At 41.0% G+C, this 120,467-nt stretch overlaps 5 protein-coding genes across 15 annotated transcripts; 4 read left to right on the plus strand and 1 right to left on the minus strand.

Moving 5' to 3' along the window:
* The first annotated feature begins 251 nt into the window (after positions 1 to 251).
* LOC148048323 (lysozyme C-1-like) lies at positions 252 to 2,384 on the plus strand. The gene is made up of 4 exons (XM_087708273.1): positions 252 to 384; positions 1,118 to 1,237; positions 1,922 to 2,003; positions 2,288 to 2,384. The coding sequence occupies exons 1-4, from the start codon at positions 252 to 254 to the stop codon at positions 2,382 to 2,384; spliced, it is 432 nt and encodes a 143-aa protein (XP_087564399.1).
* A 3,804-nt stretch (positions 2,385 to 6,188) lies between these two features.
* Positions 6,189 to 12,940, plus strand: LOC148048324 (lysozyme C, milk isozyme-like). The gene is made up of 4 exons (XM_087710707.1): positions 6,189 to 6,323; positions 6,885 to 7,040; positions 10,690 to 10,768; positions 12,748 to 12,940. The coding sequence occupies exons 1-4, from the start codon at positions 6,290 to 6,292 to the stop codon at positions 12,914 to 12,916; spliced, it is 438 nt and encodes a 145-aa protein (XP_087566833.1). The 5' UTR covers positions 6,189 to 6,289; the 3' UTR covers positions 12,917 to 12,940.
* Positions 12,941 to 17,716: 4,776 nt separating this feature from the next.
* LOC148048325 (lysozyme C, milk isozyme-like) lies at positions 17,717 to 22,237 on the plus strand. Its single transcript, XM_087708274.1, has 4 exons — positions 17,717 to 17,852; positions 18,947 to 19,102; positions 19,665 to 19,743; positions 22,174 to 22,237. Exons 1-4 carry the CDS (start codon positions 17,717 to 17,719, stop codon positions 22,235 to 22,237), a joined length of 435 nt encoding a protein of 144 aa, XP_087564400.1.
* A 17,667-nt stretch (positions 22,238 to 39,904) lies between these two features.
* Positions 39,905 to 44,256, plus strand: LOC106544846 (uncharacterized). Its single transcript, XM_014061242.2, has 4 exons — positions 39,905 to 40,060; positions 40,609 to 40,767; positions 41,961 to 42,039; positions 43,233 to 44,256. Exons 1-4 carry the CDS (start codon positions 39,919 to 39,921, stop codon positions 43,759 to 43,761), a joined length of 909 nt encoding a protein of 302 aa, XP_013916717.2. The 5' UTR covers positions 39,905 to 39,918; the 3' UTR covers positions 43,762 to 44,256.
* Positions 44,257 to 48,434: 4,178 nt separating this feature from the next.
* LOC106544851 (methyl-CpG-binding domain protein 1) lies at positions 48,435 to 116,564 on the minus strand. 11 transcript variants are annotated; one of them, XM_087710693.1, is made up of 18 exons: positions 116,427 to 116,564; positions 103,019 to 103,164; positions 99,957 to 100,071; positions 96,451 to 96,498; positions 94,580 to 94,905; positions 91,969 to 92,054; positions 88,562 to 88,602; positions 86,078 to 86,212; positions 77,037 to 77,087; positions 76,554 to 76,619; positions 75,656 to 75,721; positions 75,086 to 75,142; positions 70,164 to 70,247; positions 68,809 to 68,973; positions 61,729 to 61,965; positions 60,503 to 60,613; positions 59,108 to 59,227; positions 48,435 to 49,934 (listed from the first exon to the last, which is right to left on the minus strand). In XM_087710693.1, the coding sequence occupies exons 2-18, from the start codon at positions 103,126 to 103,128 to the stop codon at positions 49,473 to 49,475; spliced, it is 2,280 nt and encodes a 759-aa protein (XP_087566819.1). In that variant the 5' UTR covers positions 103,129 to 103,164; positions 116,427 to 116,564; the 3' UTR covers positions 48,435 to 49,472. The 11 variants fall into 11 exon arrangements, with proteins under 11 accessions (XP_087566819.1, XP_087566820.1, XP_087566821.1 ...); XM_087710694.1 differs by having other exon boundaries at positions 116,431 to 116,561; XM_087710695.1 differs by lacking the exon at positions 116,427 to 116,564 and adding an exon at positions 116,071 to 116,313.
* Positions 116,565 to 120,467: the final 3,903 nt, after the last annotated feature.

The raw sequence follows: 120,467 nt of genomic DNA on the forward strand, positions 1-120,467 counted from the left end.
GTCTTAAAATGTACTTCCCGTCCACTATTAGTTGCGTTTGGCTTCTTCTGAAATTGAAAATGGTAATTATTTCCTTCTCTTCAATCTGTGCCTTAGCACTCCCTGCTTCTTAGCCCAAATGAACTTCAGATAGGGGAATAATTGCTTTGTTTGCCAGCTCCCCAGAGGTGCCAAGTTTCTCAAGCTCTGACTATAAAACCAAGTAGCCTTCCCGGAGAAGTCAGACATTGTCCTCCAAGGAGCCGACAACAATGAAGGCATTAGTGCTCACCCTCCTCTTCCTCTGCATTGCAGCCAATGAAGCCAAACAATACACCAGATGTGAACTGGCTTCAATTATGAGAAAAAATGGCATGGATGACAAAGAGGGCGAGTTGGACAGCTGTAAGTTGACTCTCTCTTTCTCTCCATCTGAGCACCATCCAGCTTTGCAAGAAGATGCAAAATGGGGCAGATCTCTCCAAGAATGAGTTCAACCAGCCCACCCAATGAATTAAATGCTGTTTATAATGTTCTCAGAATGAGGAGATATGCTTTCTTCTCAACTTAAATGGCAGGGAGACCTCAGACTTCACCTGCACTAACACACTTATTTTTATGAGGGTGAGGATTTTTATGCTGATTGAGACAATTGCAGAACTGGAATATGGTTGCACCACCTCGGTCTCTGCATTGTCTTTTTACAATGATAGCTTAGCCGATATTTCATTTACTCTCTCAAGGATAATGGATTATCCCTGCCAGAATAAGCATCCTCTCACGGGTTAGATCTTTCAAATTCCACCAAATCATTTCAATTCAGTATGCAATTGAAGGGGCCATCACAGAAAATTGCCTATGTGTGCAGATTGGTAAAAGATGCACAATGAACAGGTATCTCCTTGCTGGAAGCCATTAAGAACTCCAGGAATATCTTGGAGACAAGAATCAGATTTATTCCAAATTTCCCTGGAGATTTCCAAAATGTTCCGGAGTTCTTCAGACCTTCTTTGTTGGGGGAAGAATGAGAAGATGGCTAAGCATTGTGTTATAAATGTTCTATTTAAAAATATCAGGAGAGCTGTTTCATTTATGAGACCAGTCCTTTATAACCCATTGACCATTTGCTTTCTTCCAGGGATATGCCTAGCTTATCATTCAAGCAACTACAATACCCAACCTGTGGGTGACAATGACCGTTATGGGATTCTCCAGATTCCTAGTAGTTTTTGCTGGCACTGTAATAAACCTTGCAGTGGTAAGTCACATCTGTCAAATCTTTAACAGTCTTCAAAATTATCTTGTTATAATGCTCTACAATACAAAGCGGTAGCACAATCCTTCTGGTGTTTATTTCCAGACCCAATTTACTACCAAGGCTCACACCTACTTCATTAGAAAAGCAAAAAAAATGAAATATGTCAAATTAAAATTTTGTAGGGAGATTATTGTCGTCCTTCTTCTCTTTTATTGCTCTCTATAAGGGATTGCTCTCTATAATTAGTCAATACCTTGCTTGAGGGACAAGTTATTTCAGGTTCTGAACCCCACCCAGTTAAGGAACCTGATCCTTTATTTTCTGCCCTTCGTGGGACAAATCTTGTTCTTGGCTACAGATAAGAGATTTCTTCTCTGGATCCTTTCCAGGAGTGCAATGAAATGGTTGGGAAGTCTGCATATCCCGCATATTCAGCTCTAGAGGGGAAACTGATTACTGGGCCAGCACATTTTCCAGAGTTGTTACTCTGCATGGTTTAGAACATGAGAAGAGGAAATTCATGGTCTACACCAGCTTTACAAAAAGTCCCGATATCACTAAGGACATTAATATATCACAAAATGTAGACAACTAGTGAAATTAAATAATAATTTTACACAAAACTTTGGAAATACCAATGAAACATCTGGATTTGGACAAATTCCAGTTTGCTTCTTTCCACAGCTTTCACAGATGATGACATCAAAGATGATATTGCTTGTGCTAAGAGACTTCACACTGTACTTCACTGGGCAGCAACCACAACGTGAGTCAATCTCTCATTAATATCTTCCACTTGTAACATTGGGTAGCAACTGAATTTGTAGTCATAGAAGTTAATAGTATTTCTTTAGACTATTGTTCAACTTTTAGCATTGGTGGTAAAACATGCTGTCTGCATATGATAAGGTAGATTAACTACTATACTTGCATTCTTGTTGCTTTAAAATATGGCTTTGTCTTTTGAACTCAGGATAGACTAAGACACAAGACGAAGATTGGTGGAGAGGGGCTGCTGATGCTGATTTTAGCTGTATTATTCCTTCCCAGGGATTTCACGTACATTATGGACTTCTGTGCTTTAAAATCCGAAAGTTTTACATCCAGTAGGGACACGTTGCAGAAGAATTTGGCAGACAGCCTTTAAACTCCAGGATTTTGATCCCTTGCACAAGCTCCCTAGGATCAGACAACTGGATCTGTAAACATCATAGTAGTGAGAGAAGCAGAGAGAGTCATAGGATGGGTAGGACTTTATTGTCAGAAATAAAAAGTCAGAAAGAACAATTTTAGCTGTAACAAGTAGTTAAAAGGAGGGGGAAAGGAGATTCATTTTAAAAATGAAAAATAATATGTCAATGAAGCAGAAAGATGAATGAATGACAGTTGCTACTACTCAACTTGGTAAATTCCTCAATCTCTCCCATTAGACTGAGATCTTCAAATAAAAAGGCATACATTGTGGTCTAAAAGTACATGCATTGTGCTTATTTTTATTCTTGTTCCTTTTTTTAAGTTGGCCCTTGCTCCTCAAGTGCTACGGACCAAATATGTCAAAATGGAGCCGTGGTTGCCTACGCTGAGACTGATGCTCCGGCATATCTCTCCTTCCTCCTGTGATGAAAATGATCTTATTCCTTATATAAAGACATTGAACAATTTGATTCTATGCTTGTCCTTCACACGTTGGGAAGAATGAATGGATGGGACAGAGGGAAAGACTTTGCTTTTTAAAATCTTCAATAATTGCTTCAATAAAACGAGTATTGTGCATTAAGCCCTTCTCTGTGTAATGTTTTATTCCCTTTCAGTGGGGTCTTCTCTCTACCCCTCAGAGTGACTGTGGTGCTCCTCAACAAAATATCCATCACATTGTGTCCGAACGTCCATCAAGACCTTACAGCAGCCCAAGATCTGAATTTTCAAAACAGAAAACCCTGTTCTTTAATGGCTGGGTGAACTGGACCACTCCGGCATTTGAACTACTATAAGTCGATTTATTTGCCATACGCTAAATAAATAAATAAATAAATCCTGCCATCCTTCATTATTCCAACATATGGTCATCGTACCAGCTACAATCATTCTTGTTTCCTGTTGCAGTTAAGCAGAACGGCCCATGTGGGCAGTGCACTTTGTTCTGTAAGGATAGATACAGAATTTCTAATGGGCAGATCAATCTCGATGTTTTTGCCTGATTGGGATGATGGCAGAACTGGGTTATTTCAATATGTTGCATTGCTCCACAAACATCATCACAAATGAAAAAATATACCCTGAAACCAAAGAATTTTCTGTAGGGCTCCTCAAGATTTTTTAAAAACCAGCACCCTGAACTCCCCAAGAAACCAAGGGGCAACTACTGATAACTGACTTACACCCAGCCCTGCCTCTCATGTCCACTTCTGGAATACATGTAGATTCTGAGTAGTTTTCCAGGGCCGCCTATGTAGAGTTCACGACACTGATCCATACTGTGAATAATTTACAGAATCCAGTTGTAGGATTCAGCAATTTCAGATCAGATGGATACAATCCATCTACATGGTCAGGGAGACTGGATGAAGAATAGATGACTCATGGGAGAAGAGTAAAACAGTAATAAAACTAAGAAATAAAATACAATTCACTGTGTTGTTTCAATATATTGCATTACTCCACAAACATCATCACAAACAAAAAAATATAAACCCTGAAAACAAAATATAAAATAACATACACTAAATAAGCTACTGTACTATCATTACTGATGTTAGCATTCCAAATACCATGCAGAATTAAATCAGAGTCGAAAGCAAAACTATGCTTAAAGTTCCAATTTAATAAGACAGGCATGTTGGCACATAGCTGTGGGATTCTGACTCTGGAAGTCACATCAGAATCCCATCCAGTTAAAAGTTTATGATCTTGTCCCAACACCCACAGTCCATCACATGGTCCAATCTCCTTCTCCCATGTTGGCGTCCATGCCCAGCTTCTTCCGGTCAGGTGTACTAGTGTGGAGAATTCTAGTAAAGAATTAAAAACAATACATTCCAAAATCCTACTCCTTCTATTCCCCCCTCCCATCGACTACACTTAAAGAAACAGCATAATGAAATAAGAGAAAGTGTGGAAGGCCAAAATTCTAAAAGGAATATAAATGCAGGCCTGACAACTACCATCACAGAATATAAGGTAAAGGTAAAGGCTCCCCTTGCACATATGTGTCAGTCATTCCCAATTCTATGGGGCATCGCTCATCTTCATTTCAAAGCCAAAGAGCCAGCACTGTCCAAAGACATTCTCCGTGGTCATGTGGCCAGCATGACTAAATCCTGAAGGCGCACGGAACCCTGTTACCTTCCCACCAAAGGTGGCTCCTATTTTTCTTCTTGCATTTTTACATGCTTTTGAACTGCTAGGTTGGCAGAAGCTGGGACAAGTAATGGGAGCTCATTCAGTTACGGGGCACTAGGGATTCGAATCGTAAAACTGCTGACATTTCTGATTGACAACCTCAGCATCTGAGTCACTGAGCCACCATGTCCGATACCATCACAGAGTAGTAAAACATAAATAGTAAAACAGAATAGTAAAGCATTATACAAATATTACAAGTCACAAGGATCACTGACTTAAACAGAGCTATTACTATAGCATTGAAATGATGCACTTATTTATTTTTTATATTCCATTGCATTTTGTACTATTCATGGTAGTTTGATAACATGCCAGTTGTCAATAATATTAGTCAAAGATATGTAGATCTACAAATAGGTACCATGTTTCCCATCTCTACTGTACTGTTCTACTTGTGAGGAACCTGCTGGAGTAGTGTTTCCCAACGTAGCAACTTTTAGATGTGTGGCTTTCAACTCCCAGTTTGGAGTTTAAAGTTTAGCAACTTTAAAGATGTCCGGACTTCAACTTTAAGATGAATGGATTCAACTCCCCAGGAGTTCTGGGAGTTAAAGTCCACACACCTTAAAGTTTGCCAAAGTTGAGAAATACTGGGTATTGCTGAGGGACCTTCAGGCAAAAAGAAAAGTCACTGAGAACTTACTAACAACAAGAAGGAGTTCAAACTTAAAAAAAGAAACAAAAAGAAATGTACATGGATTATCTACTCTTCACCATGGACATGTTCAAGTAAGCTTTGGCATTAACTCAAAAAGAACTCCCAATTGGCCTATTGGTTCTCCTTTAGCGGGTCTTTAAGGTCACCTGGAGGTTTATCTGTGTCATCGAGGTCCCTGAGTGGTGCAAACTGGAACCAAGGCATAAACAACCACTTCATAAATGCACGGCACAACATAGGAGAACTAACAATCAGGACTAGATTCAGCAGTCCATCTGCATTTAAAAGACACCAGCCACTCTTTTGAAGACAACAAAGTCCATATTTTGGACAGAGGGGATCGCTGGTTTGAAAGAGGGGTTAAAGAGGACATCTAAGTCAAAACTGAACAGCCCTCTCAAGAGAGGGGGAGGGATATGACATTATCTATCTCCAATCTACCACACAGTCCTTTCAACAGTTCCAAGAAGGCTCCACACTCATTTGCGCCACTCAGGGGACCCTAAGGACAGAGATAAACCTCCAGGTGGCCTTAAAGACCCACTAAAAGATTGCAAATGTCCAACTGTCTTCAAGGAATATAAATCCTTCTACTCCCCACCATCCAGTCAGAGCTGAAGAAGCTTCTTGGATGCGTAGCGAAATGTCTTCAAAGAAAAACCAGAAAGTCCAGTTGCGTCTTGAAAAAAAGCACCTTTGGGACAATTGAAAAAGCTATATTCACTTTGTTCCTAACTCAGCCTTTCAGGGAAGGAAATCCCTTGCACCAAAGTGTTTTGAATGAGAGTTTGAATAACCAATAGTTGCAAGGCCAGCCTACAGTTGTAACTTCCATGAGCTATAAATGTGTTCAGTGTTCTGAACACAGCAGTTTTCCAAGGCTTGCAGCAATGAAGGTGATTTTTCTCATTTTATTCTGCTTGCTCATAGCAAGACAAAAGGCAAAAGTATTTGATGTTTGTGACTTATATTACATCCTGAAGTTTTTTCGGATGGATCCATTCAAAGGCATTTACTCGGAGCAGTGTGAGTTCTATTTCAGATCCTCATAACTCATTTCATTAGGATTGATCAGATATAATTATCATGTAGTATATTTTCCCAATCTCTCTCTGTCTCTGTCTCTCTCTCTCTCTCTGCCTCCCTCCCTCCCTCCCTCCCTCCCTCCCTCCCTCCCTTCCTTTGCTTCTTGCAAATGTTTCCTTTAAAGCCAGGAAGTTTCACTTGGCCAATATTTTCAAATAAAAGGGTAAACATGGAACATTAGAAGGAAGAATGCAAAAAGCAAAACACATCAAGTTACTATGAAAGAAAAGATAAGCCCAAAACGTTGGAGAGGTTTGCCAGTTTCTTAGTAATGTCTGATTGCTTTCGTTGCTATTTTACAAGATCCTAGTGGGTAAAACTAAAGTTTGAAAAGTCAATATTAAAACATCAGCGTCTTGAAAATGCCAACCGGTGAATTGAGTTGGCAAAGACAACAAGCACTTTTCTTGCTTTCTTGTTTTGCATTTTGTATCTGATTTTTTTTTTGCGGGGGGGGGGGGGGGGAACCAAAAAATATTTCTTTCCTTCTTCTCTCACTAGTTCTCTGTGCAGCTGATTACTCAAGCAGGCTGGATACTTTGTACTATGAGAACATTCATGGTATTCCCCGTTATGGAATATTCCAACTCAGCGGCCTCGAATGGTGTGATAATGGGAGACACCCCACTCAAAATAGATGCAACATTAGCTGTGATTGTGAGTGATTTCCTTTTGGGTTTCTTTTTCCTTTGCCTTTGCTTTTCCTATATTGCTCAAAAAGGAAATGCCAACCAGAAAGTTGCCAAACAAAATGTTCTATAAACTATTCTTCAAAATGCTAAATATAAATGATCTAGTTACATTCTGTTGTGGCTTTTCCCTACTTGCCTCTGTCATACAATCATGTCCTAGCAACCTCTTTTTTCCATTTCGTTTTTTACTGTACAACCTTAAGAGCCAAGGTGGCGCAGTGGTTAAATGCAGCACTGCAGGCTACTGCTAGATCAGCAGTTCAGCGGTTCAAATCTCACCGGCTCAGGGTTGACTCAGCCTTCCATCCTTCCGAGGTGGGTAAAATGAGGACCCAGATTGTTGGGGGCAATATGCTGACTCTCTGTAAACCGCTTAGAGAGGCCTGAAAGGCCTATGAAGCGGTATATAAGTCTACTGCTATTGCTATTGCTATTAAGAAAATAAAGCTTCTTCTTCTTCTTCTTTTTTTTGCAATGTCCTCATGATGCTGTTTTCCTCTTGTCCCCAACCCATAAGTTAGGTAGACTTAAGTCTTCCTAAACTTTTCTGACCTCCCCCCCCCCGGCCCGGTGAGTAACACAGACACAGGCGTGGCTATTTGCCACTCTTTAATCACAGGAATTACAACTCTGTTGCCTGAAAGCCAAGACAACACTGTGTCTTGCAAAAGGACCCCTCCCAATTTCTCACTTATATACTCTCTTGGAAGGGGCCAAGCCACAACCACCTGGGCTTGATTATCTCTTATGAGTCTGCCTCCGGAGCTGCTGCTTCGGTTTCTTCTTAACCATGCATCAAGGACAAACTGCCTTTGATCTTCCACACTGCTCCATGCCTCAGGTGCCTCCTGGTGGCCAATCAGCCTCTCTGGTCCCTGCTCTGAGTCTGAACCCTGCCCAGGGTCCTCCACATCTTCCATAGCAGACTCATAGGGTTCCTCGCTATCCGAGTCCATCAGCAGCTCAAACGGATCCTGCTGGGCCACAACACTAAACTGTACAAGTAGTCCTCAACATGCAACCATAATTGAGCCCATAATTACTGTCATAAGTCGTGCCAGTCACTGTGGTCCATCACATGATTGCACCTGATTTTACCAACTTTTTATGCAGTGCTTGTTAAGCAAATGTGCTAAGTGAATGCTGAATCATTAAATGAATGCTATGGTTATTAGACAAAGCCATTGTTCACTATGAGCATTTTTTGCTGGAAACTGGAAGAGATACTTCGCTTCTGGCAAAACCCAGCATAAATTGTGGCCATGTGACTGCAGGGTGCTGTAAATATGGCTGTTTGTCAATCACCCAAAATGTGGTCACATGATCGCTGGAGGGGGCAGCCATTGGAGCTTTGAATCCGGGTCATAAGTACCTTTTGGAGGTTCATCATACTTGGAACATTGGAACTTCAGATCAGATTATAACTGGAGATTACCTGTTCTGATATTAATATAGTGATCTCCCCCTCCCTTTATCCAATACAATTCAAGGGCAGCATCAAGATACGTTAGACTTTCTCACCTATTAGTTTGTATGGAAATCAGGTGGGTGCAGGGACAAAGGCAAGAGAAATAGATAACAATGGGAACACTCTATTTCACGCCAGTATAGTTTTCTGACAATCTAAGAAATGGGAAAGGCTCTTGATGGTGGCAGCAGTCATATTGGTGATGGAACCTCCTGGTTGCTCAAAGGCCATTTCTCCACTAATGGTTATAGCAATTTCTGGAGTCATCCTTATGACAACACAACAGTAATGAGCACAGGGTTTCTATCACTTCAGTGATCTAGGTGATCTATGAAGAGATTGTATTGAGATTAATCCCAAAGGCATTCCTCCCATATTTACCAAATATGTGCCAAATATATACCATATATAGCAAAGCTCAAAAATGCCTGAAATCAAAGACTTTAGGAACTACTGCTGTCAGTGTATAAGAATTTATGAACTGGAATAGTCAGGGCAATAAGTCAGCCAATGGGAACTGTTTGGTAACTGAAACACAAGATTTGTTGTGTGAGTCATTTAGAGCCGAGGTGGCGCAGTGGTTAGGGTGCAGTACTGCAGGCCACTTCTGCTGATTGTTATCTGCAGTTCAGCGGTTCTAATCTCACCGGCTCAGGGTTGACTCAGCCTTCCATCCTTCCGAGGTGGGTAAAATGAGGACCCGGATTGTTGTTGGGGGCAAATGCTGACTCTGTAAACCGCTTAGAGAGGGCTGAAAGCCCTATGAAGCGGTATATAAGTCTAACTGCTATTGCTATGTCCTAGTTGTTTATTACTCTTTCACCAGTTATTCTATGCAGTATAATGAGTGCCGAGATAGAATTAGGAATATCATAGACAAAGCTGCCCAAGACAAAACAAGATTAAAAGTATCTCTGTGTTATTTATAAACTTACTATTTACTAGTCAAATCCTTTCTAATCAAACCCAAATAATATTATTTAAGTCAAGGTCTAAGTAAAATTTGAGTGCCAGGTGCTATTTTGGTATGCTTGAGGATACCAGAAGCCACAAACATACACAGGATCTAAAAACAAAAAATGCCTAATATAATTTAAAGCTGATTTGTTTATTTGCTTGTTTGTTTGTTTAGTTGTTTAGTTGGTTGGTTGGTGGTTAGTTAGTTATAATATTTTATGCCACCCATCTCCCCTATAAGGTGACTCTTGGCAGCTTATAAGTTATAAAACAAGTAGAAAAAATAAAAATATTAAAATTCTAAAACTACACAAGTTAAAATTACCCAAACTATCCTGAAACCAGAACTGAGGGAGGCACAGGATGGGGATGAGGTCTTCTTACCCTGTCATCCATCTCGAGCAGTGAGTGCCTCCACCGGGGCTCCAGGCCAACCCGCAAAGCCATGTTTTAACACCCTTCCCATAGACCAAAAAGGTGGGAGCAGTTCTCGCCTCCAGTGACAGACTGTTCCATAGGGATGGAACCAAAGCAGAAAGCGCTCTGCTGGGTATGTTAATTGTGATTCGTTTTGAACACAGAGATTCTGTACTTTTGAACATAGGACATAAAGATGTGACGTTGGTTGATTCCCTGGTGAAAAATTGTGCTTCCCAGCTACCTTAGCTTATTTATTTTAAGATTAGTTATTAAAGTACTGTGGATTAAAAACATTTTAAGATCAGTTATTAAAGTACTGCAGATTAAAACATTTTAACAAATGCTAAAATAATTGATTACAAAGATTTCCTTAGTGTCTTTTCATGTCTACAACCCCTATCTAGGACAGAGGGCTATATTGATCTTTATTGGCATGCCATCGAGGAGTTAAGTCAGAATAAGACCCATTTTCTGTCCCCTCATGATTATTGACTGGCCCATGGACTTATCATCGTCAGTATATTACTTGATGACATTCTTAGGCTAAGGAACCCAATCTTATTCTCTCGCACCTGAATTAACTCACAAGACTGTTAACTGAATGTAGAAATACTTGTAGACGAAAAAAGTAGATATGAGTAAGGTATAGATTAGAAAGAGCATAGCCTCTATATGTCCCACTTCAAGATGAAGTCCCGACATCTTGGAGAATCGGCTGGCATATCACACTTTTAGATTTAACATTCTTCATTTGAAATTATCTTCACAGTGTTCTTAGATGACGACATCCAAGATGACACTTCGTGTGTTAAAAAAATAGTGCAAAGAACAAAGGATATGAGAGCTTGGTGAGTGTCAGTGGTGCTTTCCTCCCCTTTCAGTTGTTTTCAAGGGCTTTTCTGCATTGCAGCTTTCACCAGTTTCTCTCTTCTGAAGAAACTGGTGGGAAATGAAATCTGTACATTGCCCATTGGGTTGGTCAAGTGTTGTATACGGATGGCAGGTGGATCTGATTAGTGAATTTATCTACTTCTCTTCCTTCCTGCCAATGCTAGGAAAGCAAACAGCAACACACACACACACACACATTTTTAGACAGAGTTTTTGAGGACTGCACGAAAAACTTCCAAATTTCCTCTTCTGTTTGGCCTCAAGTGGAAATTTGGCAATTCTCAGCAATTTCATTCTTGCATTACCAAACTTGTAAAAAAAAAAAAAAGGAGGAGGAGGAAAAAGTTCAGCCTTTCACTGTAGGAAGCCCAGGAACTCAGTATGAAATGCCCAGTAGAGAAGAGGAGAGGGAGCAAAGGGGAGGCATCAGATGACATACAAGCCAATTAGACCAGAAGTCTTTGTGTAGGGCAGAGGTTCCCAAACTTGGCAACTTTAAGACTTGTGGACTTCAACTCCCAGAATTCTCCAGCCAGCTCTGGCTGGAGAATTCTGGGAGTTGAAGTCCACAAGTCTTAAAGTTGCCAAGTTTGGGAAACACTGGTGGAGGGTAGAATGAATCGCAACAGGTATAATTCCTGCTTGAACCCGCAAAAGTGAGGAAACTATTTTTGATGCAAACCCAGAAAGTTTAGATGGAGATCATCTTTCCAGCAGGATGAGAACAAATTGAGGACTTTTTCTATTCCTGCCCTTCTAAAATGGAATTGGGCTAACCTTGTGCTGGGGCCAGTGGTGGGTTTCAAAAATTGTTCGAACCTACTCTGTGGGTGTGGCCTCCTTTGTGGGAGTGGCTTGCCACCCATGTGACTGGATGGGAGTGGCTTGCCGCCCATGTGACCAGATATGAAGATGCTGACGACACTTGTCAGAACCACTTTAAATTACCTCACACACAGCACTGGCATGCATATATGATATGATGTAAACTTGTTTTTTAAAAGGCATCTTTGGTTTGTGTTAAAATAACTTCAGCACACGCAATGTTCTGATTGCACCACAAACGCAGTAGTCATCCTTACCTTTCACAGAGGCACTGAGTTTTATAAATATGAGCATGATAGTGTAGAATAATCATATCCAAGGACCAGTGGTGGGTTTCCAAAAATTTTGGAACCTCTTCTGTAGGTGTGGTCTGCTTTCCGGGTCCACTGGTGGAACCTCTTCTAACCGGTTCGGTAGATTTGACGAACCGGTTCTATCGAATAGATGCGAACTGGTGGGAACTCACACCTGGCTGGGGCAGATAGGAAGTCTGGATAAGCACCAATCAGATGAATTTTATTCCGGGAGCAACTTTTCCAAAATGGTGCCCCAGATTAGATTTCACTTCTTCTCCAAAATGCAATTGTTTTTAGGACTTTCTATGGCCATGGAGAAGAGTAATAATTGAACCAATTTGGGGGGATGCTATCAAAAAGGGGCCTATGTGAAAATTATAGTCAAGAGTTCATGTGTTTGGAAAAACATCTGTTTCGTTCATTCAGTGACACTTTTGAAAACAATTTCAACAATTTTGAATATATGTGAACATCATTTTTAATCCATTTGCTTACATTTTCCCATTTTGAGGTGAGAATATAGAATGAGGAGCTAATTGGAGAGAAAGGATGGGATGGTTACTAACAGAAGGCAGTGGCTGTCTAAAACTTTCTGAATTTTCATGAATTTTGTAATAAAATCCTTATTGAAGAATATCACTAATGTCAAAACAAAATAAGCTATTCTTTATGCTGGAAAAATAAGCTATTACTCTATTTATTTCTCCTTTTGTTTGAAAGATGTTTCTTAGTTGGATGAGGCATCAATCTTTCAGAACTATTTTCTTCTCACTAATTATAATAACTAATTGAACTTTTCCCCTTTACTTTTTCAGGCCACTTTATCTGAAATACTGCAACAAGAAGACCATCACCCATTATTACATAAAATGCCTTTTTGGTAAGAATCATGGTACACCCCAAAAGAGAATTCGACAGAAGACAAGGATACTTAGCTCGGTGACGGCTTTAAAACAGCTTCAAAACTTCAAAAAGAACCTTTAAGGAAGTAGATTGATAGATGACAGACAGACAGATGTTATAGATGAGGATGATAGATAGATAGATAGATAGATAGATAGATAGATAGATAGATAGATAGATAGATAGATAGATAGATGATGGATGGATAGATGATAGATAGATAGATAGATAGATAGATAGATAGATAGATAGATAGATAGATAGATAGAAGATAGATAGATAGATAGATAGATAGATAGATAGATAGATAGATAGATAGATAGATAGATAGATATAGATAGATAGACAGACGGGTGGGTGGGTGGGAAGGGTAGGGTAGAATAGGATAGGATAGAATAGGATAGGATAGATGAGTGTGCGTCCGTGCAGGTAGAGAGAGAGAGAGGGACAGAGATTGTATTTCTTTTTTTAATATATTTTAGAATTCTTTCTGAATGAAAGTTTCCAAGGGAAAAGCTCTTGATATCTTTCTCCTTAAGCTCTTTATCAATTATCCTTGGTGTGCAATGGTTAGAGTTCACTGCCTGCAGGCTACTTCTGCTGCCTACAATTTGTTAGTTCGAATCTCACCAGGCTCAAGGTTGACTCAGCCTTCCATCCTTCCGAGGTAGGTAAAATGAGGACCCAGATTGTTGAGGGCAATATGCTGACTCTGTAAACTGCTTAGAGAGGGCTGTACAGCACTGTGAAGCGGTATATAAGTCTAAGTGCTATTGCTATCAATTAAATCAGGCCCTAAACATGTACCCAATAATTTTCAGGAACAGGTGGATCTTGTTTGAATCTGCTATTCTTCATTTCATCATAAGTATATGGCAAGCAATTGTTTGAGTATTTTATTTGAAAGGATATCTTAGGTTGTTCTACAGTTATTTTTGTGCTTCTTTTATTTTTTTGACTCTTTTTTTCAAATCCAACAAGGTGCAGAAAACTTATTTCATTACTTATTTATTACATCTATTATTATTTATTAAATTTGTTTGCCACCCAACTCAACATGAAGAGATTCTGGAATGCTTAAAATATTAAAAAGAATAAAACTATACAAAAACATGTGTATAATAAGAATAAAATACTACAAAAATGCAAATTATCAGCTATAACTAAAAGACAAGGAGGGAGAGAGTAGGCTGAGCAGGGAGGAAGTGGGATCTATTGTTGATCCATCAATCATCTCCAACATGACACTTTCCCATTCGAACTCCAGGCCTACTGGCAGAGATAGGTCTTTAAATGCTTGTGGGAGGTCAGGGGAGTAGGAGCTGACTTCACTCTGGGGGGCAAGATGTTCCAAAGGGCCCAAGCGATGGCAGAATTCCCTGGCTGACGGAGTCTACAACCTGCCTCATCTTCCAGCATGGGTGGGCAGGCCGATCCCACTGGAATGAGTTAGTTCCTCAAGTAACCTGGATCCTTGCCATAAAGGTGATAACCAACACCTCGTGACCTCAAGACTGGACTACTGTAACGTGCTCTACATGGGGCTGCCCTTGAAGAGTATTCGGAGACTTTAGCTTGTCCAGAATGCAGCCGCGTGAGCGATTGTGGGTACACCTCGGTACACCCACGTCACACCTATCCTCCGCGAGCTGCACCGGCTGCCCATTGGTCTTCGGACACGCTTCAAGGTGCTAGTCGTTACTTTTAAAACCCTACATGGTATCAGACCTGGGTACTTGAGAGACTGCCTCCTGCCAATTACCTCCCATAGACCTATTAGATCCCACAGACTAGACCTCCTCCGAATTCCATCTGCCAGCCAGTGTCGGCTGGCAACTCCCTGGGGGAGGGCCTTCTCTGTGGCTGCTCAGGCCCTCTGGAACGATCTCCCCGTTGAGATCCGGACCCTCACCAACCTTCCGTCTTTCCGCAAAGCCATTAAGACCTGGCTGTTCCGGCAGGCCTGGGGCTGCTGAATCTCTCAGCCCCACTCGAGGGTATGACTGTTGTTGTTTTTAAAAATGTGTTTGTCTTTTTATCTTTATTTTGTACCCCCTTCCCTCTTCGATTGTTAGCCGCTCTGAGTCTCTCGGGAATAGGGCGGCATACAAACTGAATAAATCCAAATCCAAATCCAATTGCACCAGAAATGAACCAGCAATCAGTGCAACTTGTGAAAAAGTGGTGTAACATGAGCTACTATGGAGGCCCCAAAAGGTGCCTGTGCCACCACACTCTACATCAGCTGTAGTTTCCAAATGCTGTTCAAGCGTAGCCCCATGTGGAGTGCATTGCAACAAAATGTGAGATGACTAGGGCTTGAATGACTGAGCACATTGAATCCTGATCCAGGAGAGGTCATGACTGGTGCACAATCCAAAGTTGTACAAAGGCTCTCCTAGCTGTGACTGCCACCTGCTCATTGAGAAGGAGTCACAAGTCCAGGAGAACTCCCAAGTTGCAGACTAAATCTGTCTGGGATAGTGCCACCCCATCCAGAAGTAAAACTATCAAACTCCCGTATCTTGGGGTTCCATGATCCCAAAGCCATTAGGTCTGGCCAAGGTTCAGCTGAAGCTGATTGTCTCCCATCCCACAACCTGCAGCACCACAAGAGGTCAGCAATGGCTTCACTTGGGTCACCATGGGTAGAGATATAGAGCTAAATATCATGAGCATGCTGGCGATGCCCACAGTGATGGATGAGCTCACCCAGAAGCTTCACGTAGATGTTAAAAAAGAGTGGAGAGAGTACCAGGTCCTGAAGCATTCCACAAGAGAGTGGCTTTGAACTGGATCTCTCATTCCCTATTGACATTGAGTGGGACCGGCCTTGGAGAAAGGAACTGAACCAGCACAAGACTGTGCCACCCAGTCCCTGTGGTCATAGCTGGTCAATGGTATCGAAGGCCACTGAAAGATCAAACATAGCAAGGATGGTTGCACTACCCCCATCCTGCTCTCACCAGAAATTATTAACAGGTGAAACCAATACTCTTTATTATGTTCCATAACTAGGCCTAAATTCTGACTGAAAGGAATTCAGATAATTCATTTCATCCAGGACCCTCTAAAACTGCCACGCAACTATCCTTTTCACTACCTTCCTTAAAAAAAAAAGATGGGAAATAGGACAAAAATTGTCTAGGCAGAGGGCATCAAGTATAGCTTTCTAAGGATGGGTGAACTAGGACTCCTCAAAAGGCCCAGAAATGTCCTCTCATGTAGTGACAAAGTAATCACTGCCTGAACCAGGGGTGGGTTTCAGGCGGTTCGCAGCGGTCCCCGCGAACCGATTGGTCGGTGAACCCGGAAGTAAGTAACTTCCGGGAACGCCGAAGGATCCACCCACCCGGTTTTGACGAGTTCTGCGCTTCCAGACATGTGCAGAACGCATACAGCGCCTGCGCGATCCTCCAGGAGCAGCTGGAGCATCGCACAGGCGCTAGTACGCATGCGTGCACTGCACGCGTGCACGAGGACGCCGCGGGCCCCGTTCCAACCGAACCAGTTGGAACGGGGCGAGAAACCCACCCCTGGCCTGAACCCACTGCTAGTCACCTTCCTGGAGGCTTTTATCATCCACAAGGAGTACGGATCTAACTGACACATGATAGCATTGACAGCATCAAGGAGCAATATTCCAGCACTGGGGGGGGGGTTAATTGGGAGTCAGCAACAGCTGTCCGCTCCCATCCACCATCTTCCATGTGATCTTTGCTTATTTTCCCAATATGATCCAAAATGTTCAAAGAAGACACTCTTAGTTTGAATCTATTCCCAATAAAATTAAGGGTAACACATGAATAACAGGAATAAGAGAATTAATATTATCCTCCACTTCTACTACTAAGTGCAAGTACATTCAGTCCTTTTCAATCAGACTACAACCTGTACATTTGGCCTTGTTCTCATCGCAAATTTCTTCTGCCCACTGTTCATCCAGAACAAAATCACCTTTGGATGCAGTTTAAAGGGCTCCTTTTAACTGAGCCTGATTTCCCGATGAGGATCAGTGTATTTTGTTCCTATTTAAAGAGGACAAGCCGTGCTCCAACCCACAGATACATTGTAGGATGTGATGAAAGCAAATTCTTGAAAGATCATCTTTGGTGTATTTGTCATCTTTTGCAATTATCAAGAACACCAATGTCAATTTGCTTAAGAAATTTAATTGTCAAGGTTTAGAGTCATCTATTCTTTTTGAGAAACTGTTGAAAGAAATGTCCTTCTGGGTTTGGCACCAAGTGGGGAAAAAGACACTGGAGACATGGAGGCTGCTTGGAAAGATGAATGCAGGAATGAACTAATTGTCTCCTGCAAACACCCTTCCCCTTTCACTCCTCTTTTATTCCCTATGGGAGGGGTCATTCACTGTCCACTTGTGGCTTTACTCCCAAGTCGACCCTTGTTCCTTAGCTGTTCCCTTCATCTGGCAACTCTGCATGCATACACTGGGAACAGGCTCCAGCTGTTTGTCTGCCACATTGATGTCTGACTCCAAAGACCGCTGATAACTCAGACGGCCCGGGCCTCGTCTCTGCCTCCGACACAGAGCACTTGTCTGAGCTTTCCCCAGACTCCAAGACTGGTCCATGTTCCTCCCTAACTTCCTCACTGTCCGAATCTGCTGCCAGTTCTGCTGACCGCTGGTGGGCACAACAGGTATTAACATTACTATTTTTATTTGAGGCATGCATCTATCCAAGATCTTTATGAATGCCAACCTGTGACTGCAGGAACATAATGATCTAAACTTTATCTGACTGCTATAAAAATAACATTGGTAGAGAGAAGAGGCAGCCCCCAACTAAAACAAATAAAGCAAGGCTATAAAAACTTTGTAAGTCAGAGCACATCATTTTGTAGGCTTCTGCAGCGATGAAATGCCTGTGGTTTGCCTTCCTTTGCCTGTTCGCTCAAGCAAGTAAAGCCAGAGTATACTCCAAGTGTGAACTGTATAAAGAATTGAAAAGATATGGAATGGAGGATTACTATAAAATTAACCTAGGCCACTGTAAGTTTTCTTCTTTGAGTGCATCATGTCTTTCCCTTTTGGGGGCTTTTATTTAAGTCCACTATGACTGTATATCTTTTCAGTTCTCTTCTGGAGGAAGTTTCTTTTTTCTTTAATGTCTAGATTTTTAAAAGGACATTCATATTAAGGCCAATAGTTAAGTAATATGAGTATTTCATTTTTTTCATTTTCACTTTATTTGTATGCCGCCCTTTTCCCTGGGGGGACTAAGGGCGGCCCACAATTCAAAAGGGGGGGGAGGACAAACAATTTACAACATGGAGACACTACATCATTTAAGAACACAACAGTCATACAATTCGAGTGGGGTTAGAATCGTTAACCCCAGGCCAGCCGGGACAGCCAGATTTTAAGGGTGGCGCGGAAGGACTGGAGGGTGGTGAGGGTCCGAATCTCCACAGGGAGTTCGTTCCAGAGGGTCGGAGCAGCCACCGAGAAGGCTCTCCTCCGGGTAGTTGCCAGTCGACACTGGCTGGCTGATGGAATTCGGAGGAGGCCTAATCTATGCGATCTTATCGGTCTAGTGGAGGTAATTGGCAGTAGGTGGTCTCTCAAGTACCCAGTATGCAAGTTCCAGGGTTAAAGCAAAATCATCTGGGGAGCAGCAGCAGGAGGGCCATTCATAACTTTCTCCCACCCCTTTATACCAGTGGTGGGATTCAAAAATTTTTACTACCATTCTGTGGATGTGGCTTGGTGGGCATGGCCTGATGGGCTTGGCAAGGGAAGGATACTGTAAAATCTCCATTCCCTCCCCACTGCAGAGGAAGGTTACTGCAAAATCCCCATTTCCTCCTGATCATCTGGGGATCGGGAGGCAGAGAATAGATGGGGGTGTGGCCAGTTAGAGGTGATATTTACCGGTTCTCCAAACTATTCAAAATATCCGCTATTGGTTCTCCAGAGCTGGTCAGAATCTGCTGAATACCACCTCTGCTTTATACATGTATCATGCACCCGAGACTTTAAAGATGAGTAGGTTTCAATTGCATTGTCACAAACACTCCTACTTCAAAGTTTTTCTTTGATGGTGCCTCAATTGTTAATCTTTAATTGCTATGGTTTCCTGCCAGGGTTATGTTTGACTCTATTTAGCAGCGGGTTCAACACTGAACATTACATCTATACTGAAGGACAGCCATATTATGGTTTATTTCACCTGAGTGGCCTAATATGGTGCACAGACGGGAGGCATAACAGCCAGAACATTTGCCGAATAGATTGTGAGAGTGAGTGACTTCTTTGTACTTTTGCATTAATTGATCCCAGCAACCTGGTTCCATTATCAAATGAATCGAAGTAAAGATTACCCTGGAAATAAAGCCCTACACCCTTCGAACTTTCTTTTATTAAGCTATATAATGATCTGTACACAACAATCTAAGGTCTTCTTCCAAAGATCACATTCCCAGGTTGATGCATTTTGGACATCCTTAATAAATAAAAATATGAGAGCCTGTGTGGGATAGTGATTGAAATGGCAGACTGGCTCATCTTAACACAGATAACCAGATCACAATTGAGATCTCCTTGAATTAGCACACTGGAAACTATTTGCCATGAAATTCTAAATCTCTTGCAAGATCATCTTAAACCTGGGAGATTCCAGCAGGGGGTTGGACTAGATTACCTCCACGGTCCCTTCCAACTCTGTTACTGTTTATTTATTGCCATCACTAGAAAGCCAAAGATCAACATAGAAAGGCTATTGGCGTTCCGGTACTTAAAATCCCAGTTTTATCATGCAAGCAACATTGATTTCATGAAAGCTTTCCTTCTCTTCCTCCACAGAATTCCTTGATGACAATCTTGCAGATGACATCAAGTGTGCTAAGATAGTTGCCAGGACTAGGAGAGGAATGTTGTATTGGTAAGTTGCATCTACTGTGTTAATTCTAGGAAAGAAAGAAAAAAAAAGTGGTAGAAAGTATTATTGCATCTTACAAAACCTTGGTAGAAGTCCCTTATTATTAGGTTTTTTTTTAGTATCTTTGTGTATGAAATGCAACCCTTGAGTCTTCTGTATTTTGCTGTGGGCCATTCTTGTTTTGAAAATAAGTTGGGGGAAAGAAATAGAAGAATGCAATGGTGGAGGCTACTAGATAACAAGGATGTGACGAGCCAGTTTGGTCTAGTGCAGTGGTTCCCAAACTTGGCAACTTTAAGACTTGTGGACTTCAACTCCCAGAATTCTCCAGCTGGAGAATTCTGGGAGTTGAAGTCCACAAGTCTTAAAGTTGCCAAGTTTGGGAACCACTGGTCTAGTGGTTAAGGTGCTGGCCTAAGAACCTTAGACTGTTCCAGTCCCACTTTAGGCCTTAAAAAAAACAGCTGGGGGACATTCCGCCAGTCACTCTATCTCTCTCTCGGTCTAACCCACCACACAGAATTGTTGCTCTGTGGGACACAGGAAGAAGTAGTAGTATTAGGTATGTTCACCGCCTTATTTATAAGCAATAATAAAGGTGGGATTTTTTTAAAAAAATCAAATAAATAAATAATGCAAGATTTCTCACTTTGGGGATGTAACATTCTAGAGGACTCTGGAATGTTCCATTCCGCTTCCCCTCCACCCCTCCACCCTTCACCAGGCCATATGAAACTTCAGTTTCTGACCATGCCATTCCAGGGACCGATTGGCATTTTCTAGGAAGAAAACCTCTAAAAGAGAAGTGGTTTGAAATTTTTCTGGACAGTATGTGCTGAACAATACAAGCCTGTTTCCAGGCCAGATCAGAAGAGAACACTTCAAATGGCTTCTGCTTTGGTGGATTAATTAATTAATTAATTAATTGGAGTGTGATGGCTCACGTGGTTGGAGGTTAGCAAGCCCATATTCGAGACCCGAGTGTTGCTGCGTGGCGGGGTGAGCTCCTATCATTCGCTCCAGCTCCTTGACTGGGACATGAAAGGCGCCTCCATGGGCATCCTCCCAGCAATTGTGATGTCACCAGCTGATGCTTTTAATCCAGAAATAAGCAGTGCCTCCAACATGAAGGGATGGAATGGATTTATTTCCAAAATATGCCAACCCACTGCCACAATGACAGAGGAAATAGAATGTGCGTTCCAAATTTCTTCAGAACATTCTGTTCCCAGATTAATGAATTTTGCTCATCGATACAACTTCGATGGAATGTGAGGTCCACTGTGGGATAATTAAAAGCACTGAAGTTAGAGCCGGGAGATTCAGAGTTCAAGTCTTTTCTGAGCCATGGCAGCTGACATTGCCCCAACTATGAATACTCTAAAACAGTCCAAACTACTGTTGAAAGAAATGTCCTTCTGGGTTCAGCTCCAAGTGGGGAAAAAGACACTGGAGACATGGAGGCTGCTTGAAAAGATGGTTTATTGTTGGACGGCCACATGGCTTGAGCCCTGAACAGAAAAGGTGATCATATGCTTCAATGTTGGTGGAGAAGAAGAGAAGGGCTGAAGGAGGGGCTTGCTAGGCTTTTTATAACCTGTTCAGTCCCACCTCTCTGTTTCCTGTTCCTGTGTAAGAAATGTATTCTGATTGGTTGTCAGACTCCCATTGGGCCATGCAGGGACAACTCTCTAGGCTGCGTTTTGAATCCAGGTATGGATGAGTTCTCAGATGCCATGTGGTCAGTTGAGTAAAGGGCCAATATTATCATGCCTTTACTCCCATCCCCCCTGGGGCTGCAGTGGAGAAGTCTTTATTATGTAAAAGTGGACTAGCTTGGCCTTAATGGCCCATTAACAGTGGGGATGGGCAGGAAGCTACAGGCAACTATTCTGTCTCTTAAAACATGTTTCTTTCTTTTCACATCCAGAGAAATATTCTGCCTTTTCAATATTTCCTAGGATATTTCATTTTTCTGGGAGAGGGCTGGATGATAACTTCCCACACTACTTACAGGATTGCTGTAAGGGGACCATTAACAGATGGGAGCACTATGTATGCAACCTGAAGCTTTTGGAGAAAAGATTGGATATACATCTAAATGAACAAATAAGTCCCCAATAATGAATAATATATGAATAATAATGAAAGACGTGTCCAATCTAAATATTAAGGTCCGGACCAAGCACTTGCCTTACCCATGCAGACTTTTGTCATTCCCTCACAATATTGAACGTTTTGACCTGAGAGTCTTCTTTTATATTTCTGTTGCTCCTTGCATGGGCTGTGAAAGGGAATTGTTTGCACACGGTAGGTGCAATGCAAAAGCACATTTTGGAATGTACTTGTTGAATCATTGCTCCATCCTTTTAAAACAATGACAATTTATGTTATGTACTTAATCTACTTTGCTCTCCTCCCCTATTTCTTTAGGATGCACTTCCAGGAATACTGCACTCACCCTATGCCCCAAATATTATATTGGGAATGTATATGAAATACAAGAATCAATGTGGCCTTTTATTTCCTTTCTGCTTTGGGATGATTCTATCCAGTCCAAACAGCTTCTGGAACGACTGTACCTGTTGCCTGGAAATCGGCTTCCCATCTGAACCTCGGTCAGTCAGAATCACAAGTTGCTTGCTTTCTAAACCAAGGAGGAAATCTAACCCATTTTCAGGAAACCATTTTTGTATCCCTCAAATTTTATGAGTTTTGGGATAGTATGTTTAGAACCATCACCTGAACTCTTAAGAACAAAATTAAAATAAATAGTATAAAATCTACTTAAAAGTACATGGAACAGCCAACTGGTAGGAATATTTATGTTTCCATTGTATGACTTGCAAAAATACAAAATGGAAGGACAGAGTAAAAAAAACAATATTGTTTAAATGCTGACATATCCAGAGGTGGGTTCCAGCAGTCACTACTACCAGTTCGCTCATGGCTGTGAGTGCAGCACATTATGTGCAGTGCAATAAAAGTTGCTCTGCTCATGCGCAGAAACAAAAAACAAGATGGCAGCGCCTATGGCGCCTCCCGGAAAACCAGTTCGGGGGCGTGGCAGGCCTGGGTCACTGCCGGTTCCAATGACCCAGGCCGCCAAACTACTACCGGTTCAGCCGAACCAATCCGAACCGGTAGGAACCCACCTCTAGACATATCGTATTCTTTGGATGCAAAATCAGAATAGATTACAACTTTTAAAATTCACCTTGGTTTCATTCAATCAGTCACATATCTGGTCAATTACTGAATTGAATGCTAGAGATCTTGCTGGCCTTGTTTTGGTTGAACTTGTGCTCAACAACCATCTGTCGACAGTTGCATCCTTAAGGTTCTAGTATGCCAGTACTAGAAAAAATGTATCTACACACACAGAGACACACAAGATCGCATATATGTATGCCTGTGCATACCAAGCAAAAATTTGACCAGAATTTATCATCAGTACCTTAGGTCTTATATGCCAGATATAATATTTAAAAATATTAGAAAAATGAATTCAGCATCTGGTAAAAAGCAACTGTATTTTATGGGACAAGAGATTTCATAAATTGTGTTCAATTACTAGAAAGATCCACTTTTTGGGCCTTTCAAGATGCTTCCACCTAAACAAGACGCAAAGGAAGATCTCCTTCTGATCTTACAGAGCAAGTAAATGCAATGAAAGAATTGGTTCATAACTGGGAATGGGGGTGAGGAGGAAGAGGCTGGGTCTGTACTGACATGTCTGCTCTAATGAAGTAGGATCCTAGATCTTTGGGACTATAGGGACTATACTCCCCCATCTTTACAGTCTTGGTACCGTATGTATTTTTATAATTAAGCTTTTTGATTATAATAGTAAAAACTACTGCAAATTAAACTGAAAGGAAGACAATGAAATAAAAAGAAGAAAAAGCCCAAACAAAGAAAAAAAGAAAAGAAAGAATATGACAAAAAGAACAAAAATATATAAAGAAGTGACTTTCAGCCTTCCTTACCAGCATAGACAAATATAGTAACTTTTCACACCCTATAAGGTCACAAACAGATATCTCTTCATACCGTATCTCCTGTCTCTACATTTTTTGGTGGTGCAGTTTACATTGCTTTGTTTTGTCTTTTTAATCCATATTATCTGGGTCTTTTGTCCGGGATTACGACTTGCCTCGTGGACGTCTGCATTAGTAGGATGTTGGAGAATAAGTATACATCCATTGTTCTGGGCTTCCCATATTTTTTCCGTGACAGGAGAGTCCTAGATGGAAATCAGCTGGGAATGGAAGGTGCTGCACTGTAAGAAATGTGGCTTGGGGAGGGGACATGCTCATAGAAATTTCTGCTATGGAACACCATGTTAAAATGATAAACAGCGGCTACTGGACAAGCATTGTAAATTACAGCCCTTAACTTTCAAGGAAGAGTCGTCCTTCACTATATCCAAGTTAAAATAATGGTTTCCCTCTTATACCAACATTGACCAAAGGCAACTTCAAACTGTATAAAATCAGGCTTTGTCACCCATTATGTTGGAAGGACAATGGGTGACTGTTCAGACAAGAACAGATGAAGCAAAGGCAGAATGGAGAGAGCAAGTTTCTTGACTGTATGGTGTGTGTGTGTGTGTGTGTGTGTGTGTGTGTGTGTGTGTGTGTGTGTTTTTATTGCGTGGAGTAATAGAATTCAATTCAATATTCAATTCAGCAATGGGCAAAGGCCCCAAGACCTTATTTAGAAAAATGTCTATACAGTTTACATGAAGAAACTGGTGAAGTGCAGTTATACATGACAAAAAAAAACAGAACATAATTGTTTAAATTAGTAAAGGCAATTATTTATAATCAAGAGCTTCAGATTTTATTTATGAATTATTTATAATCCAGTTTCAGATTTGATTGGATTTGATTTAGGAAGAACTATTTTTGAACTATCAGAACATACAGCATCTGTCAAGATCACTGCAAACGGTAAACACAATTCTCATTAATCAACTTTACTCAAAAGCGACTACATGTCTCTGACATGTAACAATTGTTAGATAACATATCCAATTTGAGGACAACTGAACCAATGCTCACATCTGTTTCCTCTGCGTGTATTCAGATCAACAAGACCAAATCCTTGATTGAGCTCTTGAACTACAGTAAATAGAATGTTAGCCAGAATCTTCTAACCATAGCATTTGCCTGAAAATTGAAAACCCCACTCACTTAGTGGATTTTTCTGCTTTCATGATTTGAAGATTCTCAATGCAAAACGAAACAAAGAAATTTTAGTGTCTGGAATCTGTGTCACCATACCTCTGGGGTTCTGGTTTTTTTTTAATGTTTAAAAAAGCAAACTGTATTTAGTGCATTCTGTTTTCTTGCTGTTCAACAAAATTTTTTTTTAAAACAGCTAGCAAAACTAATTTTAAAATGATAAAAACCCATTTTGTTGTTAAAAAGCTCAATCAAGATGCAACTTTGAGTCCCTGCTACAGTATCATTTGCTTATTTAATTATTATTCATGTATTCCATTTCTGTCCAATTGTCACACCACCCGATATAGTTTACAAAAGACAAGTGCAATAAAGGAGCATGCATGTTTTCCTCTCTACCATAAGATGGCATTGTTTTACTGATGAAATCCAGAGCAAGCCAATTCTGTCTAATCTTATAGCACAAGCAGAAATAATTGGAGACAGGCATGCCAGGCCCTGAGCCACGAAGCCTTTAAATATAACAAGTTTGTTTGTTTGTTTGTTAGCATATGGCATTTACAGAAGACATGCAAGACTAATCAAATGCATTATACATACAAACCAGGGGTGGGTTTCAACCGGTTTGCGGCGGTCCCTGCGAACCGGTTGGTTGGCGAACCCGGAAGTAAGTAACTTCCGGGAACGGTGACTGGCCCACCCGCCCGCCCGCGCTCCTTACCCGGTTTTGATGAGTTCTGCGCTTCCACGCATGCACAGGACGCATACAGCGCCTGCGCAATCCTCCAGGAGCAGCTGGAGCATCGCACAGGCGCTAGTACACATGCGTGCACCGCGCGCGTGCACGAGGACGCCGCCGGCCCCGTTCCAACCGAACCGGTTGGAACGGGGCGAGAAACCCACCCCTGATACAAACACAAATATAAATTTAAATAAAACATCGGCAAATAGATATAATAGGTAAGCAATACAAAATGCAAGATTAGAATGGAAAACTATAAAGGCTAAACATGAAAGCTGATACAGAAGGCTATATAATTACTTTATATTGTTATGTATGTTTTGGAGTTTTTTTTGTTTTTTTTTCTTGTGTTTTTCTTTCTGTTTTTGAAGATTAAAATATTTAATAAAAACTATTTTTTAAAAAAACAAAACAAAATGCAAGATTAAATACTGAATTAAGGTAAAAACATAATAAAATCACCATAATATGGTTCCGTCAACTTGCAATAGGATAGATGTTTTGATTTGATATATAAAGAGGTTAACCATTTAACTGCTTGTGGTGTGGCTGCAATGAGATCATCCCCAGTGCCTTGAAATTAGAGGACAATCAATTCAAGGCAATCAATTTACCTTGAATTGCACAGGGGAGCCAACTACAAACCAATACAGTTCACAAAGTAAAGGTGTCACATACACATCCCTAGTTGCACCTATAATTTCTACCATCCCGTTCTCAATCAGATGTTTCTTTGGAGAGGTCTTCAAGGGTAGCTCCTCATAGAGCCCACAGAGGTAGTCCCAGGTATTGCTAAAGTCTGGAGTGGGACCTTTCCAATTTATTATCTGGCAATCCCTTAGATTCCTGGGTAATCCACCCTTAATCCATCCATGTTATTCTTCTCCCATTCTGTTCTTTCGCTCTTCCCAATCACCCATCTACCCACATACATACACATACCTATACTTGCTTCCCACAGTCCTCCCATACTATTTCTCGCTCTTTTCGTTCACCCTTTTTTCACCAAGCCACAGCATAGGAATGTTTTCTTTCTTCTTACTTTCACAAGACTGCAGAAGAGAACTCCAGGCCTCCAGCTTCTGCAGAAGGCTTCTAGGGAGACAGAGAGCAGGCTGAGGAAGAGACAAGATAGTTGCACCATTGAAAGTAGTGACCCTTCAAACTATGGGGGGGATCACATTGGGTTTGGTCCAGTTTTGTTTTTTTAATCAAAAAATAAAACAAAACATCAGACTAGAGCTGGAAGGGACCTTAAAGGTCTTCTAGTCCAATCCTCTGCTCAAGCAGGAGATCCTAGACCTTTTCAGATAGGTGGCTGTACAGTCTCTTCTTAAAAACCATCAGGCAAGAGAGGGGGGAGGGAATGGGACTTTGCTGGCGGTTGCAAAGCAGCCTTCCCCTGATTGCCTTCCCCCAACGCCCCCCAACCCTTTCAAAAGCCACCCCCATCACCAGCCTCTCCCAACCAGATCCCAGCCTGCCTCCTCCCCTCGGCTCACCCGGAGGCTGAGCTGCTTGGCCCGGGACTGAGCCTCCTCCTTGCCTTGCCATGCTGCTGCCGGCGGAAAGCCATCGCTCTACCTGCAGAAAAACGGTGCGCGAAACAGCGCAGGATGGGAGGGAGGGAAACCACTGCCCTCTAAAGGCCACATTGGGAACGACAAATCAGAGAAATAAAAACTTTTTTTTTTAACGGCGTCCTTTTTAAAATTGATTTTCTTTTGGAAAATCGGGACTTTTTGAATACACCACAGGACACGGGACAAATTATTAAAAATCGTGACTGTCCTGCCAAAAGCAGGACGTCTAGTCACCTTACATATGCATGTATGTAAAATAAAATCCAAATGGTGGCCAATTGAAATCCTACACTTTTTGTGTGTTGCAGCACATAGATCAATCTAATCCTGTCTTGCGTTTGTTATTCCTTTGTCCTAAAGGTAAACACCGTGGGTTGGGGATAAACCCTAGGGCCTTCTGATGTGTTAGTTATGTGTCTGATGTTTTCCCTGTTAACTGTTTTATGATTAAATCTTCATATCTCGCCCTTAGCTAATCAGTTCTTTGTTTCGTTACCTTTAAAAGTAGCTTAATAGCTTTTCTTTCTGCAAGCCATGGGTCTTTGTATTATTTTGCAGCTGTTTCTAATGGTTCTGATACCCTTGTAATTATTATCAGAAGGTTCTTTTAAAATGAGCATAGTTTCTATTTCTCTGGCTTGGGTATTTGTGAGTCAACATTTGTATTGTTATTCTAGTGGTCTCTAGTTTGGTTTTCGTGGCAACACTGTTTAGAGATTTCTGGCCTGATTTTTCTAATACAATACTGTCTCAGTGTAGTTCCTTTCCTACAATTCTCTTGTGGTTCCAAGACATGTGCCTCCCGCTTGAACTTTTAATAAAGAGTGTTTCCACATATTTTCACCACTCTGAATCAAATTTACATTACAATTCCTTGTAATCCCCAACTATGTTTGTAAACTGCGACAATCCTTTTTTTGCAATCCATTGTTTTCTAGGTTCAACAGAAAAGTTTTAGACTTTTTTATTTTAATTTTTTATTCAAAATACAAACTCCAAAAAAGAAAAGCAAAGAAATGCAAAAACAAAACTAGACAAAAAAGAAAAATAAAGTGTGCATAAAAACAGGTATATACATAAGTTGTCTCCCCTAGTTGAATACTGATGTATTTAAAAAAATAATAGTTTCCTGCCATTGTGAAGCAGACACAATTTATGAACTTCTACAACTCTGTTTAACCATTTAATCTGACATATATCTACTATATAGAAGAAGAAGAAAAAAAACAACAGTTAAAAGGTAAAACTAACAGCACCACAATCATTGTCTCTGGTTCCTTCAAAGTCAAATTTCCCCTACCGGTTCGCCCGAACAGGTGTCAACCAGCTGAATACCACCTTTGAAGCAGTAAAAGAAAGCACAAAAAGCCACTTCAAAAGCTAGCAAATGGGTAGAATAAATCTGCATTCACTAATCGATTCACATTTAAAAGGAAAAGATAAATCAAATGTCAAAATGTGCTAAAACCAAGGTATCATTAAAAAATCAAACAGCTGAAAGGGGATCCAAACCTCTGGACTCTCATATCAAAAATTGCAATCTTCAAGATTCCTCTTCTCAGCTACGTCCAAAGTTGTCCAAGGGTCCTCAGTTATTCCTAATTGGTATTATTCAAATCTCAAGAATGCAGCAGAAGCAATTCCAGCTATGATGTTAAGTAAGGGGGCCCCCGATTGCCTGGAGAGGATACCAGAGCAAGAATGGTTAACTAATTAGGAAGAAAAGAAAATGGACCTTGAAGTCAACAAAACATACAGGCTAAACTCCAGATTTGCCACCTTGAGAAAATTACCAAGAGATGTTTTAATCCATTTTGTAAGAACGAGAGGCTACATTTTGGATTATCACTTCAAATATAAATTGAGAATGGAAAATATGGATATAATTGTATTGAAGAAAATCCCTGTCAGAATTTTGAGAAAAAGAGAAGGTTACTCCTTCCTAACAGATATTCTGAAGAAGATAATGCCATTTCACTGGGACAAACTTGAAGGTGTGTTATTTTCTTATCAAGAACAAAGATGTAGATTATGGAGAACCCCAAGGATTTTTTTGATAAAAATGAATTAATACTGTACCCAACTGAAGAAATAGGCACATCAAGCAATAGGAGGTATATCAATTTCAGAAACTTGATTATGAAATATTGACTCAAAAGTTGAGTTTTAAAGTGGGAAAAAAGGTGAAACACTTAAAGTCAACTCGCACAGCATCCCTGGCCTGCTCTCAAGTTGCCATAGGCAAGGGGGGTGGGGGAACTGATGGAGTAACACAACAGCCACAACCCATGTATACCTTTCTTGAGGCCAGTGACCTGCAGTGAGGTTTATGGCTGGTGAGGCACTGACATCATCACCAAAAATTCTGAGTAACAGAAACATTTTACATTTACAAAATATAACAAAGACATTTCAGTACTTCCACAGCATACCGGTAGTCCTCAACTTACAACTGTTCATTTAGTGTGACTATTCAAAGTTACACCACTGAAAAAAGTGACTTAAGACCGTTTTTCACTTATGACCTTTGCAGCATCCCCATGGTCACATGATCAAAATTCAGATGCTTGGCAACTGGTTCATATTTATGATGGCTGCAGTGTCCTGGAGTCATGTGATCACTTCGTGCAGCCATCTGACATTTTGCAACCTTCTGACAGTAGACAAGCAAAGTCAATGGAGGAAGCCAGATTCACTTAACAACTGTGTTACTAACTTAACACCTGCAGTGATTCACTTAACAACTGCAACAAGAAAAGTCGTAGAGTGGGGCAAAATTCACTTAACTGTCTTACTGTGCAAAATAGAATTTTAGGTTCAATTGTGGTCATAGGTTCAGGACTAACTGTCTCCTATTAAACCACGACAAATGATCATCATGAAGGGAGGACTGAGAGATCTTTGATCTTTGATCTCTTTTGCAATTGCATAGAAAATGGTGAGAATTAATATTCTACTTCAGTTCTACTTGAAAATGAACAGCTATCAGTTATAAATTTTAGCAGTATTGAAAACATATTGTCCCCTACAACCCTGGGTAGAAGTTTTGGAATATATTTAAGGCAAGTTAAATATTAATAATTAATTTAATATATGTTGCCTGCACTGGATGTTTGCATAATGGAATGGAGGAGGAGGAGAGATGAAAGGCAAGGGGAGAGGAGGAATTCCTATTCTTTCCCCCTCAGCAGTATGTTTAAAGCCCTCAATGGCAGGTAACTGTAATTCACATCCAGGTTTGCTCAACCACTCCACTTTGCACCACAGGTATTATTTAGCTAGGGGTGGGTAGAAAACAATGAAGAATTTGAGATTTGAGATTTGAGAAGTTTATTTATATGCCACCCTTTCCCTGGGGGGACTCAGGGCGGCTTACAACTCGAAAAAAGAGGGGGAAAACAAACATTTAACACGTAGGACAATACGTCATTAAAAAACACAACATTCATACCATTCGGGTGGGTTACAGTCTTTAGCCCCAAGCCTGACGGGATAGCCAGATTTTGAGGGCTGTGCAGAAGGTCTGGAGGGTGGTGAGGGTACGAATCTCCACGGGGAGATCGTTCCATAGGGTCGGAGCTGCCACCGAGAAGGCTCTCCTCCGCGTGGTTGCCAGTTGACATTGACCGGCAGATGGGACTCGGAGGAGGCCTAATCTATGGGATCTAATAGGTCGAGTGGAGGTGATTGGCAGTAGGTGGTCTCTCAAGAATAAATGTGTACCTTCTGGAGCTTGGGGGGGGGGCGGGTAGCAGCCATCCCTGTCTGTCACCAAAGGAACCTCAGGCGGTTAAAAGGGAATAAGCGTGGCCTTAGCTCAGCAGAAATAACTGTATTCTATTATTAGCCCACCTCGGATAATAAAGTGCTATTGCCATTGACGCTCTGGCAGGCTGGGGGGCAACTTCCAACAAAATGCAGCAACTGGAGAAAAGCAGTGAGGGGCAAGGAAGCTCGTCTGGGGAGAGCCACGTGCTGCTTTCGCCTTAGATTCCTCTCCTCCGCGCGTATACTTTTCCTCCTGGGCTCTCTCCCGGCTAGCTTGCCAGCAGCTTCTTTTGCCATGCCATTTCCCGGCAAAAGACTTTATTTTCCCTTCGCCTTCCAGCCCGCCAAGAAGCGCCAGATCTGAGCCTATCCACCATTTGCAGCTTGGGCCCGGGCATTATTTTAAATAATTTAAAAAAAACAACTGCAGTAATTCACTTGATTGTGGCAACAAAGTCATATAATGAGGCAAAACTCAGCTAAATACTGCTCGCCTAGAAATTTTGGGTTTAATTGTGATCATATGTTGAGGATTACGGTACCTGCATTCTCAGATTCATTCGGTCCTGGTCTGGGACTTGAGACAATAGTTTATCAGTATTGCTATAGTAATAAATAACAACAAGACTAATCCAGCCACCTGAAAGAGGTAAAAAGAAAGGATTTATTAACAATATCACTCTGGTAATATATTCCAGAATTTGAAAGCAAAAGCAACCCTGTCTTTGATATCCCAGGTGCCCAATATTCACAGTTAATTTAATTTAATTATTTCAGTTTATTTATGAATTGAGGTCACCAAGAAAGCTACAGTTTTCCTAAAAATGTGTGCAACAATAAATGTTATAGAGATCATTTATTTCAACAGGCTGTTTTTAGTATACATTTGGGAAGCAGTTTTTCATACCAGACTTTCAAAACAAAAAACAAATCATCACAAAGAATCTAACGAAAATCAGACTATTTCACAAGTTGTTTGCAGAAATTGCTGCTTGTATCATAATTATTGAAGTTCCATAAGAACTAAATTGTAACATATGATTCAGTGGACTACAAACTACTTTGTGACAAATACATCATGGACTAATCTGAAGAAGTCTGTTCGTTGTGTGAAACAGCTAAAAGTAAAAAAAAAGTTGAATAGAGTTCCAATTCCTTTATTAACTTAATGTGCTTCTCCTCCACACCTCCATATTTACCCATTTGAATAAATTAATGTTTCCTACTTTCCAATTACAGCAGAGTGGGAAAGCAACTAGAAGAGAAAGGATTAAATTTTTCTCTTTCTCTCTCAAATCTAAAATACCCCCCAAACCCAGCTTCTTTTTCCGATATCAAGCATCTATTAGGAGTTCAATATGAGCCCCACAGTGTAGCTTAGCCTTTCTTTACTAATGAGCAAACAACCCAAACAAACATTATATGTTCAAATCAAATTTCAAATTTACTTTTACCAGGATTTTATGGCAAGTGTCAGATGAAATATAAAACAAAACAACAGCTTACCTTAGATATTGTTGACATTTCAACATTGGTTGGCTTATTTGTTGCATTATGATTTGTACTCATTGCACACTGAAGATACCTTCCGTCCAAAAGCACAATCACAAACCACATCCAGGAAGGGAAGGAAGTCTGCCATAGCATACAGTACCACTTGTCATTATTAACATCGAATGAGTTTAAAACATACCCTTGAATAATAAAATTCAGGAAGAAGAAAATGCCAGCTGGGACTACAAGAAAAACCACAAAATAAATTAGGCCAAATGGCTGTGGTGCGCAGGTAAATTCAACTTCCATAATGTCTTCAATCACTGCCAGGATAATTGTGGCTAAGAAATTCAGTAATAATCCGTTCTGTAAAAGGCTCCCAACATACTTTTGAAACTTCATTTTGAATTATTTGCTCCAGCTGCTTGAAGGTTTCTGAGAAGTTCTCACAAGAATATCAAGCACAATAGAAAATGAAAGAGAAACATAGCCTTTGCTTCATACATTATGTCATGGGGGAGAAACCTTTATAGAACTCCCAGATTGAACAGATTATCACAAAGTGCTTGACTCTTTCAGCAGCCACTTTCTGATGCTCAGGTTCTTGCAGTCCTTCTCCATCAAAAAGTTACATCTCTTATGTCCTGCTTTTCCTTCAGGAGTTCAGGGCAGGACACATAGTGCTCCCTCTTTCCAATTTTTCTTGCAGTGAAAGAGGACAAGTGTAATTCACTCCTTCTAACCACCAGGGATGTGGTGGCTCAGTGGCTAAGATGCTAAGCCTATTGATCAGAAAGGTTGGCAGTTCAGCGGTTCAAATCCCTAGTGCTCCATAACGGAGTGAGCTCCCATTATTTCTCCCAGCTTCTGCCAACCTACCAGTTTGAAAGCATGTAAAAATGCAATTAGAAAAATAGGGACCACCTTTGGTGGAAAGGTAACAGCACTCTGTGTGCCTTCGGCATTTAATAATGCTGGCCACATGACCATGGAGACATCTTCGGACACTGCTGGCTGTTTGGCTTTGAAATGGAGATGAGCACCACCCCCTAGAGTCAGGAACGACTAGTACAGATGTGCGAGGGGAACCTTTACTTTTACCTATCCACCAGAGACAATAGGTCACCGAAACTAACCTTCCATGTAACTTGTATGGAGGTAGTAAAGGAAATTACAAAGGTAGAACAATTATGGGACATGATTCTAAGTTCTGATTGGCATAACATATATTAAAACACATTCCTTACTATCAATTCTCTAAATGTCTGGAGTGAAAAGCATGTAATGCTTTCACGAAGGCCTCAGACTGGTGAGCGACTTAGGCTATTGAAACTTTAACTGCGGCATGGAGAAGATTTGTGCAGGGCTCTGGTGAGAATAATTAGTCCTGCATGGTAAGGAAAATACAACTCATGCACAATGTGTGTGGCTAGCCTTGGATGTCAAGGTGGTGCAGTGGTTAAATGCAGCACTGCAGGCTACTGCTAGATCAGCAGTTCAGCGGTTCAAATCTCACCGGCTCAGGGTTGACTCAGCCTTCCATCCTTCCAAGGTGGGTAAAATGAGGACCCAGATTGTTGGGGGCAATATGCTGACTCTCTGTAAACCGCTTAGAGAGGGCTGAAAGCCCTATGAAGCGGTATATAAGTCTACTGCTATTGCTATTGCACACAGCTGCTTTGCTGTCTCTCCTCCCATTTCAGAGCCAGCAGGAAATGAAGCTTTATGCTTTCATGAGGACAGAAAGGGAAGGAATTTCCTGCCAGGCAGACTACAGAAACAGAAGACAAAAATATTTTCCATTACGCTTCCAATGAAGTATGTTAAAAGGCACAGGCTAGTCAATTCCAGGGGGTTCCTCGTTCACCAGGCCAGTTTGTCAGACAACTATCAACTTAAAAATCCATTTAAAAAGAGGCTGAAGAAGCACTTTTCTAGTGCCCCTGATAGTCAAAAGATGACTATGGGGTGGGAGAACTGATCAGAAGGGTGAATTCCAGATGGAACCTGCAAAAGCAAAAGCCACCAAGGACCATAAGTTGGTAGTGCAGACAATTCACACCATCTTGCCCAGACTTCTCAGCCCCCATGTGGAGTCTGTTGGTGGGATAAGAGGGAAAACAATGCTTCCGGAGCAGCAGATGACACCACCCATGAACGGCCTCAAGCTGTAGGCAGACTACAAAGTACAGACGGTGGCATTTGGAAGCTGCTAGGAGGCCATCCTCATGCTGAGTCAAAGAGGTTGCAGAACATGCCCTTCATCAATGCAGTTTCTCCAAAACTATAGACTGTAGAGAAGACCTGCAAATATAGAAATATTTAGAAATACCCACATGTATACAAACCACATCACATCATTATAGATTAACTGACATGAATTAGATGTCTGTTTCACAGGACAGAATAATCACCGAAATGAGAATCTTCCCCATGTTTTGGACAGGGGAGGGTTTCAAAAATTTTAGCAAGGGCATGGCCATGGTGGGTATGGCCTATTCGGCCACCTGCACCATGGCAGCGGCAGGCATTTTTGCCCTCCCCTGTCTCTGGAGGCTTTCCTTGAGCCTTCAGGAAGGCGAAAACAGCCTCCCCAGGCTCTGGAGGCCCTCTGGAGGTCAGAAATGGGCCCGTTTCCGGCCTTCCCAAACTTCCAGTAGGCCTGTTTTTTGCCCACCCTGAGTCTCCACTTGCACCCTGCACTTACCTGCATCCAAAATGGGCTGCATGGTGACTCCTGGGAGGGGAGGGGGGTGGGGCCAGGCATGAGTGGGATTTGGGGGGTTCTCTGAACTGCACAGAATCTTAGCTGCAGGTTCTCCCAAACCCCTGCAATTTTAATAGCAATAGCAATAGCAGTGGACTTATATACCGCTTCATAGGCCTTTCAGGCCTCTCTAAGCGGTTTACAGAGAGTCAGCATATTGCCCCCAACAATCTGGGTCCTCATTTTACCCACCTCGGAAGGATGGAAGGCTGAGTCAACCCTGAGCCGGTGAGATTTGAACCGCTGAACTGCTGATCTAGCAGTAGCCTGCAGTGCTGCATTTAACCACTGCGCCACCTTGGCTCAATTAGCTTTAGGTGATCCCAAAACACCTAGATACCTGCTTGCTCTCAGCGCTCTCAATCACATTTTGACCATTGAGTTTGGCCTTCTCCACAAGCCTATTATATACATTGCTTTGTTCACAACTGCAAGTCAAATCATGTTTTTCTAAAAGGAGATTTTTTCTCTTTTGCTGCCTCAGGAACTACCCTGTGACTCAGCGATGAGAAAGATCCTCAAGATAACATTTTATCTGCTCCATTCACTCTAGAAAGCATGTCTATGCCTCATCAACACTGCCAATCATAGTAAACAATGGACCACAACGGTTCATGTACGGCAAGTGCACATTTTGCATTGGTCTCTCACCTCAAGACTCATGTAATATGATTCCCTCTAATCAGATCAGGCAACATAGGGCTGTCAAACTCGATTTCAATTAGGGACACATCAGGATTGTGTTTGACCTGGGGGGGGGGCATGGCGAGGTGGCGTGACCACTTCACATCACTCATATTGGGAATGCCTGTGGTGGCCCAAGCGCTCTGCCAGTGAAAACAGGCTCCCGAGCTCCGTTTTCAGCTGCAACGGCCTCCTGCAACACACTGCCAGCAAAAACAGAGCTTCATTTTCACGTGCAGAAGCACCATGGTCTGGTCCTTCGCTGTTTCCAGGGTGGCCTCGTGGGCCAGATCTAAGCACCCCATGAGCCAGATCCGGCCCATGGGCCTTGAGTTTAACACCCCTGCGCTAGCTAAAGGTCCTTCAAGACCATCAGAAGGAAGGCCATGGTCTTGAAGGACCTTTAGGCATTCTGACTAATGCCTAAACCTCTCAAGGCTCTTCTAACTAGATGAGAATAAAAATGGAATCTATTGAATGTTTGTGGTGTTCTTTAGGAAGCCGCATTCACTGAGCTGGAATTACAATATCACAATACAATATTCCCAGAATCTGTGTTGGCAGGATGGTGAAGGAGAAGAAATTGCAGAAGGGGATTCCTTTATTTCTCAGTAGATAAGGAGCAAAGAAGTCAGGTGTAAAATTGCTGGAAGGAAGTTACAGGAACCCAAAGAAAGTTCAGGAAAAACTGGGACAGATGGAAAAGGCTGAATTGGAGGGGAAAGGAACCAAGAAAGGGAATAGGGAGGGTTGCTGGATGAGGAGGAAATATAAACAAGGCAGTATGATTACTGGAAGTCAGAACAGCTGCTGGAAGCAAACGATCAGGCAACAAAAATAAAATCAGGTTGTGTTCACCCATTGTAGAGGATGCGGTTTACTTAAGCATGATTTAATATTGATCAGATCCACATGTCCCTACATCCTATTGTTATCCATCACAAAAATGCTTGACAAAAATAAACAAATGCATTCTGGTTTAGCACAGACTGACTCCAACAGTAACTTAACAAGAAGGTGGAAGAATTGAAGGAAAAACAGAACTACTGTGTACCCCAAAGTTTCCAGAGTGTGGAAGACTTCCAATGAATGTATTCAGGGGCTAGTTGGCTGAGAAGTCAAAATGTAAAGCTCCCCCCTAGAGCTCAGGATTTGTTTTCTTAGCAACTGAACACAATTTAGTCCAGGTTGCCAGAGAGGAAAGCACTACATATCTGCAAATGCATATTTCCCAGCCCAGCCCTGCAGAATTTGTTGTTCTTAGGATAGGCAGGAAAATGAAAGTTTGTCTTGAGTCCCCCAGAGCTATTGTTTGTGTCAATGAATTGGTTCGCTTCCCAGCAGAGTTGGCTGAAATATGAGATTTAATGTTCTTTTAACACTAGAATGCTTGAAGTTCCTGTAATACTCAAAACTCAATGCCCACATCTCCAATGCCTGCAAGTTACATGTTATGACAGGTCCTTCTTTTTATTTCCTAACAATGCCATCAATAGACCAGGTACCAGAGGTGGGTTCCTATCGCTTTGGACCGGTTCAGCCGAATAGGTAGTAACTCACCAGACCACGCCGTCGAACCACTTCTATCGCCGGCACCTTAAGCACCGCCATCTTGGATTTTTTACTACTGTGCATGCACGCATTGCAAGCATCAAGCACGAGCGCAAAGCGCGTCCCTGAGGGAACCAGCAGTAACCGAAGCCAGAACCCACCCCTGCCAGGTGCCTCTTTTGTCAGTTTCTCCCAATGCATGCCTCCTCTGTACTTTGCTCAGGTTGCATTTTTTTTATTTTTTTTTATTCAAAATGTTAAAATACAAACTGCAAAAAGAGAGGAGAAAAATACAAAATGAAGCAAATTTAAACAAAACAAAGGAAGAAAATAAATGTGCATAAAAAGAAGAAAACATACATAAATACTCCCCCCTCCCCTTTGAACACAAACATAAGTAACTTTTGAAATAAATATATTTCAAAAATAATAGTTTCCTCTTCTCAGGTAAGTTCATAGTTCTCTGAAGGTTGTCTTGGGTCGTTCCTAAAAGCTCCTGTTCAAATTTGGGGAACATGTTGCTAAAGAGCCAGCTTTTTATCAACAGGAGAGAAAAATTGTCTGGTCATTTAGTGTGCCATCTTCAAAGGACCTATTTGCCTTTTCTACAATATATATTTACACTTGAATGTTCCAATATCCTCCTCTGTCTTGTTGATAATTCCCCAGTTTATAATGTTTATGCTCCTTCCGAGCAGCCAATGTCTACTTTTAACCACGTTAAAGACATCCGGGCAGTTTTTGCCTTAATAAATCACATATAATTCTGTTGAATAACTTTATTATATAAATATCACTTTGCTTGTTCAGCCATTCAGTCATTTCCAATTTTTTTGACTGTTTGTCTTGGGACTGCCATATAACATGGGCGAAATAAAAAATTCCGTTGACCTTTCTGAAAATCAAGGGAGGATATTTGAAAAGGTATTTAATATAATTATATTATTTACAGCACCAGGCACAGCAAATCAAACATAGTTTTAGAAGCCCGAATAAAGTAATCTCTACATCAGGAAATCTGATGAAAGACTGTAGGCAGCTTGGTGAATACAATTCTGACTTCTCGGGTTTATGTCCATGGCATTGTTCTTCTTCAGCTCATTATTGAAATCGATAAAAATAAATAAATCAACCATTAAAAAGCTGCATAATATCTTATCATAGAAAACCATGCCCTATCTTCACATTGTATTGAAATCTGCCCCTTAATGAGTGTTTTTTTAAACATTACTTTTGCAATAGTAGTTACAAAGAGGTCATTCTTTAAATTTAAAGCTGAAAAAGTCACACATCCCAAAGCAGAACCTAAATGTTTGTGCTGTCAATGGAAAATGAGCTGCCAGAAAACTGTCTATTCTAAAGTTCATCCCTCTATCTACAGACCAAAGGGGGGAGAGGGGGAAAAGTGAATCACCCTTTACAATCCCTTCCCTCCTGTATACAAATAGCAATAGCAATAGCAGTTAGACTTATATACCGCTTCATAGGGCTTTCAGCCCTCTCTAAGCGGTTTACAGAGTCAGCATATCGCCCCCAACAATCCGGGTCCTCATTTTACCCACCTCGGAAGGATGGAAGGCTGAGTCAACCCTGAGCCGGCGAGATTTGAACCACTGAACTGCTGAACTAGCAGTCAGCTGAAGTGGCCTGCAGTACTGCACTCTACCCACTGCGCCACCTCGGCTCTTTAAAAAAAATTTTTTTTTTGCAATTTCATAGATATTTATTTAGTGCAAAAACATTTTTATGAGTAAACACATACCAAAATAAATTATGTCCGAGCATAACATATTTCCAGTGGCTACCATCACCCTATTGCAACAATTATTTGAAATTCTGGGACAAAGTCATATTCATCAAATACAAGAGAATGATTCTCACAATTTTTTAGGGGAGGTTTGTTTCCTTGTTTGCTTTGTTTTAAAGGATTTACCAAAATCCTTTTTTTTTTTTTGTACTGCACATGGGCAATTGCCCTGGATCCACCTTAAGATATGGACTCCTTCAGCAACTCAAAAGCATTGACCATTCATTTTAGCAGGGCCACCTTTAAGTCTGTTGTATCCTTAATAGCTGGTCAGGTGTCAGGTTTTTAAGCCCCAGTGGCGCTGTGAGTGATGCCACAATCAGCACCTGCCACAATCCCTTCTTCTCCACAATTCTTGTAGTTGGGAGGGTTAGTCAGCATTGTGAACAGAGACCCAGGGAGGCAATAGATTACATTGTTTTGAAGGATGTGTAGGATGTTTGAGCATTCAGTGGGGGGAGCCATCCTTTCCTGGGGGTAGAGGGACCCTGGGACATAACCCTACTATGTAGGGCAGCTGGGCAACTCCATCTCCTCCCTGCAGTATATAAAGAACCATGTTAGGTTCCCCCAATCATCATTACAGTATTGAAATGAAGACTCCCAACTTAGTTCTTTTTTTCCTCATTGCTGCAGTGGCCAGGAGCAATGCTATCGTCTTTGACATATGCAGCTTCTCAGCCATCCTGAAGGAAAATGGATTGGAGGGATTTTCAGGCACCACCATTGCAGAATGTGAGTGTGCTTTGTTTTGTTCTGCTTACAGTCTCCTCAATTATTCTAAAATATCCTGATTCCCAGCGGGAGTCAGAATATTTAATACCCTTGGTGTATTTGTAATACTATGGTACTTGCCTGTTTTCAAAACACCATCTGTTAATATTCCGTGATCCTGAAATAATGCTTTTTAGGAAATGTCTTTAATGCAGCTATGTAGCTCCTTTCAACCCAACTAGTCTTGATAGTAGATAATCGCATTTCAGCAGTGGAATTCTGAAGGCTCTGGAGCAGTGTTTCTCAACCTTGACAACTTGAAGATGTCCGGACTTCAACTCCCAGAATTCCCCAGCCAGCGAATGCTGGCTGGGGAATTCTGGGAGTTGAAGTCCGGACATCTTCAAGTTGCCAAGGTTGAGAAACACTGCTCTAGAGAGCTCCTTCATTCTTTGGGCTATAATTTGCTCTTCCTTTCTGTAACTAGTGCTTGCTATAGCCCTTTGATAGGAAATGGTAACTCAAACCATCCTTATGATTTTTTAAAGCCTGTTTTCCTTCCCCTCTAGGGATTTGTTTGGTGTTCCACATCAGTGGCTTTGATACCTCAGCCCTCAATGTGGGACCAAGGGCCACCAATTACGGGATCTTCTTGCTAAGCGCAAAGTGGTGGTGTGATGATTTCAAGACACTATATGCACCCAACTATTGCAACTTGAGTTGTGAAGGTAAGAAATCATGACCTTCCATTGGTAATAACATTTGGCAAAAAAATCAAAAAATGAATGCCATCATTCCTAAAATTACCTGTTATATTATAAAGGAGATGAAACACCTTGTTAACTATCCTTCCCAAATTCTTCCATTTCATCTATGAACTGGTCAGCTATTTCTTAAAGTCAGCACCATAACTCGTGGTAGCAAATTCTATGCTGCTACATGAAAAATATTTCCTTTGTCTGTCCTGATTTTTCCAGGATTCAATTTCATAGACAGCATCTGGACCTTGTGTTTTGGGAAGAGAAAAGTAGCTCCCCCTTTCCTACTTTATTCATATCTTGCGTAACTTTATACATCTCAATCATGTCCTTTCTCATTCACCTCATTTTTAGATGAAAGAGGCCCAAATCTCACACAACCATTTCTAATAAGTAAGTTGTGCTAGTCCCTTGGTCACCTCAATTTCCCTCTTCTCAAACTTCTTTAGTTCCACTGTATCCTCTTCAAAGTTGACAATGACCACACAAAATCTATATAAGATGCCCCTTTGATTAATATAAGAGTATTGAGTATATTGGTATCTCTTTTCCTTCATTTTCTTTAGTTTTCCTGTATTCTTTCAAAGGCTACCTCCTCCAAAATATTCACTCTGAAGCACTCTTCTTGTTTTCAACTCTTATCTTCCTCTCAAAACTAACAATATCCAGAGCTGACAGAGTCAAATGCATTGCGTTTCATGGTGCTCTAGCAGTCAACAAGGACTGGATAGGCGTTCAAAAGGAGAATATACCTCACTGCAAGTCTGAAGACATTAGGATACTCTAGTATGAGGATTATCATACTTTGGCAACAGTCCAAGATTGTAAACCAATTTTGAGTTGGGTTTACACGTTGATGGGTTTACACAATGAGTTTATACATTGATCTAACTCAGGTTTGTTATAACCATATTTGCTCAGTAAGTCATTGGCTAGGTTCATACTACAATAGGTTAGAAACTTTGATTGCCAAACCACAATGGCTGGATGCGGAGTCATTCAACAGCCTACATTAAGCAACTAGATTAACTACATATTGACATTGACAAAGTATGAACATTTACAAGAATCAACTTGCTTTACTTTTCTCTGCTTACCTCCTCGGACGTTAATGATAATTACGGTCAAGTAAACTTCAATTCTCCCATCCTTTTCTTCTTCAGCCCTACGGGATGATAACATTACTGATGATATCCAATGTGCCAAGAGAGTTGTCCAAAGAAGCAATGGCTTTGGAGCATGGTAAATGAATTGTTATATTCTTATTTACTCTGTTATCAATCCCATATACCGGGAAGAAAAGTAAGGTACCTCTGGTAGAAAACTGCCATGAATCTTTATTCACTGGAAAGGTATATATGTTGCCTGGATAGTTCCATAAAAGGTTAACGTTTGGGGTGATTATTTGCGGTGGTTGCCATTGGTCTTATTCTCCCCAAAAAGGCAGGAAATCAAAAATGGAACTAACTTCTAAAACCAGGAATTGTGCTTGCCTCTCCTCTAAATGTTGCATTCTTGAATGTTTGTCTACGCATAAAGTAAAATAAAGCAAGAAGGCCAAATTCAGTTCAAGAAAACTCACTAGAGGAGAAGGAAAGTACTGCCATCAGATTGATAGCTAGAACATTATTAGTTTTGATTAGATGGCTAGAACTTTATTGTAGTTTTTCTAGCCTGGTATTCTCCAGAAACGTTTGGGATGCAACTCCCAGAACTCTGGAAGTCGTCCAACATATTTGGATCTGAGACTAGTGTCATTTGTTCACCTGCCCAGTAGGCAAAATGTCATCAGTGAATAAAACTTAAGGGAAAGAAGTCCTGTCCTCTGTGTGAAGGCCTTTTTCTTGGTAGTATCCATTTCCCTGTGCAGAATCCAGGAAATCTTTACATTTTTTTTCTCTTGTGATGAACAAAGCAATCTATGCAGGACAACAGAGGACCATTACTTTGTCCAGAATCACACACTCTTCTCAGTGGAGCAAGAAAGGACACTTTTGGCTGTTAACATAAACATCTCAAGGGGATTTTTAAAAAAAGTCTATTAATATGCTGGTTTTAGGACTTACACTGCAATTATCAGGTGCTTCTCACCTCAGAACAGGAAGTTGTGCTATCAGTTTTCAGCAGTTGTGACCATGGGGACTGTAAAGACCTCAAAAAGGGGATTGAGAGATTGTTTGAGACCCTGGAACTATAAGCTGGCCACCCCTTCTGCATATCCTATTCAGTGATGATGGAACAGGAACATTTGTTAAGGGAATGATGTGGATTATGGAGGGATGAAACACGATGCCTTGATTACTAGTACAATTTGGCAGTTATTTGGGGGCTCAAGCTTCCATAAGGCAACATTCATATTTTTGTCTTCCCAAGTACAGTACATGTCTAGTCAACTGAATGGCAACAATATTCTGACCTTGGGGATTTCATTATAGGACTGCCTGGAGGAAACACTGTAAAGGAGAAGATCTGAAGAAATATATTGTAGGCTGTGACCTGGAAGAAGTCACCTCTTCACCGCCAGTCCCAGAAAAAATATTTACTAGTGACCAGAGGCCAAAGACTATACATCCTGGAGTAGATCTTCTGACTACTCCTTTCCGAGACATGTACCCCAAAGAACCTACTATCCCACTTAAAAAGGGGCCTAAGTCTGAGCTTCCAGCCATGGTTTCTTCAAAGCCTACAGCTTCTATAAGGGAGTTCCCAAATACCACCTTCCTATCTGAGAATCTTCTAAAATCTAACATTTCGGTCAAAGAGCCTCCAAGATTCACCCTCTCGACACATAGTCCCTTAAAACACTCTGTTGCATTAGGGGAAGCCCTAAATTCCATCCCACCCAAGATTCCTCCAAAACCTACGGCCTCCATCAATGAGACTTCAAACTCCACCCTCCAAGCAGTTGATCCCAGAAAATATCCAATCCCATCGCATAATAATACAGAACCCAGCATTTTTTAACCACGCATACAAGAACAAATAGTAAGATTAATAGTAAAACTGGATTTTTTTTAAAAAAAATATCCTATTGTATCAAAGCTGCCATGAATGTGTAATGAAATTGCGCAATCTTTTGCTAGTGTGGAGCCATAGTACTATTATTTGGGGATAGTGGTGTCATTTATTTATTATACTCTTCATTTATAAGTGATGCTCTATACATGAACATAATGTTCTCCATAGAATTAAATAAACTGGTATGGTTAAAAAACGTAATGGCTGTGTATAATAGGAAACATATGACATTGCTTTAAATTTAAAAAAAAGCAAAATTCTGAATATTGTTGAATCATCAGTGATCTAATATGACGATTAAATTTTCAATTCTCCCAACATTGACATTTCTTGGTGATGTGCACATATAAACAAATAATTATACCAATTAAAATTATTTCTTGTTTATGTCTTATACATACGAAATAATTTTAATAGGTATAATTATGTTGTGGCTAAAATTCATTCAAAAACAGAAGAGATGTGTTCTATTAATGGCATCTGGCCACCTTAAAAAATAGGAAGTGTTAATGCTGTAAAACAAATGAAATTCGTTCTGGAAACAGTTAACCTTTGATAGCAGGGCAGTTAAGGCCAATTTTAGAGGACTTGAAAATCTCTTTGCTTGTCTACTTGGAGCTGACTCACTTGATTTGTTACTGGTTTGTCTTTGGTTTGAAGGCTACTTCAGCTGACTGCAGTTCTGCAGTTCGGCTGTTCAAATCTCACCAGCTCAAGGTTGACTCAGCCTTCCATCCTTCCGAGGTGGGTAAAATGAGGACCCGGATTGTTGGGGGCAATATGCTGACTCTGTAAACCGCTTAGAGAGGGCTGAAAGCCCTATGAAGTGGTATACAAGTCTAACTGCTATTGCTATTGCTATAAAAAAATAATTGGCTGAGTACACACTCCGTAAAGGCAGTTTTCCTCATGGGAAATTTTCAGAAAATACTTTCTTCACATTCTTTTCTGAACAGTCATACGAGTGTTCTGATTGCAAAGCAATGGGACACTTCCAGAAATCCAGATGAAGCTTCAGCTGTCTTTAACAGAAGTATTTCCCTTTAGAAGGAGAAGAAATCACGGTGGGAGATTATGCAGTTTCCATGCAAAGGGACTTTCTCTGTATAGAGAGCTATGACAGCAGGGAATAGAAAGAAGGTAGGTTGCGATAGTACCAGTAATCTTAAAGTAACTTTGCCCACACTAAAATTCTGAAAAAAAAAAATTTCCAGGTTTTCATCATGGTAAAATGTTGCCACAGTTTAGTGATTTTGCTAAAGGCCATTTGCAATCCGGGAGAAAAAGTATGGCACCCATCAGCACAGGGAAGGATAGAAACAAAATCATTGTATAAATGAGGTTTGTCTGTGAAACTGACATTGGAAACAACACGTTCCATGGAATTAGTGGAAAAACTAAAAGCGTGCAAGGCTGCCCTCCATTTTAGAATGGTGAGTAGTGGAGAAAGTCATCCCTTGAGATGCAAATAGGTATTTTCTGGTAGCATCATAATCTAGTGGAGCAGGTGAAGATTTGGATTACCAGTTGTCAGTTTCCTCCGTGACCACATCACATTCCAGAGTTGCTTTGTGAGGGCAATGGATGGTTGGTCTTTGATCTTAAATAAATGACTAGTTTTTTTCATCATTTAACATGTTTCTGTAGTTTCCTTCTCTAGCTCTGTTCCACCTTTCTTCAAACAAGAATGTAGAACCAACCAAAGTATCTAGATGAGGTTTAAATCATACAGAAAAAAGTGGTTCCTTCCAGCAGCTTGGAAGCAATGGATCCGTAAATGCAGCTTAAAACTCCCTTAGCACCCCAACTTTTTCCTTTGCTATCTGTACTATACTTCTGTCCTATATTCAGACAGGAATCAATGCTTAAATTATCCTCCCATGCAATTTTCACAATCCTTCGTCCCATACCTGTGCAAATTTTTTGCATTAAATAAATGAAAATAAGTCTCACTTAACCTTTTGAATTATTTCAATTCATTTTAAGATCTGTTCCTGAATTTTCCATGGTATTAGTATCAGAGGAACTTGTCTATAATTTTCTGGATCCTCTACATGGCAGTATTTGAACATCTCCAATCTTACACTGGATGTCTCCAATAATTACAACAGTTGCACTTCTGTTCAAACAGATTTCCCAAATAGGTTGGATACTTTACATTTTCTGTGAGAATAAAAGGCCAATACCATTTAGTATCACCAAGATTAAACAAAAATGTGAATTAACCTAAGAGTGTTAGATATTTCTGGTCATATCCTGATCTTTCACTATTCAAATTACTTCTGTAGTAATTCCCTTCCCTTTTAAGAGAAAAATGGGAGAAATCTAATTGGCTGTCATTATCTGTTAATATTTTACTGTACTTAGTGAGGAAGGAGCCAGAGTTGATAAACTTTCTAAGTCCCAAGAATGAAAATGAAAAATGATAGCTATCTCACAGGACTTCCAAATCTGAAAAACCTCAGCACTCCCACCTGAAATTCCATAAACAAACATCAATTTAACAACATTTTTTGTTACAAGGGATAGTGGATGCTGACTAGGAATAGTGTGGGTACCATAATATCTGGTTCTGACTTACACCATCATTTCATCCTCTTCAACTTCGTACTCATACATAATTATTTTTGCCTCAGGATCAGCTCACGCAAAGATATCCACTCATATAAACATTCATGTTCGAATGAATCTATGCAGCTACTTGTTTAAACAATACTGCCTTCTCAACAGTAGTTATGTGTATCAACATGGCATCTAAGTTTGTGATACCTGAAACCTACGTATTTTTAACCTGTAAAACTTGGAAATGCAGCATATCATAATGAGGTTAAGAATGTTAAGGGAGGGGTTACTAGGAAACTTATAGAACCTAGAGGTTGCCATGGAAGATGCGTGTTATCAGAACAAGACATCAGAGGACAAAAGGCTTTGTGTATAGACTTTTCTGTTTCTGGGAAAGGCATAGACTGGATGTCATCGGAAATCTGGGAACAAAACCAGCATTGAACCTCAGGCCAGGTACAGTTGAGAGAAAAGTCCTGAGAAAACCCACAAAGTTTTCTAGAAGAAAAAATGAAACTATGTAATACATATTCTTGTATTAGATTTGGGGAGAAAAGAATCAAACCTGGAATGGCACAAAAATAGCATTGGTTGTATTGTTGGATGGATGTGTATTCATTCATAGCAATATAGCAATAGCAGTAGACTTATATACCGCTTCATAGGGCTTTCAGCCCTCTCTAAGCGGTTTACAGAGAGTCAGCATATTGCCCCCAACAATCTGGGTCCTCATTTTACCCACCTCGGAAGGATGGAAGGCTGAGTCAACCCTGAGCCGGTGAGATTTGAACCGCTGAACTGCTGATCTAGCAGTAGCCTGCAGTGCTGCATTTAACCACTGCGCCACCTTGGCTCATCCCTTATTTGACTTCCCAGTTGCTTTCAATACCATCAATCATGAAATCCTTCCAGATCAAGATTGGGTTGAACAGTACAATGTTGTGCTGGTTCATCCCCTTCCTCCGAGGAATCCCATCCGCAGCTCCTACTATGTGGAGTGCCACAGGAACTACGTGTATTGGACCTTCCTGTTGTGGTATTGCATTGCATGGCATTGTGGAATCTCTTTTCCTTCCTCCTGCCACTTGAGATGAGGCTGGCTCCATTACTGCTGACCTTCCAAAGGTCCCTCAAGACCACCTGATTGTGCCCCATCAGGCCTGAGGACCCCAAGGGCCTGAGGTGGCTCCATTATTATTAACATCGTTTTGCCCACTACTTGTTTCATCTTGGCTTTTACAATTTTAAATGTTTTTAATCAAAATAATTGTTTTGAAGCATTTATTAACTGTTCTAGTGATCATTATGTGCTCCCCAGAGTCACTTGTTTTGTGAAGTGGGTAACTATATAAATTTGACTAATTCGCAAGACAAGCAAAGAAGATCCGTATATGAAAAAACCGAGGACTGTATTCAGTCATGAAAACATGATCTTGTGAGACCATATAGCCGTGATGGTAAACCCATAGCATGCATGCCACAGGTGGCATACGGAGGCCTCTCCGCAGGCACGCGAGTTGTCACCCAGCTCAGTCCAACCGCTCATGAATGCGCACCTCCCGCTGGCAAGACACCTCCCCCCCATGCCCTGTCTTTGGTCCCAGGAGACTTCAGGGCAATGTGGGGGGTGCATGCACAGGGGGAGGAGTGTGGAGGGTCATGCACGCATGCACAGGGGGGCAGGGGGCATTGTACTATGGGTATGGGCACACGTGCATGTGCTGTCACATGTATGCGCACGATTTTGGCAAGCGTGGACAAAAAGGTTAGCCATCACTGCCCTATAGTTTGATTTAGCAGAGGTGCCACCACTTTATGTAAGCTAAAAAAATCTCCCACTACAATTCTGAGCCCATGGGCATTCAGCGGGGAATTTGTGAGTTGATGGTCAGTGAGTCACCCTTGCATACATAATGAACAGTCCTAAAATAATAAAGGTGTCAAGACTTAAAAGAAATTTACATAAGTCTTAGCTACTCTTTCCCCCCCCCCCCAAGTTCTCACAAACCAGTCGGAGGATTCTCACCTTGAACAGAAACAAGAACAGCCAAAGACCATTTGCTCTTTCAAATTTTTAATATGTTAAAAAAAATAGAAGCCAGTTCTGATTTGTTATTTCTTTGAGGATAGTTTCATTCTTTTCTTCGGAAAGAAAAATATCGCACATCATGAAAGTCAGACAGACTGTAAAAGGCATAGGGGAGGGCAGATAGAGGTTGCTGCTACCACTGCCACCAACTACACTGAAGGAAGACATGAAACAAAACCACAAATTAGCAAGTGACATACAGCTATGGCTTCTGTAGAACTTCCCTGAACAGAACATGCTGGAATCTCTCAGCATATAGAATGGCAGCTCACCAACTTCTTCTCAGGCACCATTTGCGGGGCCTTTCCGGCTCCCCAGAGCAAAATCTCGCAGATCCTCAAAACAGAATTCCCCATCCAAACCCCACAGCACGAAGCAAAGGAAAACATGTTTGAGGCAACAGTTCAAGTTCTAAACAAATCTGGGAAAACGTGTAGACCATAAGGATTTGTTTGAAGAAGGAAATTATATTATAAAACCCCATTCTTCCTGGGTCTGGTGAAGATCATACTGTAGATGTAAAATTCTCCAGGAGAGTGGAGAATCCCAAATGGATGCATTGCCCATCTCCACATGCCCGTTGTATCAACCTATAATACTATAATACTACATGGCCAAACACATAAAAAGTTTTAAAAGTGCACAGAACTGGTGGTCAGCCCAAGTTGCCGTGATACACACTGTCCACCCAGTACTTCTCTAGCAGGAAATGAGTAAATGACTAAAGCAAGACTGGAGTTTAGTCATCAAAAGAAACCTCTCTGAACAGAAGCAGAAGCAAGTTGCCAGGGAAAAAAATCAGAAAGAAGACAAGAAGGGGGAATATATCTTTTTGTGCCAAGCTATTCAACATGTGGGGGGCGGGAATAAAGCTATTTATGGCAAGGAATTATCCATTTAGAAATCCAAGCCATGTCCAGTGTCAAAATTAAACTTCAATTAACTGCCCATTGTCAGGCCAGTAGGGCTGTGAATCTGTCTCCAAATTCCTTGCCCAGCTCGGTTCTCAGTGAGTGCCGCTTCCTGATGGCCAGGGGTTGAGCCGGCACTGTGGGCAGCAGCCTGAATGAACAAGAATATCACAAGTCTCAGAGCGTTGTCTAGCATGCCACCCTGCAGGCCAACCCAAACAAAGTTGGTAGGCTTCCAGATCGCAGATCAGTTCCACCACCTCATCAACCGTGGTCAGGCGGGCCGGGTGGCTGGCATAAAGTTTATGTTCCTGAGGCACCAACAGATCTTGCACTACCACGTGGAAAAAAAGGCCCGGGCGGATGTGAATGACTGCAGCAGACATGGTGGAATGTTTCGAGCGCTGGACGAGACGCAGGTCTGGGCTGCCAAGCAGAGGCAGCACCTCCCAATGAGCAGGGAGAGGGATCTCATTCAGCTCAGCCAAGAATTCTCGCAAGACGCTGTCCAACTGAGAGAGGGGCTGCACACCACCCAGGCTGTAGACCTCCATAATCTAGAGAAAGAGCCAAAAAAAAAGAGAGACCAATTTAGAATCCTTTAGTACAGGTAGTCCTCAACGTATGACCACAATTGAGCCCAAAGTTTCTGTTGCTAAGTGAGACATTCGTTAAGTGAGTTTTGTCCTGTTTAACAGCAGTTAAGTTAGTAACATGGTTAAGTGAATCTGGCTTCTTCATTAATTTTGCCTGCCAAAAGGCAATTACATGGCACCCGAGACATTGCAACCTATAACTATGAGTCAGTTGCCAAGCTTCTGAATCTTGATTACATGATTATGGAGATGCTGTGATGGTTTGGATTAAATAGGGCACAAGGCCCTCTGTTTCAAAGCCATTCCTTGCCATGATTAGGGCATTGACTCAAGATGTCAACTAATGTAGCAGTTCAATAGCAATAGCAATAGCAGTTAGATTTATATACCGCTTCATAGGGCTTTCAGCCCTCTCTAAGCGGTTTACAGAGTCAGCATATTGCCCCCAACAACAATCCGGGTCCTCATTTTACCCACCTCGGAAGGATGAAAGGCTGAGTCAACCCTGAGCCGGTGAGATTTGAACAGCTGAACTGCAGAACTGCAGTCAGCTGAAGTAGCCTGCAGTGCTGCATTTAACCACTGCACCACCTCGGCTCAGCCTCATATATATATATAAGCTACAATTAATCTTGGGTCTGAAATAAACTAATTTAAGAATGCCATTCATCTGTCCCAGAAAATCACATTTTACGTATTCTGAAAACACTTGCACTAAAGAACCAGTTTTGCCCTCTGGGGATTCATCCTGTCTCAGTTTGGCTTCTGGGCATTCACATGGCAGGAAATGCCAGCTATAACTCCATCTTGATCGAGCGAGTCAAGGTCCTAGTAATCTCCACAATAGATCACTACAAGGCCCCACATCAGACACATTGTTTGAAAACTGCTCCAAATCTAGCACAGGTAGTCCTTGGTTAACAATGGTAATTGGGACCAGCAACTCCACTGCTAAGTGGCACCACCATATAAAGCATGATATCCCATGACCGGCTCAACTTACAGTGACAGTTAGGGCAATTTCTGGTGTCGTCATTAGATGAATTCTGTGTGAACCCAGCATCCCATAATCACACGATCCATTTGAGACCTCCAGTTCATTTCCCTATTTACTTTGCTTGCTGGAAGTCAGTAGTGGTTGCCTAGAGCAATGTTCACTCAAATGGTGAGCCTCAAATGGCAAAACTAATGCCAACAAGGTTCAATTGATTTGACTGAGAAGTAAAGAGCTCACAGAAGAAGCTAATATTTTGAGAACTTACCTGTGACAAACTCATCATCAAATAAAAATCGATGGACTGTTTTTTATTAAAGAAAACTGTAGGTACAGGTAATCTTTGACTTACAACCACAATTGGGGCCACAATTTCCATTGTAGGTCAGTGTGGTCATAAAGTGAATCTAGCTTCCCCAAGTGACTTGCCAAAAACCAGCTGGGAAGGTCACAAATTGTGGTCATGTGACCCACAAGACCATCGCAAAGAAAAGCCAGTTGCAAAGTGTCTGGATTGCAATCACATGGTTGTGGGGGTGGTAGGACAGTCCGTAAGTTACTTTTTCCAAGACTATCAATAACTTAGAGCTGTCATTAAACAAACAACTGTTAAGTCAACTGGACTAGAAGACCTCCAAGGTCCCTTCCAACTCTATTATTCTGTATTCAAGGATTACCTGTAATTTAAATCCTCCTCTAGCTTGGACAGATTCGTAGAAAACAGAGAATTATTTTCCATGACAAATTTCTTTTGTATTTAAAGAAGAACTAGTCAAAAAATATATATGAGGGAACAGTTGATGTAGCTTAAGAGAACCTCTGTCTGTGAGCTGGGGTCAGGAAGAAATGCTCCCCAAAAAGGTTTTAGCATATTTATCGCTATAAGTGTCTCTTCACATTGAGACACTAATTGCTTTTTGATCAATCCATGGCACTCAGCAAAATATGTGAATTAATTAAAAGATATCCATTGCATTGTCCGACAGAAATACTGAAGACCTCCTCTATAAAGGTAGAGCCTTTGGGCTGATACTAGCCAACCTTGAGATGAGCTAGATAACAGATTCAGATTGTGCCTAAGCAGGAATCAAATTTAAAAAAAAACACCTGGGCAAGAGAAAGGTTAATCACTCATTAAGATGTAACCAGATTATAATTCTGGTTACGCTCAAAAGAGTTAATAAAGGACATAGTTCTAGAAGGACAATTGCATATTCACTGAATCAACTTTTCCATGAACATTTTGACCACTGTGGCCTGATTCTAGTGGTGTGTTTGCAAAGCTCAACAAGAAAGAAGAGAATTTTGTTAATAACTAATCATAGTACTTACCCAGCAACTCCACTACTGCTGTTAAAAGTTGAAAACAGGTTCATTTGCCTTTCAGATTTATTGTTTGCCTTTCAAATTTTTCTAATATGGTGTTCAGGAAAAGGAAACTCAGCTATTAACTAGTGACAAAATGGGCATAATGCTATCCAACAATGTTTCAAATCCTTCCCTCAAAACAATTCCTTCAAATCTTTTACAATAATGACTGTATCTGAGTCCTTGTCACGGTAAAACTTAAGTAAATGTGCGGTGCCTCCTCTATTGAAAGAAGCAGCAAAGGCGTTAAAAGCTCAGTCCCCAGGCTGATGAAGTAGGGATGGCTCCAAAACAGAAGGAAATGGAAGACAAAGTGTTTACAGCTAGTGAGGAATTTTTACCCGTTTTAAAAGAGCCTGCCTATAAAAAACTTAAAGCTAATTTAAATGTAAGAATAAAAGAAATAAGCGGTGGAATTAAGCTTTGGATGGTTTTGGTCAGTGTGTTATCTTAATTTTTAAATGTTATTTTCAGGGATTGAATTTATGCAAACCGTTTGAAATGAATGGATCAAGTTTTCTTCTTCTAAAATTTTTACTATTATTTTCACAACCTACGGACTAAACTTCTCCTTATTCGTCACTACATGTGTCTTTTACTCTTTCTTCTCTATTTCATGTAAGAATTTGACTTTTTTTAAAAACTTGAAATATTAAAAGATACAAAAAAACAAAGAATTCAAACAATTGTAACAACAAAGGGAGAGATAACTGCTACTCGAAGACTGGAGACTTGAGTATTGAAAACAAATACTTTTACTTTCACTACTGATTATTCTGGTCTGGAACTTTAAAGTCTCACAGTTTGTTTATAGAAAGTGATAAGAAGTAAAGCACTATTATTAACAAAATTAAATTTTACAGTCCCCTTTGCTTCTGGAATCCTCAAACCAGGGAGGCCAGCAAGAATCTGTTCTAAGAAACTATACAATTCCTAGGTAGCTCAAGAAAGATTTATGCAAACTTCCTGACATATAGAAACTAACATAGTGAATAAAAGAAAATGAGTTTCTGCAGAACCACAGTATACTGAAGTGAATCGACTTGTTCTCTCTGGATGGAACTGAAAAAGGGCTGAAAAGTGAGGCCTCTTTTATATTTATAGATTTAATTTTCAATTCAATCCTCATTTTACATTCTCTGTGGTATAACTTTAATTCTGGTATATGTTTAAATCCTGAAGTGACTTGAATATTAATATTTATTTTCTCCAGCAATGACTGCAGAACGGAGAGAATCTAGGGCAAACTGGAGAGGTATTATTGTTTTGCCTCAATGAATAGTTCTCTAATTTTAGCTGAGATTTTTAACAGCAACATCAGCCCAACAGATGTTTACAGTCACATTTTAATAGTCACCCTAAAAGTGATGGGTTTAATTTTATCCTTATGTGACAATCTAAAGATAGATGTGTTGATTTGCAGCGTTTTGTTGTGGTTTTTTTTTTTGGTTTGGCCCAAATATCTTAAAGACAGATTTATTTTTATTTGAAAATGGATGATCCCAGTAATAGGGAATAACATCAACTATGGTCTAGCAATTGAGGCAGTGTAAATAATTAAGAAGCTCCACTGCCATCACTCTGCTAAACAACTAATTCCCACAACACTGTCAAACTATTTACTAAGACTGTATTATTATTATTCTCATCCTTCCTATTACCTAGCTCCTTTTCTACTTATGACTATAACTTTGTTGCTAGTATCCTTACAATTTATATTGTTTTATTTAGTTTCCTACTATGATTTTTGTTGATTGCTTATTCAGTATCCTATGACTATCACTAACTGTTGTATCTTATGATTCATGATGAATATATTTATTACTATGATCATGATTTATCACTTATATCTTTTATGTACACTGAGAGCATACATACCAAAGACAAATTCCTTTTGTGTGTCCAATATCAAATGGCCAATAAAGAATTCTATTCTACTCTACTCTTCATATTTACAGCCTTTCCTATATAAATATGGAAAGGAATTAAATGTTGATAATATCTGTCTCTATTTTTTTTGTTAATTCTACAGTTGAAAGGTTGATTACTACAAACTAGTAGTAACTTTCGCCCACCCAATCTGGCTACAAGACGCAAATGTATTTTAAAACATTAATTACCAAGAGATAAAGATGGTGAACGTCACAAAAAGATCAACCTAACATAGATGGCATTTATTTATTTATCATACATGGACTAGCAATATAAATTAACATTTCAACTAGATTAGTAGAACCCAATAAAATATAAATGATAAAAAGATCTATGTTCAGATATCAATGTCTAGTCCAGGGGTGTCAAACTGGTGGCCAAGGAGCTAGATGCGGCATACACAGGCCACGCCAACCCCAGCTCTGTGAAGGGAAAACACACCATGATACATCACGTAATGGCAACATGACACCCATGGTCTAGGTCATCTAACCATTAAAGCACAGCATCATTTATATTTTAAAAAATCAGCTAGTTCACCTCCTCATGATATACACTGGCTAGCATGTAAACAAACTAGCAACTTCTGGCAGCCAGAAGCTACTCTGTAGATTCTTCTGGGTTTCCAAATACATAAATGGCAAATAAATGGGAACAGAACTGAAAAGGGTTTTGCTGTTTAAATGGGGGAGGGAGAAGAGAACAGTATTTTAGATAATAGAAGTGAGTCAGGTTGATCTTTTTGTGACTATCACCATCTTTGTCCCTTGGTAATTAATATTTTAAAATACCTTAGCATCTTACGGCAATTGTAAACTAATCTACAGTTGAGATATTCCTAGCTTGTCATACTAGTAGTGATCATCATATACCATCTACAATTGTGATATTTGAAGCCAGAGTAGTAGCTCAATCAAAATTCCTAGACATTATCATCTCAATTGATTTTGAGAATATTGAATGAAAACCTATTTATAGTTTGCAACCCAATGTAGGCATGGGCCCATTTATTTAATTATAGGCTATATATTCCTTGTCACAGATTAACAGCTCTATTTTTCATTAATTTTGATTCTTCTTAGAAGAAGTGCAGGGGCGTCTTACAGAATTACCTTTGGTTTTAATATCTCTATGTTCTAGATAGCACTAAATTGGCTTTTAAATATCAAATGTGGGATTCTGAATTCTAGAGAAATCATATATGATATATGTTATCTTCAAAAAGACAAAGAGCTTCCGTGCTATTGCTCTTATAGAAATTTGCATTTAGTTGAGTATACACAAGCAAGAAGCTGGAGAAAAATGCAAGTGTCTCTCAAATGAAACAGGAAAGCTAAGCAAAGAGAAGCAGCCAAAGCAGCAGGCAAATGGGAGAAAGCAAGGAAATTAAAAGCAAATTTCCAAAGCGCATCAAGGAAAGGCAACAAAGTTTCACTTCCAAGCAAGTGTAAGATGATTGCTCGAAAGGCTACACCAGGAAAGCATTTCCACAAGGATTTGAACATCATTTACTGCTCATAAAAACGTCTTCAAAAACTAGCAAGAGTAAGAACTGTCTGAGCACTAAGGTGTTAAGATGGTGAGGATAAACAGAAGAGCTGTATACTAGCAACAAAGAGGCTCAACTTGCTCAGAATGATGAGGAAAGGGAAGCAGAAATAGAATTGGTCATCCTTCAGGAAGATGTTGTGTAGGCAATGAACCAACTGGCCCAAAAATCCCAAGGCTGTAGTATTTCTTAGGCCTGCTTCACACATAACCATCACAGCTTTGTACCGGAAAATTTTGGGAACATATACAAAGCCTCAGAATTGGAAATGAGCAGTGTTTGTTGACTCCAAGGATTTTCTGCAATTATTTCACAACTGCCATCATCCTTCATTCTAGCAAGTTTCTCCTTAAGATTGTAGAGTTTATTCTGAAACACCACCACCCCCAAACAAGTTAGATCCCATTGAAAAATTCCCTAAGTGAGAAGAAATCTATGGGAAAATACCTGTCTCTCCCTTTTCCTTTAAACCACTCACTGCCAACTGCCAGAAATGCTTATTGCTGGAGAGACCTTGCCTCCATTCATAAGATATGTTGTTTCATTGATCAATTAAGGCAGAGATACCACGTGACCTCAAAAAGCCAGAGAATGGCAATAAAACTCAAAGTGCTGGGATTCCTCAAAGCACTGAGATCGTAGGCAGCCAGAGACTGATTACAGAAAACGAACTAGATTAAAAGGCATGGGAATTTCACACCTATGCCCAAATTCCTTACACCCAAGGAGGACCGTGATAAGAACCATATGCCCCAGAGAAAAACCTCTTACTGATAAGGAAGATAACAAGCAAGATATTTCTCCTCATTCCTCTGGTCATAAAATCATACATCACACTCACATTTCCTTCACAAACATAACACAAAGGGCCTCAAATCCCATAAAAATCTCACTAATATACCAGTCAATGGCCAGCTACTCCCAAAACAAACTGTTATTGTTTCTGGAATAAAAAAAAAAGAGACCTCCTTACCAGCAATTCATCTGGCATCTTGATCACTTGCACTCTTTTCCCAGTTTGAAAGAAAAGGGAAATTCTCCCAACAAGATCATACAATAGTGTCTGGTGCCATCCATCAAAAAAGGAATTATTAGATATTCAAGCTGGTTTCAGAAGGGACAATGGCACTGGCAATTATATTACAAATTACTCTGGATCATGAAAAAATCTCAAGAATATCAAAGGAACATCTACATCTGCTTTATTTACTACAAGAAAACCTTCAATTATATCAATCATGATGTGCTTTAGAGTCCTAGAACAGGGGTCCCTAACCCGCAGTCCGTGGACCGGTACTGGTCTATGGCATGCCAGAAACTGGGTCATGCAAACAAGCGAAGCCCCATCACGGGAGGCAGGCAGCACGTGAAACCACACTGCCTCTGGTCCACAGAAAAACCTCTCTCCATGGAACCAGTCCCTGGTGCCCAAAAGGTTGGGGGTCGCTGTCCTCGAAGACTGGGGGATGCCAACACATCTGGTCAAATTGATGTAGTCCCTTGTCCACAGATCCGGAAACCATTGTGTGAACACCATATAAAGACATTGATTGGTTCAAGATAGAGAAAGAAGTGTAGCAAGGTTGCATTCCTTCACTTTTGGTATTCAATCTGTATGCCAAAATGATCATAAGGAATCTGGAGTTTGAAGAATCAAAAATCAGGGTAAAGATTGGAGGAAGAAATATCAACAATCTCTGAAATGCCAACCACACAACTCTACTTTCAGAAACCAAAGAGAGCTTGAAAGAAAGTCCAAAGGATTAAAAAAGAGGGCAAGAAATTTGACCTCTCCCTGAACATTAAAAAGACTAAGCTAATGACCACTGTGGGGAACGAACATGTCAAAATAACAATTGACAATGAAGAGATTAAAAGTGTGCAAGTACACTTCTCTAGGATCGCACGTTGATCAAAGCAGTGAGCGCAGACATAGGAAGAGTTAAATTGTACTGGATCACACAGCAATGATGAGCATGAATTGTCTGGCAACTAAATGCAGATTAGACTGCACCATCAGGTTTCCCACAGCTACTTACGATTGTGAAAGTTGGACTATTAAAAAAAAAACTAGGCAGGAAGAAAATTAGTCTGTTTGAGATGTGGTGCTGGAGAAGGCTCCTCACACTCCTTGGTCAGCAAAAGTGACAACAAGCATGTACTGTGGAGTGTATAAAACCAGACATATTGCTGAAAGGCAAAATCTCAAAATTCCACCTTACTTATTTCAGCCATGTCATGCAATCAAACTCATTGGAAAAGGCAGTTTTGCTCAGAATGGTCAGTGATAAAAGGAAATAGGACCACCCAAAAAACACAGTTGCTAGGCATAATCAAAGCCAATGCCAGCCAGAGCATAAAAGAAATGAAAGAAGCTGTAAAAGACTGGAAAATGTGGAGACAGGTGGTCCACAGAATCACAGAGAACTGGATATGATTGGATAGCAATAGCAGTTAGACTTATATACCGCTTCATAGGGCTTTCAGCCCTCTCTAAGCGGTTTACAGAGTCAGCATATTGCCCCCAACAATCCGGGTCCTCATTTTACCCACCTCGGAAGGATGGAAGGCTGAGTCAACCTTGAGCCGGTGAGATTTGAACAGCCGAACTGCAGAACTGCAGTCAGCTGAAGTAGCCTGTAGTGCTGCACTCTAACCACTGCGCCACCTCGGCTCTAATGGATGGATAGCATCATTGTTTAACAATGATGGCTGGCAAGCTGGAAGAACAATATGTATCCTATCTCTTTTTTTTTCTTTTCTTTTAATGACACCGTAATCCCTTGCATCAGGGTGGAGTCTGGGCAACTGAATGGAGCTGAGTGTTTACTGGCCAGATGCCCTTCCTGTCGCCAATGCAGAGTTCGCAGATGATATTTACTCATTGTGCCCAGAGAGAAGTATCTGTCGTTACCTAGGAGCGAACTCACAGTCTCCTGCTTGTGAGGTGAGAACTCCACCTCTACGCCTCTCCACCACTCATGTATCCTTTGTCTTATCAGGCATTTATTATTATGGTTGGTCAAGGACCATAATAATTTTTTTTTAAACAAGGTTTCCATGCTATTATCCCACGATCCACCTCTCCCCAAATCTCTTATTGTTGAGGGAAAAAAACCTACAAACGGTCCACAACATCTCCTTCACCTCAATGAACTCAATATATGTTGTTGCGTATCCGTGACCTTCTGCTGGCCATATATATTATGACTCTCACCCCAGGATCAACAACCAGAAAAGGAAACTCTAAAGAGTTATTATCACAGTGCCCCAAATTATCCCATTACTCACTACTGGAGGCTGGATTTGCTGCAATAGTTCCATTTCATCGTCTTCTGGATCGTCAAGAACTACCACTTCTGTGCTTGGTGTTCCTGATTGTTTCTTAAACTGGGGGAATCTTGCTGATACCTGCAGCAACAAGAATAGGCACAAAGTTCAATTTGAAAAGGCCAATGAATAGGCCTTTCTCAGTGCTGAAAGCCTACTTCAGACAACAAATCTGACATCAGAAGGGAATTGTACATACAAAGATACGCAGAAATGACATTTCAAAGGAAGCTGAAGCACAGATTATACAGAGAAATATAAATACATGGGATTACAAAGCAGACTACAAGACATCTCCTTGAAACATCTCTTTAAATGCACAGGCCTAGAAATCTTTCTTGTATGGTTGAAATCCATGAAAATAAAGCCATAAGAACATAACATAAATAGTTCCCTGATGGATGGCATCCTTCGTCCATCTAATCCAGTAATCTGTTCTTCACAGTGGCCAAAAAATTGCACACATACAAAAAATCCTAGGAGATTGCCTTCAAAAGCAGTCACACTGCCATCAAGTCTAATAGTCGCTGACCTCTAAGAATTGGTCCAAGTGTTTTTTGAAACCAGCCAAACCTGGGTGGAATAATACAAAAGCAAAGGATTGAGAAATTAAATTTCTTCCCAGGTCAAAACTTGGCAAGCATCAAATTGTAATTTAAATTTGTTTGGTTCTGAATTGGAAGAACTGCTAAGTCTGTACAAAGTCTATTATTTCAATTAAGTGGGTGACATCCTTTCCTTTTGTTCTATACTACCATATTCACTCTAGCAGGGAGCAGAAGGACTTGAATTATAACTGAAAAACATTTCACCAAGCCACCACGTTCCAGTAGGACTTAATGATGCTGGAACTGCTGGCCAAAAATGGCTTGCACTCTAACGGTTTGAGTCTGGCTCTGTGAGACGGAGTTAACTCCCATTTGTTGATCCCTAGCTCCTACCCACTCAGCTGTTCAAAAGCATGCAACATTGCAAGTAGACAAATGAGTACCACTTCAAGGGGGGGGGGAACTAGCTGCTTTCATGTGTGCAGAGAGCAGAAGCTGGCAATGAACCTGGTCAGACACGAGGCATCAAAACACAAGGCGAGGTGAGACTGGTAGAGAAGACTGTAAGAGCCAGCAACCTGAGGGCTGCTACTTAATAGGTGTAAAGCTAATTCACCCCCAATGGTGTACCAAGGATAGCCACGCAAGCACCAAACAGAATGATCTAGCAATCTAGACTGTCAGGGCTGCATTGTGTGATTTCCCTGACATTGTATGCCATATGCAAAATAAAGAAATAAATAATACAACAAGCAACCAGAACACTAAGGTGATTTGACAAGGAAAGACACCTTAAACTACAGCTTACCAGAGAGTCACTGGATGCCTGAAAATTCCCACCTGGTTCTGCATATTCTTGCTTGTTTTTGGGAGAGGTGGCAATAAGGAGATTGATTACAGGCAGTTTGGTATCTGGATCCTATGAGATACAAAATATTAGAGCCTATAAATGGAGGTTTTAAATCTATGTTTCGAGCTGCAATACAAAGTGCCGTTTTTTAAAAAAAGAGATACAAGCAGACTCTACCACTGGCAGTATATCACTGCTGCTCTTTCTCAAGTCTAATCATGTCATGTTAGCATGTCCATTCAATAATTAATTACTCTTGGGGGGGGGGAATCATGTTCAGGATAACATACACACACGCACACACACACACACACATCTGTGAGATCACTCTCTGCTTGACTTTTGAAAACTAGGTGTCCCATACAAACAGAATAAAAAAAGAGAAAGCATATTTTAAATAAGCTACCAAGTGCGGTTAGTCAACAAAGGCAGTTTCAAAGGAATACATGCATGGCAAAATCTACAATTTTTCTTTCGGTATATTACAAAAAAGAGAGAGAGATACTTGAAAAATGCAAGTTTGTTTGCAATTTAAAACCAGTTTTGGTACAATCAACAGATTTAGGATGGGAATAAATGTGTGGCTCCTGCATGTCCCTCTTCTATTTTAAAGGAAGCAAATTAGTAAATCCTAATGTACTAGAAAGCATTTGTAATGCAGTGTTTTCAACACCAAAGCAAAAACAGCTTTTGGAAATGATATGAACAAAAACGCCAGGTCTCAATCCCTGTCTTAGTCAAATAAACACTGTTAAAGATGAAAAGCTAGTGCATCCAGAAATGCCTGTGTTGTTTAAGTCAAACAACAACGATCTTCTAAAAATCTGCAAAGCATTAGACTTTCAGGATATTGCCGTCTAACTTTTCCAATGATCTCCTCCCACATACAGACACTTTCCCAAATCTACAAATCAGTGATCTTTCTCGGTGATCAGATATTCAGTTTTGTTTTAACATCTATTACTGATACTTTTATCTTTTTCAGCAGCTATCTGTAAAGTAACATTCTGTTTTCATTTCATTGTTACTCTATTTTTCAGGCAAGTGAAAACAAGGTCCAACAAACATAGCAACTCCTCCCGCTCTAAGCATGCAGCTCCAACATTTGACATTGGCGAAACAGGAGAAACAGGTTAGGGTAGGAACAGTCGTACGTGTCTTAAAAGGTACCAGTTTTCACCCACCTTTCCTAAGATCGAGGAGGGTAGGATGGGGCGGTGAAGTATAGCTTGCTCTTGCTGGATATATGCTGGCACAACGGAACACTCCTTTGTCGGTTGGTGGGAGGCAGAGGACATGGTTTCCTTCTTCAGCTTCACTGGCGGGGGTGGCTGTGGCTGCAGATGAAGCTTCTCCTGCTTGGGCATCTCTGAGCCCAGGGATTTGGGCACTTCAGGCCATTCACTGATCAAAGAAGATTCCTTCAGTGCCACAGGGAAGGAAAAGAAGAGACATAAGCCACCTTATACAGGCTCAGTTGATTTGTCTATCGAATTCAGAATCATAAGGGACAATTACTGTGACTAATTCCACCACAGTCGTAGTAATGGTGGGACTTTTCCTATTCTGACATCAACTGGGAAACGAATTCTGCAACAAGCTCCCAAGGATAGGACAAGAAGCAATGATGGAAGTTTATCAAGAGAGCCAACCTGAAAATAAGGGGGAATTTCCGGACAGTGAAAACTATTAAGCAGTGGAATAACTTTATTTTGTTTTATTATTTATCTATTCGCTTATTTATCTTTCAAGTTTCTTAACAGTCCATCACTCTCATAAAAGGGCTCTTGCCTTCTGGAATTGTGGGTGCTCCATCGATGGAGGTTTTTAAGGGGGGAAAAAGGATAACGATTTCTCCAAGATGGTAATGAGGATTCCTACCTTGGACAGGGGGATTGATTAGAAGACTTCCAAAGGCCTATGATTCTATGAATCTATGAATTCCAGATTAGGAAGAAATCATCCCAGTTAAGTGTTGAAAAATGCCAAAGGCTGAACCTAGAACTGTTCCACAAGCAAATGTACACTGGTCCTCCCTGGACTTTTTTTTATAAGCAAGGTGGTCCTCGCTTATCAACGGTAATTAGGACTGGGATCTCCATAGCTAACAATACGGTTATGACAGTGTGTCACGTGACCATGCCAATTTATGACAGTAATTCTGGCAGTCGCTGTCAACAGACAAATTCCACACAGTCACAACATTGTGCAATTGATAGGTCCTTGCTGTCTTAAAAACTCAGAAAATATTATCAGTTAAGGACAGCGGTTAAGGCTTATTTACTGATGAGAAACATATCTCTGCTGATATTTATTTGTTTAGCCCATCTCACGGAAAAGAGACACTAAATTTTGCACAATAAAAAGAAAAAAATCAAAATATTAAAAATAACTATGATTAAAAGATGACGACAGTAATTTACTAGCCAAGAAAAATGTTAAAAGCAATGCAACTATCTGATTAGATTGCCATTCCCTTGAGATCCCCAAGCCCAATTTTACCTAATTTTTAAATTAATTGATCTCCATCTGTATGTACCAGATATTCTAACATATATCCCCACCTATCCTTCTGGCAGAATAGAATGGGAACTGAAAAGTGAACTGGATGGATGGATGGATGGATGGATGGATGGATGGATGGATGGATGGATGGGACGGGATGGAGGGATGGGACGGGATGGAGGGAGGACGGGAGGATCAAAATTCAGATGGATGCCAACAGACTTATATTTATGGCGGTTGCAGTGTCTTGGGTCATGCGATCACCTTTTGCGATCTTTTGGCAAGCAAAATCAATGGGGAAGCCAAATTCACTTAATAACCATATCACTAACTTAACAATTTAAATGATTTGCTTAACTACTGTGGCATCGTAAAATGGGGCAAAACTCACTTAACAAATGTTTCATTAAACAACATAAATTTTAAGCGCAATTGTGGTTGTAAGTTGAGGATTACCTGTAGTAAATTTAAGATACTCCCTCCTAAAAAGGGGAAGAATTGATTTTTTAAAAACCATGTAAACAAAATTCCTAAAAAGTTTCCAACTCCCATGCCTGGTTACCTACGATTGCCCAACGCCAACTGAAACCACTCCTTGAGATTTCCTCCTTGCCTGTAACTGTGACACATTTACAGAATCCACACACAATAAAAAGGGAAAGGGATCCAGACCATCACTTCCTCCCATTCAGCCCTGGGGAAACTGTAGCTCAAATGACAAAATGGAAAGTTTATTATCTGAGGGTCTTAGTTGCCCCTTTGGAACAACGACAAAGTAACAACAGGTCTTTACACAGATGAAAAATGTGTAATAGTTTATAAGTGCCAGCTTGGAGGAGAGGAGGAGGAGAAAAGAAATGCTAATAAAAATACGAAAAGGAGACAATGGGGAGGAAGGAGAGAAAAACAAGGTACAGATGAAATCAGCTCATTCTTTTATTGTTCATGGAAACTTGAGAATGAAGGCATTAGCCCACCAGTCCTTACATCCCCTCCAGGTAAAGCTTAGTTAAAGATTTAAGTTTGAGGGGGGGAAACTCCTCTGTGTTATTTTTAACCTTATTCTTAAGACCTTGCCGGATTGTTATTTTTTGTGTGAATCATCACAATCACCGCCATTGTTTTCCTTTCAGGATACTGGTTGAAATGAACCATGGGGAAATTCCTATAACAAGCCAAGCAGGCAAAAGGCCTGGCATCTCTTCAACAGCTCTTGTTCTTAAATTTATCTTTCTGCTATTCCCAAGCACACGGATTTCCTTTCCCCACCCATTCATCTCTGCTTATAGGCCCTTTGAGGTCCCCCTAACATTGGAAATTCCAATATAAAAAAGTCAGCCTTGCCTACCAGAGCCCAGGGAAGAATAAGGCCCTAGTTACCACTCTAAACTCAAAGGGTAAAAGCCAAAGGAGCCTATTGGCTGGGATGCTATCCTAAGCAGCATGTAACAGGTTATTTCTTCATGATTTCAAGTCCCAGGAAATAATACATCCCCTCACAATTACATAATCAATTAAGATACACTGAAATATACCTTTACAAATTGTCTCAATGTCCATTAAAATATATATTAAGATGAATGTCATTTTCAGTCCTTGGCCTCATTTTCTTGTCTATACACCCATAGGAAAGAGTGTTGTTTTGTGTGTCTTTTGCCTGAAAACCACTGCTTTTTTCTCTTTTTAAAAAGTCAAAAATGCTGACCTGCAAACTATATTATTTACATACATACCTGACCATTCCAAATTGCCTGCAAGAAAAACTATACATTTCAAGTTAAAAAGCAGGATTCAGATTGGTAATTTGGATTAGAATTCACAAATAGTTCAGACTAGTAAAGCATCCCTTATGTCTCTTCTCTAGATGGGCAATCAAGATCCTAATCTTACAATAAAGGCAGTAAATGCCCTAGAGTGAACAGAAAACTGAAATCCATAAATCAATATTCCTCTGCTCTCCATAGAATTACCACAAAATTTCTTAAGATAAAACCTCAATTTCTAGAAGAAAATATTTCCAAAGACTCACAACACACTCTGTGAAGGAACTTTTACGCAAGCTCTTTAATTTGCAAGGTTTATGCCACTCTTAGAACAAAGTTGTGGAATAGAAGGTCTCAATTTCTGTTGCTAAAGGTAAGAATGGTAGAAGACTAGTTTTCTAAGAATAGTAGAAATAAGAATAGTAAAAGACTAGTTTTGTTTTTAAACAAAAGCCAGAAGTAGTCTTCCAAGGTATTTTTCTTTTACGATTCTTAGTCTTTTTCTGTAAATACTTAGATAGCATGTCCATTTTCTTTCTTCCAATTCATCTTCCAACTTATTTTTACTATGGACTGGAGCAGATCTCTTGTCCAGATAGGATAGCAAATGAGTGAGACAATAAAGTCAGGATTAGTGATCAAAGACAGGTCAACGCAAAACCACCCAAGGCAAACTTTATGGTATATCATATACAACTAGAGTGGTAAATCAACAGATTATTTAGAAATATATGTCCTTGCTCAAGTACTTTTCTGGATTTCCCCACCTCTACGGCTGAAGAAAAAGATGACAGTATCCAACTCATCTTAACAGATACATAAGAGCCCATGTATCTCTTTTTGCATTCCCTCTATTTGCCTCTATATTCCCTCTATGTTTCATTTATAACTATAGGTGTAGCTTATACAATGCTTTGCCTTGCATGCAAACAGCTGTTCTAAAGTCATGCCAAGTGCAGATGTTTCATAATTTAAAGAATTCATCATTTTGAGAATCTAGGCCTTCTATTCTCAGATGATTAAAACTGCTTAGCACATGTGCATAAGGAAACATTTCCATGTAGCCAACCCAAGTTATAACCCAAGCCACTAACACTTATATGATCAGTATATGGTCTAAGTTAGGTCAACACAAAATCAAGAGAGCAAATTCTTTCCTGCTGGCTCTTCCTTAGGTCCTACAACTTTCAAACTCTACAGCTATTTAGCTCAGAGTTAAAAAGTCCACCATTGCAGTTAAATAAATGGGTGCTGAATTCATTTCTCCATAAGGAAGTAAAGAAACTATAGTTTTTTTTGTTTGAAAAAAAGAAAATTCCAACTTTCTCCAAATCTAAATGTTGGCTACATTCAGGAAAAAGAACTGAGCTGAAACAACTGGTCAAGCTGGTTTCTTTATAATATTTATGCCACTTAAAATAATGTTCTTTGATTAATCTTGTTAACATTTGACTGTATTATGGTATTGTTCCAGAGCGAGGTATTTATCCTGATCTGGTTAATCCGAATACAGATTAAAATACAGGAAGAAATCATCGATATGGTAAAATGTGGGGGGAAAGATAATATAAGGTTTATTAAACAAACAAGAGAAATATTTTATTGTCTGTCCAATGTCAGATTTAAGACTCTACCTTAACTTGTGCTAAGTAGAATCAAAACATGCAAAAGTAAGTAGGCTTTATACAACAGCAGGCAAATCTGCACAAAACCATCTAGAGAAATCACATATGGCTGGGTTCATACAGCAACAGATTATTAAAAACCCAAATGTTGGCACAGCACAATCTGTCAATCCCCTCAATTGTGTTTGATAAAGGCAATTCATTGATATCTATGGCACTGATAATAGCTAACTGAAAAGACTTTAAAGATCACTTGGCCCTATAGTTCCTTATTCTGTTTTATTGAAAACAAACCTAACTTCCAAAAGAAATAAAACTCTGTGGTTCCTTCTTCTGTTTTTCTGATAACAAACAACTTCCAAAACAAACATAACCCTTTGAGCTGTCCATTTATATCCTTCAGCTGAAGAATGAAGCTTTGTCCATCGAAGTGAAAACTCTGAATAGAAGCTGGAATGATTGGTTGCAACAAAAACATCTCATTTTCCTCGTTTACTGAGCCAAATCTTATTAGTCAGACAACTTATAAAAAAAATGGTTTCTAATTTAATTTGTTTTAAGTTTGTGTTCCTATAACTGAATTAGGGAATAAAGTGTAAAAAAGATATCAAGAATATAAATCATAGCTCCTTATTAATTATGAAGCTGGTACCCTACTTGGCCATAATATATATCTGAACATCAAATTTGAATGTCAAGCATAATTCCTGCTCTTTGAAACACACTGAACTAGGCAGTGCTTGCTGACTGCTGCAGAAACTATTAATTTCAATCTTTCAATAGTTAGTATCAATAAAAGGAAAAGTGGACTCTTTTTGAAAGTCATTTTATGTATTCATTTAATCCTACCATGCCAAATCAGCAGGGACTGCTTCATAGCAAGAAGTCCTGGTTGTTATATCAAAAAGAAAAATCCTACAAATCAAATCCAGAGAAGTGTGACCAATCTCAGAGAGAAAGTCCCCATCAGTGCAGGACACAGAGTGAAGCTGGAAGTAAAAAAACAGTACAATATTTCTTTTGTATATCCAGTGCAAAATCTTTTTCCATATCATTCTTGTAGCCTTCATATCAATCTCAAATCTTGCCAGGTAAAATTTGTTCTTCTCCTACAGTAGCTTTTAGACACAGAAAGGCACACACTCTTAAATGCTGTAAAACGTATTGATCCAAAGAACTCCACTGGTGCCAGTTTGCTTCTATAAGTGACGATAAGTGTCGATTGTGACCTATAAAGCCCTATATGGCATGGGGTCAGGCTACATATGGAACCATCTTTGTCCCATTATGGTTGGTGCCGAGAGCCCTCTCTTTGTCTTTTGAATTAATTTCTAACAGATTTTAATAATCTTTGACTCCTTTTAAATGCTACATTTTCTAAATTTGTAATTGTCAGACGGTGTTTTTATATTTTGACAATTTATTGTACACTGCCCAGAGGCTGTCCCCAAAAGAGATGGGTGATTAAAAAATGTGAAGAAAATAAAATAAATAAATAAATCCCCATTTCCTTTAAATTCGTGAGATCAATCTACATAAACCACAGGAAGTGCACACAGTGGCAGTACCGGTTGAAGTTAATGAGTCCACCACTGTTACTCAATGTACATATTATTCCTTTGTGCATGTGATCAGAGATAGTCTGTTTGGGCTAAAACAGGAGGACGTACATAATTTGTTCTATAACTTTGGTTGCAACCCATTTGGTCTTGACCCAAACCGAATTTTGGAAATTTGGCAGTTACAAAAAAAAAAAATTGGCATGGAAGGAGAAATTGGCTGCAAAATATATTTTTTTAGTCGGAGCCCAATTTGGTCATGGTCAGAATCGTTTATGACCAGAGGTACTACTGTATAGTGGAGTTACTGACTGCATTCCCTATAACACACTGAATATTGTCTGGGAATTTTAATGCAGGAATTGATCTAAGGGAGAAGAGAAAACGAATTATTATGGCTTTTTCCTGTCGTGTTATTTTGTCACTGCTACCAAATCAACCTTAAAACAAAAGATTTCAAACACAAATCAATTAGAATCTACTATGCTCCTCCAGGAGGTATTTATAAACAATCGATTTCAGGCTACCCATCACTGGAATAAAGAAACCTGAGCTGATCAATTCTGACAATATATAGACATTAGATCTGACAATTAGACAACATGCTTTGGAACAAAATGCACATACTGCAACAAGACCTACAACATTCAAAGCTTTGTTAGTAGGAGCTCTTAATACCCACACTTAGCATAGAGAAGTATGAAATGGCTTACAACATATCAGTACTACATGACGAAAAGAAAGCTCTATTAATAGCAAGTAGCAAAGTGATGATAGAGAATACAATAAAACAAATGAGAGGGTGCACCAACCATGGGAAACTGCAGGCATTGTCTCCACCGGCACTTCTGCTGCTTGAGGTTCTGCCCTCCAAATTTGGGCTTGTCAGAGCAGAAATCACAGCGGCCACAGTCTGTTTTCAGCAGGCAGGCTTCACATTCACCACACTTCCGTTTTTGCCGATTTTTGGAGGAATGCTACAAGGAGATAAAGGGAGCTATCAAGCCAGGAAGAATATGTTGCAAAGCCCACTACATTTCGTATCTAAATAATCCAGTTATTTCTAAAAGGCGCAAAGTTTATAAACTCTATACTATGTGAGAATTAGAAAATAAATCAATCTCAAATGCAATTAAAGCATAAACAATTCAACCAACGTGCACAACTAAATGTCTATGGAGATTCTCATCCAGGTCCCGAAGGTGCTTTTTCAAGAGGCCTGAACTTTGTTTTCCCTTGAAGACATTTTGCTTCTCATTCAAGAAGCCCAGAACTGAAGAAGCTTCATGGATGAGGAGTGAAATGTCTTCAAGGAAAAATAAGCACAGTTGCCTCTTTTAAAAAAATCATCTTTGGGAAACCATGACCCGGGTGACTGAAAATCTCCGTAAACAATTCAACCCACTCTATTCTTTTTCAGAAATCTTAAAACCATTGTGTATTGCAGGAATTTTTTAAAATATAAAGCCAGTTGTTATAGTAAATTTTAGAAAATAAAGAAAATGAAAATTGTTCCCTGGACCTAGAATGACCAACATAGCTCTTACAGTCTAACAAGAAACAGATTCAAAACTGTACTTCTGAAGAAGATTGCAATATTCCTTACTTGCTATAGCTATACCAGTGATCAGTGAGATAAGGACACAGAGCTTCATATCAAGTTTTAGCTGCTCAGAAGTTATGTGAATTCAACTTGTTCAACATGCTAGTTTGATCTGCTAGAACCATAGGGTGCTACTTGGAAGAATCACCTAAGTATTAAGACGAAAACTGACAACCTCCAAGGACTATACACTCAAATCTTCCTTTTCTTTCTTATGTTATGTATTTATCAAGAATTACTGTTCTAAGATTATTGAAATTAGATCAGATATTTTATTGCTGTCTCTGCCTCTTTGGAGAGTGACAGAGTTACAAAACTCTACAAAGCAAGTTCTATAGCTACCCACTTTCCTTCCTCCCACTTTGGCTACTCATAGCCCATTGGATCCCAATAAAGAATCTGTTTTGCACTTCACCTGGGAGTGTGGAATCCGCTTTGTAGTGGATTCACCTAGTACTCATCAACTGATGAGTTCACCTATTTAACCAATTTGCCCAACCTGTTAACTCAACATTGGCCATGTTCCAGATAAATCTGAAAACCAAAAAAAGAAACACATTTTACCACACTCTTCTTGAGTTTAGCCACAGGATGCTTGGGAGGACGGCCCACTTTCTTCCTCTCTTTCGCCACTCCCAATTGCTTCTTCTGTTGGGAGGAACCCAACATAAGTTAGTGTTGGGAGGACTTGAAATTCTTACTTGTTCCCCAAGACATTTTTAGTTCAGAAAGTTGGAAAACATTGCGGCGTTCTTCTTCCACTGAAAGACTCTCTCTGCGGTTTGTGTGGTGTACTTTGAAGTACAAAAAAGACCCAGCATTACATGCCTTCTGTCATAGCATAGCCAAATGAAATGAGTAAAGGACTTATTAGAGAAGAGGAATCCAAGAAGCATTATGGAGCAGCACAGTGATTTTGATGCCTTTTATTAATACCATCTACATTTTAATCATGTACAGTTAATCCTCGACTCATGACCACAACGGAGCCCCAAATTTCTGTTAAGTGAGACCACTGAGTGTATTTATCCCCATTTTATGACCTTTCTTGCCACAGTTGTTAAATAAACCATTGTGGTTGTTAGGTTAGTAATTTGACTTACTAACTTAAGTTGTCGTGTTAGTTGTTAAGTTGATAAGCAAATCTGGCTTCGCCATTGAATTTGCTTGTCAGAAGGTCACAAAAGGTGATCCCATGACCCTGGGACACCGCAACCATTATAAATACATGCCAGTTGCCAAGCATCCAAATTTTGATCACTTGACCATGGGATGCTGCAATGGTCAAAAGTTTGAAAAACGGTCACAAATCACTTTGTTCAGTGCTGTTGTAACTTTGGTCACTAAATGAATGGTTTTAAGTTGAGGACTACCTGTATAAGGTAACTGATTTGGAAGAATGATAAGTTTCCTCTCCCCCTTTAATATACATTTTAAACAGAAGGGCTGTTTTAGATTCAGGTACAGCACACTGGGATGCCTCTTCCTCTTACTGCTGCAAAGTCCACCCTGGCTACTCTTAGCAGTTCCTAGCACCATTGTTCCTAAAATGTATTGGAGTTACACTCTCCCAGCTTAGGAGTCACCGTCCCAAGTATGCCTAACACCACTGGGACCAATTTGGCCTTTATTTTTCCAAATCCTAGTTCCTCTAATTCCTCCTTCAGGCCCATGTACGTCTCCAGCTTATTCATGTTCTTTCTTCCTGATGTCGCTGTCACTTGGTACTGCTATATCTCTCACCATCACTGTTTTCTACTATCACAATGTCTGGTTGCCTGGCCAGTAGCTGCCTATGTATCTGAATCTGAAAATCGCACAGGATCTTAGCCCTGTTATTCTCCATGACTTTTTGTGGAATGGCTTTCTTCCGTCAGGCTTGGGAGGGTGTAGCCCATACACTGTGCAGGTGTTCCTGTATACAATGCCAACTACCTGGTGGTGCTGTTTAGTACCAGTAGATACAGAGTCTGTACCTTGGGTCCTTAGTGTAGTAGGCCCCTGCTTCTCTGGATATGATGTTTTAGTGCCTGTTCTTCTGCTGCTAATATCAGTGTCTCACTGCTGTCTTTCACTCCAGCCTTTTCCAGCCTCTGGTAGAATTTCCCAATGTTGGCCATCACACTATCTGTAAATGATACATCCCATCCATGATCTCGTCTTGCCCTGATGCTTCCTCTGTTTGATCTTTCTCCCATGTCTGCTTCTGCCTCAGACATTCTCTCAGCAGCTTATCTTTGGTGCAATATTATGCAGGTATTCCTGGATGCTCTGGGTTTCATCCAAGATTGTGGACTACTAGACCCAACCCACCTTCCTTCCATCTGATGTAGTCTCTGGGTTGGGATGCAAATCTCCATAAAGAGCATCCAGGTCTCAACATGGCCAGCTACCATACTCTCCTTTGGCCAATTCACTATATTGGCAGAATATCTGATTACCAGCAGAGTATACGTGTTGATGAGGTGGATCTTGTTCTTCACATTGAGCTGGCTCTTCATAACCTGTCTTATCTTTGATGGGACCTGGATGTTGCTATTTTCCTTGCCTCCTCGTTGTGATATCACTATAGGATACCAATGTATATGTAGCTAGTCTAATGCTTGCTATGTGGCCCACTTAAGTAGCCCCACTACAGTCTTAACTATCTTCCCTCTCTTTCCTATGATCCAGCCACTTCTCCCAATGTCCTCCCTATAGCTCAAAGTCAGGTGAATCTGTTAGTTGATGTCTTATTCATTCTTAGCACAAAGCTTTATATCATCCATATAGAGGAAGTAGCCAATGATAGTTCCATTCTTGAACTTGTATCCATATCCAATCATTGTGATTATTTGGCTAAGGGTGGTGTTCAAGCCTGTGCAGAACAGCAGCAGGGACAGGGCATCACCTTAGTATACTTAATCACTTGTGCAAACTTTCTCAAATTGACTTTCAATGTTGTCTTCAACAGCCCAACTGAGTTCTTGAGGATGGTCCTTAATGTTATGTTGACTTTACATAGTACCTAGAATTCCCAGAATCATGTGTACAACACAAAGTCCAAAGCTTTCTGGTAGTCAATCCAGGTTGCTCTCAGATTGGTCTCTCTAGACCTTGAGTTTGGACGATTGTTCTATCTATGAGCAACTGGTGTTTTGAACTTCTAGTATTGTTTTCAATGCCCTTCTGAGCTGTGCTCATGTACTGGCCCATATAGTCCTGTAACTTGACAACTATAATGCATGATAGGATTTTCCATGGGAGGGGGGGCTGGTTATTGTTTGGCAGTTAGGTGGTACTGTTTCCTTGGGCGAGGGGGTATTTCATGATCAGCATTGTCCTTTCTTATGTTAGCCAAGTTGGATAAGAACTTCTTGCTCATTTGTGCTGCTAGGCGTTCAGGACCCGATGTTACATTTTTTTTAGCCAGTAGGTGTGGATCATCTGAGGCAGGTGCTGTCAAATTCTTCATGCTCGCTACTGAATGTCTGCTACTGTGACAGCAACTTGTTCCAATTTTGGGGAAATAATTATGATCTGTTCTTAGATCCTGCAGCCACTTTGCATTGGTGTTCTGTCTTTTCTTTCTCTCATATGTTCTTCCATTACTGTTTACTGTGTTGTTGCACTGCAATTGGGAGTACACCTTGGACAGTTCTTTGGGGAATAGAGTCTTCTATCTTCTTGGCTTTGCTTCTCTAGTATATTTCCTTAGCCTATCAGTCAGTGCTTTGAGTCTTTGTTTAGCAGTCTATAGGGCTTGGGAGTTAGGTCCTTGTATTTTTTTTAGTAGCTGAGTCTTATTCACACACTTCTGTAATTCAACCAGCTGGCTAACCTCTGAGTTGATATTATTTGAGCCATTAATCTCATTTTAAGGGGAGAGGTGTGTCTATGGTAGTGGTCATATACTGCTGTTCTTGGTCATGTAGACAAGCATCCCCAGGATTACAATGGCTGTAAGGTATGCCAGCTCACTGGTTTGAGTTCTTGTGATCCTCTTGAGGGCTCTATCGGCATCTTCTAGCCTACTATTTGATGTTACTTATCCACTGAGCCTTGATAATTGGCCCCTAGAACTGATTCTAGCTAGTTTATCCATGATCCTGTGCCTCATATTACTTACTGTGAGTCATGATGGCTCAGTGGTTAGAATGCCATATTGCAGGCTAACTCTGCCCACAGCCAGGAGCTTGATCTTGACCAGCTCAAGAACCAGCAAAAAGTGCTCTTGCTTTGCTCTTGCTACTGAGTTTTGTAATGGCGGGGACGACAGTGACATTCCAGTTACAGTGTTGGTTCCACATCCAATTGTTCTTCAAGGTATTCTTGAGTCTGGGATGCAATGTGTAGTTGGTCTACTTCAAATTGTGAGAGCAGTTTCCTCTTCACTATGTTGAAGCACTGGGTAACTAACTGTTTCTCAGTTAGTGTGGATACAGGTCTTTTATCTATAGTTCCCACATAGGTTTCATATATCCTCTCTAATTAGATCTTCTGTGGTAGTAGCATTCCATCAGTTTCTGGTTCTTATGTCTCACCCTAGGGTGGTTTGTTCCAGAAACCCACTTAATTATCAGATTGCCCTGGTTCTTCAGCATTTGACACAGATTGTATTAATCCAGACAACATCTGAGTCAGTGTGAGTGTTCCAATTCTCATATATGAGGTAGGAAGATGAAGTGTTAGGGGTCTTTTTCCAGAGATTACCAGTAATGTGGGTATCAACCAGTATTCAAACCCCAGGCAGCACTCTAACCACATTGTCCAGTCACTCTAGAGATATCTTAAGTCCCACCAATTACTACCTGGATCCTACTACAATACTAACTTTTGTCAGTTTCAGCCAGAATACAAATACATCCAAATGAGTGAGAGTTAGTTGGAACTGAAGCAACACTTGTCATGCAAGAGTAGGCTTTCCTTAAACCTGAATCAAATATACATCTAAATAATGAGAGCTAACCAGATCAAATGTTATTTCAAGTTTCATATGAATGTCATATTACTTTCCCTCCAAACCTGTCAAAAAAATAATTCAGTCTCAGATAGATCCCAGATTATGCTGTACTGAAATGCTCTTAGCTCCAGAATTCTCCATTGAAGACCAATGACACTTTTCTATCTTTCTTTTTCTCTTTCCTATTTTGGGGAAACAAGTTATGTTCTGGTATTATTGGTTCAGAAGTTCCAATATCTCCCATATTTTCTAAGGGGCCAGTCTGATATATACCTTCAACATTTTGAAGTGAAATAACTTCAATCTTCGCCAAACTAGAAAAGGCCAGAAAATTTTATCACTGTTCAAAGGAGCAGAAATCTATAGTACAAGTAGGATAAATGTGGATGGCTCTATTTTATCATTCCTTCATTAGAAAACATTCAAGATTCCTGTGTCCAAGTGGATCTGGGTATCCCTAAGCACTATGCCACAGGAATATTTACTATTCAATTTGCAGAGACCAGCCTATTTGCTATATAATTTCCCCCTATTGCATACATACCGTATGCCTTACAAGAGGATTGCCTTCAGGATCCCTTTGTATGGTAGGTTTCCATTTCTAGAATAAGAAGCAAGACAGAACAAGTGATGGAATTAGCAAATGGAAATTACAATCTAAATGGAAACATATGAGACTGAAGTAAGGCTAAGCTGCCTTCCCTAACGCCTGTAAGTTAACCAAATGCATTTTCTTTTAACATTAATCAAAGAGAGTTTTTCAAAATTTTATCCACGAGTAAAGGAAGAAAATCAATTTCTAAATAAGAAGGAATGAAAATAAGAAAAAAATGCTTTATAATTATATAAAAAATACTTAATCTACTGAATTTAGTTCAGGGAAAATAGAAAGCATTTTCAATTGCTCTTCCACCCATTTTTGTTCCATCCAATTTTCAGTTTTAACAATTGAACATTTTGAAGAACAGATTCTCAATTATTTTTTCTTTGGGAATGAGTACAGCGTATGTTGTGATTCAATTCTGCTCAACCCACATACATAAATTATAGATTTTATGTCATGCAATTTATATTATAGTATTAGCCTAATAGAACAGGTATGCAGACCACTTACTGGGGTAGCAGACTGCCTCCGGTGGGGGTGGCCTGGGGCCAACTGAGCCTTTGGAAATTGCCCACCCTGACAGCCGAAGAAATGAAGACAGCAAAGAAAATGAGAGTGAAGATAGTCAGCGTGCTCAAAGATATTGGAAAGACCCTTGCCTGAAACATCTGCATAAGAAAGCTCTTCAATCTTTTCATTTTCATTCATTAGGTTAATAGTATGCTGATGGGAATGTTCTATAAATCTCTCTCACACACACACACACACACACACAGACACACATAATGTTGCATTCCATACTGACCTAGAAGATTGACAATGTGAGACTCATTGTCCTAATTCTAGCAGCCTTATAAACAGAGTTTATAAAGAACTAGAAACCCATATTGTTTGGGTCATTATTTCAGAGATATTTCCTTACCTAAACAAACAAGCAAACAAACAAAAAACAGAATGACCAAGGGCAGGCAAAAAACCAGCAGGGACAGGATCAACTTACTTACTTACTTACTCTCTTCCCTTCCTATTCTGACAAGACAGAGGAGGAATAGATAGACACACAAAGCTGAAGGAGCAACAAGAACGTCTAGCTCCAAGTTCCTTATTAGTCAGATTCAATATAATTGTTTCCCAAGAACCTTGTCGTATCCAATGTTAGCCTAAGGAAGTGTGCCTGGCCTGAGGCAGAGAAGAATATGGAAACCAAGCTCCTGTGGGTCCAAATATTACATTACAGTGTTGCACAAGCTTCCAGCATGTATCATCCTTGAAATTAATTCCACCTCATAAACTGGTCTGCTTCCAGTATCAACATACATCAATAAGGGCAGGGCTGGGAGTGGAGACTCAGATCCCTGTGGAACATTAACTGTCATTTTTATTTGCACAAAGAACTAATGCCACTCACTGAGGTCAAAGTTGGCTTTTTCTGCCCACATTGTTTTGGAGTGAAGACATTCTTTGCTGAAGTTTCCTGGGAGCGAGAAACATAGGGCAAAGTTGTAGCAAGTTAAAGAGAAATGCTATGCATAGATGAGCACACTGCACGGGCTTCTCCCTAAAAACAAATGTGTCAAGCCATGCACAAAGCCACTTTCTGACACGCTACATGGCATATTCCAATATGCACAGGCACTATGAACCAAGAAGCATTTCACAATGAAAAGGGATGTGGTTGCTTGGGAGAAAAAGAGTTCCCTAGGATGTAGCATCGTTCCTGCTTTGCTACTCTCTTACTGCTCATTCATTTAAGAAGAAAAAAACATGCTGGAGGACGCAGAGAGAGAAAACCATGCAAGCAGGTCAGAGGAGCAAAAGAGAGAAATGAAATGAAGTGGAATGAAAGTGAGATAAATTCCAACTGCAGGAAGATCACGCAGCAGCTACTTACTGCTATAACTTTCCTCGAGCTGCAGCTGTCCTTCTTGGGCGATATTTTTTTCTGGAGGGATCAAGAGCCATTTAGTGCTAGAGTGACAGGGTTAACATACATCTCAGATACATTTAATTTTTAGAGATCATTCATGTGGAATCTGTATTCATTGGGGTCTTTAATCAGGGATCTCAGGTTCAGGATAAAATCATGCATTTGCTAGCTGTGAGCATTTCCAGTTAATGCAGCCACGTATTATTAAATTAAATTTTTACATTTCCTGATCATTTCCACAGAGATTTTTACAGACTCAAGAGAAAGACATTAGAGCACACAAAATAATGGTTAGATTGGAATCCATAGGCGCCCTCAGATTTTGAAAATCATATCAAATGTACCAACAATTCAAAATGATCTTTATATATCCTAAGGGAATTCCTTATATAACTCTTCCTTAAGGATTATCTAGCCCAAGATTCCTTTCATGCCTGCATGTTTCAGAGGGAAGGGAATCAGCCAGCATGCAGAAATTTTAACTTCATCTTGATATACTTCACAAGTAATTTTAATTTCCCTTTGGATGTCCACAAAAGAGAACATGTAGCTTTGGATCATTTTGCTCAATACATAAATGGATAAGTGTACTGTTTTTGATTCATCTGTTTAATTGAGTTCTCTTTATTTAATTTTAAGACACATAGAGAACAGATCGCATTTTAGGTCTTATTTATGCAGAAATATTGGAAATTCAAAAGGGCACATAAACACTTAAGTTTCACCTTATTTACAATATTCTAGTTACTAAAAAAAAAGATACACCAGGCATCAACAGTTTATCCTCAGCCTCTACAAATCATAACTGAGGTTGCAATTATATTGCCACATACTTGAAAATCAAGTATTAAGTCAAATAGGCCTTGTGTAGAAAATGTTCTTGACTTTGTGCTTTTCAATATAAGTTAGGCTAGAAGCTCATATCTTTATAAATAAAAACAAAGTTTCAGGAGGCTAACTCTATTTTAGCCCCACACATTTTTATTTCCCTTCAGAATTGCAATACACCGGTAATATACTTGAGCATTCCCCATCTGGTTTATACTAAATAGTATTCTTAGACTAGAGGTCCCAATAATGGTTCATCCCAAACTAAACAAAAAGTCACAATTAGGAATACCACTACGTGCAACAATATTGAAAGAAAATGCCTCAGTGCCTAAGTAGTCCAGAAATACCCTGGAAAGAACAGCAGAAATTCTGAAAGGCAAAAAGCATAGAATCATATCAGTCATAATAAAGATAAACTAAAATGTTTTTTAAAAATGTCCTTATGTCTCCTGGCCCTCTCGCAACTGTCTTCTATTTACAAAAACGCCAGCTACAAGGATTTGAGGCATGGCTGGATTCTGTCATATCTGGAATCACAACTTTCAGCTCTTTGCTAAGCTCCTCTAAGCAAGCTACTAAAGGGTCTGATAGGGAACTCTTTGAATGGATGTGGGCCAACATCACAAAGTACTTGTTCATCGGGCATTCCCAATGTTATTTAGCTGTTTACATTGTATGTGTCTGAAAACAAAGGAAAGACCATTGACTTAGCTGAACAGTCCTCCTATGTGCGTTGCGAGGGGAGTCCAAGTATGGGTTAACTTTGTCCATTAGCCTTGAGACTGAGTTATGCAAATTGCTGGCCATGCCTCCTCTGACTGGACTGGTTCAGTTTTGCACGAAGGATCAATCGGCTTAAGAGAAGCAAAATAAGTCTAGAAGTCAAGGTAAGTCAGAATGTCATAGGAAAAAAGGACGTCCATGCCCAGAACAGCCAAACTCAAGGGCGGGTTTGGATTCCCCTCACAGCGCACATAGTTCAGGTAAGTCAACGGTTGTCCTCTTGTGTGCTGCTTGAGGAATCTAAGCATGGGACATGCCAAAGCAATAGACTTCAGGGGCGGGAGCAAGGATGGTCTGGTGCCGTAGCCGAAGAAGCTACCCTTTGCAGCATGCATCATCCAAAGGATGCCTCAGCTGAGGCATAAACATCCACCTTGTAGTGACAGATAAAGGGTGATGGCGATGACCAGGTCGCTGTCCTGAATATGTCCTCCACCGAGGCCTGTGTTGCCCAGGCCGCCGTCATGGCCACACTCCTTGTAGAATGGGGAGTGATGAGACTGGAAACTGGTCGGGACTGACAGTCGTAGGCTAGGGCAATACATGCCTTCAACCAGCGGCCGATGGTATGCGATGATGCCTTTTGGCCCAGGGTGGCAGGTTGGAAAGACACGAAAAGACCTCCGTCCTTCTGAACGACGCAGTGCGTAGCACATAGCGGCGAAGTGAACAATGAACATCGAGGTGATGCCAACGCCGTTCTTGGGGGTGAGATGGCTGTGGACAGAAATCCGGGAGAGTGATCTCTTGTGACCTGTGGAACCACAAGTTGACTTTTGGAAGAAAGGTTGAGTCGAAACGTAGTACGACCCTGCTCGTATGGAAATGCAGAAGTCATCCCGGATGGAGAGCGCCATCAACTCGGACACACGCCTGGCCGATGTGATGCCTACTAAAAAAATAGTCTTCAGAGTCAGTAACCTGATGGAGATGGTCTGAATAGACTCGAATGGAGCCGCTGTAAGGACATTGAGTACTAGGGAGAAGTCCCACAAAGGGTAGAGATGAACGATAGGCGAACTAAGGTTCGCCGCTTTCTTCAGGAAGGCCTGCACCCACGGCTGTTGAGATAGGGCGTGGCCCCGCCCACCGCCAATCACGGTAGACAGAGCCGCAATTTTACAGCGAAGGGTGTTAGGTGTCAGCCCTTTGTCCATGCCCATCTGTAGGAAGTCCAATACCTGCGGTATGGTTGCCCCGGTTGGGTCCGCACCTGTTGCTCGACACCATCTGCAGAAGGCGCACCAGGTAGCCTCGTAGATGCGGGTTGTTGATGGGCGGCGAGCCACCTGAATCGTGGAAATGACCTTATCAGAGAAATGCTGCTGACTCAGGATCGCCCGCTCACATGCCACACAGCTAACTGTTAACAGCTGTGGATTTGGGTGGACGAGGGCTCCTTGCAAGAGGGATATCTGGTCGTCCGGAATTCTCCATGGGCATGAGATGGACAGATGGACGAGGTCCGCATACCAGGTGCCCCATGGCCACATCGGCACCAGCAGCACCTCCGCCCGTTCCGCCAGAATCTTCTGAATGACCAGTGGTACAATTGGCAGAGGCGGAAAGGCATAAAGGAGGCCCTTTGGCCAAGGACTGCAGAGGGCGTCGGTGCCTTCCGCCCCTGATACTTGGAACCTGGTGTAAAATCATGGCAGGTGTGTGTTGTTGGGTTGAGTGAACAGGTCCATCTGCAGGTGACCGAAGCGGCGGGACAGTTCTCGGAACAGGGCTGGGTGCAAGCGCCACTTCGCCTGATCCACTGTGGCCCTGCTCAACCAGTCTGCTTGGATGTTCGCAGTGCCCGATATGTGTTTCACTCGGACTGACAACAGATGGTTCTCCGCCCAGTGGTGCAGACGTTCTGCTTCCATCATCAGGGATTTGGACCTCGTGACCCCTTGGTGGTTGACATGCGCCTTGGAGGCGACGTTGTCGGTGAGTATCAGTACATGGTTGGATGTGACCAGGTCTCGAAACTCTCAGAGGGCTAGGCGGATAACCCATAGCTCCAGCCAATTGATGCTGTTGCTCAGCTCCTGGACAGTCCAACGACCCTGCACCACTTGATCCAGGGCATGCCCCCCCCCCAAATTGGCTCACATCCGTTGTAACTACAATCCACTCCAGTTCCTAGAAGAGGCATCCCTTGAGGATGCGGGATGACATCCACCAACGGAGCGACAGGGACACCTTGGTCGGTAAGCAAACCCTGGCCTGAGAGTGACTTTTGTGAGCCCTTTGGAGTGCGAGGAGATACCACTGCAGTGGTCGTGCGTGGAACCTTGCCCAAGGAACAACATCTATGCAAGATATCATCTTCCCTAGTTGGGACAATACTGCGAGAAAGGTGACCTCTGATTGAGCACTTGACTCACCAGGGACCGCAGGCTCCGTCCCGAGATGCAGAAAAGACGTGGTCGGGTGCAGGTGGCTCTTTGAAAAGTTCAGTACAAATCCTTGATCCTGCATGATGTTGATTGTCATCAGTAGGTCGCGACAAGCCTGGGCCTGGGAAGACGATAAAACTAAGATGTCATCTAGATAACAATTGACTCTTCTGGGAACTGACCTCAGCGAGGCTGCGATCACTGCTAGCAGTTTGGTGAAGGTCCACGGGGCCGATGATAGGCCAAATGGTAAGGCGCGATATTGGAAATTATGCCCCGTGAAGTGGAAGCGCATAAACCTTCAATGGGTCAGATGTATTGGCATGTGTAAGTATGCCTCCTTGATGTTGATGGAGGTGAGGAGATTGTCTTGGCGAATGCTCGCCAGAATACTTTTGAGTGATTGCATTTTGAATTTTTGGTACTTTAGGTAGAAATTGAGCTGTTTCAAGTCTAGGATGGCCCGCCATCCTCCTGATGTCTTGGGAACTAGGAAGAGTATGGAATAGAAACCTAGACCCTTCTGCCCCCTTGGCACCTGTTCTATTGCTCTGATGGAAATGAGATGCTGGATTTCCGTGTCCATCAGGCACCGCTTTACCTGGTACCTGGGCACCGGGCATTTGATGAAACATCTCGGGGGAATGGCCAGGAACTCCAGAGTGAGGCCCAGCCTCACAGTCTGAAGAGCCCAGGCATCTGAGGTTGTGGTTTCCCATTGGCGGACAAAAGTGGTTAAGCGCCTGCCAATAGGGCCATCCTCTAGCGAGTCACTGGTACCTACGAAAAGTCCAGTTGTTGGTGGCACAAAAGGGTCGTGGGCCTGGGCCTGCTGTTGGTACTGGTTTCTACCTCTGTCCCTAGTATTGGTTCTGTCCTGAAACCTCTCCTGGGACTGAGAAAAGGATCTATTAGATATAGGGAAGTAAGGGAGGGAGGAGTACTCCCCAATACGAAAGGGCTGCCTTTGAGGATATGGTTGTTGCCTTGTAGCGGACGAAGGAAGTACCTTTCGCTTGTCCCTTGTTTCAATAAGTATAGGATCCAGCGCTGCTCCGAATAGGGAACCACCCTTGAAGGGGGTGGAGACAAGGCACCATTTGGATCATACGTCCGCCTGCCATTGGTGCAGCCATAACAGGCGACGAGATGCTATGTTGGATGCCACAGCTCGGCACACGAACTTGGCCGCATTGAGCGTGGCATCCGAAGAGAATTCTAAGGCCGCCACCAGTTTGATCACATCTTAATGAAGGCGCAAATCCTCTGGACCTCTCCTGTAGTTGTCTTAACCAAACTAAGGAAGTTCTATTGAAGGAGGCCGCCGTAGCAGCACGCAATGCCCAGGCAGCCGCCTGGTGCATTTTGCAAATAACGAGTTCCGCCGTGTGGTCCTCAGCCTTCAATCCCTCCAAAATCTCGGATGGAATGAGGGCTGGGGAAGACAAGGCCGTTATTGGCGGATCAACAGTGGGAAACTGCAAAATGGTGTCCAATTCCGGAGTGGAAGAATAAAGCTTTCTATCACCATTGCTAGGGGCCGAGACTGTGGTGGGCTGGGACCATTGTTTTTAGATTACGTCCAGAAACAATTTGGGTGATGGAATAGCCTCTTGTTCTTGTACTTGTTCAGCAAACAAGCATTCCGTGGGATCAAGGCCCACATCCATACTGGCCTAGGTGGTTGCTCCCCCCAAATTGGAGGTGGCCTTGGCTTTATAAAGTAGAGATTTAAATAGGGCTGGTCTGAAGAGGCCCGAAAAAAAACCTTTATCCTGAATCAGATCTTCATCATCTGATAACTCTAAATCCAAAATCTCACCTTCCTCCCCTAAAACAGACCCCTCGCTGTAAATGGAAGGCAAGGGAGAAGGGGGATCAGCTGAGAGGTGGCTACATCTCTAGCAGAAATCAAATTTCTAGAGCGTTGACTCCTATGCTGTAATTCTGCATCCACTCCCCTAGATATGGCAGTGGCAATCATGTCCCTGAGCCCAGGGGAGAGGTCAAATTCTGAAGTATCCTCCGATCTGCTACCAGCAGCCGTGGGAGTAAAGGTGGCTGAGGCCCCTGAACGGGAGGGGACTGGGCCTGGGCTGGGCTCAGAAGGATCAGACGAGCCCTGAAGGCCTGAGTCGGGTCCTGCAGTTGTGAGATCCTGAGGGAGAGGGAGGTCTGGGGACCAACCTGAATTCCAGTTAAGCCGGAGGTAGAAGGCCCTTCAGGCAGCAGGATGGGAGGTGGCCTGGGGACTGAGGGATCCCTAGACCCGTTCTTGGTCTTACTGGTGCACTTAGCGGCCCTGGCAGGAGCCACTGAAGTGGCACGGGTTCTGTGGCTGGTGACCCTGGTGATGGTCCTACCCACTCTAGATGAGACCCCAGTGGCATCAGAGGACAACTGAGGAGAGGTGGAAGCCCCAGCGCTGCCCCCGGTAATAGAACGATCCGCCATGTAAGCTAGGTTGAAAAGGCTCAAGCTCACGTTCACTGAAATACCAAACGCCGATCGCAATCGAAGCAGGAGGCTGTGAGAGATCAAACTCGTGCTCCAGTAGAATGGTGGCGAACCGATCTCCGTGGAACAATGAATCTGGTGATTTTACATCACTGCGGGCGAGATAATGAAGCCACACCCAGCCAGACTGTTTGTCGGCGTGAAAAGGGCTCCAAAATGGCCCACGCGACCAACAGTGGAGGTGGGAGATTCAAATCGGTGAGGTATAAAGACTGCCGCCAGAATGGAGAAAGCCTACCTTGTATCTTGCCAGTGACCGCAGCCGTGGCTTCCAGTGGCTCTCGAGGTCAAGGTAATACAGGGAGCCCAGCCATATGGCGATGGGGGCATCCAGGCTCCACACATCACCAGGCAACCTCGGGGGGAAGGAGGGGGTGACGGACAGCGGCTAGAGCGGGTGGCGCGGGGCGGCGAACCGATCCCCAGCCACGGCAAGCCAAAACGAAGGTGACGAACCGACCTTCCCACAACAAACAACAGCACGCCCTCGCCTCCAAGGAAGAGGTTCCCTGGCCCTGAAGGGAACAGACCCTGCCAGTTATATTGCCAGTTATTAAACTGATTGAATAAAATGGCATGAGGCCTTTGGGAAGACCACCGATCTCCGCCCCCCTATTTTATGCAATTTCATAGGCACTATATGGGTGTTGTTGCATATGAAAATATAGATGTTGAAAACCACAGCCCACTGAGCTGCTCATATCACACTTGGTGGCTTTGATATGGTAAGTTTGCTTATAAATATTTTGTCAACTTCCTGGTCTGAAATTTGCACAGTGGGCATGGTTATCCCCTCCGCCCGAGTAATATACCAGTGGAACCACTGGATCTGCAATAAGCACACCTTGGTGCAGGATTCAGTTCAGGGAAACCTTTTCAACGATAAAACACATCATACTGGAACCAAGGACTTAGTTATGGATTTATTGTACAACTGGGCAGAGAGTACGTTTAATTGGACCATAAAGAGTACGTCCCAACTGAATAAAGAATAAGATGAGATTAGGGAGGTTGTTCTCCAGAACCAGCATGCTCTAGACCAGTGGTAGTCAACCAGGTCCCTACCACCCACTAGTGGGCGTTCTAGCTTTCATGGCAGGCGGTAGGGGATTGTTGTAACTCTGCTTTATAAATTTTATAAAGTAAAGTTATTTCCCTACCTTATAAATCACCATTACTGTGGAACCGGTGGGCGGTTAGAAAATTTTACTACTAACAGATACAAAAGTGGGCGGTAGGAATAAAAAGGTTGACTACCCCTGCTGTAGACATTGAGTTAGCAGTGGGGGGGGGGGAATTGTGCACTTATACATGCTTACTGTTGTTATTATATTTTTAATTATCATGTAGATATTAATCATACTATTCACCTCATGGAAAATATTGCAAATAGATCCACAGATGTTGACATCCTAGGAGTGTTCTTGGGCATATTTTCTTGGCTCACAGATTGGCTGTCTGGTTGGGATGGCCTAAGGAATATTCTTATCTTTGTTCTTCATAATCTTCTGGATTCTTTTTGTTCTTCTTGTTGTTGTATACATCTTAAACCAGTATACATGCAGGCTTGTCCTAGGAAATGTTATATGGCGACTGAACTTCAAATTTTCTAAGGTGATACCTCTCTGTATTTGCTCAAAGTATCAAAAAGGGGGATTATGATGGTCAAGATTCTTCCATTGAAATGGCTGAATTAAAGAGAATAAATGAGTTGTAATAACATCTCCTTGTCCATAGCTCAGGGAGGCATGATAGGAAACCAGATAGGGCATAATGGACTTGCTAAGTACGCTTCTTTATAAATGTACTTGGTGAGCAATGACATTGTAGCAACTGTTTTTTATCTACTTTTATGCAAACAACTGCATTTCCTACTTGTGTACTCAAGTAAACATAAAGGCATGCTGAATAAATCATTTGGGGTTCTGAATAATCATGTGACTTAGAAAGAACTGGACTCTTTGTTTGTGCCAGGCCAGACCTAGGACTCCCGCATAACAAAAACTAAACACCAAATGTGTCATTCCCATTTGGCTTTCTTGCTTTAAGCCAAACCTCTATGGTCCATTTGAAGTACAAACATTGAAACTTTCCTCTAAAATATGCCTTTAGTCATATCTTGATATATTTTTTTGCTTCAATTTGCAAAGGACTTCTCCCTAAATGAAATAGGCTGGTGATGCTTTCTCTTTCTTTTATATCCATTTTAGAAGCCGTGGTGGCGCACGATGGTTAAAAATGCAGTATTTGCAGGCTAATTCAGCTCACTGCCAGGAGTTTGATCCTGACCGGCTCAAGATTGATTCAGCCTTCCATCCTTCCAAGGTTGGTAAAACGAGGAGCCAGATTGTTGGGGGCAATATGCATACTTTCTAAACTGCTTACTCTGCAAAGCACCCTAAAGCGGTATAGAAGTCTAAGTGCTATTGCTACGTCAACCACTCCCTTTAAAAAAATTCAAAACTAATTGGATCAAGCACACACCTTGCGTTCCAGACAACGGCGCTTCACACATTTCCACTGACGTTTCATGCCAGGTCTTTGCCTCCGCAAACAGATTGCACAGGTCCCACAGTCCTCAGTTATCTCGCAGGCCTGACATATGCCACAATCAAGGCCCTGCAAACCAGAATGAGAGTGTTGGAGAGGTAACTGTTAAAGCGTAAGACCATGTGTAAGCCTACCTGAAGCTGGAGAGAATCAGCAGAAAACACGGAAAACCACAAACCATGGAAAAAGGAAGGGAAGGGTAGGAAAAGCAGGAAGCAGCCTATGGTACCTTGACAATCTTCAAGCATCGGCGCAGCAAGCATTTGATGTCAATGTGGAACTTGGGGCTTTGGGCTCGCAGAACACATACACTGCAGATGCCGCAGTCCTGAGACATCTGGCAGGCCTGGCACACACCACAGCCAATTTGCTGCAAGGGCAGAGGGGTAGGGATAAACAAGGTTCCAGGGAAAGCAATCACCGCAGTGGCCCATCACCTCAAAAGCACCACACTTCATCTATCTGGCTGACCATCTCACCGAAGTACACATCAAGCCATCAACTGTAATTTGTCAGACTGCTAAACAGAAAAAGCTCACCAACTCTCTAAACTAAAGACACCAGGTGCTTTAAACTATCATGAACTACTCAGTGTCGCTACAAGACAGGTGGCATGTAAGTGTAATAAATTATTACTATACACACAAAACATTAAGGCACAGTTGTCAGTTCTTCAACTGATATTGGCCTTTATTGGCATCAAGTCATTCCCAAGAGCCTAGGCTGTTGTAATGTATCAGTGTAATCTATGCGTGTATCCAAGCTGTATAGCCTTTTATAACTGACAGATGGAAATGTTGTCAGTACGTAAGATTTTCTAAGTGCTGGCCAAAGTTTTTTAGTATGGCACCCAGTATGCCAATAACCACTGGGACCACCACAACTGATCTTTCAATTTTGATTTTCGGATCTTGATACTTTGTGATCTTCTCCAATTTTTAGTCTTCTATTGTACTAACCCCTGGTATTGCCACATCAATTATCCACATTTTCTTCTTTTCAACCACAGTTGTTGTCATTAACCCACGGTCCTCTACTATCTTGGGCCATGAATCTCTGCAAAACACACTACTTAGGACAATTTGGCTGGAGATGGGAGCAACCATAATGCCCGACCTGCCAGATAGACAATTTTGTTTTATAGCTCTATCTTATATTCCGTCATAGTCCTAGGAGGTTTCTTCCTCCAAGAGGCAAACAAAACCTTTATCTTTTCATCTTAAATTCAATCTTCAACCCTGCTGCTATCGATAAAGTATATGCTTCTGTACCTCCGCAATATTCTAATACAGGCAGTCCTTGACTTAGAACAGTTCATTTAGTGACTGTTCAAAGTTACAATGGCATTGGAAAAAAGTGATTTGCGAATGCTTTTCACATTTACAACCATTGAAGCTTCCAATTGGTCACGGGATTAAAATTCGGATCCTTGACAACTGGTTCATATTTATGATGTTTGCAGTGTGTCCGGGGTCATGTGATCACCTCTTGTGACCTTTTGACAAGCAAAACCAATGAGGAAGCCAGATTCACTTAATAACTGTGTTACTAACTGAACAACTGCAATGATTCACTTATCAATTGGGGCAAGGAAGGTCGTAAAATGGGGCAAAACTCACTTAGCAACATAAATTTTGGGGTTAATTGTGGCCGTACGTCAAGGACTACCTGTATTCTAAATCCAAAACAGAGCACCTCCTAGTTGGGCTCAACATGCTGGCTACAGATTATAGGAAATGAAGAGCAAAAGCATCTAAGAGTCTCTCATTGGGAAAACCTCTTCTAATATATTCCAACATATAACCAAGTTGGGTTTCAATTACAAACAACTTTCAAATTTGAGATAGAATCACAGCTTTTCAGCTCTTCCATTTTCCAGCTCTATACTTCTCTCTGTCTGCAGTAAAACCATTCTTTCATCGGTTGCAAAGCGGAGAGCAAACACAGAGGTGCAATCATAAAAAATGCAGACTAATAATAACATGCATACTTGTATCTTACAATGTCGCAGTAGCATTTTGATATGATGCAAACTTATATCTAAGCACAGTACCTTTTATACTCACATACCTCAATAAACTTTCTAAATAAAACAGAAAGTGTCACTGTGCCTTAGATCAGAGTTCCCCAACCTTTCCAGCTTGGTGGTAATGGCTGGGGGAGGGGGAGATGGTTCCACATGAGTGGTGGGCAAGCATGTGCATGTGCAGTGCACAGCTCCATTTGTGCAAGTGACGAGCACGCCTGCATGCTGCTCGCACAAATGGAGCACACTTGCCCGTGCTTGTGTGCTGCTCACGCAAGTGGGGATACGTGCACACACATTCACCCACCACTTCCGTGGCCCAGTTCCAAAGGGCTCGAGGCCCGGTTGTGGGCAGCAGCCCAGGAGTTGGGGACCCCTGTCTTAGATCTTACCTTGTAATATCTTTGCTCCCTGTTAAAAGCTCTTCTCTGAGCTGAAAGAAACAAAACAAGTAAGTAAGTAAAGCTGGCACACAAAAACATTGTCTTAGTGTCTACTAACAAATTCAGTAGCGTAAAAAAGAAGGCAATCAATCAAAAGGTTACTAGGCACAATAATAAGTGAATCAGACATCTGACAGATTGCCCTGCTTCTCAGGCAGAACACAAGATGAGTAATTATTTGGATTGGAAGAAAACAAAGGAAGGTTTCCAGCAGTCTTTCTGGTTGACAGAATTATTATCTCTGAAGCAGACTTAGATATGTTCAAATAGAGAAAGCAAGGGAAATGGATACTCTGGCACACTTATGCAATAGATCTTTCTGGTCAAAGAAAGGCCTTGCAGATTCATACCTTGCCTTCAAATATAAAGCTAGCAATATTTTATTGAAGAAGGAAAGGAAAATAATGTATCTTTCCTACTGACATTTAATTATTTCGATGGCTTGACAAGCGGGGCAAATTGATAAGTCTTGAAAACCCTGTTCCCTAAAACCAAGAGGCTCAAGCCCCTCAGAAGGAATTCCATTGGACTTGACTTTACTCAAAGTCCAACTCAGAGCATCTTTGGTTAGATTCACTCTTTTTCCTCCAGCAAAAGAGAAAGAGGGACTCTCCAGGTAGCACAAGTTTGGAGAGGTCTCCAAGTCACAATCAGGTCTAAGGTCATAATCACTCGTTCCAAGTAATGACTAAAGCCTAAGTTAAACAATTTCCCCAAGCCTCCAAGACAACCCCAAGTTCCCTCTGGAACCTAACAGGGCCCCTGTGGCTGGAAGCACAGGGAAACTCTAAAGCAGTGGTTCCCAACCTTTTTTGGCCATGTCCCACCTAAGCATCTCTAAAATCCTGATGCCCATCCCCTTATGACATATAATTCATACTTCACTCAAAAAGTGAACTCTACGCATGCGTAGCCTAAAGACCATTAACTTGGTTTAAACAAGGTTCAAATTGCCCCATTAAAAATCAATTGCCACCCTGTGGGGTGTGGGCCCCACGTTGGGAGCCATTGGTCTAAAGCAATCAAGGGGTCAACTGATCATGACAAAAGACCAATGTCAATTATTCTCATATCCAACTCTTGCCACTATTCTCCTGAGACAAAAAACAGATCTGACATAACCTCCTATGTGCATCAAGGTCATCAATGATTTGAGTAAGATCATAGAGCCCGTGAGCCATCTCCATTTCCACCTCCAGGGGGAAAAAAACAGGTTGAAGGAAATTCCACCACTAACTCAGAGCTGAATAACTCTGAATAGGAGCAGCAAAGTTCCTATTCTGCAGGAAAGCTAATTTAGGAATAGCAACCCCAACTGATCCCTGGTGCCCAAATTTAGAAATTGGGCCTCATATCCAGTAATCTGTGGCACAGTGCACCTAAACCACATCATTGTTGATAATATAAAAGCAAAGCATCCATTCTTACAAAAGCTTTCAAGATGTGGCTTTGCAATTTTTGTCTACAAAGATTTACATCATTCATTGTCAAGGATAGCATTTTCACCTTTGTCATAGCAGTATAACTAGCCCTTGACTTACAACCCTTTGTTTAACAGTGGTTGAAAGTTACAACAGTGTTGGAAAATGTGATTTACAATCTGTAACTTGCACTTACAACTGTCACACTTCCCCCATGTCCATAGGATTGGAGTTTGGGTGCTTGCCACTGGCTCGTATTTATGACCATTTGCAGCATCACATGATCATGATTTGCAATCTTTTATGCTCATTTCAGCAAAACAAACAGCAAAAATGCTCTTTGAGAAATTTAACAACCGTGTGACTCGCTTAACGACTGCCATCAAAAATTGTCATAAAATTGGGTCTGACTTGACTTACACCTGCACCAACTTACAACAGAAATTCCAATCCCAACTGTGGCTGTTGAGAACAATCTGTATCAGTCCTTTCCTTCTAGATATTAATGAGCAGTCCGACACACATTCAGTCACATGAAAAAAAGAAGGGCTTGCAAAGAAGCGAGGGCACAGGGAGACATCACATAAGAGCAATGAAGTCCAAACACTCTACCACCTGCCTTCTCCAAGCAGTGACTAGAGCTTTGATCAACCAGCCATCAGATCCTCACAGAAAATGCTTTTCTGGAAATCTATAGGGTCCATCAGTCACCTGGAGCAGGCTGATCAAGTAGTTCCTGTCCCCTTGACAGGAAGGGTGACAAAGGCAAGCCTGAAAGCAATCAGAGTAAGTTCTCCATGACAACGGATTGATGTCAAAATCCTTCAATACTAGATCATGTCACAATTGCCCTGAGACAATTGCCCCAGATCATTTAGTCACCAGTGTGTATCAGATCAGTGGAAACTTGGGACAAGTTTATGGAGGCCATCAATTCCTAAAATGCTCTGGACACAACATTACAGATGGCAAATTGAAATCCCCAAGAACCAGTAACCATAGGGACTTCAACATCAGCCCAGTGATAGAATCCCATTGCTCCAAAATGGAAGCAGCTCAGCAGCAGAGAGGCTGCAGAGAGGCAGCTATTCCCTAGAGGCCAACATAGCAATAGCAATAGCAGTTAGACTTATATACCGCTTCATAGGGCTTTCAGCCCTCTCTAAGCGGTTTACAGAGTCAGCATATTGCCCCCACAGTCTGGGTCCTCATTTTACCCACCTTGGAAGGATGGAAGGCTGAGTCAACCCAGAGCCGGTGAGATTTGAACCGCCGAACTGCAGCTTAGCAGTCAGCTGAAGTGGCTGCAGTACTGCACTCTAACCACTGCGCCACCTCGGCTCTTCATCAACCACAGCATCTTATATTCAATTATCTGTAGAGAACAGCCTCTGAGAGCTTTCAAAAACTCAGACAACAGCCCTGTATCCATCCTCTTCTGGGTCTTGGTTAATGCAAAACCCAAAACCAGGTGAGCATAATTTCAAGAGAGGAACACATTCCTCTAAGCCCACCTGCACATCTCAGACATGCCAGGTTGACACTCTTACCCTTGGTAAGATCGTGAATAAGGGCAGCCTTTTCACATACTGATCAGGGGGTTTGACAGCAGTAGCCAGAGCAGAGAGCTATTGAGGATCCGATGACCAGGCCTCAAGAGTAGAAGCCAAAGGCCAGACATTGAATATTCTTTCAAATATTGGATCTGGTATCCCCAGGTCTTCAGATTCCTACCATACCTTCTTCTACCTGTTACCACTGTGATGTTCCTACCCACCTTCTCAACTCTCCAACTTTTTCCCCCTCCACACTTCCTACTGAGGGAATGGACAGTTAATCCTTTAATTGCTTTAGATAAGTAAATAATCTACCATTCTAGCACAGCATCAATAAAACAAATCCTTGTATTGTCACCTTATCACTTGAAATACCAACCTCTGCAGTCTGGGCAGAGCCACCGACAACGTCTCTGAGATGGTAGCATTATTTCTGGAAACTGTCCCTGACAGCTGGCACAGCAACTGGAAGAAGAGATGGACAGGATCATTCCTTTTCACCCACATCATAATTCTTTCTTACTCTGTTGCTTATTGCAATAGCAATAGCAGTAGACTTATATACCGCTTCATAGGCCTTTCAGGCCTCTCTAAGCGGTTTACAGAGAGTCAGCATATTGCCCCCAACAATCTGGGTCCTCATTTTACCCACCTCGGAAGGATGGAAGGCTGAGTCAACCCTGAGCCGGTGAGATTTGAACCGCTGACCTGCTGATCTAGCAGTAGCCTGCAGTGCTGCATTTAACCACTGCGCCACCTTGGCTCTTGCAACCTGCTTTATCATTCCAAGAGATTTTCAAAACTGCTTTCCAAAGTTTTCCACTATACGACCATATCCAGCTGTATTATCAGGAACAGTAATAACATAGTGATCATATGGTGCCAATGATTAACTTGGCAACATTTTTATCCAATATTTGATTTGCTTTGTCATAATTCTTTGGGTATTACTGGCTAAACAGCACAATTCACTGAAGATGTCCAGGTCAGCGGAACATGGCTTAGCTTAGGATGAGGGTATCTTCCTGAGTATCTGCAGTAACACCATGTTATGAACATTGCATGCTATCAAAAAATATTACACGCTAAACCTTGAACACTGAGATTTATGTTCAGAATTTATTCAAAAGTGTGCATATTCATACACATAACAAAAGAATGTGACAGGCTGCTGAAATAAGATTCAAAGTATCAGCTAGAAACCCAGTTTCTAGCTGAAAAAAGCTTCCAAACCTCGGTGTCCTATCTGAGTGAAAAGCAAGTTGTCTGTTTTTAAAACTTACATATCTACAGAACTGACTATTTATTGGAGATTATCTGATCTTCTCTTAGCAACAACATTCCTTGCCTAAACTGTTTTCTTTCTGCCTTCACCCTATTCAAATGTATGAGAGAATTTAGTCTTAATATAACTTCCTATATTCTATTACTTAATGTCTGGAGTTACTGCCACGGTTAGGAAAGACCATTAAAGTTATCAATTTGTAATTTGTTTCCTAAATAGCAGCCCTACAAAAAGCAACCAAAATCATTTAAAAATGATGAGAAACAAGGTACAAAAATCTCAGTGCAGGGAATATGCTTTTGCCAATATTAATCTAACTCAAGAATGATTTGTTCTAACTCAAAAATTGAACTTTTTTAAAGTCACAAAAATCTTGCACTATTTGGGAAAGAAGGCATATCACTTTATCTGTCCCACGCAGGGAATTATGACTAATTTGATGAGAAAAAATATGAAATTTATGCAGAACCCACTTGAGCTATTTGAAATAAGGCAGCTTATGCCTTCTTGCCTCAGGCTTTTATCTCTTGTTTAGCTATTGTTCAAAGTTACGATGGCACTGAACAAAGGGGAACTCATCACCTGTCTGCAAAGTTCCAGCCATCGCAGCACATCCATGGTCAAAGGGCTGCAATTCAGGCATTTAGCAAGAAGCTCACAATTACAATGGTTGCAGCAGCAGCAGCAGCATCCCGTAATCCCATGAATGCCAGTTGTTTCCTTCTCTGCCAGCTTCCCACGAGCAAAGTCAATGGGGAAGCCAGGGGGACATTGTAAATAATTCCTGCTACTTTTTCACCTACCTGCCTGCTCATGGCACCTATCCCTTGCCAGCACACCCTAGCACTGACTCACAACAACTGCCATGCTCCATAGCACTTGCCTGTGCCACCCATACACCCATCCCCACTCCATAGTGCTTGCCAACAGCAATTGCCCACCCGTTCTTACACAGCAGCTGCTGCTGGCACCCACCTGCCGTACCCCATTGTGCCTGCTTGGAGCATCCATCCAACTGCCTGTGGCTGTCACCCGCAACTCTTGCCCATTGGCCTGTTTGCCTGGGATTCCTCCCTTTTCACATATCATGGTCTCATGAGAGCCTCGGTTAATGAACTATGTGGTCCGAAAACCACAATGGCAACTGAGACTTTAGAACTGCTGTTACCAAGTGATGTGGTCATGTGACAATGTGCTTTATGACTCTATTGCAGAATGATGGAAATTCCAATCCTATGGTAACCCAAAGGCTACCTTTCATATAAACCTGGTAAGAATGGTTTTTTTTAAAGCCCTGATGTAGAAATGTCCATCGTGATCAAATTATTGGCTTTCCGAATATGATTTCATAATTGTTTAAATTCAATTTTAGTCTGTTTTAACCTGTAACAGAATTACCTTTTGGTAAAAAGAGAGAAGGAGACCTCTTTCCCTTAGAATATGATTTAAACATACCGTACATTTAAAACCCAACGGATACTTATTCCAGAGAAGTTTGAGAATGCATTTCAGAAACTTGAGTTTCGCATTTGGCTAGTAAATGGCTTAGCTAGAATGCAGTCTAATTAATAGATTTTGGAACAGAGCAACAAAATCTCTATCAAAATTTGTATCTGAATCTATGATTTTGTGTCTATAAATTTAAGGGAAAAAATACAATAAAATGGCAACGATCTGCTGGTAATGGGACAAGGGAACTGCTCACGCCATAGCTTCTTTTGGGTTGCTCTCCTGCAATGTCACATCTTCTATTGTTCCTGGAGAAGGAATGAGTGGCAGGGGATGCTGATGTCGTTTGCCTGGCTTTGGTGCCGGTTGATCCTGAGTAACAGGAAGTGCTGACTGTTGACTCTGCATATTGGCTTGGTTCTCTCCCAGAAACTCTAATTCCGGCTCTGAAGGTTTCTGCTCCAGAAGCCCCTGTCCTGGAGAAGGCTGAGGCTCTAGAAACACCTGCAAACAAGGTCGTTTCTTGGATGGTAAGGTGGTTGCTGCCAGATGCAGTAGGTGCTTTTTGCTACTCTTTTTGACCTATTGGAGGAAGAAACAGAATGTGGTCTCAGGCCTATGACAGATAAGACTCTTGTCTGCAAATAAAAGCTTACTTCAAGGTTAATGGCTATATAAGATCCATACTTCACGTTCACCCAAGTGCCATTTCTGAACCAAAAAGACAGGATTCGTTCGTGTGTGTGTGTGTGTGTGTGTGTGTGTGTGTGTGTGTGTTAGTAACCAAACACTTCGATCCATGAAAATGTTTTACCAAGGACCAAAAACTAGGGAAATTAATTAATTGTACAAGCCAATCCATGATTTCTACAGTTCATTCGCTTTTTACATTGCTTCACTCAGGCAAAGGACACCTGTTAGGTACTTTCTCATTCAAACACTCAAATAAAACAATGTAGGATACAACTTGAAAAACCATGGATTAGAATCTTCCCTTTCCAGGGAAAGAGTGGTAAACAATTATCCTTATGGTAGTTTTAATTACATGGATTTCCATTTGTAACAGTATGTGGGAATGACCTTGGGAGACAGGAGGAAGAGCCACAGCCTAGACCTGGGGGGGGGTGTCAAACTGGTGGCCCAGGGGACAGATGCGTCACATGCAGGTCACGCCCACTCCAGCTCTGTGAAGGGAAAAAACATCGTGATACATCACGTAATGTGACACTGCGAGTTTGACACCCATGGCCTGGACAATGGCCTGATAACCGAAATTTGAGTTGGAAGGAAGAAGAGTGGTGAAAGCATCTCAGAAAGGATCTTCCCTAGTTTTTGGGGAGAGTAAAAGTGAGGGATAGGAGGAGTACTTTCAGACTTACAAGAATGTAAGCCTGCTACATACAGCTAATACTCCTGTTATAGTTCTTCTCTGGCTAACACAGGTAGGCCTCAACTTACAACCACAACTGGGCCCAACATTTATGTTGCTAAGTGAGAAATTTGTTTTGCGAGTTTTGCCCCATTTTACGACTTTTCTTGCCATATTTGTTAAGCGAATCACTGCAGCTGTTAAATTAGCAACACGGTTGCTAAGTGAATCTGTTTCTCCCATTGACTTTGCTTGTCAGAAGGTCGCAAAGGGAATCACATGACCCTGGGACACTGCAACCGTCGTAAATATGAGTCAGTTGCCAAGCATCCGAATATAAAATCACGTGGCCATGGGGATGCAACAGTCGTTAAGTGTGAAAAATGGTAATTGTCCTTTTTTCAGTGCCGTTGTAACTTTGAACAGTCACTAAGTGAACTGATGTAAGTCCAGGACTACCTGTATCACACTGACTAATATCCATGGTGAATTGGAGGCTACTAAAATTGTTAATGATCCAGAGAGCACAACTAATTTACCACTTGAACAGGACATCTTTGGCATGTACTTTTTGGAATACTTTTCATCAAATAGCTTTCCAAATTGCTCATTAGTTAATTTCTATTCAGCCAAACAAGTAAACCAATCATGCTGATGACTTTCCACCTCTTCTGCCTTATCATATTTTGCCAGCTGGCAACCAAACTACTATTCTACATATCACAATGCTCTGGCTTGTGAAGATTGTATACACTCACCCTCTGAGGACTTCCTTCAGTAGGTGAGAAGAGTGCTGAGGACAGTGGCTGCAAGAGGAGATAAGAGGCAGAGGAGACAGTTGAACTTACAGTAATATACTACTAGTACTGCTACTACATAATATAATAAATAAATAAATAAATAAATAAATAAATAAATAGATTATATAAATATAATCTATTTATTTATTCTTAGTTTAGGAAGTTAACTAATAAATAAAATAGAAAATCCTGCATCCTTAGAATCACCTCAACTATAGATTTTCCAACAAAACTTATTAAGCACGATGTGGGCTCAGCTTCCCCCATAAGAAGACAAGGATAACAGATGATCACAGAAAAGGATCATCTTGTACAAGTGGAGAAAGCTCACCAGTAATCACAGATCAACTACAGGTAGTCCTTGACTTACAACCATTCATTTAAAAGCTACTTACAATGGAAATTCTGGTCCAAATGTAATCATAAATCAAGGATTATCTGTATATCTCAGATTATATTGTCTCACAAAGCAATGTTCCCTCTAATTTTTTTTCAGTGTGAGCGGAAAAGTATAGTGTTTGAGCGGCACATTTTCATGCCTGAGCACCTGAATTTTTTTCACAGATGTCACCTAAGACAACAACGAAATCAGTGTTATTTGAAACTCAAAGTTATGTTTATTCAAAGTACCCGCTTAATTAAAAGTGTTATATAATATCAGTATCACTTAACAACGGTCCTGCTTAGCAACCAAAATGTTGGCTCAGAAACTCTGGCATTGAAGCACGCAAGTCTTAAAGCTGTCAAGTTACAAGACCTTTGCACCCCTAACCCTTTAGGAAAAAAAAACCCAGGGGTCTTCAAACCTGACAGCTTTAAGCCTTGCTGACTTCAACTCCCAGAATTCCTCCTCCAGTCATGTTGCAGCAACGTCATCTGCGTGGATCTGCTCCATCTTCGGTTTTTTTCACAGGAGGCAGGGCTGCTGCTGAAGATGCCAACGAGCCCCCACCGCCACTAGAATATGCATTTGTTTAGCATGACATAGAATAGTCTTTCAACCAGAAGTATGGAATAAAAGAGAGACTGATAAATATTAAAAAAAATAAAACCAAAAAGCAGCTATTTATTTGAGTTCTAGATAAACATTTAGTTCAGATTTAATAGTGTTTCAGAGATGTGGCTGTCAGCTATTTGTGTATGTATGTTATTATTATGGAAGGTTAGATGAGATTTCACCAACATTATTCACCCGATTAATGCATTCATTCTAATAATCGAGTCTGACTCTGAATTACAAATCTATGTCTGAAGAATCTGGGTTAAGTTTTGGATTGGAAATTTGGGGAACATGAAAGTTTATGCATAATTTTAGTAATTTTTTCATTGGGTCTTAATAATGATTTTATTCATTTGGGATTTTTTTCATAGGCTTAACACAGCTCTAATTTTGTCATTAGGAGCAATGTAACATTGGCCACTAATGTATTGTATACAGGTTGCCTTAGAAGGTAATACCTTTTGTATAGTAGGAACTTAAGATAGGCAGACTTCATATGGATAAACAATTGAGAAATATTGTTCTTTTTAAAAAGCAGTGTTAATTGCTGCACCTTTCTCATATTAAGTACCGTATTTATCGGCGTATAACACGCACCGGCGTATAACACGCATTCCCCATTTTAACACAAAAATTTGAGTAAAATTTTTTTTCATTAAAAATAAATGACTTGGAAGCTCGGAACTTAATGTTGGATTAAAATTTATAACATTAGAACATGAATTACTTCCCCACCCTCTTCTGTCACATCATTTTCCCCCCTCTGATCCCCCTGTACCACCTAATCCCCCCCCCAGATCCACCTGTACAACCTAATCCCCCTGTACCACATAGTCCTGATACCACCTGTACCATATAACCCCACCCCCCATATCACATACTCTTTCCCCCTGCGCCACATAACAAGCCCCCCCCACATAAACCCCTATTTCTATATGTTTTTGTTTTCACCACAGTACCTGGCCTGTGTCGCTAGCAGACTCAGGTTACTCTTTAATTGCACTGACGAGTAACGTCCTCAGCGTAACGTCAGGGACGTCACTCGTCAGAAGTACGGTGGCCTCGGAGGGTCCTGAGGAGCAGCCTTTAAAACAGCAGCGCGGGCGGCTGCGGACTCACAGCTGATTGGGAGAATGCCGGCGCGTACACTTGGGACCAGAGAGCAGGCGGGCGGGAAGGTAAGCACCCGCAATGATGGAGAAAAAATACAGGCAGCGGGCGGCTCTCTGGCCGCTGCGAGCCGCTGCTGCTAGGATGGGGTTAAATCAGGCAGCGGGCGGCTCTCCAGCCGCCGCTTGTTCAATGATGGGGTTAAAGCGAACAGCAGGTGGCTGGAGAGCTGCCGCCACTGCTGCAAGGTAGGGGTTATATCAGGCAGGGTAGCTGGAGAGCCGCCGACGCTGCCATGAAATGGATGCTGCACTTCTATGAGTATCATGGGCGCCGGTGAATCAGCTGGAGCAGGCAGTTTGGGACCCGGCGTATAACACGCAGTATCGGCGTATAACACGCAGGCAGGGTTTAAGCTTGCAATTTTAGTTTTAAAACTGCGTGTTATACGCCGATAAATACGGTATATTAGCTCAAGTTCATGTAAGGAAAAACTTTCAGTCTTAAAGGTTTGGTGAGGAGAAATCCAAAAATTCTTTTAAAGAATTTAAATTAAATTTGAGGCTACCTCTGCTTTCGCTCTCCCTCCCTCAGTTGTGCAGCAGCGGCAGCAGCAGCTCTCAGCCTACGGCGGCAGCGTCACGCAGGCTGTGGAAGGAGGAGGAGGAGGAGGAGGAGGAGGAGGAGGAGGAGGGAACCAAAGAGAGGCTTTTACCGAGTCTGCGCCCCACAGCCAGGACCGTCCTTGCGCCTCAAGCCGCGTTTCTTCCTGCAAAGCCCTTCGGGCAACCCGAGAGTTCCGCTTGACGCCAGAAGGGCTTTGCAGGAAGAAACGCAGCTTGAGGCGCAAGGACGGTCCTGGCTGTGGGGCGCAGACTCGGCAAAAGCCTCTCTTTGGTTCCCTCCTCTTCCCGCTCCTTCCACAGCCTGCGTGACGCTGCTGCCGTAGGCTGAGAGCTGCCGCTGAAGCAAGTTTGGGGAGGTCCTTTGCGGGCGGCCAGTTCTAGCCACCCGCAAAGGACTTCCCCACGTTTGCTTTGAAAGAAACCTCTGCGCGGCAGTTAGAAACCTCTGCGCGGGGATTTCTTGCCATGTGCGCGGCCCGCGCAGCCGCGCACCTTAGAGGGAACAGTGTCACAAAGTAATTATGAGGATAAAATAAAAGAAGGGCCAGGAATAAACAAAATAAGCATAAATAAAGAAATCTACTTTGGAAAAATAAACAACAAAAAATACTTTAAAACTTGGGATTAATTGGAAGGTGGCAGCAAGACAAAACCTTTGCAATATGACTTGGAACAAAATTCACAGCAACCAATCAGGCTATCACAGCCAGTGTTACCTATAATAATACCTCTGTGTTTGGCTCAACAAAGATTCCTCTCCTGTAATCAAAATCAGTCAGATCCCGTGAGCATCCCAGCAACCTTAACAGCTCCACTCTGCTGCGGATCTTCTCTCCTCTGGGGCTGTAAGAGAAAGTGAAGCTATTATTAGAAACTTTCAGGAAAAAAATTCAATGAAAATAAAAGCACCACCTTATATCAAATTTCCATTTTCTGCTGCTGCCTCCTTATTCTATTACAAGACCAGCGTGGATGTTAAAAATAAATCATGTTCTTTGTTAGTATGTGTAATTTCAGGCTGTATGGGAAGCAGGCCACATTGTATATTAGCAACAGTAACCAAGAGTTCCGTCTTATTGTTCCCAGAGAAATAATATTAGTAACCATCTGATAACTTAACCTATTTTCAAAATTCATTTGATCTTCAAAAAACATCTCCTATCCTCACAGCCTCTAAGAATCTTTAGTTGCTCAAGAGGACAGGAGATATAGTGGAAAAAAAACCTCAAAATTATAGACTATTTCTCTATGCCCACCTCTTCTGCTCCCCGCCAATCCCTGGCTGGAAATCACTTATTTGGTCTTCGTATCCAATTATATCTAGTTAACCGCGTTTGGAAACAGAAGCTGAGTTGGGTTGGTTGATTGGTACATGGATGGGGGATCAAGAAGTGCAATGGATGGGGATTAGATTGGGAGATTAGAAGGTATCCTCATACTGTTTCTAGAGCGCTCGACATGTTCATAAAGTGTTTAGGAGACAGGATAAACTTAAAGGAATGCATAGCTTTAATGTAATGGATAAATATTTCCCCCTTGGGTCTATCTTTATATGGTTATTTTTCTCAGTAGTGATAATGGAATAAAAGTAGAAGAGAGTTGATTTCTAAGTTAGTTGGGATTTTTACCAACATTTTGACTCTGTAGTACAGGAGTGTCAAACTGGTGGCCCACTGGCTGGATGTGTCACATGCAGGCCACACCCACCCCAGCTCTGCAAAGGGGAAAATGTCATGATGCGTCACGTTACAACAACATGACACCACCCGTGCTTTAGTAGGAGAAGATGATTCTTAGGCTGTATCACTGAATGCCAAGAACCAGGATAAATTAATCATTAGGTTTTGAGCATTGAGAAATGAGGGAATATCCATTTTGCTCAAACCCTGGTCAGCACTTTTAAAAGGAGGCTAAGTTTGCATAATTCTTTTTCTAATCACACTCAGAAATAGCTTTTTATCTATTTTTCTCCTATTAGAAACCTCTGGATTGAAATCTGAAAACACCAAGTGAATCTGCCTTTAATCTTTAATGTGTATTAAAAGTAAATGTATACTTACTTGCATATTTGCATTAGATAAGTATGTATAAAATCAAAACTGATTACCATTATAACAATATATTATATTTTGTTTCCTTTTCTGTTATATTTTTTTCACCTTTAAAAGCACTGTTTATTTTGAAATTTTTCTAAGATAAATAGTTTTAAAACTTGGACACTAGAATGAAAGAATACATAAATCTGATAAATAGCTACTGAAAGATGCAAAATATTATAATATTGGAAATACTGAAAGATATTTTTTTAAAATGAGATCAGAAGTTAATATCAACAATATCAAAAACTATGTTGGGTTCTATGGATAAACTATTGTATGTCAAAAAGATGTTTGGGGAAAAAAGTTTTATCTGACAAGACAGTGAAAGGTGATCTACAAATGACAGGCTACATCAGTGGAAGTCAACCTGGTCCCTACCGCCCACTAGTGGGCATTCCAGCTTTCATGGTAGGCGGTAGGGGTTTGATGTAACTCTGGTTTATAAATTTTATAAAGTTACTTCCCTACTTTATAAATCACCATTACTGTGGAACCGGTGGGCGGTTAGAAAATTTTACTACTAACAGAGATACAAAGTGGGCGGTAGGTATAAAAAGGTTGACTACCCCTGGGCTACATGAATGACCTGGAAAAGAGTGTTTGTTTGGAGATACAAAAGAAATCAGTTGATTTTTTTAAATCAAAAGGCAATTATAAAAAACTAAGTGAATGATCTGGATAATTATTTTACATTGTTTTTTCAAAAAAGGGTTTGTTAAAGCTGGAGTGAATCTTGGGGTAAAAATAATCAAAAGAAATCAAGTGATATACTTTGAATGGACTAAAGATTATCATTGTTAGAAATACGAAGAAATATAAAGTTTCTTTATTTGATTAAAATTAACATAGACATGTTATTTTTGGCAATATTCAATGAACTGTTGCTGACAGCAAAACTGACAAGACAATGCTTTCTTTGTTTACAGATTTTTATACTTGAGATAAAAGTTGGATGTGACTTCTGCATACAGTTATTTTTTTCTTCACTATGTTCTTACTTTTCTTTTTTCTTTCTATTCTTTACTTTTTTCTTTACTTTTTACTTTTTACACTTTTTTCTACTCTTCTTTTAGTTTGCATTAACCTTTATTATTGCAATTATATCCTTTAATAAAAATATTTTTAAAAATTGTGCTATACTTTTGCCTTTAACATGCCTGGCGTTCTTTGCAGATATGGCATATAATAATTATAATGGAACTTCTGTAGAATACATGCAATCTCTCAATAATCATTACAACAATTCTATAGGTAAGCGTATCTGTCATACAGAGTAGGGAAACAAGGTAGAATAATAATTATCAAGAGGCAATCTAGTACATTCTAAGTCAAAAAAGTAGAGGAGTTTAAGCTTGCTGACGCAATATTGTTCGTACCAGTTAACTGCTTATAGAATTTCTGGAAATCTCACATATATGACATCCTTAGATGAAGTAGAAAAAACAAGCAAGATCAACAATTCATAGCAACAACTGACAATGGTATTTCATTGAATGAAGTAAACAAAAGTTTGGAAACAGACAAAATGACAATTGTTGCCCTGAATACATTGAGCAACCATGAAACTCCAGAATGTTTCTTACTCTCAAAGGTTTCCAAATAAATGTTTTGGAAATGATTGAACGCTTTTGCCTATGGATAAGAAACTGATACCAGCATCCTTTTCCCAATATGCTCCCAAACAGAATTACCTTATATAATAAGTATCGGAATGGCCACTCCTTGTTCCACCTTTGCGCAAGACTTCACGACGCTTCCAGCCAGGTCCCAAGGAGGGACAATCCACCCAGCCGTCTGTCATGTTTTCTGCTGGGATGGAAATACCATTGAAAAGGCCCTAAAAAGACAGAGAAATGGAAGGGTCATAATAATGGCATTGAAGGGGAAATACACAATAAACATTTATGGGTATGCAAATTATAGAGGGGGGGGAGAGGTGGAGCAGCAGCACCAAGAAGGAGAACAAGAAGAAAAAGGAGAAAGCGGAGGAGGAGGGAGGGGAGGAGGAGGAGAAGGAGGAGATTAATATTAATTAATTTTGTAATATTAATATTAATGCAATATCAGGGATTTTCAATTCAATTGTATAGAATGCAAAAGATGTGTGTTTGTGTTTTATTTTTATACTTATAATGTACACTGAAGATGGCATTTAATTTCATTGTATGAAGTGCAATGACAATAAAGTAACCTAAACTAAACTAGTTGAAGAAGTTTTTGTTCTTCTGTGGATACCACTTTGTTGTAGGGGGTTGACCCTTCTGGTAGAATATATTACATAACATTCATCAGAGCATCCCGAGTCTGGAAGCTGCAATTGTATGTAAAAAACTGAATAAGTGTTTTCACCAAACACAGCCTTTTTCTAGACTGTTCCCTGAAGTCTTGATCTAGCTTTCCCTCACAAGTTCAGATCCAACCTGTAACCATATCTGCTACCTTTTGTATTCCTCCTCCTTGGTGTTCCTGTTATTGTTCAAATGATTTACAATTGCAGATTTACCATAACACTGGTCTTGTTGATTCTAGATCTTGATTATCTCCAGCTCCCACCACATCTAACATTTAACATGACTTTTCTTGGAATCCATAAAAAGGGGCAAAATCACTGCATGTGAGGGAATTGAAATGCCCAATGGCCAACTAATTAAATGCAACGAAAATGAAGCCTACAAATACTTAGGCATTCTACAGTTGGATAACATCAAGCATGGAGAAGTACACCAACAGAGTTAGGAAAATTTTGAAATCTAAATTGAATGGTGGAAATACAATCAAGGCCATAAATACCTGGGCAATACCAGTTATAAGATACACAGCTGGTATAGTTAACTGGACACAAGCTGATTTGGACATTTTGGACCGAAAAACCAGGAAACTAATGACAATGCACTACAGTTTACATCCACGTGGTGATACTGATAGACTATACCTGCCACGAAAATCAGGTGGCAGAGGATTATTACAAGTGAAGCAAACAGTTGAAGAAGAAAAACATGCACTGGCTGATTATTTAAAAGAAAGTCAAGAACATCTATTAATCGAAGTAAAGAACAAAAAACTACTGAAGGCCCAACAGACAAAACAAGAATACAGAAAAGAAGTGATAAAATCAAGAATGGAGAGTTGACAGAACAAAGCACTGCATGGCCAATTTCTGGAAAAAATAAAAGATAAAGTGGACAGTGAACAAACTTGGTTATGGTTAACAACAGGTATATTAAAGAAAGAAACAGAGTCACTAATCGTGGCTGCGCAAGAACAAGCTATCCGCACAAATGCCATTAAGGCCAAAATCGAAAAATCCTCTGATGATGCCAAATGCAGACTTTGCAAAGAAGCTGATGAAACTGTTGATCACATACTCAGCTGCTGTAAAAAAAATCGCGCAGACTGATTATAAATTGCGGCACAATTCAGTAGCACAAATGATCCATTGGAATTTGTGCAAAAATTATAATATGAAAACAGCAACAAACTGGTGGGAACATCAGCCTGAAAAAGTCACCGAAAATCAGATGGTCAAGATCTTGTGGGATTTTCGCATACAAACAGACAAAATACTGGCGCATAATACACCAGACATCACATTGGTTGAGAAAAATAAGGTCACAATCATAGACATCGCAATACCAGGTGATAGCAGGGTCGCTGAGAAGGAACATGAAAAAATCGCAAATTACCAGGACTTAAAAATCGAAATTCAACGACTATGGCACAAACCAGCAGTGATAATTCCAGTGGTAATTGGCACACTGGGTGCTATTCCAAAAGCACTGGAATTACATTTAAAACAGTTAAAAATTGACAAAATCACCATCAGTCAAATGCAAAAAGCCGCACTGCTTGGATCTGCACACATATTACGAAAATACGTTATGATGTCCTAGGCCCCTGGGTGGGGCCCGACTAGTAACCAATGCCAAATCCGGCGAAACAACTGGCCGCTGTGATACAATTGTATAATAATAATAATGAGGAGGAGGAGGAGGAGGAGAAAAAAAATCTCCAAGTAATAATAACAACAACAATAATAATAAATTAACAGTGACATTTCATCTTTCAGTTCTTTAAAACAATTCCATTTTTTAAACTTACAAAAAGCAAATAATATGGCGGCCAATCTGTTTTAAAGTGGGGTCTGCTCTATACCAGAGCTGCCCTGATTGAAAAGCAAATGCTTCTGAGTTCAGCCCTTCTCATCTTGTATAGTACAAGATAAATAATCTACACAAGCTGCCCCCATATAACACTATAGCCATCCATATTTTAGCACAGTACACTGCATGATAAGTTTATGCCTCAGTAAGAAACGCAAACAACCAGCTTGGATGACATTACCATGGGTGTTAATCATAAAAAGTCAAAGGGCCACTACCCTTCAGCCACCACCTAGTTAATATTAAACATAGCATTAGGAACATACATTGTACAATCAATACAGAAATATAACTCATATTCTTTCCAATCCAACAGAAATTTGGAAAGAAATTATGTAGAATGGCTTGGGATTCTTTCAATCGGTCTCTTTCTGTTCAGCACAACTCCAAAAACAAAACAAAGCAAATGTGGTGTTGGGAGGGAGCACTGAAAGAGTTTTTAAAAATCACAAAATTCAGCTAGTGGCTGTGGGGAAAAAAATCCAAACCCCGGGGGGGGGGGGGGGGAATCCAATGCATCCCAAAGGCATAGGCAGTTGGGAATGGTTTAGCATGTTACTTACTTCTCTATTTTAAACCCACACACTCCTATTTTCTTTCCTGGTCATGTGACCTAGAAAACTATTTTTACAGAATAAGAAAAAAATCCAGAAGCCCTGCTTCCCATACCCTCTTTTTAGTAGTAATGGAAATAGCAATGTTTTGCCTTCTCAAGCTATGTCCCTTTACCACATAACCTTCCAAAACCCAAGTAGTTTGAAAAAGTCACAATCTTCCCAATTTTAAGCTGATTATACTTGCTGTAAAAATCAAATCAAGGAACTTGCCTGTTTGAAAGAAGATGCATTGTGCTTCAAGGACTCTCTTAAGAGTATTGAAACATCAACAAAAATAAGAACTGAATAATGTGTGGTTTCATTTTTTTACTCTCTACAATCCAAGAAGATACTATCAGCATACACACATATTCTGTGAAAACATGAAAAACAAATTACAAAAAAAGATAGGGGAAAAAATAGTTATGTGACCCAACACTATTATTTTAGGCAAAAATTGAAAGTGAAGGAAACCAAACCGGAAATGCCTTATCTTGTATTTCAGGCAAGCAATCACCCCTGAAGAGCAGGTTTAGCAAATGAGCCAGGGACACGTTATCACTCCTTTCAGCTTTTTCAGAATGATGAAATGCTAGATGCCAATTTTAAACGTCATAAAACAGAATGAAATAAGATTTAATATATTAATTTCCTTAGAATTCATTATGAGTTATTATGAATAACCACTCTGCTTTGATTGCACTATTGAAGTTAAGCTTTTAATTGGAAAAACTATCCAGATTCAAATCCCTGTATAGCAGTGGCATGATTAGCTCTGAGAATTCCAGTCTCTAGCTCATAAGCCACTTACACAGCCATTACACAACTAATAGGCAGCTTCTTACATAATAGATGTAAAAACAAATAGTACCATAAACATGACTCAAGAAGCTTGGAAAATTTTGAAAAATGAGATTAACAAACCCCAGTCTAGCACAATACCAATGAAGAAGAAAAGTAACAGCTCCCAAAAGAAACCAGCATGGCTACATAAAGAACTCTCTGACAAATGGAAAGACAAAAAAGATAAGTATAAAAAGTGGAAAGTGGGGACATAATTAAGGCAGAATATTGTCAAATAGCCCGAGCCTGTAAAGATGAAGTGAGGAAAGCTAAGACTCACAATGAAAGAAAGGCTTGCCACAAAAGTAAAAAATAACAAAAAAAAGCTTCTTCCAACATGTTAAACATAAGAAAAATGTGAAGGAAACAATTGGTCCATTGCTGGGAGAAAGTGGCAAGAAGGTGACAAGCAACTGGGAGAAAGCAGAACTATTTAACTCATGTTTTGCATCTGTCTTTACACAAAGGGATAAAACAGTCCAACCTATCAAAAAAAGCACCACAAAAATCAGATTAGAAACACAAGTTGAAATAGGGAAAAAAATGGTAAGTGAGCACCTGTCTACCCTAGACTGTTGGAATCCATCACCTGGGTGTGTGTGCAGGGCAGTGTTGGCTGCCTGAAACACACACATACACACAAGGATGGAGAAAGCATCGTACCAGGAGATGCTGCCACATTCCTTTTAGCAACATGTATAAACATTCCTTTTAATTAACATGCAGTGCCGTACCAGCCTACGTGTGAAGGGTCCAGGACGGGCTGCACTGGCATCTGGCATATATCAATTAGCAAGTACCTGAAACGGACACAGGAATGTGGGCCGTGCGTATATTCCTCACCTCTCCCCCCACCCTTCACCCCACCTTTTTCCCTGCCTAGAGATGAGGTTTATGCTACGCTGCAACATTATTATTGGACTTCGTTAATCATGTGTCTCTTGCTGTAATTGTATACACCTTCCCTTTGTTTGCACCTAATAAAAGAGGCCTCCAAAGGATATTCGAAGCCCTCATCCCGAGAAAGCATTTGTCCAGTGTTTTTCTTCTCATTCGGCCAAGAGCATGAGCGGCCCATCGGAAGCGCAAAGCCGCACTAGACGAGTGCAAATCACCAGGCCCAGATGGATTACACCCCAGGGTTCTGAAGGAACTGGCAGACGAGATCTCAGAACCACTGAACTATATCTTTCAGAGATTCTGGAGTACCGAGGAACTACCAGAGGACTGGAAAAGAGTTGATGTAGTTCCCATCTTCAAAAAAGGGGGGGAAAGAGATCCAGGAAACTACAGACCTATCAGTCTGACCTCAATACCAGGAAAGATTCTGGAAAAGATAATCAAGCAACGAATTAGCGAACATCTAGAAGCAAACAAAGTAATAGCCAAAAGCCAACATGGGTTTGTCAAAAACAGATCATGCCAGACTAATCTTATTGCATTCTTTAATAACGTGACAAAATTAGTGGACCAGAGGAATGCCAGTCGATATAGTTTACTTAGACTTCAGTAAAGCATTTGATAAGGTAGACCATAACCTACTACTAGATAAAGTAGAAGAATGTGGGTTAGACAGCATCACCACCAGATGGATTTGTAACTGGCTGACCAACCGCACTCAACGGATAGTCCTCAATGGAACTGCATCTTCATGGAGGGAAGTATGCAATGGAGTACCCCAAGACTCTGTTTTGGCACAGTACTCTTCAACATCTTCATCAATAAGTTAGATGAGGGAATAAATGGGGAACTCATCAAATTTGCAGATGACACCAAGCTGGCAGGAATAGCCAACACTCCAGAAGATAGGCTAAAGATACAGAAGGATCTTGACAAATTTGAACATTGGGCACAAAGAAGAGGGAGCAAACTATTTTCCAAGGCACCTGAGGGTAGAACAAGAAGCAATGGGTGGAAACTAATCAAGGAGAGAAGCAACTTAGAACTGAGGACAAATTTCCTGACAGTTAGAACAATTAATCAGTGGAACAGCTTGCCTCCAGAAGTTGTGAATGCCCCAACACTGGAAGTCTTTAAGAAGATGTTGGATAGCCATCTGTCTGAAACGGTATAGGGTTTCCTGCCTAGGCAGGGGGTTGGACTAGAAGACCTCCAAGGTCCCTTCCAACTCTGCTATTGCACATTGCATGATCATTGATTAGAAATGCCTCTCAGATGTCACATATTATAGGGCACATATCCAATTACCTGCTTTGCACTATAAGCTAGTGATGATATACAAATCTAGTCATGATGGTTGTATAGTATACCTTTGGATTATAATTTACAAATTATGTTTGTGGTACAAGATTTAGTGAATCCAACAATGGTTTCATTTAATTTGAACCAGGATAGTATTTTTACTAAAAGCTTTTAACTTGACTAGATATTTGAGATAGAATCGTTTCAGGATATATTACATCAGAGGTTATTTTGTATAAACCATCTGGTACCATCCAGCCCACAGGCCACAAGTTTGACACCCCTGTTCTAGTGCAACCCTTTATTGAAGAAGGAAGTCTATACCATTTCAGACAAATGGTTGTCCAATCTCTTAGTTCTAAGTTGCTTCTCTCCTTGATTAGTTTCCATCCATTACTTCTTGTCATGCCTTCAGGTGTTTAGAAAACATTTTGTCCCCTCTTCCTTGTGGCAGCTCCTTAGATATTGGAACACTGCTATCATGTCATCCCTGTCCTTCTTTTCATTCGTGACCCGTCAAAAGCACGTTCCACAAAAGCGCGGTCGACGAAATCGCGTATGTGACGTCATCACAACGCGACGAAAAAGATCAAAAAATTGACGAAAAAGATCAAAAAATTGAAATAAAAATTAAATTACAGCAAGCCGATTCACATAAAGGTAAGGGTTAGGTTAAGGGTTAGGGTTAGGGTTAGGTTAAGGGTTAGGGTTAGGGTTAGAGCGTTAGCGTTACGCTTAGCGTTAGGTTAAGGGTTTGCGATAGGTTTTTCGTTACGTTAACGGTTAGGTTTAGGTTTAGGGTTAGGGTTAGGGTTAGGTTAAGGGTTAGGTTTAGGGTTAGGTTTAGGGTTAGGTTTGGGGGGGTTAGGGTAAGGTTTTCGCTTTATTCTTACATTTTTCGATCTTTTCCGTCGCGCTGTGATGACGTCACATACGCGCTTTCGTCGTCCGCGATTTTGTCGTCCGCGGTTTTGTGGTGGAACCCTTTTCATTAAACTAGACATACTGTCAGGTCCCCAAAGATCCCTATTGGGACACTGCCATTCTGGTGGGGAGGGCCAGGATGCTTCTTTACAACCTTTTCCTGTTTCTGGTCTTTCTGTCACTTCGCCACTACTTGGAAAAGGTAGGGGGAGGTATAGGCCTGAGGCCATCTGTTCTGTCTCTGCTCCAAAGGAACAGACGAAGTGGCGCCAGAGAACAATTTTTATCACCTTCTCAGCTCGAGTTCTCACAACAATTTAGTACCTGTGGATTGGCTCACCTCGGACTGGACATAGGGGAGGGGTTTCTGCAAAGTTTAATCTAACGGTTCTAAGCAGGAATTTCAGATCCTGCCTTACTCTTCTTGCTATCCCTATCTCCCAATAAAAATTTCCTTTTGGGATGTTACTTGTTTCAAGAGTTCTGCTTTCTTGAGGAGAGAGGAGAGGCAAGTCCTTACACATACCCAATTCCGGCAACCGTTCTTTGTGTTTTTGCCTCCAGTCCCCTAATCAGTTTTGTTGCTCTTCTCTGATTCTAGAATCTCAACATCTTTTTTATATCATGGCCAACAAACAGGGATGCAATAGTCCAAGTGTGGTCCTACCAAGGCATTATAAAGCATTACTAACACTTCCATGTGATCTTGGGGGGCAAGGATAGTTGATGCGCAAAATATGCAAAGCCTCTCAACTATCAAACGACAACCCGGCCTTCACGTGGTGCCCCCCGTTCCCACCAATCAGGCTCTGTCGACCCTTGGGACTGGCGTTCCCTTGGGTATATCCAGCCGAAACAGCTTCCATGGATCGCCGTACCGAAAACAGTGGCGTCAAATTTCCATGGAAGTCGCCTATACCCACGATGGGTGAAGAGGCATCAAGTACAAGTACAAGTACATGTGATCTTGATGCTATCCAATGTGGTTTAGTCACCGGGACCAAACGTTTAGTGTTCCAAGCTTTCAGACTAATGCTGGAGCCCATATTCAGGGAACGTCTCTCTAGCGGAGTTTGTGTAATCCTATCCCTGTTAATGCAACCAAGGACTACTACTGTTGGCTTTTTGGGGAAGCTGCAGTACACTGGTGGCTCATATTTAAGTGTCCACAAGATCCTTCTTGCACTTGCTACTATTAAGCCAGATGCCATCTACCCTATACCTATGCATTTGGTTTTTCTTGCTTAAATGTAGAACCTTATTTTTCTCACCATTGAATTTCATTTTGTTAGACGGGGCCCATGTGTTACTACAGTATAATATATACAAGTAAGTTAGATTATTACTTTTAATATGCTCTGAGTAATGGGAAAGCAGGGCAATTCAATTCTTTCTTTTCCTGCTCACTGATTTCAAAGACACTCTCTCAAATTCCCCATAATTTTCCTTTGTTTTAACAGTAATATAAAAAGTGTGTCAAACCAAACTATATATAGAAGAAATCACAATAAGTGGTGTAATATAATATATAAAATAAGTTTGATAGACATTTGTACAAAAAAAGAAAATACAGGCTATCCACTGAAAACAGATTACAAACATTAAGCGTGTGAATAAAACACTTAAGCCTTTAATATTTTCTGAATTAGTACATAAGGATCTGGAGCAGGAAGTTCTCATGCAGATTTATAGAAAGCACTGGAAATTATTATTTTTTATTTCTGCAGTCTACTTTTTTCCAAAGACAGCCTGTAAAATGTATGGAGCAGAGAAGTGGGGGGAAAAATCTGCCATGAGATCACAAAATTACAGCTGAGCTGTCTTTGAATAATATTTAAAAGGTATAAAATGCTCATAAAACAGAAAGACAAGTAAAACTGTCACTTTTACAAGGAAACACATTTTCATACTTTTGGATATGTACCAGTTAAGACACTTTCGAACTGGAGTTGAGTTCTGACAACTGCAGCTATGCCATTACGGATGTATTTTGTCACCATTCCCATCCAGAATGTTCTTCGGGTTTTCCAGTATAGCCAACAGAACTTGAACAGCCATCCTACCCCATTATCTAAGAACTAACTAGATATGATCTTGTTTAACTTCAGAGATCAGCCCAGGTAAACTACAGGAAGTGCTTGACTTATGACTACAATTGAACCAAAAAATTCCATTGCTAGGTTTTGCCCCGTTTTTATTATTTTTCTTGCCACGGTTAAGTGAATTAATACAGTTACCTTAACAACAAAGTTGTTAAATGAATATGGCTTTCCCACTGACCTTGCTTGTCAGGTCACAAAAAGTGATTTACATGACTCCCAGAACACAGCAACTGCCATAAATATGAACCAGTTGCCGAGCATCCTAATTTTGATCATGTGACCATGGGGATGCTATAACTGCCATAAGTGTGGGAAATGGTCACATGTCATTTTTTCAGTATTGTTTCACTTAACATTGAATGGTCACTAAACAAATGGTTATAAATAAAGCCATCAAAAAGACACAGAATTAACAGCAACAAACAATTCTCATTCAAGAAACCTGGGTTACAGCAGGGTCCTTAACTTTTATATGCCAGAGGCATGTTTTATCTTTGAAAGCATGTGGAGAAAGTAGCTGTTTTGAGGGAGAATGACCATTCACAAACTTATTGTTGCAATGAGATGGCCAGTCACAAAATACAAAATACCAGTTGATCAGAAGTCAGATAAACGAGCTTGCCCTCTGCTTCGCAACATCCCACGGCTTACCTTTGTGTAGGCAACAGGCACATTCATAGGCAAAGACTGAAGTGCAGGTATGTTTTTTAAAGAAAAATGAAGCACTATGCTGGATTCCAGAATATTATTGACAATTTAAAAAGATTAAATTAAATTAAATTAAAATTTGGGAGGTTACTGCTTTATTTAGCAGCATATCTGCCTCTTATTTAAAGCTTTTTAAAATTAGAAGTTTTAAAACATTTTTAAATACAAAGTAAAGTAAGTGGAGCTGATGGCTGAAATGTCTATGGGCACACTGTTAACCATGGGTGGCAGACTTTGTTTATAAATTCAGAGCAACTAAGATCTGCAGTGTTGCCAGTTTTGTATTAAATGATACAGTAGTTCAGAATCTAACAAAAGGCTGATTTGTTATACAGTAACCCCCACCCCACCCGTGTTATCTGTTGTGCTCTGTTCCTGCATCCAATTCTAACTCGTTTTTCAGGCACCAAACCAAGAAACCTTCTATCCCAACAGCTACCTTTCATAAGAATATAGTAAATGTAAACAACTAAACTTCCATATTCCAAAGATTAAGAATCACAGCGCTGACTAAGAGAGTTAGATCAGCCAATAGGATATATTTTTTCACGCAGCTCTTCCTTGGAAACTTATATAATTAAAAATAACTTCTTTTTCAAAATTAGCTTGTTTCAGGTTTTTGTCCATATCTCCCAAATCCTGGACTTTAAAGGGCAACCACAAATTGATATAAACTGTTCCTTCCGTCAAAACTATTACAGATAATATTTGACTTACAACCATTTGTTTACTGATGTCAGAGGAAAATACAAATCATTAGCAACAAAACTGCACCCAGTAGAAATTGAACAGACAACACACCAAAAAGCATCTCACTCCTGTTGATATGGCAAAGATCCTGCACAAAGTTCCATTTACCAGAGGACTTTTTTTTGGGACAGGAAGAATAGGGGTATTGCAGAGACTCCTAGTAGGCATAAGAAACCCTTATTGAAGGAGAGACTCAATAACAGGGCGAATCCCTTCCACTGCTTCTTTCAATAAGAAGCACTGTGGAACATGGGGCAGGGGTTTTGTGGGGTCCAGTTGAACTCGGGCAGGTAAAGCTGAACGAATTCGACAGACATCATCAGGATGAGTAGACCTGGTTTCGGGAACCTTAGCAACAAGGTCCTGGCGCACCTGGTCAAGGGAAGAGTTAAGAGGAGGGGTGACAGAAGATAGGGGGAAAAGATCTGGAGCAAGATGTGCAGGGTGGAATGAAGGAAACTCAACATAGAAAATTCATTACAAGAGGGAACGTCTTGGTAAAAGTCATCAGGTTGACAGTAAATAGACCAATATGCAAAGAGGTTCGCAGCCCAATAGGTTAACAGAGGAATAGGGACTGAGGAGAAAGGCATGTTCTTGGGAAAGAAGACCTAAAGAGACAGTGATTGAGACAGAAACAGGATGGGGGACAGGGACACTGGAAACACCAACAGTGTTAATAACCTGTTAGGAGGGCCTGATATGAGGGAAATCAATGGCTCACAGGGTAGTATGGGCAGCTCCTGTATCAACTAAAACTTTAATGGGGTGGCCATCAATATGAATAACAAGTTCAGGATCAGAAGGGTAAGGGGGATAAGGGGGCATACTAAAGAGTAAATGAAGTTGCTAGGCACCGGGCAATACTAACAGTTGGGAAAAGAATCACCTTGCTGTGAAGGGTGAGGAAGAAAGGGACAATTCCTACGGCAAGGAACAGGGTAGGGTTGATATCCAAGAGGCGGGTAGCGACAAGTATTCCTAATATGACCCTCCTGACCGCAATTAAAACAATGAAAAGTCCTATTCTGAGCATCAAAGGAAGTAGGGTAAGTTGGGGGTATTACCCTAGGTTTCAGACAAGAGTGGTGAATTTTCAAGGGCATGGCGTTGCAAAGCCATAAGTTTAGTTTATTTTTCCTCCCTTTTTGTTTGAAGGAAGAGGAATAATGATTTGCAATGTCCATGATTTCTGACACAAATTTGGCTTTCCATTCTATCACATTGGTCCAGATGGCCTTAGAAATTTTGGGGCATAATCCATTGACAAAGAAAGAAACCATACCTTCCCGGGCATTGGAACAGGGATCACTAAACACCCAAATGTTGCTCAAAAACCAGGGTGAGGCATTCCATTAATTTGGCAGGAGATTCATGATCCTGCTGCTTACAATCCTTTACCTTAGTCCCGTGATGGCAAACCTATAACACGTGTTTCCATGAAAACTGACTGCATCTATGATTTCACTGTAATTTCAGGAGCATAGTATTCCACTTAAAAAAATAATCACCCATCCCATGCATTACTTCTGAATAATTTTGCTATTGCCACAGTGCAAAATTATAGCTCCGAGAATGTAGCGATTCAGGATATGATCTTTATTTCATAGTGGTTTTACATAAAAAGTATAAGGTTCCACAGAGTTTTCAAGATGAACCTGATGTGCAAAAACATTTGTAAGACAACAGAGTGCCACTTTTGAAGGCAGTTAACTCTTATCTGAGGGATTAGACCTGTGCTAATAACAACTGTTAATAGCTCGCAAATTAAACAGCATGAGACACGTAGTCCTCAACGTACGACTGCAATTGAGCCCAACATTTAAGTTGCTAAGTGCGAAATCTGTTGAGTTTTGCCTCATTTTACAACTTTTCTTGCCACATATGTTAAGTGCAGTTGTTAAATTAGTAACACAGTTATTAAGTGAATCTGATTTCCCCATTGACTTGGCTTGTCAGAAGATGGCAAAAGGGGGAGGTGACCCTGGGACGACACTGCAACCATAAATTTGAATTGACCGGCAAGCATCCAATCAGGTGACCATGGGGAAGTCTGCCATAGTCATGTCACTTTTTTAGTGTAACTTCAAAGCATCCAATCAGGTGACCATGGGGAAGTCTGCCATGGTCATGTCACATTTTTAGTGTAACTTCAAAGCATCCAATCAGGTGACCATGGGGAAGTCTGCCATGGTCATAAGTGTAAAAAATGGTCATAAGTCACTTTTTTCAATGTAACTTCAAAGCATCCAGCCAGGTGACCATGGGGAAGTCTGCCACAGTTGTGTGAACAATGGTCATAAGTCACTTTTTTCAGGTAACTTGAAAGCATCCAATCAGGTGACCGAGGGGAAGACTGCCACAGTCGTTAAGTGTGAGGGGTCGTAAGACCCTTTTTTCAGTGCCATTTTAACTTCAAGCAGTCACTATAAGCGACTGTTGAAAAGTCGAGGACTACCTGTATAAAAAGATCGGCATGGGACCGATTCCCAACAAGCACGACTCGAAAGGTTGTCCACCTTTCTCGACCTCTCGGATGTGGCACAGCTCTTGGTACCCAGCAGAGCCATCAGGGCAATATTCGGGGCTCTATCTCGAGCAGACCAGCTATGAGGGCTTTGATGAGTGGCTTTCCCTCAGTTAGTACTCTCGATAGGGATGCTGTCAGCGGCATCCCGAGGCAACCGGGCGCATAATGTTTTCAGGTGCGTAACAGACGCATCTCTATCCGGAGCCATCTGGAGCCCCGCCTCTGCCCCGCTTTCTTGCCAGAGCCCGCCCGCATCTTAAAGGCCCAACGGCAGCTTCACTCACCGACCTCCTCCTCTCGGCTTTTGCCCTCGGGACGGAAGGGATCCAGGCGAGCTCCGCTCAAGGAGCTCCGTTGCCCGCGACGCACCGCCGAACCTTTTCTGCCTCGCCAAACGGACAAGGAGGAAAGTGAACCACTCGCAGCCCCCCCTCCCCGCCAACAGAAACAACAGTCCGCAGAAGACCCGGAAGCGGAAACGACTTCAAAGGCTGCGGCAGGGGTTGGGAGAGCCGGAACGGCCTTCCGTGGCACGTGATGAGGGAGAGGATGGAGCGGTGCTGGAAGAACTGAACGCCGAGAAGCGCTGCCTGCTTGCGTGGCACGTTAACGAAGCGTGGCGTCCTCTTCGCCGTTGAACCGGCGCGCGATTCAAAAGAGAACGTGGGAGCGGGAGCGCGCACGTCAGGGACGCCTTGCCTATAACATGCGCCCCTTTTCCGGGCGCATGTATAGGTGGTTCTCGACTTAAAAACAGTTCATTTAGTGACCGTTCGAAGTTGCAACGGCACTGAAAAAAGTGACGGATAGTCGTTTTTTAGACTTATGACCTTTGAAGCCATCCCCCATGGCCATGTGATCAAAATTCAGATAACCAGTTCATACCAGAGGTGGGTTGCTGCTGGTTGGGTGGAATCAGGCGAACTGGTAGCGGCAGCGGGAGGCTCCACCCACCCGGACACTCTGCCCATGTGTACTCCCGCCCGCATGGGAGTGGTCTCGAACCAGTAGTAAAAAAATTAGCAAGCCACCTTGGGCTCATACTTGAGTTGCTGGGTCCCAGGCTCATGTGATCCCCTTTTGCAACCTTCTGATAAGCAAAGTCAATGGGGAAGCCAGATTCACTGAACAACCAGGATACTCGCTTACCAACTGCAGTGATTCATTTAACAACTGTGGCAAGGAATGTTGTAAAATGAGACAAAACTCACTTAAATGTCTCGCTTAACAAGAAAGGTTGGGTTCAATCGTGGTCGTAACTCGAGGACTACCTATACACCAAATCCCTGATCAGCAATTGTTCTTCCTGGAATCTCTAGCCTTTGCCCCACACCAGAATGGAAGTTGTGCGTCCAGGAAATGTCCTTACTGATCATCACCACGTTATCCCCACAAAAAGTGGCGTTATACCGATGCATGCAGCATCCCTAAAGTCCATTCCATATGCCAGATCGTGCCTGGGCGCGTCTTCATGTAGGAACCCCTAGACCAGTGGCGGGTTCCTACCGGTTCGGACCAGTTCAGCCGAACCGGTAGTGGTTTGGCGGCCTGGGTCACTGGAACCAGCAGCGACCCAGGTCTGCCATGCCGTGGAACCAGTTCTCCGGGTGGCGCCATAGGCGTTTTTAGGTTCTCATATCAAGCGCACAGCGCGTCCACAAGCAAACCAGCAGTAGCGACAGCCGGAACCCACCCCTGCCCTAGACCAGTGTTTTTCAACCTTGGCAACTTGAAGATGTCTGGACTTCAACTCCCAGAATTCCCCAGCCAGTATTCGCTGGCTGGGGAATTCTGGGAGTTGAAGTCCAGACATCTTCAAGTTGCCAAGGTTGAGAAACACTGCCCTAGACCATGCAAAAGTAGTACTAATGCCAGAACATCCTTGGTCTGGCTGTACGCGTGTTGGCCAGGTGCCAAACCTGACTTCGTTTACCTGGTACAATGGGCCAATTAATCAAGCAGTGGAGGAAAGTGGAATCCAAATACCAGTAGCCCTCGGTTTACAACATGTATTTTAGTGACGAGTTTCAACAGCAGTGAAATATGTATTTTTTCAGTTACAATCTTTGCAGCCTCTCCATGATCATGTGATCAAAATTCAGATGCTTGGCAACTGGTTCATATTTATGAGCTTTGCTGTGTTCCAATGTCATGTGATCACCTTTTACGACCTTCTCACAAGTAATGAGAAGCCAGGTTCACTGAATAACTGGGTTACTAACTTATCAACTGCAGTGATTCACTTAACAACTTTGGCAAGGAAAGATACAAGGCAAAACTCACTTGACAAATGTCTCACTTAGCAACAGAAATTTTGGGATCAGTTGTCATGTTGAGGACTGTATTTCTGCACAGAAGCAAAAGGTGTTTTGCAAAAGGCAAAAGTGAAGCCCTAGATCACATTTACATCAAGTTTTTTATATAGTTTGCACAAGGAAGCATAAAATTATAATTTAATGTGTTGGTTAGTTGTCACTTCCTAGTTCTGATTACTGCCTGCATTCCAAGAAGCTGGCCGCTACTTTTAGATCTCCACAGTTATTCTAGTTTATTTGATGTACTGAATGTGTTTCAACGACAGTTCCATGTTTTTATACATTTCAACATAGCCAATAACTACTGTAGGGTGTACATTGCCATTGTATTTCTGGGGCCGGAAGGAGGAGCCACGTTGCGATGTTACAACGTGCGGTCTCAATATTCTGAGACCGCCGTTGACACTTTTGCCGCTGGAAGACAAAGCCATGCTGGTCTCGGGGATATCGCAAAATCCCTGATAGACCCAAGGGAAGTGCTTCAAGCCCGTGGTAAACAGGCAGCCCCTAGGCTGATGAAATTGGGACGCTCCGGAAGGAAGGAAGTGAAAAGAGAAAGAGTCCATCTGGTGAGGTATTTTTTCTATTTTGCTAAAGACTGCCCAAAGAAATGTTTCTTTAAAGCCAAATTAGATCCTTAAACAAAAGAACTGAGCGGCGAAAATAATCCTAATGAGATCGCTGTGGAAAGTTTTTTTTTCCCTTTGTCATTGTAACTATTTTTTGTGGATTGAAATACTCGTAACGTTCTTCATCTCTCCTCTTAAAGTGAACGGATTGATTTTTTTCTTCTGCTTCTTGTTGCTTTATTTTTTGACTTCTGGATTAAAACCTCCGTTTTTATTTTAACAATTCTTCCTACTACTTGTTATTAAATCACACTAAAAGCAATCTAAAGAACTTCGTTTCCTACAGAAGGTGAAAACTAACTACCAGTTGGGAGTTTTTTGAAACAACGTATCTCTTTCTTTATTTGACTTCACTAACTTTGCAGCTGAAGGGTTTGCAACTGATAAAAAACCAAGGGCACAAACTGTTTTCACAGGTGCCTCTGAGAATTAGTTTGGCAGGGAAAGTAAGTAAGTGGGGGGGACAGAATCCTTCCTCTTTGAAGAGCATAAAAGAACTTGTGTTTAAGTCAATTTCAAATAAAAGTAAGAGAGGCCTGGAAGACTAGACTGGCAGTCATTATTAGTTTTTTTTTTTCTTTTTCTTTCTCTCTTCTGTTTTGGAAACATGGGTCAATACTTAGATGAGGAAATCTTATAATTCCAAAATATCTTGGCTGGAATTCAAAATCTATTGGAAGGATATGGGAGAATTGAGAAGAAGCTGGAAAGACTAGTCTTCCTCACAGCAAAAGATGATGGGGTTGGAGCCCCCAAAATTAAAGGGGAGAATGAAGATATAGAAGATAAGGCAATAGATGAATTTATTAATGGAACAAAATGTGGGTGAAAATGAAAAGGGAATGTGGAAAAGGGAATTCGACGAATTGGAGCTCTACCCCAGATTCCAGGACACGGAAGAGAAAAAAATATTAATGATGGTAGACATAAGAAGAGAATTTTTTTCAGAAGCAAGATTGACAAAGACAAGTTAACTTTAATAGCAACTAGTGGGCAAGGAGATTATCTGAGAGACCCTTCAAGCAACAAAGAGAGAGAAGCCTATAAAAACCTTATAAAGGAGATAAAAAGAAGACTGACTCCACAATTGGCAGGAGAGATAAGACTGTTTTTTTGTTACTGGAAAGATACAGGTTGACAATGGAAGTTGGTAATCAAAAAAGTAGTTTTTTATTATTGGTGATTAATAAGTAGGAATTTTGTAACTCCTAGATTGTTTTAGATTGTTATTAAATGTTTACTTGCTAACAATTAACCATAAATAATAATAATGAAATGATAATGGATACAGCGTAATGGTATATACATGTACTGACAATTTAGTAAAAGAAATTTGGATATAAATTGTAAATTGTGACTTGGGAAAAACACATATAATTTT

This window comes from Thamnophis sirtalis, unplaced genomic scaffold (assembly GCF_051295495.1).
Source record: "Thamnophis sirtalis isolate CommonGarterSnake01/CBP01778 unplaced genomic scaffold, rThaSir2_p1.2 scaffold_3, whole genome shotgun sequence".
In the NCBI taxonomy this organism is placed as follows: Eukaryota; Metazoa; Chordata; class Lepidosauria; order Squamata; family Natricidae; genus Thamnophis; species Thamnophis sirtalis.

Coding starts and splice junctions, on each gene's coding strand:
- LOC148048323 (XM_087708273.1), top strand. CDS start 252: ATGAAGGCATTAGTGCTCACCCTCCTCTTCCTCTGCATTGCAGCCAAT. Junction 1,238..1,921: donor CTGTAATAAACCTTGCAGTG/GTAAGTCACATC, acceptor TTCTTTCCACAG/CTTTCACAGATGATGACATC. Junction 2,004..2,287: donor CACTGGGCAGCAACCACAAC/GTGAGTCAATCT, acceptor ATTCCTTCCCAG/GGATTTCACGTACATTATGG.
- LOC148048324 (XM_087710707.1), top strand. CDS start 6,290: ATGGATCCATTCAAAGGCATTTACTCGGAGCAGT. Junction 6,324..6,884: donor AGGCATTTACTCGGAGCAGT/GTGAGTTCTATT, acceptor TTCTCTCACTAG/TTCTCTGTGCAGCTGATTAC. Junction 10,769..12,747: donor ACAAAGGATATGAGAGCTTG/GTGAGTGTCAGT, acceptor TTACTTTTTCAG/GCCACTTTATCTGAAATACT.
- LOC148048325 (XM_087708274.1), top strand. CDS start 17,717: ATGAAATGCCTGTGGTTTGCCTTCCTTTGCCTGTTCGCTCAAGCAAGT. Junction 19,103..19,664: donor TTGCCGAATAGATTGTGAGA/GTGAGTGACTTC, acceptor CTTCCTCCACAG/AATTCCTTGATGACAATCTT. Junction 19,744..22,173: donor AGGAGAGGAATGTTGTATTG/GTAAGTTGCATC, acceptor CTATTTCTTTAG/GATGCACTTCCAGGAATACT.
- LOC106544846 (XM_014061242.2), top strand. CDS start 39,919: ATGAAGACTCCCAACTTAGTTCTTTTTTTCCTCATTGCTGCAGTGGCC. Junction 40,768..41,960: donor TTGCAACTTGAGTTGTGAAG/GTAAGAAATCAT, acceptor TTTCTTCTTCAG/CCCTACGGGATGATAACATT. Junction 42,040..43,232: donor AGCAATGGCTTTGGAGCATG/GTAAATGAATTG, acceptor ATTTCATTATAG/GACTGCCTGGAGGAAACACT.
- LOC106544851 (XM_087710693.1), bottom strand. CDS start 103,128: ATGACAGACGGCTGGGTGGATTGTCCCTCCTTGGGACCTGGCTGGAAG. Junction 100,072..103,018: donor TCCGATACTTATTATATAAG/GTAATTCTGTTT, acceptor TTTCTCTTACAG/CCCCAGAGGAGAGAAGATCC. Junction 49,935..59,107: donor AGCAAATCCAGCCTCCAGTA/GTGAGTAATGGG, acceptor CTCTTTCTCTAG/ATTATGGAGGTCTACAGCCT.